Source organism: Neopsephotus bourkii, unplaced genomic scaffold, assembly GCF_033783945.1.
Source record: "Neopsephotus bourkii isolate Nb327-2 ecotype Australia unplaced genomic scaffold, CSIRO-AGI_Nbou_v1 NB_740, whole genome shotgun sequence".
In the NCBI taxonomy this organism is placed as follows: domain Eukaryota; kingdom Metazoa; phylum Chordata; class Aves; order Psittaciformes; family Psittacidae; genus Neopsephotus; species Neopsephotus bourkii.
The window spans coordinates 64,584-208,762 of record NW_026901238.1 but is presented as its reverse complement, the minus strand read 5'-3'; the positions used below and the strand labels follow the sequence as shown (position 1 = coordinate 208,762).

Below are 144,179 nucleotides of genomic sequence, written 5' to 3'. Positions count from 1 at the left end.
TTGCAGAGCTTACCAGGTCAACACACCTGGTAAAGACAGCAAAGAGTAGCTGCCAGCAGCTATGCCAACAAGACCATTGAGGTAATGGAGGAAAAAGTAGAGGAAAAAGGGGGAAAATAGGTGGAGAAGCACAAATAAAAACAATTAGTATCACAGACAAGAAAAAAGCAGAAGCAAATCATGACAATTTTAGGGAAAAAAATATTTACTGTCTGTCTGTCCTTTAACCTTTTGTCAGACTGTACTGGGGATTGTGTGGAGAAAGGTAGCAGCAGCTGAAGGTGGATACCTCAGGTTCTTCACATAAAAAAAAAAGCCTTTAAAAGCCTTTGAAATTCTGTCTTAAAATAAGGAATCCAGATGAAAATTGCATTTTCTAATTTTTTCTCATCAGGCCTCTTATTTTTATTTAAATCCCTCCTTTAAATACTGAGAGTTTAGCGCATCACAAGGGGTCTATCCTCAAAAACACAACCAAGTCAAGCCCATACCCAAACTTTCACTCCCAGAGCTGCCACTGGAAATCCTGGGGGGCTCAAGGATTGCATCCTGGAAGCATCAGGGGTAACCAGCCCCGGCTTTGGTGCTGCCAGCTGAGACAGCCAGGATGTGAAAGGCACCCAATGCAGAGCAGAGCCACAAGCGTCAAGATGTCTAGAGCAGCATAGCTGGCAGGTGCAGGGAATAATACACCATGCTCCTGGAGCCACTGCTGATAGCTCTGCAGCAGCTATGCTTAATATTTGATGCTGAATCCGCTTCTCTTGTGTAAATGTTGATATTGCTTAATGCAGACTTTGGCAGAGAAGATATTGTAAGGTCACTTCTTAGGCAGCTGTATTCTGCAAATAACTCCTGTCTTAAGGGTCAGCTGGCTTTATCCCTGAAAATCGTTGGGAAAACTTCTAATCCTCAGAAATAATTTCTCTCTTAAATAGGGATAAGAAAAGAATATAATATTATAATATTAATTGATACTGACTTCTAACAAAACTAATTGAGATTTTTCATCTGAATATTATGTAATATTACATATTAAATATTATGTAGAGTGTGGAGATTGACTTGCACTGAGGAAAGTGCGACCATACCAGGGGAGGTGTCTGTTCACACAACCATTACATTCAACATGCTGCCATGGGTCAGTGACTGTAATTTAACTTCATGAGTGTTTTGCTGGAAACAATCACAAAACAATAACAGAGTTCACAGAGAACAGAGTCATAGAATCATAGACTAGTTAGGGCAGTTCCTTTTACTGGGACTGAAAAAGATAAAACTCTCACATCAAGGAAAGATCTTTTAGATTTGAGATGATTAACAGTAGTAGTGATTATATATTTTTCTGTTTGCCATTAAAATATTAATAATATTTACATCTTACTGTTGTATAAAATATTTAGCTAATAATATTAAATCATTATTAGTTGGAACTAATGTGTTGTAGACTACCAAGTCCACAAAAAAATCAGGGGAAGGGTTTGTAATCTCGAAAGGTATTGCTAGACAACATGGTTCCAGAAGACTGGACATGAGGTGATTAATAAACTAGATTATATTTTCTGACAAATTCAATCTCACATGCAGCATGGTAATAATGACAATAATAATAAAATGCCGTAACAGTAAGTTGCATTTGGTAAGCAATGATGAGAACAGTTGCTGTTGATCTATTCTATCTAGTGGGCAAATGAGGATGCTAACAACCACAGTGAGGGCCCCAGTACTGCTAAGGGTGAGCCCAGCCTTTTCCATGTCCAAGACAGGTGGAAACGGTCCTCTCCGTAAGTTATTCCTGCTAGAGATACCTGCCCAAAGCCCTGCAGAACTCCTAAGCTGCTATAAACAAAGCTCATCTCTTCTCCCTTGCCCTTTCCCAGTAATGTTTTGAACCCTGTGACATCCAGATCCTGGTGGGATGCACCAGTTCAGCATAAGACCCAGTGGTCATGCCAACCTGTGCCAATATTTAACCACCCTCATAGTAAAGAATATTTTCCTCACATCCAGCCCAAATCTCCCCTCTTTCAGCTCAAACCCACCACCCCTTAACCTGTCTCATCCCAGAAAGAAGCTCCCAGCAATTCCCAGGCTTGTAAAGGGCTGAAGGCAGGGCTCAGCTCTCTCCTTCTGTCCCCCCCTCAGTGCAGCCTGCTCCCCCTGCTTACTCCCCATCCATGCCCCTGCCAGCAGCGCCTAGCCTTCAGCCAGTGGCTCCTGGATTCTCTCTCTGGTTCCTCTGTGTCAGGCTGCACGGGCTTGAGCAGATCACTGAGACACTCCTTTGCCTCGCTCATTCATTTTTAAAAACAGCCATAATAGCCAGCTGCAGTTATGGGTGAGTGTTATGCCCATTGGTCCATTAATATTTTCACATCAGTTTAAGCATTCAAGGCATGCAATATCATTATATGTGCAAAGCACCCACTAGCAAATGCGAAAGGAAGAGGCATGCGGTCCCAGTGGCCATCACACTTTGGGATGAAAGGCATGCCTATGAAGGAGAAGCAAGACTACAGAGATCAGGTCACCCACAAGACAAGGGTGTGCAGTCGTGCAGTGCAGCTGCAGCCATCGCTCCAGCCACTCATGCCAGGAAATGTTCTCCAACATCCAAGGGGGAGAAAGACAAACACAGCAATTAACCCTTTTTTTAACAGTGTATTGATTTCCAGCATGGTGTCAGACAGAGCTGAACACATGCAATAGATAAAAAGCAGAACCGCCTGGCATGCAGTTTTTACAGTGATGTCAAAAGGCACAAAACAGAGCAGGTAATATATACAGAAAAGTGGGATTCCAGAAGAACTGAATGCTAATAATTACAAAATTAATTCCATCAATTAAAAATGAATACACTGCTGGAATGTTTAATACAATGAACACCAGATAAAATTATTGTTCAATCCAATTAAATCTCAACAAGTTTTTCTGAGAATGTGTATGGCATTTATTGAATTATCTGAACTTCTTATGCAAATCAGAGTTAGACCTGAATGCAGTATGCTAATTTCAAGTTGTATCTACATTCAGTGGCTGTAATACTTTTAGGAGGAAAAAAAAATGGTTGAACTTCCCTTAAGGTGACTGATTGGAAGATGCCCTATGGAACATGGAAGGGCAGCTGAGACCATTCTCTCTCCTGTCCTGCCACCACCAAGACAACCCCTTTTAGGGAGAAGAAAACTGGTTTAGGACAAAAGCTTTCAGAAATGAGGAGTTTCTTACCTCTCAGCTGTGATGATTCTCTAAATGATCTCATTATGAAGTATTGAACTGCCTCTTCATGGCATGGGCTTCATCAAAGACCACAGCTTGTATCTCACTTTTCAGAGAAGTGTTTATCCTGCTTTTAACCAATGCCTCTAAGAACAGGGAGAAGATCAGTTTCAGAATCAAAGTCAGTGATACTCCACCTAGTAAGTAGTCTTATGGGTGAGAAACCAATGCATCCCCTGTGTCAGAAACCAGAGACTCCCCACCTCTGGGCTTTCTAATGGTATTGGTTACTCTCTGAGTTTTTAGTGCTGCTACATTTCAATGTTTGAAACATAATTGTGAAATATAAGATATTTAATAGATTAATTCTTACTTTTCATTTTACTTTAATGCAAGTTAATGTGAGTGAAAGTGTTTGTTGTCTGTAACAGGGAATTTGGTGCAATACATTGTATAATATATTTCAAAATCAAACAGCGGAGATTTAGGTTAGATACAAGGAAGAAGCTCTTCCCTGTGAGAGTGGTGAGGCTCTGGCACAGGTTGCCCAGAGAAGCTGTGGCTGCCCCATACCTGGCAGTGTTCAAGGCCGGTTTGGATTGGGTTTGGAGCAAACTGGTCTAATGGAAGGTGTCCCTGCCTATAGCAGGGGGGTTGGAACTGGATGATATTTAGGCCGTTCCCAATCTTGATCATTCTATGATTCTATATTACAGTGTTCCTCCAAGCAGAAATGAAACTGTACCTATAAGTAATAAAAATCTCTATTATTATAGAAGGGATATTGGGTTTTTTTCTGATTCTCTCAGTTGGTAGTAAAAAGGCAAGAAAACTTTATAATAAACTGAAGGACCATGCTCCAAGGTGAGACTGTGGGGAAAAAAGTGTGGTCTAGAGAAGCTGGAGACAGTGTCACCAATAGATAGCAAGCTTGCCTTTCAGTAAGTGTGAAAAAACCTACTGGTTATTAGAGCTGGTTATTGTGGACTATATGAAATCCCTTTTTTTATTCAGGGAAGTTACAGAATAGCCACTGAAGTTTAGAGGAGAGGTCTGAGTGCAGCTTCCCAGGTCACTCCTGGTGACATAAAGCCAGCAAGAATAGGATAAAAGGGTTCCCTCCAAAGCTGAAGAGATGCTGACCACAAGGACTGGCCCACTGCAGGTCTGCAAGCCCACCAAAGGCAGACAAGTGCAGTCTGGGAGAAGCCAGGGCAAAGGGCTGGAGGATTCTGTCTTCTCCACTCAGCCCCCAAGGATCCCAGGCTGGTGGGGAATCTTGCCCGAACAAGGAGGCTGCAGTGGGAAGTCCAAGTGAGAAGCTTCAAAAGGAACATCTTTTGGAGGAGATTTTCCTCTTACAGTTAGTTCATCATCATCAAATGTGAGCATGTCTGAGAACCCTCCAGCTTTTGCAGGCATGAAGGAAGCCAGAGGTGGACACATTTGTCTGTCTCTCTTCATGTTTCCTCCACTGCCTCTGACGGGAACCAGGCACAGGGAGACAGTACAGAAAGTAGGCATTTTGGAGTGCCCCAAACCAGCTAGCCCACATGGATACATAGGGAAAAACTGTGCCTAAATGAAGACACTTATCTAAGGTGGCTTTGGTTACTTCAGACTAATTCTCTTTGCTTGACTAAGTGAAATCCTGCAAACAGAAGTCTGGACAGAGCATGATTCCACTGTAACCACAGAAGTAAATTAACCCACCTGACCTAGTATTTAGGATTATAAATCCCTTTCTTTTCAAGTACTGGAAATACAAAAACAAATAGTCTATTAAAAAAGTTAGATATATTACATTAGTAGAATGTAATAGCATCATACATTATAATCTACAAAGCTCGCTGACTATAATCTTCAAATTAATGACAGTTAAACATTTGAAACTCAAATCTTTGCAAGCATCATCAGTTTCCCAGCTGCTGTGGGGATATCATCTAGAAGGATCTCATTACAAATTATGTATTCAGAACATGAAGATGCATTGAAAAAGATAGAAATGTCCCCAGAAGACAGCTCTAGAAAGAAACCATAATTTTAAATAGAAATTGACAAAGCCTGCTTGAGCTATAAATTACAATTGTTTTATAAATAAAAGTATTTTAATATAAATATAAAAAGGCACAAGTGAAGAATTTATGGAGATAAGCATTGAGTGGGTAGCCCAGATACAGTCCATACAAAAAGTAGCTTTTGTAGATTCAGGTAAAACACTGATGGATCAACACTGAATAGAGCCAACATCCAAAGAAAACACACACAAAAAGTTATGATGAATAATATAAAAATTGTGGGGAAAGCTGCTAGCACAACACTTGGGCAAGTAGTAATGGGTACCATTTGCAGAAGTACCTGTCATGAGATGGTTATGGCCAGTACTTGTATCTGGCAGGAAATACAGGGTCAGAGACATATAGAAAAGGAACAAGCACAGCAGCTTTCTGTTATAAGTCCCAAGCAGTTGTAGATAACAGATGGTGGCATCCTCAGAAGCGGTTATCCTGATGGATGTGGTTATAAAGGGCAGGAATGTGCAGATATTCCTTGAATTCTCAATGTACACAAGATGTACAGCTTACCTGTCCAGAAGATAACACCTGAAAAACTCCTTTAGTACTCACCATTTTACATATGACATTCAGGTACTAGTAGATCATGCTGGCAAAGGAAATGAAATATTTGCAAAGACATTTGTAATCTGAAGTTGGAAGATAGCTCTTCAGAAAGATGCCCTTTGAGGGTCTGCATGCCTGCATGCTGCTCTGAGGAGATAATTCAGGAATTGCAGGGGGCTGGTAGGATTTATTACATTACTTCAAGAGCTGTAGCAGGGAAGACTAACCTAAACCTGGCAATGCTATGCAGAATGTTCAGCCACCACTTACACTGTGCAAATCAGTGTATGTTAATGTAAGGTCCAGTGTGTTCTAGACACAGGAGGAGAGTCAATAACAAATTAATGATAATAACAACGACATAATGCCCAGCCATAGAAAATTAATGATAGTAACAATGACATAACGCCAAGCTCATTCTTGGAACAGAAAATCACACAGAGAAGGTGATTAATTGTGAGCTTTGGCCACATCACCTGCATTGGCCTGGCTCTAGGACAGTGAAGGGGGGGGTGGGGGGGGGGTGAGGAACACACAACGCAGAGCAAACAGGAAGGACACCACTGTCCTCAAAACAAACTGGGGCAAAGAAGCTGAATCAAGAAAATACAACCACCAGCATGGTTCAAACACAGTATCTACAGAAACATTATTGCAGGTGACTCATGGTGGCATAGTCCATGGCCACCACAGAGGACCTCTATGCTGCATTTGGCTTGCTCAGTGGTTTGCCTCTAGGTGTCAGATATTTTCATCCCTACATACACATCTGCAAAGTGAAGCTGAAGTGAAGTATCTGGACACCACCTCCTAGGGAAGAAGTGAACCATCAGACCTGCGGTGTGTGCCCTTAAAGCTGCCCAGACCTCCTGGAAACAGAGGATTATCTCTTACACAGCTCTCTAGAAGGACCAGATGCAAATCAGACAGAAAACATGTAGAGATAATATACTGATTGCTACACTTTGCAGATTTTTATAAATAAACTGGTAGAAATAGAGGCAAAGAGCAACGATTTAGTCATTCTTAAAAGCCGGCCCCTTCCACCCACCCAAGAAAAAAAAAAAAAGAGAGATTTAAAAGACTCAGGAAAACAACTTTTTTTTGGTTAAACTAGATGCACAAGGGAATTGTGAAATGGGGCTGTGAAAGAAAGGCAAATCATGAAGGACATGTTTGCTGACTTCCCCCTTTACAACCCCCTGTAACTAACCTGCAGGGATGAACTGGCTTCCATCTGTAGCAGGAATAGGGCAGAGTAGGTTGTTGCATTCTACGTTATTAAACTAGCGAGCATCAGTTGGCTGAAGATTTAATGCTCACTTGCAAAGGAAGAAGTATACATTCTTTAAATCTGACCTTGGTTTATTAAGCATCTACTTTCACAACTTACTCATTGAAATTTGTGAAGCTGTAAGAGAAGCCATGTGTTGTGGACTAGATAGAAAGCACTTTATTTCAATCAGAGTGGGGGTAAGATCAAACACATTTATTGATGGAGGAAAAAAATATGCTTTAAAAAGAGATAATGAACCATTCATTTCTTTAATTTTATTTTACATATAATTATTTAATTTGCTGCAATTTTTTAAATTACTTCATCACATAAAAATTGCTGAAAAGCAATTATGCATATCAAGTCTTGCATCTGTATCTATAAAGAAATAAACTTTTCAAGGCTCTTACTCATCTAACCAATGTTTTTGCCAAAATAATCTATTAATGTTTGACATTTAACAGTGTTTACCTTAAATCTAAATGAACTGTGCACTTCAGTGTATTAAAAATATTAAGTTTAAAATTTTAAATGCAGATAAGGCTAAATAAAATTTGCTTTCTAATGTGTTTTCTAAGGAGCTTTCTGTGGTTTTCAACTTTGTGAGGTTTTCATGGAAACTTAATTTTCTTTAACTTTGTTGTAGGAAGCAAAAGCAGAGCAGCTTGTATTGTAAAATTTCTCTTCAAAGAGGTTTTTTGTTCATCTTGTTTTGCAGAAACATGCTTCAGCAGCCAAATCTTTCTGCTCCAGAGTGTTTCAAGGGGCAGGGTACTGGAGACCAAGTGTCCTGGTAGGTTTGCCCATTGCCTCAAGTCACTCCCCCAGTCCAGGACCTCAGCACCCTCCTTCATCTGCCTTGATGACTTGTATCAACACTGCATTAACCACTTCTGCTATCAAGTTCACATCTAGCAAAAGCCTATTTTTCTGAATACTTGTGTGCGTGTATGAGCGTGAAGTGTTGGACATCTCCTCTGCCTCTGATGTCTCCTGGGAGTAGGGTGTGGGTGACAAAAGAAGGTGATTGAAGTGTCAACAAACTGCTGCCCAGGACTGGACCACAACAAGTGGGACAAGAAGGATCTTCTATGAAGGGTGTTTCTGGTTTCAGACGTCCTCCTCAATGGTATCCCTACTGTTGGTGTGATGGACTGGGGACAGAAAAGGGGCAGGTTTGTAAGGAAAAGTAATATGCTTCATTAGACTGATTGAAATATCCAGAAAAAATGGCTAAGCTTTCCAGCTAAATATCTTCTTGTCAAATCACCTGAACTGATGTTGAATATGTAGTGAAACATGCTAGAATCACATAAGTTTAAGCAGTGAAGGCATTAAATCAAGCCCTAAGGTGTAATGACAACGAAGGAACACAGCTCATCTTGGAGACAGACATGTGCTTGGACAAAAGACATCCCTCTCAGTGCCAGCCTGCTCTCAGGGCATGGACTGGGCACATGGTACAGCCTGCCCAGATCATCCTCAACCCCGCTCCTACCTCCTCCTGCCCAGCAGCAGGACACATGCACTCCCTTGCTCCCACCATGCCCTACAGAGCTGATTCAGCTCAGGAATACAGCAGAAATCCATTCACTTTTTATTGTCTCATCATTCTCCAGCACACAAACACACCCAGGGGCAGCCATCCATCCCAGGCTTCCAGAGACTGGTCTACAGTCAAAGGGTGCTCCTCTGTACAGAATTAATTTATTCTTTTTTTATTAGAATCATAGAATCTAAGAGTGGTTTGGGTTGGAAGGGACCTTAAGGATTATCTGGTTTCCAACCCACTGCCACAGGCAGGGATACTTTTCACTAGATCAGGTTTCTCAAAGCCCTGTCCAACCTGTCCAAGCTGACTTTGAATGTCTCCAGGGATGGCACATCTACTACCCATCTGGGAAACTTGTTCCAGTATTGTATCACCCTCACTGTACCTTCCTCACATCCAGCCTGAATGTCCCCCCTTTTAGTTTAAAGCCATTACCACTAGTCCTATTGCACCAAGCCCTGCTCTCCCCATCTTTCTTATAGGCCCCTTTTAAGTATTGAAAGGCTGCAATAAGGTCTACCCAGAGTCTTCTCTACTCTTTAAGTAAGAGTCTGGAAATCCCGCATAAGGAGGCTCTGCCATAGTTCCTTCCAAGTGACATTTAGGGGAGGGATGGAAGAAAAAAACACACAAGTGAAAATTACTGCCTTTGAAATTTCTGTGTTCGTCATGAGTTTTGGCTTTGGCAGGGTGATGGTGCTCAATTTATTTAATCCATCTAACCAGTTATTAATTAATCATCTTGGAAAAGTTAAACCTCATCCTCACGTTAGCAGCAAAACCACTTGATTCTCAGAGCTGTATAAAATGAAAATATAAAGGAGAATTAGAAGATACATTATCCATAGGAAATAAGAAGACCTCTCAACAGAAGCAATAACAAAATACATACAAATGTATAGAGGAAGATGCAAGATGGCAAAATATTTAAACCAGATATTAATTATTGTAAAATAAAGTTTGAAGATTCATTGAAAGTTATTGGGCAGAACATAAAGCACATCAATCTGCACTGGGAGTAAGAAGTTTCTCGGGAACCTGAAGAAACAGAGGTACCATACGAACCTTTAGGACTCCAAAGAGCAAGAACAGATCTTGCCCAATTCCTCCAAAGAAGAGGCCACAGCAGACAGTTATGCCCTCTTCTGTTCTGCAAGGTCAGGTAAGAGGACACCTTCCACCACCACCTATCTCTGACCTTCACCACAAAACACTTGTTTCAGTAGCAGCTGTCAGTCACAGCATATCTTTCTAAAACACTGAGGATGAAAGCATTTCAAGAAGACCAGAAGTAAGATGGAGTTGACCTGGGAGCTTCAACAGTTTTGAAGCTTTTCAGATCCAGAACTAGATAACTAATGTTAATGCTGAAAAAAGGATGGAACAGAAGAGAGCAATTTTCATTACTGGTATGGATTACAGGGGATTTAATTTGAGGTCCCAGTCAGTGATTGAGATCACATTTTATGATCCTAGCTGCGCCAAGTGCAAGGTCTTTGCCTTCAAAGCATCATGTTCAGGGCACAGGAGATCAAGCACAACCAGGAAGTTCTCAGAAAGGTATCTTCTAGGAGGAAGGAAGAGGGGACTTACTAGAGAAGAGAGGTCCCCCTTTAAAGAAAAGTACCCATCTCCAGTTAGAAACAAGTAACAGTTTTTTTCTCTCTAACACTGTCACAATTAGGAATACCCACAGTTAGGAGGGTGCAAAGACAGGTAACTTAAACTAAAAAAAAGGAAGTATTTTGTCGATCTAACATCATATATCTTCCATCACTTCTTCTAGTAAGAACAGCTGACATAAGCATAGTTAGTGGCTTATAGTTTTGAGGGTGAAAAAAGTAAGCAATTCTGAAGCAGATTTGTGCCTATCTTGCCACTACAGACTTCAAAAATAATAAATATGAAGTATATAAATACACGTTAAGCCCATATTTAATCAAACCACCAGCCCTGTCTGAAGTTGGTGTCAGGCATTCTCATATGCAAGCAGAAATTAATGGAGGCACATTCCAAAAGCTCAGTGTAGTAAATCTGTACTGCTGCACATGCCATGGCACTTATTGGGAGGTTTCTCCTGCAGAAGATGTGGTAATTGCAAACACTATACATTATCTCAATGTATCAAAACACGTGTGAGTGTTCATCTCCCAGCAGGTCAGCATCCTTCTGGCAAGTTTCCTGGATGAGGCTCAGTGCCACAGGACCTATCCCACATGTACCCACAGGACATGGCTGCAGCAAAACACCTCAGAGCGTGTCCTGTGTGATCCCTGCTTATGTTCCTCTTCCTCTTGTGCCCCTGGACCCCTGTTCTCTCCTCTTAGTGAGATCTTCCTCAGAGCCACCAGGACTAAAAGGCTCATCAGAGAAACCATCATTGTATGAGACAGCCATTGGCATCACACTAACAATAAACATGCCACTGGTAGTGTCTGTCTGGGAGAAGGCAATAGCCTTTTTGATCGCAAGGGGCTACAATTTCTTCAGTTTTCATTTTGCATGAGAAGGGGGTAATGTTGAACTAAACCAAGAAAAAAAATCAGACTTCTGAAAAACCCCATACGCAGATAAAAAATCTTTCTCTTGAGCTTTCAAATCAATGTTCTTCAATGCCTTCTTCAAAATCAAGCCATCTGGCTTTTTCAAAACACTTATTATCATGCATAAAGTTATATATTTTTCAAGTTTAACAAGTTTAACTCCATGCAACATCCCCTGCCTCCATCCAGCTTCCCTGCTCAGCCCCTCGTGCCATCTTTCACATGGTTGTCCCCGGTCTTTCAAGAAAATTGGAAAATCTTCAGGAAAATCTTGGTATCTGGCCATGCATCACATGATCCTCTGGCACAGAAACTCTGGCAGCAGTGAGAGCTTCTCACCATGGCTCCATCACCCTCATCTCCTGGTGTCAGCCCTAGAGCCATGGAGCAGAGAGGCAGGAAGGAATCCTGATGCAATGCTGGTTCCCTAGCAGGCAGTGGGGAAGGGGCATATCAGCAGGAACCCAATGAGAGCTGCACCTCCAGTGCGGGATGCTCTTCAGGGTAAACATTTCCATCCATTGCACAAATAGGTTTCAGGAAAAAGATTAACCATGGCCTACAGGGCTTACTTCATGGTCCCTACTACAGTTTGCTCCCTAATAGTGTGGAGTAATTGCAGTAGTGTGGTCTCTTCCAACCCAAATGCTTTGTACCCAGGAGGGGAAGGATTACATTCTTTCTGAACAGAGCTTTCAGCCTGGATAAACATCCAGGATTTCCATCTTCATACATATACTTTCTGGTTTCACACAGACTCAGCACAGGTTATTTATTCAGTTATTTATTTATTCATTTATCTTACTTACATACTTATTTATTCATTTATCACTGCTGCCTTCCTCCTCCTGTCTCAGCTGCATCACTGACCTGCAGCTGTTAGCTGGGAAACAGCACTGCCTCCCCAAAAGCCCAGTGTTCTCAGGAACACAGGTTGCTCTTGTTGGCGGGTTTGAGTGCCCTGGGGCAGGGAAACAGAGGGGACAACTGTAGGCACTGAGGGGGAAAATCGTCTGCTCCAGAATCCTCCAGGACTCTCAGAATGGTCTCCTTCCTTTTAACTAAGAAAATCATTAAGGCTGTTTGCCTTAAGCTCTGGTTAATGGACTGCAGGGATTATTTATTTATTTTTAAATGAACACACTTTATTTCCCCAAAGTGCTGCTGTTGACTTTCTTTTAGTGCTGCCATCTGGCTTACCACACTAAAAGGGAGAGATAGGTAGTGCAATAATAAATAAGTAAACAAACAAACAAATAAATAAAAATTCCTGATCTTTTGCAATCGGAGCATCACCCAAACATTTTTATATGGTTGTGCTGAATTAAATAATTGTCTCACTAATGTTTTTGAAAGAAGTGCAATTGTACTAACTGTTTATAGCACTGACTGAGAATTGCAAAACCAGCCTCCTTGTGTGAGGGTCTCTTCCCCACCGTTCCTTTAGGCACTGCTGGAGACTTCCCTCTCTGCAGGAATTACCAGTCTGGGAACACTGCAGCCTGGCTTCCATTTCCTTTTGCAGAGGACAGCTAGTTCAGGGCTCAGAACTGCAGCCCTGAGTTGCTTTACTCTTTCTTCCCCCCCTTACCCCTTCCTAAAGACTATTCCTTAGCCTTTTACACCAAATGATCCCTCACTTTCCTGAGCAAGATGAGCTGATTTTCAGTGACAGGAGATTGGTACTCAGCAGATTCAGCAGTGGCCACAGCTCGGTGCTGAGGATGACATCTGTCACTCAGCAAACCCCCCTCACCAAACCTCCTCAGCCAGCCTATGAAAACACGTGCAAGGCTTTCCAGGCAGCAGTATCTCTCCCCTTGCCAAGTCATGGCACAAAGGGCTGTGCCAACCCCAGTGGCGATGATGTAAATGGGCCCAGGCAGCTTCTGTCCAACACAAACACACAAATCAGTCACATGCTTCAAGATTTCACTGAGAAATTATTTCATTTTAGAATGATATCTTACCACTTTTGCAACCCCAGGACAGGAGCGATAAAGCATGGAGAAAGGAGGCTACAGACAAGGATAATTGTTCAAAATTACTAGGAAAACCACAGATCCTTCAGGTAATTGCACTGCAAAAGGAAGCTTGCAATCCATCATTCTCTTTCTAGCTGCAGAAGTTTTGCACATTTTTACTTCCAGAGTCAGTAAGACAGGTAATTTTGTGTAAGGTACCTGTGAAACCAATTAGGACCACACAGGGCATCAAAATGTACAGCAAGTGATATCAGAGTTGCTGACAGGCACTTTCTCTAAAAGCAATCTCTATAACTAGCTGAGGCACAAGGACAAGGGGACAAAATCACTATCATTTCCCTCTCTGAGAACTGCAGAAGCCTGTCTGTGATCCAGTCCTCGCTGCTCCGCCAGAGGCAACAGAGCAACATGGCATGCACACCAGCTTAAGGCCTCGTCACTGTTGTGCATGGACTTCGGAGCTGCAGAGACTTGCCTGGGAACAGTGACAGCAGGGACCAGCACGGCAGCCAAGTGCTGCAGCTCTCCCTGTGCCTGGCTGGCTGTAGCTGCACTACACACCATGGCTGGCTCCACTCCTCCATGCACCATCACCACCTTACACCAGCTGTCTCAAATCCCTTGCCATCAATGCAGAGAAGGAAGCAGGGTTGCAGTGAGTATTGAAGCTGGGTCCTCCCCTGCCTGGGGTGCTGTCCCGTGAAGCACAGGATTCTCTAAGGCATTAGTTTAAGCTGTTGTCTGGATCAACAAGGCTGCCTTCTGGAGGTTGCATTCTTCCAGGGTTCCCACTACAGAAGCCTTAAAAGTTAATTTGTTGCCCACTGAGGGCATTGGTTTCTTCAATCTGGGGCAAATCTTTCTTGAGGAAAAGACATTTCATGGATGAGGACATTTCAGAACAAGATCTGAGTAAGAAAAGCACTTAATTGATAATACCAGATGTATAGCTAGAAAAGGACTGTATTGCAGCGATACCAAGCACTTGTGTCTAAACTAGTGACCTAACAGAGCTACTGCCCTAAAGACTTACTGCTGGGTTGGAAGAATCTCTGCAGGAACAGCAGATCCTCTGCCCACTGCTTGGAGCAGCCATGCAGCCTCGGAGGCTGCCGTGGAGCCCTCCAAAGCTTTGTAAGTTGTACTCATAAATACTGGCAGTACAAATAAAATAATGACAGCAAAAGTAAAAATAAGAATTGCCCAATTACTTTGCTTTTCTGTAGGGTAGGTAAACAAAGCTTTAAAGGTTGTCAGAGGCATCATAAAGACTCTTCAAATGTGGCTGACAGCCAGTTTGGGAATACCACTTCTTAAATCATTAGGCTGAGATTGCTCCACCAGCCTTCATTCAGCAACTCCGGAGCTGCTTCTGTGCTCGGTGGCAACACCGAGCTGTATTTTCAACAAAGAACCCAGGGACAGGCATCTTGAAGATTTACAGAAAAAGATCTCAGGGCAGATGCTTCAAAGTGCTCTTTTGGTATGTTGAATGCATTGCTTCTTCCTCTAGTCATTATACAGATGATAGGGCAAAACCATCATTCTTCTGTTTTGTTACATTTGAAAGGGAGATTGGTTGTTAATCTTTTGCATTTCAAATTTAAATTTCCTAATAGCATTTTCTAATGGTTAAATAAAGTCAAGTACAGCGATCTGGATAGGCTTTAACTGCTCTTACACAGCCCTTACAGACTTGCTGGCCTGCAAAAGAAATACATATGAGTTGTCTGGATTCTCCGAATCACTATAAACTATTCTTAAAAGAGCTTTTGAGAATTCCGGTTAGGACTTTCTGGGTTGGATTTTTTTTTTTTTTTTTGTCTTTTTATATTGGTGGCTACAAATCCTCCTCATCCGTATGTTCAGAAATTCTCCCAGGCACAGGGAGCTCCTGTGGTCCCGGATGGTGCCTTGCACCTACTGAAGCTTTTGGACTGATGTCAGCCTTGCTTAGGCAGAGAAGGAAAAATGATGCATTCAAACTTACAGGAGAATTTATGAAGGTGTAACGTAATCAGCCGAGTTATAGTTCATAATGCCAAAAATACCCACACCGATAAAAACGAGCCAAGAACAAATCATAATTACATGTCACAGCTGCAGTTTCGAGCTTGTAGTTGAAGTGTATTTCATGCTCTATGTTGGCAAAAGCCTTTCTGTGAAGGTGCAGTGAAGCAGCCACCCCAGGGATTAATATGACATCTGCTTTAAAGGCCACTTCTATCTGGCGATTTCTGACCCTGTTGCTAGCTAAACGGTTGTGCTCATTTTGGTTGAAAGTCTGGGATATTTGTCTGATGCTCCCTTAGCAGAGTAACTGTCACTAGATACAGATGTCATGTTTCAGCCCCCATATGGGTGTTCTGAGCCATATAGCAGCAGTGGCTTTTTTTTTTCCTCACCTTTTATTGATTATTAGGATTCATATTAAATATAATAGTTGCAATAATTCACCAATGGCCTATTATTCTTATATGCAAAAATCAACAAATAAAATGTAAATGTGCAATTTTGCAAGTATTACTACTTCCAACTGAAAATATTTGTCATATTTTTTCTAATAGATTATTCCACTTTTTCTCCTTAAGCTACATCATGTAATAAGCCATGCAGGTTTGTTTGCTTGTTTATATGTTTTACCATTATCGTTTTAAATCAGTGTTTCTTACAAATGCTATTTCATTCTTTATAACCTTATCTGTATAGCCCTGCCTTTAAAAAAAGTGTTAAGTCAGAGGTAAAACATATAGCGATTATCACCCTTTACAAGGAGATTAAACCCCTTAAGCTATTTTTTAACCTTTTAGTTTTATATAGTGCTCTTTTTCACTGTAAACGCTTGCTTAAGCATCTTAGTAATGGACCATACAATTACCCATCTCTGGAGAAACGGGAAAAGAATTACACTGATCTTCTCTGAGTCCTTGCAAGAGAAGATGGGATTTTAAACCTCTGGGATCGCAAGCATTTTTCCTCCACGTTATAAAGGTAAAGATTCAGTGTTGTGAGACAGCAGCTGACATTCAAAGTTATGCTGGGGACAAAATGCACTTACACACTTAAATGCACTTTATCGGTCAGTTGCCATAGGCAAATAGTCCAAGCATCAAACCATAACACCCTCACTTAAAGTTTTAAAAAGTCCCCAAACTTACAAAAATCCCTATCAAAGGCAAAAGGAGAGAGAAGCCTAGGAATAGAAGTAGGAATCACTAAATAAAAGGCAGTGTGACATGTTTCCCACAAAAGGCTGTGACTCAGGTGTCACCTACAGCATGGGAAAGGTGCAGCAGTGCAGGCACCCAGCTATTGACTGCGGGCTGGGAGATGGGCACGGGTGGGAGCTGCTGCTGCTCCTCTGGCACAGACTGCATTGCTAAGGTGGCCTCTCCCTGAGCTGTGAGGATCTGTGGGGATGCTCAGGTGGGACATGCCAGACCCCCATGACAGGAGTGGAGGGAGCCCTTCTTAACAGTGCCCCAAGCCCTCTAAACAGGCTGCCTGTCCTGGAATACATGGCCAGGGACATGCCAGTGGCACCATCTCTCTTGGTGCAGGGTTGTGTTCCTCACAGGTGCTGGTGAACTTCTCCATTCCTGTGGCAATCATCCTCAGAGGATAAGTTGTTCATGGAAGACCTGAGGGTGTTTCTGGGAATGCTGGTATAATACTTCTTTTGACACAAAACTTTTCTGAGCTGTTTCTCAGTTTCTCAAATTAAATAAGAAACAGAAAATTAGCAGAATTATATTATTTATATTTATATAATTTATATTATTAAATTAACAGAAATATATTATTTCTGCTAATTTAAGAAGCTGAAATGAGAAATGAGTGGTGCAGGTTCTGTTCTCACAGGGAGTCTCCCTGCAGCTTGCTCTACAGAAACCCAAGTGCAGCATCTGATCCAGAGGCAGCATCCCAGAGTGATGAAGGCAATCTCCTGCTGCTGAACACCCTGAGACTTGGCTTTGCTGAGACCACATCCAGCATCAATTGTTTGCTTACAAAGACATCCCTCAGTGTCCTATGAATTTACCCCCCAAGGCAGTCTATTTATGTGGCAGGGTGCTAGCTCAATGGAAACCCTGGGTGCGTGGCAAGCTTGGTGTGCCAGCTACACAGGCTATTAATGATTTTTCCATTCATCAAGAGTCAATTTGGTAACTGCTAACCCTGAATCTGCAGGGTATGAAAGGACTGCACAACCTTTACGCATGGTCATGTCTGTTTGAACAGCTACTGAGCCAGGAGCATGACTTTTAGGTTTTACCCATGTGTTTACCATAGCTATTCCGTGGAATCCACCAGCCACAAGTGCAAAGAGCGGATAGCAGTTTCAGGGCTGTGCCACCAGCAGCAGTGGGAAGGGACAGCCAGGAGGCATCTAGACAGCTGCTCTCTCATTTGCAGGATAGTGTCTTCAAGATGCTTCACCAAGGAGCCAAGAATATCAGCTTATGATGATGATCAATGTTTCTATGCTTGTGGCATGATGAAATGAATTAGTGTACAGACTTACAGACTTACCTGATTCTACTGTGAAGGAGTGGAAGGGAATTGCACTGATAGTTCACCAGTGTTCTTTGTACAGGGCCATTTTGCCAAGCTTTTGGCCCCAGAACAGCAAATTTCTGGGGGAAGCTGGGATCTAGGTCCTGCTGCAGTCAGCTCCCCTTCATCACACAGCCCTGTGCATTCCATCTGTGTCCCATTGGCATGGGCAGCTCTCCAGGCACCAGCTGGACCTGCTGCAGACAGCAAGACCTAATGAACTCTTGGCTAGCCTTTTCCATTCTAGATGTTTGTGTTGCCTCCTACCATGGTGGAACTACTCCCACATAAAAAATCATGGTTCTGAGCACAGCTCAGCGCTTAAGACTGGGTCTCTGACACATTTCCTCACATTTGTGAAAACAGCATTATTTTTGGTGCCAGGATTTTCACTAAAAAAAAAAAAAAAAGGTTTTCCTACTGTTGGTAGGAATTTATTTGACTTTTTGGGCAACAGTGTTCCCAAGTGTGATTCCCTGTAGCTGAGAGCATGCTTTCAAGCAGAGGCACTTTCCAGTCCTGCAGGGAGGCCATGGGCAATGTTAGACCATTGCAACACCCATACCTGCCCTGATGTGTGATAGGGATCAGCAGCCCATGTCCTGGACCAGCACTGAGCTCCAGCAGTGTGATTGCACTGTGCTAGAGTTGTCACTGAAGGCCATTGGGGGTAGCCCAATGCCATGCAGGAATATCAGTGAGGACTTGCACCCAGAACCCAGCACTGGTGATTGTTGTTTCTCTTGTAATTTTGCCCCAGTCTGGAAGGCTAGACGCCCCACGTTGGGTGCCAAAAAGAACTGTCATGGTTTAAGCCCAGCCGTAATTCAGAACCACACAGCTGCTCTCTCACACCCCCAATTTTCTCCCCCCTGCTCCCAGAGGGATGGGGAGGAGAACTGAAAGAATGTAACTCCCATGGGTTAAGAACAGTCCAGTAACTAAGGTATAACATAAACCACTGTTGCTGCCACCAATAATAATAACGATAAAGGAAATAACAAGGGAAGAGAGTACAACTGCTCACCACCTGTCAACCGATACCCAGCCATATGCCACCAGTTTATATAGTGGGCATGACATGCTGTAGTATGGAATACCTCTTTGGTCAGTTTGGGTCAGGTGTCCTGTCTCTGCTTCCTCCCAGCTTCCCCTCTTCCCTGGCAGAGTATGAGACCCAGAAAGTCCTTGGTCAGAGTAAACATTACGGAGCAGCAACTAAAAATATCAGTGTTATCAGTGTTGTTCTCAGGCTGAAAGTCAAAACCACAGCGCTGCACCAGCTACTAAGAAGGAGAAAAATTATTGTTATAGCTGAACCCAGGACACCTCCTTAGGCTACACCAACACAAGGCTCACCTTGTCATCTTTTATAAGTCACAACTGAAGCCCACAGTGAATTAAATAAAACCTCCAGGAAGATTTATTTTACCTTGGCAACTTTAAAAGGCATAGGAACCCAAGAGTTACCCACCACACCTAGTCAGGTAGTCAGGAAGATGTCAGTAGCACTTATCCAAATTTCTCTTCCTTGTGGAGCGTTAGCGAGGGAAAATACAAATGACATCCAAGTTTTCCTGTTTCTGACAATGGGCTTTGGTTTTGGAGGGACTCCGTCTCCCTCTCCAGGATGAAATCAGAGCAATATTCGCCATGTACAATGCTTGAAAATGAGGTAGCCCAGGAAACTGTGTCTCATTAAATACTTTTCATGCTTCAGATCTTTTTTTCTTCTCCCTAGTGTGTCCTTGTCCATAGCTAAAGGATAATCAATTCAATTCAACATAGGTTCATTTCTAGTTGGAGTGTCTTCCATACCAGCTTTCTCCCAAGTGACTTTATAAAATGGAAGACTACAAGCACAGAGTAATGATGAATCATAGGAGGGAGACAGCACCATAAATATTGGTTTAGGAGACAACAGGCATGAAATCAGTTGAGAAATCACAGAAGCTAAGGGATACAGGGAGCACTTGTGCCCAAGAGAAACTGGAGAGGGCAAACCTGTGGTGAATCTCACATCACAGGAAAAGGGAAGTGCTGGTTCACCTCACTGTGAGGTGAACAGGTCTGCTGGAAGATGCATTCAAAACACTGCTACACTAAATGCAGTGCTGAAGGACCACTAATGACTCTGAAGTTTGTAGCTCTGTAGCCGTGCAATACTGTAGAAATGAGACGGTGAGATATATGCTGAAGGGATTAATGACTTGTGATGCAATACTTTGATAAAGGTGATGGGCTGCTGATAGGGGTGATTACACTATCTGGCCTCAGCCAGATAGAAGTGATACTAATGTCTCACTGTTCTGTTCCACTCCTACAGAAGAACCACAGCCCCTGAGCAGCCTGACCAAGGGTAATCAAAACTTTCATTATGCCTTATTTAATGTATAATAAATAGACCAAAGTGAAAAAGAGGGTGCCCCACACACCATCTGTGACAGGAACAACAAGTAATTTGATTACATTCTCACCTCCACTTCTCTCAAAAGTATAAATTTAGTATTTCAATTCCTTCATGGCAGAGGATTAGAATACGGCCTCACTTTGGAGACAGGTCAATGAGCTTGTCCTCTCCTGTCTCCAAATCAAGGACTCCTCTTTGGTAAGATTTGTGCCTCTGACTAAGCTGGCTGATACTCAAGTGGAACTAACCCTAATGATCTGTCAATTGTTTTTTCCATGTAAGCTCAATTAATAATTAGCTAGCTTTGGATCTTATAGCTAATGCAGTAAGTGAATTTATCAATGGTATTTCAAATTTGTATTTCTGTTACTTCAACAAACTACATTATTTATGACTCTGTAATCATGAAAGATCTTATTGGATGTGACTGGACATACAGAGCTGAATTGGTGGTAATCAGAACTTAAGCCCATCTGTACGTGCCCCTTCTCATCTCTGAGGACTGGCTGGAACTCAGGGGGTTTATTTTTTACCAAATTTTTATGCTTTTAATGTACCAAATACAACATCAACATGGCTTGATACAGTCTATGAGCTCTGTACTAAGTTACAAGGCCTCAACACCAAGCCTTGTCCCAGAAAACTTCCAAGAAGTTAATCCTACAGAATGTTTCATTGTAAGGGGAGGGGAGGAAGGAAAGAGAGAGTTTGAAGTTGAATAATAAATAAGTTTAGTAAAAGGTATTATGCATCAGTTATTACAAAGGGGGCAAAAGGAATATGTGTTGGTAGATGTAGACTATGGGAGAACTGGACGACAGCATGCTACCAAGGTGCTTTGCAGAAGAAACCAATGTGAGAGGGGACAGAAAATGCGACAGAAAACAGGACAGGCCTCTCTGTTCACAGATGAATAAACACAGGAACATCCAGCTTCCCAAACACGTGATAAGTTTTCAAACCTTACAGCAAACATACTGAATCAAGTTACACATACAAGAAGGCAACAGAAAAAGCCTAACACTGAAAACTTTTGCAGGTCATAATACTGTGCTAGAAAAGAGGTAGTCAGGAAATAATGGAGTGAAAAAGACCCTTCTGTAGATGCCAATAGATTTTTTTCCTGAAGGCTGTTGCTAATATCAGGTGGAGCCACCATTAGAAAGTGAGGCAACAGAGTGAGCTGCACAGGAGGATGGGGACTTGGGACTAGTAAAGGAGACAACAGCAGGTTAAGGAGGAGAAGGCATTTACCCCCAAACCTGGCAGACCCCATCATACAAACTGGTGGAGGAAGGTGACCCAGGGAAGGTAAAACACAGCTTCTCTGTAATTTTCTGCAGAAATAAGATTTAAGTAAAGGGTGTTTCATGTTCACCAAGAAATGTGCATGCAGGAGCAAAAGCAGGAAGCAATTATTTGCCTCAGACAGGCAAAGATCTTCCTTGCTTTATTTGAATGGAGCTTCCACACACTCAGAGAGAGAAACAGAGGAGATGTACAATTCACAGGCATAAATCACACAAAGTCCATTCATAAAAGCAGTTTACATTCCTTGTAAAAAATTACATGGATGTTGGAAATATATTTATCTGTTCACTGACTGGAAAGCTCCATCTGCATAACCTGCAATTTCACCAGTGATACATTGATGTGCACAATCCTCCTTTGCTGTGCACCTATTTGGTATTTGTTTTAGAAATGATCGTAATAATTTTGCAAGCTTATTATAAATATCCTGATCATTTTAGTAAAAATAAAAATGGTAAGAGGGAATATCTGAATTTAATTTGTCATGAAGTCGCATTACCTTGAACTAGGGTGTGCATAGAGAAATCCTCAGCAAAAGAAAGACAGTGGGGCTTTTTTCCAGTGTTGACTCTTACTATTCTATTTTTAGAGTTTGTAGTAAATAAAAACAATACATTAATGACAAATAAAAATATCACCTGGAATGTGGTATATTTGGGTTTTCAATAAGAAGATCTTAAACATCAATTTATTATCCTGTCTTTTGGGTGCTTTTTCTTTGCCAGTTGCCTTTGAAACAGACAAAAAATACATTTTAAGCAGCAAATCATCATGCTTATCTTTGCAACAAGAAATGTGTGCACTTGGAGACAGTTGAGGATCATTATCACATTTCTCTTCCAAACAGGAGAATTTACATCCTGCAAAATCACAATGCAGATCTTGGTCATTGCAGACAGATATCTAGTGGGTATGTTGTTAGCAACTTCCTGCAGCCAGCTCACAATGCCCAGGTGTTCCAGGTCTGATGGAGGGAGGGAAGCATGAGCAGGGCTGTAGGTAGGGGTATGGGCACAGTGCAGGACACTCCTTGGGCTGCTCCTGGTGAGTCTCCCAGCAACAGCTCTTTGACATCCTGGTGGCCTTTAAAGGATCTCCCTGGTCAAGGGCCAGCCATGCTCTGTGAGAGGGGGCTGCAAGCCAGGGTCTCACAACAGGCATGTCAGGCACAGCTGAGTAATAAATACATTTTTTGATCAGTGTAAGGAAAGAACTGGCTAATTTCAAGAGAATGAACAGACCAGCATTTAGCAGGGTAATAGAAACTTGTCAGTGTTCTCCTGGTTCTTCCATTACTCTGGGTCCTTAGTTTTCTTTTTGGGGGATATGGAGAAGGGAGGAAGAACTCATGCTCTTGTTGCCTTTGTTGGCGTGGCAACCTGGATCAGGAACGGCACAGTGACCAACCCCAGGCCGCTCGGGCCATCAGCTCACGGACACCAATGTGGTGGATGGCAAATGGCGTTTATTGGCGAGGAACACGGTGTTATATAGCCTGGGTTTACAACGTCACGTCCGTCTGCTTACGACCTAGGCTAGGCCCTATTGGCTACTCGGAGGGGGGTCTTATCTTTCCGTACAGCGCGACATCTTCCGATCGCCAGACCCTAACTACCTACATGCTCTTCATTCAAGAAAATAGAAAGATCTAGAAACAGCCTGGTTTTTTGCATTAGCACTGTGTGCTGTACATCTCAGATGCAATTAAAGCAAAAATTATCACAGATCTGTCAGGCTTTCTATTACACACCTTCCAAACAGCCATATTCTAAGTAGTCACTCTCCTGTTTTAAATATTCTCTTTCTCATAGCTAGATAGAAACCATTGCTGGCTTCAGTGATATCTTTCATTCTGGGTAAGACTTAACCTTTCCTATCGCACTCTGAAATTAGCAGTGAGAAGAAAAGCCTGACAAGGGAGGACGTATGTTAAGGCACCAGAACTATAGGACTTCGTCCTTACAAAGGAGTACGTATTTCACCTGGATCCTTCCAAAGCAGCTAAGAACCTTAAGTGATGCTGTCTTTTTCACCTTTTTTTTTTTTCACTTAAGAGGGGCAACCAAGGTATTTGTATTCTTTTACCTTATGAATAGTTCAGTACAAAGGCTATTTACAGATACTTTTATTATTCAAGTCTCTATTGAAAAGTGTTTCTTTAAAGCATGTTGGAGAACTTCATTTGGGTTCCTCTTTTATCTTTTCTGTTCTCCACAATTTCCTTGAAATCCTCTGGGTTTTAATTAGCAGCCATGGGAAACTCCAGGAGCCTCCTGCCTCCCTGCGTTGCATTGAAAAGTGACACAGTGTTGTGCAGCCTGCAATTTCTCTTTTGAATAATTCATAGAGCTCTTTAGGGTAGGCTAAGATTCCAAATGAATATTATGGCCTTATTTTCCAAAATTTCTGATGCTTCAGGCTGAAATCCTACACATAGGGAACTGGCATTTCCATCTATCTAGTCAGATAGGCCTATAGTGACATGTTTGGGAGCAATATTTACCTGTATATGTATTAAACACTGAAATAAGTACTAATTTTTATCTCCATTTAGGTAAGAGTGCTTAGAGACATTCTTGTCAAAACGTTTCACTTCTTATTTTCTGCTAACTCTCAGCAATATTTAGAGAAAGCAAAAACACCTGATGTGTTTTTGCTATTTGTTGTGTGTAATTAAAACCAGAGCAGCCTCTGCTCATCCACTGAAGTTGACAAAAGTGCGACTTTTGAGTGTGAGCATGACTTTGAGTATGAAATCATCTTCAGTGTGTGTCCAGAAGCAGAATCTGATACATATACACAGCTGGACTGCTAAACTTCACATTGCAAACCATTAAAGGTGGCTAAAGAATTTGTATTTTCTGTCTGGCAATCAGCAGGGTTTGTTGCACCGTCTCTCCAGAGCAGCTGTGTGAAGCTGTGTGTGAAACATATGGGAAACACAGGTACCAGAGTGGCTTTGTTTGGTGACACGTTAAAAAGATAGCCACATGCACACTCCATTAAATCATAGACACAATAGGTGGAAAAGACCTTTTCAATCCCCCTGGAACAAGCTCAATTAAGTTCAGTTTTCTATTAGATCAAGGAGACAGCTACTAGCAGAAGTGTGAAAAGCAATTAACTCCTTAAAAGTTCAAATACATTTGATCGACAAAGGTAACATTAAACAAATGTTAAGGATGCACAGTTAAGTACTCCAAAGACCCAACCACCAAATATCCATGCAGCACAACCAGCCTTGTGCCTGCTCCCCGTTCCCGTGGTTCCCATGTAGATTTTAAACATTTCATAGTCCCTCAACAATATAGATCAAGTGAGAGACTGCTTACAATGCTCCTTAATTGTCTGGATATCCTTAATTGTCCTGTGTCTCTCCAGGAAATTTATGTCAGATTTGGCAAAGATAGTGATGTGTCTTACACAAAGATGTAGGAAAAGCTCACCACGGTGAGCAGAAGCCCTGGCTGGGCAGGACTGCCAGTCATTTTGACATGGATCTGTGGAAAATGCCTTCATCTGTCTGGGCAGGATGGCTAAGAATGAGGACAATGTCAGCCCCCAGTTGTGCACGTGAAGCTGAGCAAAGCAGAGGGGGAAGCTGGGGTTGAAAAGTGAAGTTGCAAAGGGGAGTCATTTAGCAAATAAATGTGACGCAAGAATTTCAGTCAAAGAATGTGCAGAAAACACTTTTAATTGCTTATGTCTCAAAGCCATGAGCTCAGGTAACAAGCAAGGAAAATAAACTTACAGGCTTCTAAGCAAAAATCCTACATTTGGAGACTCCAGTTTCTAGAAGACACCTCCCAAAACTTGGATGTTACACATGCACTGGGTATAGTAATCACAGACATGAACGAGGAAACAGGAGACTGCGGAAGACATGGAAACATGTGAAACATGCCCTAATGAATAATCACAGACAAAATACTAGAAGACGTATTAACACATTTCTGGCACAGACCGCTAAAACCTCATTAGGCATCAGAAGCTATAACGAGATAGAAAATGTAGAGCATAGAGGGGCCCTGGTAAGGATGATGTACATGAGGAGCCCCATTCTGCCACTATTAAATTATCAAATTATCATCAGGTTTTATAATCACTTTCTATGACAATTTTCTAAAATCAAGCTATGCTGCACCTAGCATGGAAAAAGATATGTGTATATATATGTAATGTAACATTCACAGGGTTTTTTTAAGAGCTGGCTGAAAATCTCACTGTAAATTCCTGGCATGAAGTGAAAAGAAAGTATATGAGTATTATAAAACAGGATAAGCAAGATGGCCCAGATAATTATAGACGCGTCAGTCCAACATCAATGCTGGAAAAAATAACAGAACAGCTGTTATGGAAGTTAATCAAGAGAGATCTAAAAGAAGAAAATATAGTTGGTGCTGGTTTGTGAAACTAATTATCTCCTTTTTGGACAAGATTCCTGGTTTAAGTCTCACAGGAAGCTTCAGCAGCACCCACCACTGTCTAGCATCCCCAAGCCCCATGGTATCCCTGCAACCAGGCAGTAGCCATGATGCATTCACTGCTTGCAGCAACGCTTTGAAACCTCTTGATCAGCTGCTTTCATCCATTGGGTATGTGACACAGTCACATTTTTCAGTTAACGGTACTGTGTGTCACAGCATTACCTGTCCCTCCGTGTCGTGACACCGTGGCCATACATTCTCAGAAGGTGAGCGGGGTCTGCTGCCCATGTGCCATCAGGCACTGGCTACTGGTGCTGCAGGACCAGGGACCAAACCCAGCGAGACCACTGCTCGGTTTGGAGCTGACACCATGCAGAACGGAGGAGCAGTTAAGTGACAAAAGAGGCTGAGTAACTGAATCAGGGAAATCTGAAATGCATGGTCACATAATCTTTTTAACATGTCCACATGCAGCCTCATGATGAGAACAAGGTACTTGTTGGCAAGACTGGGAGATCTACATGCTAAAATGGGTGGCAGCGTCTTGCTGGTAATCAGCTAAATGGAGCTCCCAGAGCAGTACTGGTGACAAGGACAAATGATCCTTGTGCAGGAGTGGCCTGAGTCAGAGCAGAGAGTTTTAAACACCTTTCTGGCTCCTATGGCACTGCTGCCTCCCATCCTGGAGAGGTGCAGGAGTCTAGGGAGACTTTGAGGGAATAGAAATGCTGAAAAAGCCAAAATCCACCATCGAAGGCAACAGGCCCCTGTCCTGGGGCTGATGAGAGGGAGAAGGGGACATGTGATAGTCTTGGGGGGTAGCCTGAAGGAGCAGAAATGTCGCGAAAGGGGAATTTTCTGCTTAGCATGGATTGAGGGAAGTCAGCACATTGCTGGTTGAAGCTGATGCACTGACATCAAGGGGCTGGGCACACTTCCCCTTTATAAGAGTAATTAAGAATCCAGCAAAATTACCACAGACCTGGAAATTTTTAAATCAGGGCAAGACTAATTCTGTTGTTGTTATTGTTGTTGTTGTTGTTGTTCAGCAGTGCTCTAGCTCGGTCTGGAGTTCATCGAGGGACCTCCTGAGACCTCTGTTCGGAAGAAAGTAACACTGGTCCCTTCTGGCTTTATAACCTATAAATCCATTAATCTGTGGATAAAGCCCAGGCAGTGAATCTGAGCAGTTAACAGGCTAAGTAGAGACTGAATTATTGTGCTTTAATTGAGATGAGGAAAAGCAGAGTTATTCCCAACACCATAAAACTCCATGTTGGGAAGAGTAGTGGAGACCTTTTAAAGATAAGACAACAGGTTTTACCAAACCAGACTGCAGGCAGCTATGCACAGGGATCAGGGACAGACCCACAAAGAAACCCCCTCGCACCTTTCTGAAGGAAATTCAGTTCCCATTGATGGAAAAGAAACAACAACAGAGAGAATATGGTTTAAAGATAACACTTTTTAATGAACTGAGGTGATCACCAAGTAGTCCTTACATGAGGGAAGGAAGCAGAGGGGAAGTACTAGCTGAGCAGCAGCTTGTTTTGGACTCAGATCAGTCTCTGCCTTCACCCTAGAGCTCCTGGGAATACTTGTTACTGAGAAAAGCAGGAAAAAATGCTGCAATTGGTGAAATCTTCAGTAGCATGCTCTGCTTGGATGATGCGGCTGGCAAGGTCAGCGCATCCCTGCCCACCATGGGTGCACCACCAGAGCCACCCCCTGAAAGAGATGCACTGGTGGCTCCTGAACTTCACCTGTAAATGCCAATCCCCAAAATGCAGTTTTAAAAGAGAGGAGGGAGAAACAAGTAACAGGATCAGTTTCACATTATCAGAGATTCTAGGGAGAAAAGTTAATATTTTTGTTGTTGTCTTCCAGGAAAAAAAAAACACAAAAAAAAAAAAAAAAAAAAAAAAAACACGCTGCATTTTCTCTACCTTTTGTATCAGTGGCAGATGTGTTGACCACTGACTGCTTTTCAGGCTCCTCCTGCATTGCAAATGGCTTGTCTGGACAAATTGTGATTGTAATGAGCCAAGGGATGCGGTGCTGCTCTGTTGGCTTGTAATTATGCCTCCTACATGAGACGATATCAGCAAACAATAGCCCAAGAAAATGTCATTCACCTCTTCCATGTACATGTATATTTCCATAGCAGAACTCATGCTGCAAAGCTGCTGGCAAAGACCCTATTTCTTTGTATTCACCAGCAAACTAGAAGTGAGTCAGGCAAGGTCACTGGAAGTAAAGCACTCGTCTGAGGGTGTCCAGCACATCTGCTTCCCGCTGCAGTCAGGTAAGCATGGCGCAGACCTGAGCACCCTCACACAGCCCTGAGCACTCTCCTGCTCTCTGTGGCGTTCAGAGCCATCTGCTCAGCATGAGGCAGCTGCAGCCCTGTGCCCACACCGGCACCTGTAAACACCACTCAGCAGCACCAGCCATGGGTGCACATGGGGCACGTTTCCCTCACAGCTTTCTTGGGGTTGGAAAGGCACCGCATGGATTCTGGTGAGTCTGGGTATGTTTCTCAAAGTGCCCTCTTACAGTTTCACACATCATCAGTTTGGTACTTTGAGATTCTTCCACTGGGAAAAGCAAAATCATTTTCTTACAAAATAAATACTGGGGTTAGATGTTTTATGTAAAATTCTTTGGTGGCTTTCAGAGGGATTTTTTTTTTAAAGTTAAAATATATGGCAACAAAATATTTTCCAAGAAAAAGTACTGTTTTCTCATGTCCCTTTTTTTTTCTCCAACTCCAAATGATGTCTCACTTCCTCCAAAGCTCCATAGAGCAAGCCAGTGGTGAGGGCTCTGCCTGGCACAATGCACAGATTTGAATGGGAGTCTCCTATATCACAGCCAAGTACTCTGCCCATGGGTTACAGACATTCCTAGAGGGTTGGCTGCTGAGTAACTTTTTTCTTCTTCATAAAATTGAAAGGTCTGGATTTTATTCTATAAGAAGGGCAAACAAGCCAAGTCACATCCTTTGCCCTAGAAAAAAAAGAAATACTGGATGCTGGAATTTGCTGTACAGCTGTGCTAAACAGAAGTCCTCTCTGTTAGGAAAAAGGCGAGTGAAGCACAGGAAACCTCTAGAGCAGAAAATCTCCTTTCCTTCCCCCCTCACCATCTCCACAGCAGAAAATCTGTCCTTAAAGCTTACAGAGCGAGACCTCACTCCCCATCCTGGTTCCTCATGGGTGCACATGATGGCACATTCTTTAATTGCACTGGTTTATGTTTTTCTATAGGGCACTGTTCTGCTCCCAATTCCCCCCATTAGGGCAACCCTCCGGAATTACGTTGTGAGATCAGAGGCTTTCTACTTGGATCTCTTTATCTAATTAATAAAAAAACTTTTCTGCACTAAATGACTTTACAGCCTCATGTCCCACAGCACAGAAGGACAAACACTTGGTTCTGCTTAATCTTGTTACCTGCAATTCTCCCAGTGACGTTCCTGAAAGGATTTTATGCCAGTATTAAACACACCAGACCTCTGGGCAATGAACTCACCAGGAAACTGGGGGTCACTTGGGTAACGCTGCACCCATTCCCCTACCTGGCATAAGTAACCCCTCTCCAGACCCACCATGGTCCAGCCAAGAGACAAAACCAGGGATGCAGAGAGAGGTGCTGCTTCAGGTCTCCTTTTCCTCTTTCTCTCCTCTCGACATGAGCCTCTGCAAAGTAGGGTTTATTTCTGGCACGGTAATCAAGACACTTGTTAATCCTGTCTAAGCACTGAAATTAAGACCTGACCTGGTAAGTAAAAATGTCATGGTTTAACCCCACTCAGCAACTAAGAACCAAGCAGCCACTCAATCAGTCCCTGCCACCCCTGGTGGGATGGGGAGGAGAATCAGGTAAAAAGCCATAGGTTGAGATAAGTACAGTTTAATAATTGAAATTAAGTTAAATATTATATAATTATAATAAGATACATATTTTTAAAGGGAAACAATGAGAGAGAAATGAAACCCAAGACAGAAAAGTGATGTCCAGTACTGTTGTTCACCACCTGCTGCCTGATACCCAGCCTGATCTCAGCAGCAATCAGTCCCTTCCAGGTAATCCCACCCGGGTCATATACTGGGCATGATGTGCTGTGGTATGGAATACCCCTTCGGCTAGTTCAGGTCAGGTGTCCTGTTTCTGCTTCCTCCCAGCTTCCTATGCCCCCCCACAGGCAGAGCATGAGACTGAAAAATCCTTGACCTGGGTAAGTGCTACTGAGCAACAACTAAACCATCGGTGTGATATCAGCATTGTTCTCAGACTAAAGCCAAAACAGAAGAAAATTAACACTATGCCAGCCAAAACCAGGGCAAAAAGGGATGACAGTTGCCCAATTTTCATATGTTTATTTTGCTTTTGGTGTTGATGTCTGTTTCTGGTTTTGTTTATTCTAATCTGTATTGGTAAATTATGCCCCAACTCACATTTGCAATACAAAGATGGAGAAGAAAAGAAAATGTAAGAGGGCTGGTAGCACTTCCCCAAACCTATGATCTCAGGCTGAAACCTGGGCTCACCAAAACAGAAGGGTAATAGAAGGTGAGAGACCCAGACATAAGCCTGAGCTCCATTCTTAATGGTTTGGGCATTCTTCAATGCATTTAAAACCTGGCTTTCATGTGCAGAGTGTAGGTACTGCATGCTGCTAGACAAGCTTTCACTGCTCCCACAAAAGACAGGTACCCAATGACACATTCTTGCAAGTAGTATTTTACCAACCATCCCTCTTCAGTTACAACGACCTTATCCAGGATGAGGTACAGCATCCCTTAAAGATAGACAGGACAGCTCACTACAGCATGCTTCTGGCAGAAAGTTAATTAATCCTGTTTCACAGAGCTGTGCCAGCTGAATCCTCAGTACAATGGTTACAGAATTGTCATCACCGGAGTTTCTTTTTGTTATAGCCCCAGAGTAATTAAAACATAATTACTTCACTTGCAGTAAAGCTGGATCCCCTTGTAGCCTACCTGAAAAGCCTTTCATTTCCAGCTGTTCTCCTCAGGCTGTGGGAGCAGCTTATCAGACTGGTTTCTCTGACGGAGTTGTAGGATATTATGGGCAGGCTGAGGGTCTGTCAAGCTGGCTGCCTTTGCAATAGCTCTGTTATTACCACTTACTAAATTTCAAACAATCATTCTTTTGCGTTTATGCTTGAGTAAGACCTCTGAACTTGCAGCAAGGCTTCAAATCAATATTACAGCCAGCAGGTAGCATTACTGCCTGCCTTTTCACCCTTGCTGTCACAGAAGTTGCGCCTTCATTCTTTACCCAGAAGTCATGGGAAGTAATCACCTACATGACCTGCAAAAGACAAATAACATCAGCCACAGCAACTTTACTGCTCCTTGTTCAGAGCAGCATGTGTTTCTGCACCAATGGCGGGACTCACACTGTAATGCTATGGATGCACACAGCACACGTACTCAAGTGAGTACTAAGTAGGAACACACTTCCCTACACTGTACAGAAAGAGCAGGGTTTGAGTGCTAAGGCACCATGGGTTATTTTCACTTCCATGTAAAGATATTTTAGGGTATTCACAGGGTAAAGAAGGCAAAAAAAAAAATTGTATGCAGCATTTGCTTTTCATTATTAGACTAGATGAAGTATAAGTTGCACTGCAGAAACTCCCTTTAACACATCTGTTCATCTGAGCCTTGTACACTGGGGACTTCTAAACCACTTTATACCCAGCCATGCCAGTCTCCCTGCTGCATATCTTGGTATTGTATTGTCTTACCTTTATGCTTGTGAGTTATCTTACCGCAAGAGACGAGTGCTTGCATTGTTCAAGCAGTGCTGGTAGGTAGCTGGAAGTCTTGCGGTATCATGACTGCACAGGGCAGAGGTGATGCTTCCCAGTGGTACCCAGCCAGGCTCCCAACCTCTGTAGCAAGGTCTGTACAGGCATCTGCCTGGGTGCTGAGCCAGGCTCCACAGAAGGTGCCTAATGAGCCTCACCTCCTGCTGCGATGCTGTATCAGGCTGAGGGAGAGCTGTCTGTGTCACCCATCTTCTGCAGGACTGCCAGTGCCCACAGAACTGCCCCACCATGCACTCACACCTGCACTTGTACAACAAATGAATAAAATATTGTAAAAACCTGTTTGCAACCCTAGGGGTTCAGGCAGGTATGAGTGCTGCCCCTGAGAGCATGCTTTAAAGCTTCATGATTCAGCAAAGGCAGAACACCTCAAAGGCCATGGATAATTCATTTATTGCCATTTTCAGATGAAGCTAAATTTTGAAGAGAAATTCAGATGATATATGTGATAATCCAGGTGATCTATGTGACCTGAAGTATTGGAAAGCCTCAGGGTAAAAGGAAAAAAAGAAAAAAAGATCAGTGAGCAGAAATCAAACAGAAAAAGCTAAAGTAAAAAAAAGAGAAAAAGAACATCATATTTTCAACCTCGTAAAGCGCAAAGCATTAGTAAATAGATGCTTAAGGCTATAAAACAATAAAAAGATACAAAAGGCACAGAGATGTTGCTTATTTTATAACAAAATAATTAATACTATTATTATTGTGTTGGCCTCAGTTGAACTTCTAGATATTCAGGCAACCAAATTCCTGAAGTTATAACAACATTACTGAACAGGACTGCATCACTTGATACTGTTGTTGCTTCCTTTGTAAGCAATACATCAACTTTCTTGAATTTTATCCCATGTAATGAGACAAACTGTTATGACAGCAAGACATATGCATCTTGCATCTAAAAATCTCTGAAAACCACCTGTTTGGGTTCCTTCATCATTAAGTGGATTACAAAGAATATAAACCTCAATGTTTCCTCCAGACAGAACAGTTCAGAAGGTGACAACAGTATAAAAAGTTTGAATAAGCAAGATGTTTGCAATTCCAATGCTACACAAAACAAAATGAGCAATTCCAATTCCAATATGACGAGAAGCTGTCAGTGTGGGGAAGGGTAATGACCCTGCTGCAGAGCAGCCATCAGTTGAAGATCTCAAGACAGATCCTTGATCGTGTTTGCAGAAAAGCAGCGAAAAAGGGTGACCCAATCTCCTACTTTCTCTCTTGTCCAAGGAGGTGGCTCCAGCACAGCCTAGCACTGGGCCTGGTGGTAACCAGGGACATCTCTGCCCAGGGTTCCCTCCTACAGTGGTGGTTTGCCAGGAGATGTGTTGCAGATGTATTGGCAAGGCTGTGTTACCACTGCTGGTCAGTGCCTATGGCCACAGGCTGGGGACAACACTGGACTTTCCTTTTCACTAGCCAGGGGTAGATCTTACTCTAATTTTGGCTGGGAGGCTGGGATAGAGTTATTTTTCTTCCCAGTAGCTGGTGCAGTGCTGCATTTTGGCTTGAGAACAGTGCTGATATCACACTGATGGTTTAGCTGTTGCTCAGTAGCACTTAACCCCAATCAAGGACTTTTCAGTCTCATGCTCTGACAGTGGGGAGGGACACAGGAAGCCAGGAGGAAGCAGAGACAGAACACCTGACCCAAACTAGCCAAAGGGATATTCCATACTGCAGCACCTCATGCCCAGTATATAAACTGGGGGGAGTCACCTGGAAGGGACCAATTGCTGCTGAGATTGGGCTGGGTATTGAGCAACAGGTGGTGAATAACAGTAATAGGCATTACTGCTGGGGCTTTTCAGTTGTTTGGTTGGTTGGGTTTTAATATATCTCTTTTTGTTATTTCCCTTTTCATTATTATTAGAATTATATTATACCTTATTTAGTTATTAAATTGTTCTTAACCCCCAGATTTTTACTAATTCTCCTCCCCTTCCCACTGTGGAGGGACTGAGTGAGCAAGTAGGTGCACAGTACTTAGCTGCCAGCTGAGGTTAAACCAAGACAGATGTATTCATGGATCAGCAGAAGGTGCTAGTTATTAACATTGACTTTACCTATCCATGAGCCTTCCCAGTCTGCAAGAAACATGGTGTATTGCCATTTGCTTTCCCAGAGGTCATATGGACCCCAAGGATCTCCACTGAACAGAATCTTCACGGCCTTTGCAATGATGAGGACACACAGGATGGAAAAGTACTGGAGTAGGTGACCTCAGGTGTGAGATTTTTTATGTGGTCAGATAAGGCCTAGGTTTTCTGAAAAAGAAACATAGATAAATAACAAGAAATTACAAGCATTCTGTCTGTGATCAGTGCAGTGTTCATCAGGAGAATGGCAGTGGATCTCATGAGAAGCCTTCAGAAGCCTCTTGGGATGGGTCTGCACAAGGCTTCCCTTGGTATCTCACTCTCAGTCAACACAGATCATGGAACTAGGTGAGCAGGGACCAAGCTAGCTGGGAGCAGGGTATGGGTCCAAGGGTCAGTCATTATGTCAGGTGAGGATGAGCCTCCATCCACAGATCCGGATCTGTATGTTGAACATCCCACAGCTGAGCATGAGGAATGGCCGCAGTTCACCACAGGCTGCAGCCAGTTCAGGGCTCTGCTCCTGCATGGAGCCTAGGGCAAGCCTGATTAGGTTTTAGGGGGCGTCCATTGTACACACAGTTCTATTGGAGACCAATTGTACCACCATGTGCAATGTACATATGCCAAAGGCTTATAGATATGTATATAGATACAAGTTTATTTATATACTGTATGTATTCAATGAAAAGAGCTGAAATCCTGCAGTCTGCAATGTGGTGGGTGGTGGCAGCTGAGAATTTCAGAACACTCGAGAAGTTTCTATTCAGATATTGCTTTATTTCCTATTTGGGATAAAAGGCTACGGGCCCAGACACAAGAATAATATATTATGCATGCTGAGATTTTAGCTTTTATTCAAAATATATAATTTTATAGTGAGTGACATTTTCTAGAGAGATTTATTAAACAGCAAAAGCAGTGCCACTTAACATCATGTAGAAACACATTGAAGCACTGTTTTTCTGAGAAGCAGGTTATTTGATTTTCAGCCAGAGATGCAGAATTTCCCCCCAGGTCCTGAGCAGCCTGGGGTTTGGTTTAACTGTTTCTTCCACTTACCACAGCGACCTTCCCCACAAACTGAGCTCTGAACATCTGGTATGGCCTTATCTCAGAGCTTTGCCTCTGGCTGGTGTGCTGATAACTGCCATAGCCAACCACCAGCACTGCAGAGTTTATAGAATCATAGAATGGTTTGAATTTGAAGGGATCTTAAAGATTCATATTATTTGCTCCATAATTACAGATTAAAATATTCTAAGTGGACATGAAGTAGTAGGAACAAAGACTTGTCTGCTGTACACCATGTGTATTCAAAGAACATTAGATGTATTTCTGCTGATGACATCTTTTCCTTTCCCTGTAACCAAATATTCTGTATATCAGTGTCACCTCCATGGGCTGCGTGTCTTGCTCCTGTGCTCCATCTCTCCTGTATCCCCTGCCTGGACACTGCTCCTGCATGGCCTGGCCAGAGCCAAGGGTGCTGGAAGGGACATTTCCCCTGGCTTACGGACAGGGCTTCTCTTCGGCCCCACACATTTGCTTTCTCACACCAATTGGATTTTCCTGAATTCTGGCCATCTTAGAAGTTTAATGAGTGCGCAGATCCTCTTCTGAAGAGCTGCTACTGAGCCAGGCATTCACCAGCTTTATATTTCAGGTGATTATTCCCTGTCCCATCCCAGTCTATCCTATTTTCTAACAAAAGAAGGAATTTTCCATTTTACCCCTCTGAACTGGACACTTGCCTTTTTCATGCCCTTTTTACAGTTCATTTGGCTGAAGGCAGACCAGAATATTTCCTTGAGAGACTCCTACACCAAATCCAAAGAACCTGGCTAAGGCAGAAGACACTGATTCTCCAAATGACATGCAGCCTCATATTAAAAAAATTCACATGCTAAGAATTCATTCATATCTCTTGGTATAGAACAGATTAAGAGTACTTGTATTTTATCTAGTTCTCTTCTGGCTTTGTGGGTTCTGCCTGTTACATTAAGCTCACAGAAGCTTGTTGGGGGATGCTTTCTGTGCTGTAGCTCGCACTGGTATATCACACCACCCTCACTTGAATAGACTGCAACAGGCTGTGATTTAGCCTTTTTCTGAGATGCAGGTTTTTTAGACCCTGCTGCATTTTGCAGCTCTTTCCGAATCAGTTATTTTTAATGCTCAATTAGTTCATGCAAGATAAAAGTAGTTACTTCTTAGTGATAAGAAATTACTATTTCTTATCTATTTCTTCAATAATCCAGTAGAGAAAATTAAGGGCAGCCCTGCTGTCCTACAGAAATAGATGAGCATCCTGACATTGACCTCACAGCAGCATCTCTGCATACGGTACATGTTGAACAACCACTGCCTGGAAACAGGAGTTTCTTAAGCATCTGGCCTGCGGTGGTGTGGCAGTGCTTAAAAAGTTGCATAAAATTCTCTAGAAAATGAACTTTCTTCAGTAGTCCTGAGCAAACTTGTACCTATCGCGTTGCTCCACCATCCCAAGGTTGAGCAGGCAAGACATGGGATAATGCCACACTTCTTCCTGAAAAAGGAAAGAAAAACAAATTAATGACTTTACTTAATCTCCAAGGACTCCAGCTTTCTGGTCATCAAAACAAAGATGGAGTAAAAAAGTAAAACATTTAAGGGCAAATACTGTTACAAACCCGCTAAGAAAGGCTTTTCCACTGTAACTCTTCTACATAGCTGGCATTTTATCTCAAGATAGGTAGGTAATTTTTCACTGGTCAAGGGTGCAGCTGTGAAAAGAAGAACATTTTTCTTGCAAGGGTTACACGGTGATAGAATTTTCTTTTAATTCAGTGCACAAAGATTAAGATTTCAGTTGGCAGACAGTGAGAAATTAGTCCAATTTGCACAGTAATTAGTGGTTACAGGTGCCACAGGTGTTGCTTCCTGTACTCACTATGCCTCATTTCCTCAGAGCATTTCCTGCTATGCAGCATTAATTTAACCTTGTTCATAATCTCGGGCAGTTTCAAAATATCTCTGCCAGAGATACTCCCTTCAGCTTCCTGAATTCTGCTGTGTCGGAGGCTTTCACACTGGTTTTTGCATGGTGTATCATGTCAGTGATTGGTTTCTTACCCATTCAGTTTATTTTAGCTGTCCCTAAAAGTCACTTTAATCACTCCACTTTTGACAGAAGGCTTTTCTGACATTTGACTGGACCAGTTAAGTGAGCCAACAGAATAATTGTTTCGGTGCTGAATATTAGATATTGCTCCAGGACACTGATGTCTGGATTCTTGTCCTGATGGTTGTCACAAGGACATGGAGACAGCCCAACATAGCTGATGGAGACACTTGACTACAACATGCCCTAAGCTCCACTGCTGAGAGACAAGTGGTGCTGGCAGCAAATGCAGCACATGTCTGTTCCCCTCCAAAGTCAGGGACTCCAGAGCATCCTCTCAGACATGCTTCTGAAATCTCCCCAGAGCTGCACTCCTTCCTGACTCCAACTGCCTTTCATTAACAGTCGTGGGGGTATAAGGTATCCTGCTGTGACATTTTCTTGAAGATTTTTGCTGCTGTATTTTCAAAATGCAGTTCTGGTTGACACGCTTCATGTCAAAGTTAGGTTGATACAGTACCACTGTTCTCTTTATGCTGATATTTGAGGCAAACCTCTGATCAGAACCAATACAAGACTGTTTATAGTGTTCTGTAACAATTTATGTGCAACCAAACCACAATTGAAGCCAAAGGCCCTTTTGTGGAACAGCAACCCTGTGAACTTTGGTGTACCTCTAAAGAGGAAGGATGAAAAATCCACTCTTGATAGGGTGATAAAACTTCCCAGCTGTGATTATCTTTAAGTGTATCCCAGATTGTTGTGCAGAAGACAATAAGACTGATGCAAGGAAAAACCTTCCTCCATGCTACTTTTAATTATGATATAGTTTTGGTGTTCCCAGGCTACCGTGAGATGAAGAGCAGTTTTCACACGTGTCTGGGCAGCTAGATTTGTGACAGGAAGTCTGAAGACTTGATCAGCTGACGGTACTGAAGTTTGTTCAGTTGGGTAGATTCTGCACTCACCATATATATGCCTTGAGTGAGCTCGGCCATACACATCATTGAATCACAGTAAGACTCTTCCAGAAGCACCCGCGTTTGCCATCTTTTGTTTCTAAAGCACGAAAATGGCTGCAGAGTGCTGAGTGTCTGAGAAATCATTTCTTTGTGCCAACAAGAAACAGCTCTCTTCTTTGGTCACAGAGCTGGAAGATGAGAGGAATAGCACTGGTTGTCTCACCCTCTGGCAAATGCTCAACAATCTACTCCAAAGTGCCGAACTCAAAGATGAGCAGAGTTGTGGGGTCATAAGCCAGAATAGCCATGAAACATTCTGCTCCCAGCATCAGGAGGAATTTGGAGACTACATGGTGCAAAGTTTAAAGTGCTTTTCCACTTGGTACTCTTCCTGAGTTGCCAAGTGACCCAGATGTCAAGGACTTTCTAGACCAAGGCAAAGGGAAGATTAGGCACAAGTGTTTAAGAAGCATTCTTAAAGATTGCTCAGTGGAAAGAAAATGGTTGTTTTCAGGCCTGAAGTGAAGGAGTGTCAAACTCAAATGCTTCCCCAAACCAGATGCTTGCAGGGATCATTCCCACCTGACTTGTCTGAGACTGGAAATATCAGCAGCAAGGTCTGCCCTTTACCATTGCTTTCTCATTGCTGGAGCACTTCAGATGTCAAAAGAGGGTATAGGAAGCACAATACTGCTGAAAAGCCTGCACATTAGTTGACAGCATCAGGATACATCTGCACAATGCTGCACCTATTCTCCTGCCTGCGGCCATCAATACTTGCTGGTAGAATTGATTCCATCAGGGTGATGATGACAGATAAAGATCATTCCCAAGTGCAGCAGATGCATGTGATCTAGCAGTTTTCATACCAGACTTCCTTTCCCAAATTTGAACATAGATTGTTTTTAAAAAAGAGCAATGCAGCTTAGAGCTGAATAGCCTATTACGAGCATAATCCCTGCACTCCAGCATTAGTGCTAAACCTTTGGAGCTGCAAACAACCTAAAGGCAGGTAGCAATATGCCCACATCAGGATAGCAGGTAGTGGGTTTGGATTTGCCTCTCCGTTAAAGACATTATAATTATTTACATATTCAGATGGACGTTTTTCCCCATCTGGTTTTCTAGGTTTCATGTAACAGAAATTCTGTATAAAGACCACTTCAGTTAAAGACAAGAGCCATAGTCACTTATTGAGGTTCCACCTTTCAGTTTCAGACCTGGTACATACAGGTCCTCAACTTGCTGCAGGGGAAGCAAATACTGGACCCCACCTTTGCAAACAAACGGATTTTTAGGGAAATGCCAGTCCACCATCCATTTTAGTCCCCTTCTTTGCCATACCTGATGGGAGCAGAGGTAAATATCTGATCAGCACACTTGCAGAGCTGGTGCACATGACATTGGGTTGCCAGGGATTGCCATATGATTCACTCAAACTGCTTTTACTACCATTTGCTTGTTTGCTTGGTTTTGGTTTTTTTTTTTTTTTTTCCAGTCATTAATGGGGTGACCTGAAGACTGAAAGGAAATCTGAAAATTCATTTAAATGACCTTCAAGGAAATGTGAACTGCTTCAGCAAATCTGCCTCAAGTTCCCACCATCAGCTGACAAGCAGGCAGATGAAGTGTAAAATTGTCAGGCACTCATATTTACATATTAAATTATTCATCTTAATTAGTATCTAAAGCTTTGCAATATTTGTTAATTTTATAAGAATATATTCGTTTTTTCTTTCAAGGAAGCAAAGATTATTGAAATATTAAAAAATGAAACAAGAAAAAGGATATGTTATGCTTCTCATTCTAGGCATATTCACTGGAGACAAACAAAGTTTTAATGTTAATGTCTCTGCATCACTACTCCCTGCATGCTAAAGTAGGTTTGGAAATGCTTGAAAGGTTAAAGCTTTTGCAAATTCTGAAAACAGACCATTTTAGAGCTATAAATCCTGATCATCTGGGACAGTTGTTCTTGTGTAAAACCTCATGTTTTCTTGAGAGACTGAGCTGAATATTTATGCTTAGCACATCAAACACAAGGAAGGCACAGAGGTTCACTTGTCTGCAGTGGGTATTTGAGAGTTTACTGTTGATAATTAAATCTGGAGATTATAATTAGTCACTTACCCACACTGGAGTGCCCACTTTTTCCTCATTTACCTTTCTAGCATAGGACTGGTATTAGCTCACCAGTTGCCCTGGAGCAATGTTTTTGTAAATCCAGCTTTTGTTATTTATGGTTTAATTATACCCTTGTGGCTCTTATGTCCCCTTTGCTTTGCCGGTACATGAACTGCTTCACTCAAGTGCACATCCTGGTGCATGTGTTGATGAACTGAAAAGGACACTTTGGAAAGCATCTTCCAACAGTCAACGCCTTGGCCAAATCCCCCAAACCTTGACAAAAGGGTGTAGGATGGCTTTTGGTAACACAGACCCTGTGTTTGGAGCTGGAGTTTGGTTTGGTAACACAGACACCGTGTTTGGAGCTGGGGTTTAAGTTTGTTCATAACTGTCGCACCAGTGGCCTCACTACAACTCTAACCCGTTGCTTTAAAGAGAAAGAAATGCACCCTATCCATGGGAAAGTGAGACTGAGGAACAGGAACACAGAGGACCATGAATGAGGTTGTGAGCCAGCAAACAAGCAAAGGAGGGGAACAAGCATCCTGTCCAGTGACCGAGGAGGCATTTGAGGATGGCCTCAGAGCCATTCATGAAGAGAATACATCTCGATGTATCTGAGGAGTGCACTGATAGCTTTGGGTGGCTGCTAGAGCACAGCCAATTGTAAGCAGCACATGAGGATGGCATTTTTTGCCAGGAAAACACTTGATGAGGCAACCTTTGTGGGATTTCAGACATGCAGAGAAAGAGCACTGGTGCATTTTCAGGCATGGTGCTTTGCACTGCTGCAGCAACATCCCAGAGCTGCAAACCCAGCTGACAAGGCATCAGACCCAGTCCAGGGCTGTGCTGAGCCATCATAGCAGTGCTGCTGGCCCATCAGACCTAACACATGAACACAAAGCCAGGGGGAAATGTCGAGCAGCTGACAAAGGAGAAACCCAAATGTACTGGGGGGATCTGGTTCTCAGTTCAGGCTGCAATACCTGAAAGATGAAAAACGCCTCCTGGCACATGGTGGCTGCTAAGGGCTTGGAGGTGACCTGGTGAGGGGTCTGACTGCTCCAGCTGGCAGGCTGTGCCCCTTCCTTCCCACAAGGCTGTGGCAGACCCCCCATCCCCACTGCTACCTTCACCTCTCCAGCTCCAGCTCCCACCAATCTGCCTCCAGCTCTGCTCTGCAACATCCCAGATGTTCTTACATGTACAACCTCCACCACAGCCACACAGACCAGCCACCAGTCATTCCTGCCCCACGCTTCCCAGGGCAATGGCAATACCACAAATAAGGCGTTGTCCAGACCTCTCCACAGCTACCTGAAATGCAATCTCTCTTAACGTGTGCCTTGAGATTGCTGTTTTCATCTTCCCAGTTATGTCAGCACTTTAACTCTCACAAAAGAGAATTCTGTAGAAACCTGCTTTCACCAAATAGTGTTTTTCATTTCCCCTTAAATAAACACCTTCCTCAGACAGTGAAACAAAAAACAGGGAGAAAAAGAGCAATAAAACAAACATAAAACCCCAAAGCCCAGCCTCTCCACAAACAGCTCCAACAACCAACAACTATTTGTGGCTCTTGTGACTCCGATAAGCCAGAGCAGAACGTACAGCTTTATTGATTTGGCTGTTGCAGGGGGATTTGTAAACATTTTCTTGGCTCAGAGGAGGCTTTCAGTGTCTCGCTTGGTTTTACTGTTGTTTGCCAAAACAGAAACAAAATAATTCAAGGCTTTGTTTAGGAAGTTTAACCTGTCATGTACTACCCTGGCCCTCGTGTCACTCCTGGACTTTCTAACTGACTGAGTGGCAGGTTTGGAAGTCACAACAGCCCATTTCTCCCTGTTTTGCCTTTCACATCCTGCCTCTCATTCAACTTAAAAGAACGTGAGCAGAATGCATACACATAAAAGCATCTGAACACTGCACAAGTCACACCTACACCTCACCCTAAAAGCAAATGCCTCCTTTCAAAATTGCATTCACCCACCTGCAGAATAAATTCTGCTCTTGTCTTCTCCTGAGCCCTCATCTCTCTTTCACCTACAAGGCACAGTTCAGCAACCATGGACAGCACACTACTGTGACAACACACAGCACATCTTACTGGTAGATAACACTGAACAGCAAGGGAGCACACAGAGACCGATGCCAGAAAACATGTGAGAATATTTAATTCACACAGGAATATCTAATACCACTACTAGCAACTAGTATTGTAACTGCTGGGAACAGAAACTGCCTGTAGCATTTTGCCAGGGGTCACTGCTTCGCAGTTGGGTCTCCTAGGTATACGATGACACAGAACCACTGCCCCAGCTTCAAAAATGCAGATACAAAAGTCTTGCATTCAGCCCATCTTTCTGCTTTTGAGCTAGGACACAAGGAATGAGGATTCAGGGATGTTCTCAAGCCATGCATCTAGAAGTCTCTTTACATGGGGGGTGCTCCAGCACTTTACCCCAGACACAACCTATCTAAAGTCTTGCTGTCACAGGCAACTTTTCTTCATTTGCAAGCAGAAATAAATGATAATCTTGAACCACTTCTCACTCCTGCTCTTTAAACCCAGACTGACTATTTTCATGTCAAAAGAAACCCAGTTTTGTCACACCAAGATGGAGAACGAGTCTCACACAACAGCTATGAGCAAATGCAATTCTTCTTCCCTATATAGGATGAGTAGAGAAACATTTTCTCTGGAGGAAGGTGAATGTTTGGCTGTGTGTGGGAAATCCAAACACTTGAACTGCTGCGGGATCCCTGCTCAGGCAGAGCTGTCAGACTACCTCCACCTCCCCTCTGAGATGAGCATCTTAACATCACTAAAAATAGAAGTTAATGGTTAGGTATTATACAAATAACAGCTGGAACAAGATGTGGTTTAGCTACAGAATTTCAGCTCTTCTAGAGGAGAGGAAATTGATTGAAAGGAACCTGTTTCTCCACACCTAGGGTATCCTTGCCAAGCTGGTCCCCTTTGCCCATGTTATTTAATTCTATAGCATCTATACCAGGTGCCTTCTGCTATCACCTAGGTAAAGCATAATTTGTTTTCTTCCCACCACAATATAGACTGATGCATTTTTTGTTTTTGTGTGCATTTGCATGCTTAAGTTCATGGTTTAATTTATTACAATTGTAGCAAAATTTTTCTGAGTCAGTATGCTGTTTTACTTAAACAGTTTGCACATTAAGAAATGGGAGAAGTGGTCTCAGCCATCATACCAGCAGCATCCGCAGATCTTGGTCCCCCCCAAGGAGTGAATTCACTATTCCTGTCACACCACAACTCCACCAAGGAAATCCCCCCCACTCTCACCATGCTACACAAAGACAGCACATTGCAGAACAGTGGAGACTTCTCGCTTTCTATTGTGTCCAGTGCAGGGTCTGCAAACCTCAGAGCCTACCCATCCAGCATTCCTGTATTTCTCTTTCATAATTTAACTAGCAGCAGGGATTGGGCACAATGGAGGCCAGGCAGCAACACAGCGATGATGTGAGGTGTGAAGATGCACAGAGGTGCAGCAGAGCCTACAGCAGCCTTGCAGCCCTTGGCTTGGCACACAGGGGCATCCCCTTTGCTCCAGCCAGGCATCACCTCCTGCTCACTACCCCAAGGTGTCAAGAGCCTCCCTCTTTTACCAGTCAGTGCAATTCATTTGTAAACTGAGGGCAGGGACAGGTCTGAGACACCCTTCTCAGCAGGTGATTCCTTATAGCTTACCTCAGCAGTGACTGCAGTGCTAAGCCCTCACCTCAGCCACTGCTGGCTGCAAGGTGAATGAGGACAGCCCCACTTCATACAGCAATCAAAGAACGGTCTTGCATCCTCCCTGCCCTATGGAGACCTTTGGCTCCACAAACAGCTGTTAAAAGCAACCAAAGAGAAGGAAAAAAGCTAGAGAAAAATCAAAAAATAAACACTGCATGGGAGCAAAGGAGAGCACAGCTGTGACCTAAGGTCAGGGACATTCAATTGTACCTATTAACACAAAGACATAACCTTTGCCTCTTTCCTGCTCCTGTCCAGCTGAGTCTGAACACCAAAACTTTTTCTTCATATAATGATCTCTGACCACCATTTGTATGTCCCATTGTCCATCTTCTGAACTCCTTTTTTTGTTCGAGCTTAAATAAGCATCATCAGTGCTATATCTGTATGTACCCATTTCCCTCTCTGTCTGCCTATGCTGAGTGGCTAACAACACATCTGTCTGCTTTTGCCCTTGCCAGGAGTGCAGGAGAGTGTGTGGTGCTTCATCCTGAATTTTGAGCCTTTCTTCTTCTCTAACCCCAGCCACATAGTTTCACTGTGTTTAATGCATGGGACAGACCCAAGGACTCACTTAGCAATCAGATCTGCCCAAGGCTGAGGACACCAGTGAGTAGAACAGAGGTGTCCTCCCTGGCAGAATTCCTCGCTCACCCCTCAAGGCACCCTGGACAAGCCAGCAGGCCAGGGGTTCCTCTGCAGCATCAGGAAAAGTGGACTCAGCTCTGAATTCACCCACCCTTTCCACCCCTGGTCCCAGGGGCAAGTCTCCTGCAGCAGGAATGACCAAGCTTATCTGTTTCCCTGGGCATCCCTCACATGGTTGCAAAGCCAACCCCAGAGTGTTCTGATGGGGCAGGAAGGTGGCAACTATCAAAGCACCACAGGCCAGGTGATAGACAGCACAGGGCAGCCTGTCTGATGGCACTGCCTTGCTGCATAACCAATGGTGGGCTTACAGTGAGCTTGTGTTGAGGTAATGCTGGGGGGAAAACCATGGCTGCAGGGATCTGTTTTGATGGGGAAGCAGCCAGCAGCAGAGCTGATATGAATCAGTGCCAATTACCAGGGTATCTAAAATTACATGAAACATCTACACATAGTCTGAAGAATTACAAGCTAAGTAGCAGGCAGTTTTCTCCCTGGTGCCAGCAAGCTGCAGGCATGATCTGATTTGGTTTTATCCATTCCAAGCAAAAAAAATACTATGGTTGCTCTGCCTGGGTTGTACCAGCAAATCCCTTGCCAGTCTGCAGCCACTATCACAGAGCTCTTCCTCTGCCATTGCTCCACTTCCGTGGGCTGCTCTTGTGATTCTCCCTACTACCATATAAACATCTTGTATGCATATCCAAGTGCTTTTCAGACCCTTTCCTCACCCCTCTTACCAGGGTGAACACTGTGGGGGAGTTAAGGACCATCAATCTCTGGTGTCCCCTGACCCTTATAAGTGTTGAGCCCTAGAAATGCAGCCACCCCTGCCACAGCACTAACCCCAGGCTCCTGCAAGGGCTTCTGTCCTTCCCAGGAACTCACCTGGTTAAAAGTAGGTGATGCTTCTGAGCTCCCACATCATTTCCCAGATCAGACACAATTCATCCGTCACAGTTCATTGCTGGATGGGCAACTCGTCCTCCTCTTCAGGCAGAAGGAGTGCTGCTGAGCAGGCAGTGATTTGCCTCTCCAGGAGCATTTGAGGAGATGCTGCAGCACTGAGACCAAACTTGCTGATCCCCCATTCCTTTGCTGAGGCTGCACAGGCCAGCACCTTGACCCTGATGCCGATCCCACAAAGTACAGGCCCCAGCAAAGAGCAGGGCACTTTGTCCCTGCAGCACTGGTCCTCGTGCTGCAGTCTGCAACCTGGTGACATTGTCCACCCCCTTCAGGGTATCTTGCTCTCACCCATGACACCATAGCACATAGTACTAGTTTCTAGTAAAACATACATGGACAGAAATGTTCTGTAATATGTTAAAAATAAACCTATATATTTTTTGAATAGGTAAATCAATAGGAAAAATGCAAACTCTAACTGACTTGCAATTAAACATATATAGAGCCAGCCACTACATCTGTATAGGGATAGTTCTATGACTAAAACATAACAATTCAACATCTTTGATGAAGCAAATAAGGAGACTTCATGAATCTAAAAGACCAAATTATTAGATTTCCTGGCACAAATAAGTGTTTTGAATGTTTTGACCCCTTTACTGGAAATATTCAAGGAATGAATTTACAAAAAGTATTTGTAGAAACCACACAGAAGCAGGCAAAAGAGCAGATGGAGCCAACATACAGCAGGGGCTGAAGGCACCCTTAGGGCATCCGTGCTTGCATCCTCAAGCATTCAGAGAGAAAGATTTCTTTTAGTCTTTGCACTACAGATTCAAAAATGTAAAACTCACTGAAAAGATTATCTGTGAGAAAAAAATAACCTGTTTAATAAAATTGCACCTCTCTGTCAAGGAACAGAAACACAATAATTTAACATGAGAGATCAATTATACCATGGAAAAGGCAAAGCTCATGAATGCAACGTTGTTAAAAAGTGTTTTCACATACTCTGTAAAGTATCTGTAAAAGCAGATTGTAAGTTTTTAGAAACATGGTTGTTAGCAGATGAAATCTCAGCCAGTAGCAGGCAACAGCCAAGAAGTAGGAGCATTATCACCACCGTCCCTAATTTAGGAAAACATTCTTGAGGAAACCGCTCCAGCCAAATGTGTGTAACATTTGGCTCTGATGTAAATCTCACCAAAAGCAATATGTTATAGGCAAGGCAGGATGGAATTTGAGATCTTTGCTCTTAAAATTACCGACCTTAAGCTTCTCTCAGTTTGGCAGCCACCCTTTGTAGCCTTTTTACGGGACAGTGTGAAGCGAGGATGTGTGTGCCTTTTGGGGCTCAGCTTTCTCTTCAGACCCCTCAGGGGCAGGGGGAGAGCTTCTGACTCCCTGAATCCCTCCAGCCTTATGTAGTGTTTCGCTCCCAAAAGCTCCTGTGCTGCTGGAATCCTCCAGTCCAACTCTGTGCCTGTTGCATCGCAGGAAGCAGCTGCCTTGGCACAGGCTCTCAGAGCACTCATTCTGGCTTTCAGCTCAAGCTCTGGCTTTGAGAACACCCAGCAGCTTTCATACCTTCACAACAGATTTGGATTTTTTTGTATCATGCTTTGTTATGGAGACTGCCACATTGCAAAGCAATTAAAAATTTAACATAAGCAATATGGCAAAAATGAAACTACAGTCTCTGTCTTGGGGACAGAGAGTATTTCCCCACCATTCCAAGTTATTTTGCAATACGTGGCTCCTCCCTGGGAAGGCAGGCCTTTACTCAGTATCAGAGACAGCAGGTCTGCCAGCTCCTTTCTGTCTGGATAGTCCCATCTGCATGTTCAGGCTGCAGGATACCCCCCTCATCCAACTGAGAACTGTGAATTGGAAGCAATAGGGGCCTGCTGAAAAACATGTGATTCCTCCCATTCACTACAACAGCCACAAGCCAGCTCCCCCTGGAACAACCTGCATCCCCCAGCTCTGCTCCAGGCTTGCACAAAAGCATGCATAGTGTGATGCTTCTTCAGCTGCCATTCACCAGTGGGCAAGAAGACAGGGTCAAGTACCTAGTGCACCTGGAGTACCTCAGCTCTCCTACCTGGTTGTCTCACACCCTCACTTCAAACCCCACAGCCGTGTTCACACAGCTGTGAAGGAGCACAGTGTTCCTTTGTCTTACTTTGAGATGGCAGTATTTCAGCTGGGATATAGACACAAGTATGAATAAATTCATGTGGTTGAGGCAAATATTAGAAAAGGCAGTAAAAGCATTATACAGCACAAAATTCTTACTGACAATTGTGTGTGAGAATCATGCACACATATAGAAAACAGAAAACTTAAAAACTTCATTAAAAATATGTTATTTCTTTCACACTTAGGCCTACCTACCATTTTAGAGAAAATTTGATTTAAAAATACAGCATATCCTCTATGCCTCTAAAGAACTCCAAAATAAGAGCAAGAAACAGGTTCTAAAGTGTTAATGCAGAGGAAGCTCTTTGCAACACAAAATCATTAATTTGTGCTATGACTGCATAATTAATACTTGGTCTCATCTCATTCTCTTTTAAATGTATTCCCACATTGCACAGAAGTTGTTGGGTAATGAATTAAACAGTTTGATGTTGATGAATCACAATTTTGCCTACCAATATTAAAATAATGCCAGAGGTATGTTTTTCAGTTTGGGTCATGAAAGTTTAAATTGCAATACTGTCAGAAATGTAGACATCATGTTTCCCCACGCCTCAGTGCAAAACCAGAAGAGCCCAAGTTCTGTTTTCAGACATGGAGTTTTTTGACTGTTTTTATTTGGTTTCTTCCATTCAAGCAATGACATGAACATACGTTATCTTACAAAACTTCAGACTTATCAATAATAGCAACTGCAATGGAGAAATCCAGTTACTCAGGAAACCTCATGTCGTAACCAGTTTGTTCCTTGAACTATGATTAATGTGGTAAGCGATACCAGATGGTAAATGCTTTGAGAAGCCTCTGCTCTCAAAAGAAGTGTTAATTGCTTTCAAAGCTGCAGCAAAAGGATAACAGAGAAGGAGCAGGTCTCAGCCCAGTGTTGAACAGACACAGGAGCAAAGGGCACCTCAGCACACTCTCTGCCAGGAGGACCATGGCACTGGGTGCTCCCACCTTCTAAGCAGGACCAGGGTCTTCTGGTGCAGCTGATGGCCATCCTGCTTGACTCCCACCTGCTACCCACACACCACAAAAGCAATCCCCTGCCTCCAGAGCAGGAGGGCAACTGTCAGTCCAAGACAGATAAAAGACAGAAAACACTGGCCTGATAAGCCTCATACTTGTCCATATTTTGGCATCACAATGCTTTTTAGGCACTCTGTCAGTCTTGACGTGTTCATAGCTCTGACTTGTGGCAGGCAACACTTCTCCATTAAACACATACTTAACTGCTGGGCCAGGCTGTTGCCATGATGTTCTCCACACAACACCATGGGCTTTGTGCTATAAGCAGTTTTCATCAAGGGGACTGTAAGAGGAGGAGGCCATATGGCTGCTAAAAATTATTTGATAGGCAAAATACTTTCTCATAAGCTGAGCATCTCAGCAGGAAAAGGTAGAATAGGCCATACCCCTTTCAACAGCTGAGGAGACCACTGAGGAATCTTCTTGTTCTGCATGGCAGAAAGCAAACCCTACTGAGACAGCCACTTGCACATCTAGTCATGCTCTGTTTTTGCAGACCTACACTAGGACCCAGCAGTAACACAGACCACAATGCACATGTGCATTTTTCTGCATGCCTGGGAGCTCTGCAGCCCCCTCATCCAGTTTCTGAAGGTACACTTTGTTACTCTGGCTGACCTTCACTTCAAAAAATGCCATAGGGCTGCTCACAGGAGAGTGTGTTAACTTACATTGTGAAGGTAAAGCAAAAACAAAGACAGAAGTGAAATTCCCAAGTCATGAATAATATCAAACAAGGGACACCAGTGTGGAAAGACACAGTACTGTGGCATGTCTGCTCTGCAGCATAAGTCCAGCAGTGGAGGTAGCAATGCCCAGCCACGCAGGCAGCAGAGCCCATCTGAGGGTGCCTGCTTGGCCCCCAGCCCACTAGGGACATGAAACGCAGCCATCAGCAATCACTGCTCTCTGCCCTTCAATGCTAACAGCCCTGGCCACCTCAGCACCAGCCATCTCTCTTCTTTATTGCCCAATAAATGCAGTTCTTGCACACTTGCAAGTCATACACCCTGCTTCCAAGTCCCTGTGAATAACAGTGCCTAAGGAAAACCCAGACAAGGCAGAGTTAAAGCTGAGAGCCCTTGAGTTGGAGGGAGGAACAGGTCTGAGAGCAGAGCTCAGGGGTAACAAAACTGGGATTGAAGCTTGTCGACTCTGATCAAGAGCCAACATGGAAAGAGGAGGAAAAGCCTGGGAATGCCTGGCTGCCTGGGGAACGCTGTCTCCCTAAAGACCTCTGCATGGCTTAGGCTAAATGGGGAGATGAGGGAGTGCAATTCGCTAATGATACCAGTGGCAAGAAAATGGAGGTGTTGGTTTTGCGCAGCCTTAGCTGAGGTGGTTGGAATTCATCAAGTCCCAAAGCCAGACAGGGCCTGTGGACCAATGCCATATTTAGTGGATTAGAGAGGAAAAAAAGCCAAAAAGTTTAAAGACATACTTAAGGACATTCAAATACCATCAACACCACCTTTCTGAAGAAAGCTGACCTAGTGTGTCAGATGGAGACTTCTCAGAGGTACAAAATAAACAGTTGAAAACCAAAGTAAAGCAGATATGAATCCCCAAAGCAATGAGAAATTGCTGCTTCATCATGGATATCCTCCAAGGGAAGAAGCAAATAAATGCAACTAAATCATAACATACCACAAATAAAACACCAGCAATAAATATAAGCTCTCTGTGAGGCTCAGTGGTCCTCAGCACCCGCGAGCTCCGACTGACTGCTGTCGTGACACACAACTGCCACTGTCTTCATGTTGTGAAGAGCAAGCCAAGGACATCTTCAGATCCAGTCAGGAACACGACAGGATCTAATATGATTATAAACACACATCTATCAGGCTGACAATGCACAATCCACAGGGTAGCAGGAGGGCTCTTTGCAACTATTTAATTTAAGACAGTAAGTGAAGCTTTACTTGGATTATTTTACAAGTAGAAAGAATAAGTCTTAAAAGTGTGTCTGATGAGAGGTCTGCCACTTCTGTAATTTCACTGCAGAAAAGTCAGTTCTTCTAAAAACTCCTACAGAGGTGAGGCTCTGAAGCGAGTGCGAAAGCAAAGTGGCTGTTAATGTACACTTAACCTCTACACCACTGAGAAGGTAATATCTGAGAGCAATTGCAGCAACAGCAGTCTTGAAAAATGTGAATTCATCTCCACAAGACATTAGCTAAAACTTGAGCAGTCTCCATCGATACTTTTGGGGACTGCAGTGTTGGTCCAACAGCTCTAAAAGCAAAAGCTGCATCTGGAAAAAGGGTCAGTCCTTAGTTTTACAAACCTTGTTTTCTTTCTTCTGCAACACAGTGAAAGACAGAGACATCTCCTTGCTTGCAAGGCATGATGCAAGTAGAAGCCCTTTGGCAGTGGCAACAACGGTGCTATCTGACCTGCTGTGATGCCCAGCCACCAGCCCAGCAGTCAGCAATTTAGATCACAGTGAGGATTTCAGTGTACTTATCTCTACAGCTCCCCTATACAAAGAAACACTGAAGACTGAGAAAAATCAAAGCCCAAAAGACATTCAGTACTGCATGCTAGTACTTGCATTCAGCTTGCTCCCACTGCTTGGTGGGGTATTTTGGAGCAGTCCTGGGCTCTACTGAGTGGACCTGCCTGCAGAGCTACTCTAAGGGACTGTCAGACTGAAACACGAGGAGAAAACACGCAACAGTATCGGGGCAGTGATGGTTTGTGCAAGCCTCCACCAAGGCTGCTGTTCTGCAGGGATATTCACTGAAGTCCTGCTTGGATTTCTTCCAAAGGAAGTTACATTTCACTGTTGGGATTAACATAATACAGCAGGAAAGTTACACCTCCTGGGTGTTACCTTCCTGGTTTAGTGGAAGGTGGTCCCTTCCCATGGCAGAGGGGTTGGAACTAGATTATCTTAAGGTCATTTCCAACCCAAACCATTCTATGATTCTATTTCACTTATTAAATTGTTCTTATCTCAACCCATAGCTTCTTACCTTTTTTTCTTATTCTCCTCCCCATCCCACCTTGGAGATGCAGTGAGCAAGCATCTGCGTGGTGCTGAGTTGCTGGCTGGGCTTAAACCACAACAAGTGCACCCTTGCCCATAAAGGCAGCACATGCTGCTTCCTTTGTCAAGGCAGGAGCTTTACTAAAGACCTGGCTTTAAGGTTTCTGGCCTCAGCAGAGCTTGGAGCCTAGACAGTGGAAGAAATGGTCCGAGGAATGGATTCTCAGCAGCAACTCTGTGTTAAAATTTATTTATTTTAGTACACATTGCCAGCTACTTGGTCCACAGCTGGTGCTGAGGTTGTGCACTGCAAGAGCTGGCAGCTTGCTGTGACCTGCATCACGTTCCTGATACTACATCCCTGCTGAAGATCAGGGATGCAATGGAATATTAGGATTATTTTTATTAGGAATAATTTTATTAGGAATAGTTAGTAGTGAATTCTCTCTGCAAACCCCGTTCTGCAGCACAGACTTCTCCGTGATCGAATTTAGTGTATCTGCAAGTGCTTAACCAGGCTAACACCAGCAACCCACTTTTAGAAAGATTAAGGATCTTTGAACTTACCCCATCGAGAATTTCAAGCCTTGACATTTTAGTCCTAAGGATATATTAAGCAATATAAAACTCCGTATCAGTCTCAGATTTAGGAGTATTCAATTTTCAGTTACCTTAGGGATTACCTTTCATTGACACCATTACGAACATACATGATAGTGGCTAGGTTCTTCACCTACATTGAGGAAGACATTGTACCAAGTCCTGACTGCTCACCATCTAAGTACCTCAGATAGAAAACAATGTGATGCATCAGCTTCTAGTTAATATATATTTTTTCATGTTAATAATCACCTCAAATTTCTAACCTTGTTCTATAGCACTTTGTGAAATAATTTTATAAATATAAACTTTATACAAACTGTGGTCATGCATAACTAAAAGTAGACGTAGTTTTGTAATGTGCAAAACTATCAGACGTATCAAAGGCAACCATGAGGCACGGAAAGAACAGCCATGAATTGAGCTACTAATGGCAGGGCTGAAAAAGTTTGCAAGGAGGAAAACAGGAGCTTCATTAGGGCAAGAGTGTTGAAATTACTGGGGTGTGATGTCTCCTGAGGAAGAAGGACCAACTGCCTTGTATCACCACTCTTCATGTGAGATGTCCCCCATCTTCTGAAGCATGGGGGATTCAGCTCTGGGATCTCTCACTTGCTATCAAATACACTGCATCTGTATTTAATCCACCAGCCTGATGTATCATAGAAGAAAGATTGCCAGTCTCCAGTTCATCCTACTGTGCATTTCAGCCATCTTTCAAAGAGATGGTCAGTAACAATCATTAAACTGAAGGAAAGAGGGAAACAATAAAAAGTCAAGATAGATATTCCTCTACCGGCATTCAAGTCACGACAGCTCTGAACCACACTAAAATACAGCCGGCTCCGGTTTGTCCACTGTGCCAAACCAGTCATTGCTCACCAGGCTCCTAGGGGAAATATCCCCAGACTGGTAAGGAGCAAAGTCCCCTCAGCCTCAGAACTTTGTCTTCTATGAACCAACGCACCCACCCACCAGCTCTCAGCTATTTACAGACATCCAATTCTGATGTAAAGATTTCAAGTGACAGGGATCCAGCTATAACCCAGGGTGAGCTGTGGTTCTGGTTAATCTCAGTCAGCCATCAAAACCTGTGTTTTATGTCTAGTCTAAGTTTATCAGGTTTTAGATGTCACTGACTGGTTTTTGCTAGGCTTTATTTCTGCTAGATTAAAAGAGCTGTTAAAGATGTTTATATTTCTATCTGCCAACTCTGCAAACCTCTCCAAGGCTCTGATAATTGAGCCAAGTTTATTCCTGGGTATAGGGGAAGCATGAGCTGCAAATAATAGACTTCATACATTAAACTTAATCTTCAATCACACCTGCACTAACAGAATGCCTTCAAAGGCACTGGCAAGATATAATTGACCAGCCATGCAAATGGAAACAATTGAAGACGCAAGAGAAGACTCAGCTCACTGCTCCCACTGTGTGGAGTCTGCAGCAGCATCACAGGTAGAGTACAGACACATTTTGTGTCACTTGGACATCAGGGCAAGACATCTCTCTGAAAACTGTCCATTCAGCACATTAGTGCATCCATCTCCCCCCTCAAGAGGTGACCCACAGCTGACAAGTATGTTGGGTCAGCCCTGCATGGATGCAATAGCCCTGTGGGGATGCTGTAGGGGCAAGGAAGAGGGCACAAGACAGCATGGGCAGCCCTGTGAGGCAACTCACCAGGCTCCACACACACAGTTTGGCCCTGGCAGCTGGAAGACAAACCACACTGATCTCCCCAGTGTGCCTCCATAAGCACCACAAGCAAAAAGCAGGGTGAGGGTCCTGCCCCAGGGCTGCTCACTGTTCACCCACAGCATCACCCAGCAGACCCAGCTTCTCTAGACACTGTGATTTCCAGGTACTTACTCAGAAAAACACAGTCTAACCAATTATTTTTATGTCTGTGCCTTTGTGAAATGCTCTGTTCAATCCACAGAATGACCAGAAAAACAAGTGAGGCACTTCCCATCCTCCCAATGCCTTCAAGTGGCAGCTTGCTCTGTGCACTGAGCTCTCCTGCAGCAGGGAGAGGAGATCCTTTGAACATGCAGTGAAGTGTTACCTGTACCTGGAAGAAATCTTAATTGGATATAAGAAAAGATTTTGTATATTCAGTGTAAAGGAGACTAAGCCACTTAGGAAAGGATCAAAAAAATCCTCTGAAAAAGGCCAGTACCGTTTGATCAGCACTCGGTGTCTTCAAATTGAGAAGAGATTTTTTTTACCTCTGGTTTCTGAAGGAGGTGATCTAGTTAAACCTCAGGTTTGGAGCCTGTTGTGCCTGTTTACATAAGTGGGAGAGTATTATCCCTACTATAGGAATTACTAGCCCTGTAGGCAAAACCTACACACACAGATGATAGGTGCGGTTTACAAACACAGCTGGGGGATGCGTTGCAGCCTGTGAGTGGGGAAAAGCTGGGTTCATCAGGCTCAAAACTCGCGAAATGGGGCAGTGTTAGCTCCTTATCCTCATATCCCTTGCGACTTGGAGCACGGAGCTGCAGTTCAGCTTTCAGGATGATGCACAGGTCTGCAACTGCACAGGCAGTTTGGGCCTCAAGATTCCCCCATGGCATGGTGCTGGTCCCAAGCACCAGAGGACCCCCTTCCAGCCTGGTATGCAATTGTGCAGCTCTTGAGCTGAGCACCAAGAGCACTGCAAAGGCAGGATGACGCTGTTAAGAAGGCAGGATGAAGCTTGTTCCAGCATCCCTAGTTCTGCCTGTGACTTGCTCTGGCAGAAGCCATCCCTCACCCTGCGCCTTTCAGCACTGAGTACTATGGTCCCTGTGCAAAGCTGAGCCCTGTCAGGGCTTGCAAAGGCAGCAGGAGACAGGCAGCACTCCCTGAAGGAGCTGGAGCTTTTTTCAAGACCCCTGCTTTCTGGCGCAGCAGCAAAGCTTTGCTTCAGCAGAGATGGTTTCCTTTGAGAAGGCTTGAGCAATGACCACCACCACCAGTTACCAGGCTCAACAATCCTGACAGAGGTGGAAAACATCAGCACAGCCACCAGAAATCCCTGTGCAGGTTTGTCAAGGTAACCACCTCTGCCCCTGCCAGGGCATGTGCCACATCTCCCTGCCCAACAGACCCCACCAGCTGCTCCAGAGCAACCCAAGGGTGGCTGAGGGAGGTGCTAAGAGGTTCTGGGTGCAGGGCTGCTGTGCTGACACCAGGACCACCAGTGCAGAACAGAACAAGCAGGGGACCAACTAGCCCAGGAGAATAACACTTGCACTCCCTCAAGCAAGGAGAGCCAATGGGTCTTCCAAGATTAAGAATTCAGGTATAAGCAGTAGAAACAGTGGAACACTACAGCAGAGCTGAGGACAGGAACTTGGCACTGCCAAAGGACAAGCCTCTGACAATTCCCTTCTTGTGTCAACGAGTGCAGCTGAATTGCACTTACAGAGTAGAAGAAGCAGCACTTCTCTGCATATGCACAGCTAACTGCATTAACTCACGTAGAGGTAATTTTTAGTAGGCACTCTCTCTTCTGCACACAGACAGTAGATACCACAGAAAATTAAGACCCACTTTCCAGCCCACATATACTTCCCATCTTCACACACAGGAGAAGCCTTACCTTGCAGAGCTCAGATTATTTATTTTCATATGTGCTGAGTTTGCAGCCTGGCAATTCACCAGAGTATTTGTTTCATGAATGTCCTGATCCCTCAGAGGTGCCAGGCCCTCTCCAGCCTCAGGAGACAGCTTTCTATATAACCCAAGAGCAAGCAGATATTCATAAATTCCTATATAAGCATAACATATTATGTTAGAATAAGCAAGTCTCACTATGATCTTCAAACACAAGCATGACCTAAAGAACTGACTGAGAGGAAGAAAAGCAGCTGGACCCAGTTTTATAGAATTAACTTTGTGGTTGATAATTGCTGAGTCAGGAGATAAATGGTTATCTAGTTTAGCTCACCTGTGTAGTCTCTGCATCTCTCCTTAACAGCTGAGAGTTCACTTGCAGGCTGCTGGAAGTTCTGCGTGTGTCTGTCATGGTTTAAACCCTGTCAGCCATAAATCACGCAGTCTCTCTCTCACTCCAACCCTTTTCTTGCCCTCCCCCTACTCCTGGAGGGACGGAGAGGAGAATCAAAAAGAATGCAACTCCCACGGGCTGAGATAAGAACAGTTTAGTAACTAAGGTATAACACAAATCACTACTGCTACTACCAATAATAATAATTATAAAGGAAATAACAAGGGAAGAGAAAACAACACCTCACCACCCGCTGACCGATAACTCACCCCACCCTGCCTGACCAACCGCCGACCGATACCTCGTCCAACCCAGCAGTGATCTAGCCCCATGTGGGTCACTCTTAGTTACATCCTGAGCATGACATGCTGTGGTATGGAATACCTCTTTGGTCAGTTTGGATCAGGTGTCCTGTCTCTGCTTCCTTCCCCTCCTCCCTGGCAGAGCATGAGACTCACAAAGTCCTTGGCCATACCAAACATTTGAGCAGTAACTAAAAACATTGGTGTTATCAGCGCAGCTCCCAGGCTGAAAGTCAAAACCACAGTGCTGCACCAGCTACTAAGAAGAATCAAAAATGACTGCTACTGCTAAACCCAGGACAGTGTCTGAAAGCAGTTCTGGGTGAAGCTCATTCTTCTGCAGGATGTGCTCTCCAAGCCCTTCCACTTGTGAGGCATTAGCTCATGTTGCCCAGTCTAGGGGAGGATGGTGCCCAGAAGCAACCTGCTTGCGATGCCAAGGAGCTTAGAGATCTGCGGCACCACCCTGACTGTGCAAGAACACGTTAAACACATTACCAGTGTTGCAGCAGCATCTGCACTGCACTAAGGCCAGTGTTGAGAACAATGGTGCCCACTGCACATCATGCTCGGGGGTCTGCCAATGATCTTTGGGCCATTTAGCAGGATCATATCAGAGTAATGTTGGAAAAAGTGTTACTTTAACATTCCAGTAAGTGAAGGAAAGGCTTAAAATCTTTGTTTTCAGATTAGCAGGGAGAGAAAGCATACCAGACTGCCCAATTTCAAAGAAAAGAAAGAAAGAAAGAAAGAAAGAAAGAAAGAAAGAAAGAAAGAAAGAAAGAAAGAAAGGAAGAAAGGAAGAAAGGAAGAAAGGAAGAAAGGAAGAAAGGAAGAAAGGAAGAAAGGAAGAAAGGAAGAAAGGAAGAAAGGAAGGAAGGAAGGAAGGAAGGAAGGAAGGAAGGAAGGAAGGAAGGAAGGAAGGGAAGGAAGGGAAGGAAGGGAAGGAAGGGAAGGAAGGGAAGGAAGGGAAGGAAGGGAAGGAAGGGAAGGAAGGGAAGGAAGGGAAGGAAGGGAAGGGGAAGAGAGATCACCTGTGCCTAATGCAGTGCCATTACCTAGCAGCAATCACTGAGCTCAGTTTATCTCTATAGAGGAATTTGGTCTCCAGCTGGTACTTAAATGAGGCACTGTCCTCAGTGAATGCCTTTTTGGAGGCAGTCTGGTGTTGGATGGGTTTTATGTAAGTGTTTTAGCAGAGCAGACCTGAGTGCTGGGATGAAGTTGCTGCTTGCATTTGAAGTGTATGTACTGAAAAGCATTTTCCATTCTCTCTTTCTTGGAAAAGCCTTCAGATGAAACTATTACCATAATGGCACAGCACACCTGCTGTGTTGCACGGGCACACAAAGCAGAGTGTTTCCTAAAAATGAACTAATTCATTGGGATCTTGGCACAGGGTATCGCACAGACAGGGAAGGAGATCTCAGCTGAGCCTCATTCCTTCCATTATGAAGGCTCTTGCCAGGCCGCCCCTGGCAGAATCTGCTTTTGCCACAGGACAACAGTGCCGCAGCAGCTCATGCTCCTCCCTTGGGAAAAGGAGAAAGGGGCTAGGCTGCTCTGCATAGCCACCTCACTGCAGCAATGTCATCATCAACTGAAACAGAGCACTAGGGAATAAGACAAGGGGTTATAGGTTCAAACTTAAACAAGAGAGATTTAGGTTAGGTATAGGGAAGACATTCTTCCTTTTGAGGTGGTGAGGCACTGGCACAGGTTGCCCAGAGAACCTGTGGCTGCTCCATCCCTGGCAGTGTTCAAGGTCAGGTTGCACGGAGCATGGAGCAATCTGGTCTGGTGGAAGGTGGTCCTGCCTGTGGCAGTGGGGCTGGAGCTAGATGATCTTAAGGTCCTTTCTATTCCAAACCAGTCTGTGATTCTGTAAGTCCTAAAAAGCAGCTGCGTGGGGCTTGGGTGCTGGCTGGTTTTTAACCATGACACCCTCACTGACTTAGCAGCCTCAGCCTCCCTCTGTTTTGGATGAGCTGTCATGGGAACCTGACAAAGGCAGGATGTCAGCCCTACCAGGAATACAGGCAGACAGCAGCGCCACAGCTGTCCATGGGAGAGACACTCAGTTTTTGCCCCTGGCATTGGAAGAACCACAATGATACCAACCATTGAGCTGTCACTGCACCCCACAGACAGTTTGCAGCACGTGCTGCACTGCACATGGACTGACACAGATATAAAGGAGAATGGCTGCCAGGATCATTCTTTTTTTGAAACCCTATGTCAGCTAGTATAGCATCATTCTAGATAATAACATGTCTCAGGCATTGCCTATCAGTTCTCAATGCAATTAATGAGTCTCTCTTGTGGCATTAGCAAGTTAATATAAACACATCAACTGTCATCTGAAGTACACCCCCTGCTCAACACACATATGGCGTGTTCAGTGTCCTACACTACCACTACACAGCCAGCTCTTGCCCTGGCTCCAAGGCAGGGCTGGTCCCTTCAGGCTGGTCATTAGAGAAATACCTCAAGCAGTTTGCACCAGCAACTCTCCTGAGCTGAGACCCCTCTCCCATGTCCAGAGACGACATTGCTGCATTGCTGCAGGCCCTGGAAGGGAAGTGCAGCCTTTTGCCCAAGCTGGGATGCAGATTTGGCTGGACAAGTTCTCTGCTCTTTCAGTGAGCTATGGTGGATGAAGGCACCTGAAGTTGAAGTGAAGTCCTTTTCTGTTCAGATTTGAGATTCTCCGAGGCACCAGCTGCTACTTCCAGCAGCACTAGGAATATCCCCACAGTAACACTTAAACACGGTCTTGGCATAGACGCAGAGTACTGCGTTTTCTGTCCCTTTTATTTTACTCCCCATCCTGACTACCAAATAGTCACTGCACACATACAACCCCTCCATCCAGCCGTTAGAGCAGGGCTCAGGGAGCGCAGGTTCCCAGGGCCTGTACTGTGACTTCATTAACTCCCATTTTTCTTAGGACCTGAACTCTTCTGTTTCTCAGATCCCATGGTGTTTGACTCACTGTGCCATCTCTTACACTCCTGACAGACGCAAATGGCTGAGATGCATTTTTCGAACAGTTTGGGGCAGTCTGATCACAGGTTTTACATCAGTGAGTGGAAAGTTTTAAAGGATTTGCAAAACACCAGTTCTGTGGCTGTGTCTTGTGTCTGTGTGTTCTTTACATGTGCTTTACTCTGCATCTGTTTACCTATCCAAAAAAAATTCAACAAAAACAGAGTTAAACAAAACCTTAAATTGCAAATGACTTTCCTAAGATCTTAGTCTTTACATAACTTAACATAAACCAGATAGTGAGAATGACTGATTATTCATACCCTTAATATATGCTGTATTTCTTCACTGAAATGCCAACAAGAACAAGGAAAAAAGAAAGCATTTCAAAGAGGAGATATGCCCCCAGTAGGAGGTACAGCTGTCACACCAACCTCTTCAAATTGCATTTTCTGTCTATGTATTCCACGTGTGTATATAACCACGCAAACAATTACTTTCACATGTTTACAAAACAATCCTAACAAATGGATTGTAACTTATGAATCAGAGCTGCTGTGGGTTGAAGACCCTTGCCCTTCAAGAAGATGCTGGGTGGTCCTGGGCAAGAAGCTCCCTCCTTGCACACAGGCCCTTCAGGGCTCCATCTCACCCTGCTGCTGTTCATCCTCACCACCTTAATCATTATTCTCGCAATTTGGAAATATGGAGATAGTTTTCTACCAAGAGACATTCAGAAGACAAGCCCCACTCCATGCAGATGACACAGTAATGATAATTATTGCCTTATATTAGCAGAAACAAAGGAGGAATGACAAGATATTAAATACAGGACTGTGCAGTAAGAATTTCTGACAGGTTATTGCCATTGAACGGCCACTTTCACTGTCTAAAAGCTTTAGTCATTTCAAATAACAGCAGAGAGGTTTCTCCATAATGAATTCAAGGACAATTAGCTGGAATCAGCTAGTAAAACCTAAGATACTTCAAAGGAAGTGTTATGCCTTGCCATAAAAATATATACACTTCGTTTGTTATACTCAAAACCTTCTTATGGGCAAAAGGGAGTAACACATCTGAGGTACCAGGAATTTATTGCCCGTCCAATTACCATTTTACCAGCCTAATCAAAATATGAGAAGCAGTTATTATTAGTCCAGTTACAAGAGCACTAACACACTCCAGATTACCTAACTATTATTTTAAAAAATATATTAAAAATACAGCTAACACTTTTGTAGGCAAATTTCCTGGTGTTTCTGCAAGGGGGCTCTGCTCTCACTGGTACCCATGGGCATCCCAGTTTACTGGCACCCACCTACACCCTGTCTGCATCAATTGTGGGTTTACAGATGGGTCACTCAAGACAGCAGAGTTCCTCATTAGCACTAGGAAGTCATTAATAAAAAGCAAGTTAAAGTACAGCCCAAATAAACTCAGGCAACAGGCACCCAAGCAGCCAGGCAGTTGCTGTACACAGGCCACCTCCATTCACACCACCCAATGCCTGTGCAGGACTTGGGGCTGCCAGGTCAGTACACATTTATGGCAATAGCAAAGGTAATGAGATATAGGACAGCACAGAAGAACAAGGAAAGCTCTGGCATAGAAGTATAGCAGGCATCAGCCAGCAGCCTGCCCTTTCAGATTTATTTACCATTAATGATGTAAGACAATGAAAATAACCAGTCAGGTGTTGTTAGATGAGCAACAGGAGTTCAGAAAGCTTTTCACATGGGTGCTTAGCAGTACAACATCACATTTTACACCTAAGCTAATTGTTGGACTAATTAGGAATTTGTTTTTGGTTTAGAAATCTTTTAAACACAATGTACTCATGATTTTAGCCCAACTATTTTGGCAGCAGCATTTCAAAGAACGCACTCAGTGCAAACTGGCTTGTCACATAGAATTATAGAATCATATCCAAGGCAAAGCCTTCAGAGCTGCCTCGCCTTGTGCTGGCTCCAGCTCTGATCTACCCAGAAACTCAGGCAGAGGGTATAAATTTAAATTTTGTCTTTTAAGAAATTCATACTGTCTAGTACCATTGGTATCAAAGCAACTGGATGTAAATTTGATATTTGGTATGTATTCTCTTATGGAAAATATCTCCAAAGGGATGACTAAATTACTTTTCATTCCAGCTTGAATTTATGACTTTCTCAAACATCACATTGATGCATTTGCCTGCCTCTGGTATTTTTCACCCTTCCAAAGTCAGGAAACATTGTTAGTCCAAGTTTACTTGTAAACAGCCAGGGACACAGCGTTTTAACATTCTACAATGGAATAACTGTAAACAGCATGCCAGAAGTTTCTGCACAGAACTAAAACATTAAAGTAGTCCATCACAACATGTTTCCGGTCCAGAACTACCTTTGATTCCACTCCATGTGAGGTCTCAGGCCAGTCAATAACCCTGATGACTACCCCAGCACAGCCAAGGGCAGCCAGATGCTGTCTTCCACATTGTGTCATACCCCAAGGGACACACCAGCTGCTCCCTGCACTCACCCACCCTGACTTTGGGGCCATATGGCAACTCATGGCACAAGATTCCATCTTGGATTTGAATGCAGCAGGAAAAAAATGAAGCCTGTGCAGAATAACAGCTCCAGCAGTGCAGTGACCTTGCTTGTTCCCTTTGTTAGAAGCCAATACCTTCCCCAAAAATGATAAAGAGCAACTAGTGGAAAGTCAGTTCATCACCAGACAGGCCAGATCAGGGGGATGTGACAGTACTCAGGAGCATGCGCAAGTCATCACATAATTCCTGTCTTGCTCACGTGGATAAAGTGTTTAACATAACCAGGCAAGCACAGTTCAATTTCCCTTTTAGTCCTAGCTGCTTGCTTTCAACGACTCTCTGCCAGCACACACATCTTCCTCCAGGTCCTTCCTCCTGTCCTATTGTCCTGGGTTTAGCAGTAGCAGTCATTTTTCTCTTTCTTGGTAGCTGGCACAGTGCTGTGTTTTGACTTTTGGCCTGGGAGCAGAGCTGATAACAATGATGTTTTGGTTTGGCCAAGGACTTTGTGAGCCTCATGCTCTGACAGAGAGGAGAGGGAACTGGGAGGAAGCAGAGACAGGACGCCTGTCCCAAACTGACCAAAGAGGTATTCCATACCACAGCACATCATGCCCAGGATGTAACAGAGAGTTACCCAGAAGGGAGAGTGGACTGCAGGGTTGGAGGAGATATCAGTTGGTGCTTGGTTGGGCTGGGGGGTGAGTTAATCCGTCGGCTGGTGGTGAGGTGTTGTGTTCTCTTCCCTTGTTATTTCCTTTATCAATATTATTATTGGTGGTAGCAGTAGTGATTTGTGTTATACCTTAGTTACTAAACTGTTCTTATCTCAGCCCGTGGGAGTTGCATTCTTTTTGATTCTCCTCTCCGTCCCTCCAGGAGTAGGGGGAGGGCAAGAAGGAGGGGGAGTGGGTGAACAAGCTGTCTGGCTGGGGTTAAACCACAACACCTATCCAGCACTGAGGGAGGACGCTCAGCACTATCCTGATCCTCGAGCAGCACTTGCTCCTACCCGGTGCTCACACTGACAAATGCCCTTGCAATGGCACACTGGTTCCCATGTCAGGGGTCTGCAGCAACCACATGTGACATTAAATGTACAGGTGACAAATTTAACACCTGTTTTGCCTGTCCCATCCACCACCATTTTTGCCAAGTCCGTGTGTCCTAACACCAGAAGAGGTGCTGGGGAAACTCCTCACTTTAGCTTAGTTAAGACACTGAAGGCAAAAGTCCACACATGAACAATGGTGATTTATTTTCTTAACACGTTTTGATGGGTAAACCATATTTGCAATGACTTTGATAGCAAGAACAACAGTGAGAAGCATAAGAGACTCGACCAGGTTCCAGACAGCAAAGGAACTGGAAAAAAGCAAATTCTTTTAGAAAACAAACTGAAACACCAAGTGAGCTGGTTATCCCACTTTTGAAAGACCAGAGACCACTGTCAGAGGAAGGCTTCAAGTACCCTTGCTAAAATACACAGACTGATTCTCATGTAAATCTCCCTTTTTTACTGCCTCATTGATTCTGAATAGGGTGTAAAGATGAACATTGCTGAGATAAATTTAAAGCAGAGGAAGATATACCAAAGAGGAAAAACTAAACAACCTTTTAGGGAGGGGGAGGAAAAAAAAAATAAAGGTAAGAAAAGATAAGTTGAGATGAGATGAAAAGGAGAGCTGGTAAAAACAACCATTTCTTTTTCCACATCAAATAGTTACATTCACCATGGAGATAATCTGGAAAAGCAGAAAAAAACCATCAGTTCTCCCTCTTACGCTATTATTTCTTAAATGTTTTTATTGCTTCAGACATGGACTTGCAGCTGGGAGAGAAGGGAAAGAGGCTTGATATGAATAGCCGCAGCATGAACTAAAGCCTATTTAATGGCAGCTATTAATAAGAAAGGACAAGCAAGAAACCTGGTCCTCGGGCCACAGGTTGTTGGCACAGCCTGGGCCAGGCAGCCTCAGCTTCAGAGCAGCAGTAGGTTAATGATCAGAGATGGTGGTGGGTAGGTTGGTGGTCTCCCCATCACCTCTGCCTCCCTGAGCAAAGGGAAGCACAGTGAGTTCAGAAGCATCTGCTTGAGGCTCTACCAAGGATGCTCCAAGACAGTGATGCAGAGCAGCTGGGTCTTGTCCTCTCCCAATAAGACGCCTCGCATTTCTTGGGCTGGACCTCAGCAGGGTGATGGGAGTGGAACCAAGACACCCCTGTCCACCACACAACCCTCCCCTCCCTCTGTTGGACACTGCCAGGCCATCATCTGTCTCTATTTTTTGCCAGGCTCCAAAGCATCTACCTGCTCAGCAGCAGGCAAACGAATCAGTACCCTGCACACTTAGGGGGAGAAAAATAATGAAGATTTAATGTAAAAGCACACTGCTAAAACACTGCAGATTCTGCTCTTCCCCCTCTCTCCCCCTTTTTTGTTTTTGTCTCCTTTAAAGCATCAGTATGTGCTTAGAAACTGGAATGTGTGTGCCTGCATCAGAGTGTTACTATTTCACCATGCAAGGATGGAATCTAACAGAAAAAATCCCTTACTCTTCCCTAGTTCCTCCACATCAAAAAGATTACTAGCATACAACCCTCTACAAACCTCTGATCAGAGCTGTTCAACTCACAAGAGGATTTTTTTGTCTTGTTTTCCAGTGAGAACGATCAACCATTGGAATAATCTCCCCAGGGAAGTGGTAGATTCCCCAGGGCTGGAACACTTAAGGTTCAGCTGGACAAGGTTGTGGACATCTAGTCATGTTTTTCTTATAAAGGTTGAATTAGATGATCCTTCTGGATCATCTGGATCATCAACCTGGAGTTCTGTGTTTCCATGAATTCTTGTTTTAAATTACATTTATTTTTTTATTTTGTTTAAGGAACCATGGGGGTTTGGGTTTTCAAAATGACCCCTCCATCCTGGCCCCCTGAGCTGCATGCATCAGGTAACCAGAAGGCACCAAGGGCTCGGACCCTGGGGCTAGCAGTGCCAAGACACTGCCAGAGTCAGACTGTGCTTCTTGCAGACTGGAGACACAGTGAGCCTTCTGGGCTCCTTGTTAACGATCAGGCTGAGGGGAGGGAGGAAGAGAGCTTGTTAAAACAGAAATCCTGGACAACTTCATTGTGAAATCCATTGAGCAAAAGAAAACCATCATGATTGAGCACCCACTCAGTATTATCCAGTCTTCATGCACTGCTTCACAATGGCCAGCACTACTGTGCATGGTAATCAGTACTTTATTATAAGTGACAGTCAGTGGCTGTTGTTTCATGCCACAAACATATTTTATGTAAAGCAGAAGGAAAATGCCTGAAGAATTGCAAATGCCTTTTGATAAGATCCCCATAAGAGCCTAGTAAGGACACTTAAATTTGCTCCACAGTTATTATTGACATGAGAAGAAAGTGGGAAGAATGACTGAAGTGGCAGTGAGCTCCTCCCTGGTGCAGCATACATATCTGACCTCAACAGTATTGCAAGGACAGACAGCACAGCAAGTGGAGGCAGCTCCTAGGGAGGTACCTGAACACATAGGTGTGTGCTGTACGTTGAAATGTGAAGCTGCCACACGTGCACAGTCCAGGGCAGCTTTGTCTCCATCTAGACAGAAAAAAACCCCACAGTCTTCAACCTGGAGAAGTCACACGAGCTGGAACTCAACCACATGGTGACCATGACTATTCTGAGAGTTCACAGCAGAGCACCACAGGCACTTGCCGTACTGTCAGTACAGTTTAATTATGCTTTAAAAGGGGCCTCAAGATTTATGCCCAATTTTCATAATGTTTCCTGCATGGTTTCCTTGTAGTCACTGTCAGCATCTTCCAAACAAGCCCAAGGTGACATACTACAGATGGAACAGTAAAAGGTGACAAAGGAAAGCCTCTTTAGCCAAAGAGCAGTGCTCGCCCAGTACACAAGCGCTTCAGTAGTGGGGTCTTGTTTCACAGCTCCATAAGTGCCTACATGTGCACCTTTGTCTTCTGAAGAGAAAACCACCATTCACTTAGCAGCTGAACTTACAATTTCCATATCTCCCTTCAAAAGGAATTAACAGTTTGATTTAAGACTTTTCCCCTAGATCTGCTTCAAGATTTTGTAGCTGGCTCAGTGGGACAAGAGGCTTCATCTACTGACTTGATCTTCACGTTGCATGCTGGGCAAATAGCTATTTAAAAGCACCAAAGGAGCAATAGTCCCTCAGTTCATTTGGTTTCCCTCCAAAGTTAGAAGACTTCTGCTTAAAAGGAAGTACTTTTTCTTATCACAGATGACAGAATCACAGGAAAACACCTTAGAGTCCCCTGCTTTAGCAGGGCCTGTGTTGTTTGTGGCAGAGAGGTCTGCCATGGAAGAAGCTCCTGGTGACCTGACAGTCCCCCCAGGCAAGCTGCCCCAGTCCCCAGTCCCACTGCCTCAGGACATTTGAGGTCTCTCCCTTGGGCCACCCACTCTGCAAATCCACAGTGCTTCCCTGCCCACCACAGACACCAAGCTGATTATTCCTCTTTTCTTTCAATCACCCCCCCCCCACTTTTTCCTTAAAGCACATTTGAAGACTATTACCATAATTGATAGCCTTCAGTCCCAAAATGTCATTTGGTTTACATTTAATCCAAATATTAAACTGCCTGCTTTTCCCTGAACACTGTCTTTCACAGATTGCTGATCATGCTGTCCCTGGACCTCCCACCTCTAACAACAGAGCCACAGAGGGACCTGAAGCCCAAGGAGAACTCCCAGCCCCTGCAGTGCTCTGGGGAGCAAACGCAAGCTTGTTCATCCTGCAAGACTGAAGCGTCCATGGTCTGTGCCCTCTTGCTGCTCTGTGGGGATCTCGCAGCAGTCCTGCCTTCAGCCCCTGCTCCCCACCACTGTGCAATGCAGCACTCCTAACCCTGCTCCTCACACTGCTTTCTTTAGGTCTGCAGCCTTGCTTGGATCACACACATGCTGTTTCGAATCAGCCAAAGCCCTCTCTTGCTCTCAGCTCACAAAGCAGGCTGCATTCAACTCCCAGAAATCCATCTATTCTTCCTTCTCTGACAGAGCAATGCTGACACCCAGTCTGGCTTATGGCCAAGGGCCTGGTACTCCTCTTGCTCTGGGCTGGGACAGGGGTCATTGTTTTGGGGACAGGATGCAGAAGTGTCCATCCCCAGCCAGCCTTGCCTAGGACTGCCTACTCAACACCAAGTATGAAACTGGGATGTAGACTCTGAGGGCAGTCAGCAGAGCATCCAGCAGGCACTGAAAGCCAGGTTCTGCCAGAAGACAAACCCCAGATGAAGCCCTTGCCCCCCAGGCAGGGGCTGTGTTTTGCCTGCCATACCTGTCAGCACTCCAGAAATGCAACGGCAACAAAACCCACACATTCCTCCAGCACAAAAATACCTCTGTGTGGGCTGAGTCGAGCGAGTGCTCCTTCAGCACCAAATCCGTGCCGCCACGATGGGCAGGCAAGAAATAAAAATAGGGCTCTCCATCTCCTGCTGCCTCTCTGCAGGCTGAGAGCTCAGTTTGCAGTGGGGTTACACGTGCTGAGGGGTGATCCAGTACTGGAGAGGAGGAAACACCAGCAGTCCTGCCGGTGTAACTCCCCAGGCAATCAAGCTCTCCTTGACATTGGTTAACACAGGTTATCTTGGCGGTGGAGACAGAGCCAAGTATTCCAAGTACTTGATGCCACAGTAGGAAACCTGTTAATCTCCGAATTGCACGAGGTAATGGCCAAAAAGAAAAACAAACCCCAGACAGGCAAAACAGAGTAGAAGGGGAAACTGCAGAGGCAGAGGTAGGAGCTGCAGAGCTGCTGCCAGCAGTGCCACTGGCCCAGGCACCACAGGTACCAGGGCAGGAGGAGTCTGTGCCAGTCACCACTGGCACAGGCCATACAAGATAACCCATCTGCTCGCTCTCACACAGCCGTCAGAACAAAACCACCTCTCCCCTGGAGCTGAGGATACCAGGCAAGTGGCCAGAGCCCTTCCTGCCATCTCCCCAGGGTCTGTTCCTCAAGCCTCCCTGTGTCTCTCAGTATGGCATTTACCATCACATATATCAGATCATGATACCAGTCCCACTGAGCAGGACGTGACCCTGACCATGTGCTCTGCAGCACTGGCTAGTAAGCAGCTAAGAGCCTGCCCCAGCCCCAACCTCACACCTCCCCTAAAGAGTGAGAACTGCAGTGTTTGCTCTGCACCATGCAGTTGTTAAGCAGAGCCAGTATTTCATAAATTCCACCTGCCACCACACAACAGCAGCTTCTGCTGTTGTTTATTTACATGAGTGAAGGTAGAATATATTCAGCATCTGGATGGGTTTTCATGGAGCAAACACAGAAAGAGCAGAGCAGAACAAAGCATGCAACTTACCCAGCACAAGTGAGACACACACAACGTGCTAGGGTAGTAGCTGTCCAAGGGGACCTGACTGTGTCTCAACAGAAGGTCAGGGGTTTGCTACTGTGTGAGCAGAGGAAGGGAACTCTCACGTGGTGTGTGCATGAAGCTCCAAGTCAGCTGCTGCACCCCTGGACAGGAGATGTCTGTATGCACACGTGCTGTTGCCATTTCCTTCAGCCTCATCCCTGGCAGCCTGGTCAAACAGCATGCCTTGCTGTGTGCTGAGCACACAGGTACAGGACCCTGCACACATGTGCATCCATTGCCCACACCTGTTTCAACCACAGTGAGCACAGCAGCTCCTGCAGCTCCTCGCAGCCTGGCACCCATACCTGCATTTGTGGGGTGATGTTGAATATAAGCAAGTAGTAGAAGCAGCTTAACACCACGAGCTAGCTCCTGACACATGCAGAGCCAGCTGTGCTTCTCCTGATGCCCCAGCTGCACAACATAGCCATGCATCTGCCAGACTTGCCAGGACCTGGCCCGTTGCAGCAGCACTGAGGGAACTGCACTCTTCCATGAGGCTATTTGTGAGTATTCCCATTCACCAAGCTCTCCCTTCAGTATCACTAAAATTCTTGTGTTCTGAGGCATTTAGGGATGAAGCTGCACAGCTGAACCGCACCAAAACCATCATGCCCTTGCTGCAGAAACCTCCTCCCTTCACCTGCATTACATTTTATATCTTATTTTGGCATTTACATTTCAGATCCTGGCCAGTGAGGGCTGGAAAGAAACTGCTAATCTGCCTTTAACTACAGCAACAGGAACACAACCTTTGCCAGCAGCTGCAACAGCTGATGAACCAGGAGGTCCTCTCCGAGGCACTACTGTCCAACCTGCCTCACCTCCACACTCTCTCAGCCAGACTTGGCATCAGGGGTAGCACACACAGAACTGGCGCTAATCATCACAGTCCAGCCACGGGCACATCCCCTGCCACAGCCCAAAACCAGCGTAACGAGGTTGTGCGCACACAGAAAGATCCAAGCACCATATCCAATGCCAGCACACAGAGCAGACTCCTCCACATGGTCTCACCTGAAACCTTCTCGTGCACTGTAAACCGAAGTCCCAGTTTTGATTAAAGAAGTTGTTCTTCCCTATGAGGGTGGTGAGGCACTGGCACAGGTTTCCCAGAGAAGCTGTGGCTGCCCCATCCGTGGGGCAAGTTGGACAGCACTTTGAGCAATTCGGTCTAGTAGAAGGTGTCCCTGCCTGTGGTCAGGGAGTGGGAACTGGATGATCTTCAAGGATCTTCCAACCCAAACCATTCTGTGATGCTATGATTACAGCAGGCAACATGAACAGAGGGGCTGGGGCAGCACTACTTGCATCCCTTCAATCTATCTGTTTCATTTAACCTGCCATTTATTAGTCAAATTCCTGTTTCATACCTCTAAAGCATGCAATAGAATAATGTGTTCTACAGTGTGATTAGGCAGCAGTTTTGGTTAATTGCTGTCATGCTAAGGACAGGGGAATGGGACCACACACCCAATGGCACTGGAAATGCCAAAAGCAGGGCATGCATTCATACCTCTGCAGAGACAGCACACAACGGCCAGTGTTCCCATGTCCCTCAGGCCAGGCCACTGGGCAGTTAGTTCATAATGCTACCTTTATATACAAACAAGAAACAGAAACACAGCTTCAGCTATTCTATATTGCAAGGATTTTTTAAGTTCAGTTTATTGCAGCCTGTCACAAGCATTATTTGCAATTTGTACCCTGCTGTATCACTTTGAAGTATAACCTCCATCTTCATGTACAAACTACAGTAGTTATTTGTTCATTTAATGGTAGGAAGTAACAGGGACAGAAGAGATACTTGTGCACAGCATTTATGTACTACATCAGCAAAATATACACAAATATTTTTCAACCCTGTTTAAAACAGTACAATGCCACTGTTTGAAGAGCAGCATTGTTACTCGGTGTACCTACAGAGAAAAGTTTATCCAGCACAAGTAACAGGAACTACTACACAGCATATTCTAAAATAGCAGTCTTCACAGTTGTGCTTTATAGCACAATTATTCACCAGAGGTGACTCTAATTGTGGTGTCAGATATATTCACTATTTAATGACTTCAAAAGCTTCACAGCATGTTGCTGGCAAGACACTGCAGAGCATCTGAGCACCAGGCTGAGAGCAGGCAGGGACTGTCCATGCACTAAGTGCAGGAGGTTTCCTCCAGCAGCCCACCCTCCACTGCCCTCCTGCATGTATTTGATGAAGTGCTGTGTAAGGGCCAACAGGCCAATCCAAACCCCTGATGAGATTTCATAAAGTAAGAAGCCTTTGACAAAGCTACAACTATATTTTTTTTCTTTTTAATGGCTTTAAACTGACAGAGGGCAGATTTAGATTGGATATTGTGAAGAAGTTCACCATGAGGGTGCTGAGACACTGGCCCAGGTTGCCCAGAAAAGCTGTGGCTGCTCCATCCCTGGCAGTGTTCAAGGCCAGGTTGGACGGGGCTTGGAGCAACCTGGTCTAGTGGAAGGTGTCCCTGCCCATGGCAGGGGGCTGGAACGAGGTGAGCTTTAAAGTACCTTCTAACCCAAGCTATGATTTAATGTTTTTCAATGTAATTACAAAATAAATGTTTTATTAAGTGTTGGCTTTCCACCTACCTATTATAACTGGTTTCAATCTGACACAGATGCTAGACACACATACTTAAGTTTTCTCTGGTTTCAGTGAACTGCACAACAAAGTGCACTTGTTAAGAAATAAATCTTTCCTGTGAAGGGTTTGAAGGCTGCAGGCTCTAGTGGGAAGCACATCAGCTGTAAGCACAGAGCACTGCACACCCTGACAAGCAGCACCCTGGGGATAAAACACTTCCAAGAAGCCAGCCAAGGACCATGCTGGTTTTGCAGCTACAGCTGGATGCAGCTATCACTCAGGGTACAAGAGGAGGGATCTGATGCAGGAGCTAATCTTTCCAGGCCAGTGTCCTGAGGTGTGCTTGTCCGGCTGGGCCTCTTCCCACACCATCCCAGTGAGCCCAGCGCTCGCAGACCCCCAGTGCTGATGCCCTCCCCACCTCCTGAATGCAAAAGAGAACAAAGACAGTTAAAAACCAGAACAACACTCAGCAGAACAATCCCTTGCCTTGCTTTTACACCTAAGGAGACAAAAACGCAGCAGGTTGGCCTGGGAAAGCAAAAGATACCAGGAGCTGTGGATTTCTAGAACTGAGTAACAGCAGCAAAAGCCCAGCACCCTTAGACCATTCCACCACATGAGGCAACTGATTACACCTAGTCGGAGAGCAAAGCCCAGACAGAGTAAGCTGTTACTCTTGCACAATGCAAGCAACAATTTCTGCAAAGTACCTGAAATTGCAGCTTTAACAGAGCCGGGAGCCCTGATGTCCCTACAAGAAACCACGCTGCCACGGATCTTCAGCTTCCCGCAATCTGGCAAGACCTAAAAATCCATCAGGTTTGGGAATGTCTGTATAGAAAAACCTAAGCTACTGACAGCAGACTGGATTTTGAGCACAGCTTTTGCAGAGTTCTCAGCCCTCAGGGCTGCACAAGCCACTTCCTGAAAGAGCTCAGGTTGCTGAGCTGTGTGGTATGAGTTGTCCCCAATGTGCTAGTGGCCCCCTAAGGCAGGGCAGAGCCCTCCTGGCACCCGCAGGGTCAGGGCCCTTGTGAACACCAAAACACAGGGAAGGAAGAAGCTGTTGGAGGAGGAGCACGACTAACTCCCCCAGGTAGCACGTTTTACAGGCTTTCCTCCCTGCTTCACTGCCTGGGAGGGAGGTTTCTACCCACATCCAGCCCAAGCCACTCCGTCAGCAGCTGGCAAGGCATTCTGGGGCCTCACAAGTTCTACTTTTCCCCTATTTTTTCCAGAGGCCAGGCACAAAATGCTAGCACCCAACAACCTGTTCATCTCACTAACATTCAGGAAGGGTTTGGTCCCAGCAGTGAATTACCCACTGCCACCACATTTGTCCTCCGAGACAGGTGACAGGACACAGATTAGATTTCACTGAATTGAAATTCAGCAGGGTTTTAGGACATTAAAGGTCAGACAATTTTTTAGGGATGAATACTCCAAAATAATGAAGATGAATATTAAAACACTTAGGAAAGAATGGATGTTTAAGAGCTATATAATTATTGCTGTTCAGAAGCATGAGCACAGATGCAGCAGTGAGTATTGCAACCTGAAATAATTCCAAAGGACTACATTATTTCCAGTATAATTGGGAAAAGTGTTGCCATGTCATTAATCAACAGCGAAAAATCTGCATCATGGCAGATGAAAGCACCATGCTGACGTCCTCCTTATCTCTCACATATTTTATTGTCTGGTACCCAGAGAGGACCTCTTTTAAGAGCCTGTTTGAAAAGCATTATCCAATGGCTTGTGTCAATGCTGAACCTGTCTATCTCAGATCTTGTGTGTAAAGGATAATTTATGGAAGAAAATTACTGGAAGGAGCGGTAACTTGAAGGCAGCCTGCAATTCAGATGTTAAAGGGTTTTCCCATTGGCCTTGGTTATCTCAGCCAGGTGGAAACTGGAGGGTGGGAAAATGGAGGGTGTCCTCACCTGCCTCTGTGCAATCACCGACAGCAAAGAGCTCTTACCCTGGACCTCTAAGTCTGTGGTAATGCAGGTGAATCTGCAGCTGCATGTTGGGACTCCTCCAAGGAAGGCACCTTCTTGGGTGTTTGCAGCATCCTTGTGCTGTTTGGAAGGTCTTTGCTGCCTCTCCTAAAACGTGCTGTCGCAGCCTGAGCAGGATTAGCCCAGCTGGGAAGCTTTTTGATCCTGTGAGCCATCACCTCGGTGCCCCTGAAGGGAGCTTGCCCATTGCTGGAGTTTCTGGTGTCATCTCTCCTGGGCAGTATGGATTTATCATGGGTACAGAGGCACGGGGACATGTTCTGCTCCAGCAGACTAATGGGGAGTTGCAGCTTCCCATGTGCTCCTTCTGGAGGGTCTAACTCAGCTTCCTAACTTCAGGAACCATCTGGAAAAGCACACACCAGAGTGGAGCTGTCAGCAGGATGGGAAGAGATGGTGCACCCTGGGCAGCACCAGTGGGGCATGGGGATGTGTGGCTGGACCTTCTGCTCCTCACAGCTCTGCACCGATAGCCAGTGCTTCATCATGAATGCCTCCAGTGCCAAACCAGTGCACAGAGAGGTGTCGTTATTCACAGGCAGCAGCTGCAGTTAATATGCTGACATGTGCCTTGAGATAGTCTCACACTGAAGCACATGCACAGGGATGTGGTCACACACCATGACACATGGCGACTGCACATCCTGTAAAATGAACTCTCCAAATGGATAAGGGCGGGAGCATACTTACCAGTATTGCAGTGACGAGGTCTTGGCAAGTTCTTTGGCTATTTGCTTTCCACACGCAGGCTAAACAAACAACAGCCACTGGCACTGGACATGTGAACCAAAACACAGTGTTTCAGCTTTCCATGAAAGTGGCTCTGGAAATCCCACAGCTGCGGCAGCATCAGGAAGGTGGCTTTATGTGCATACAGCTCTGGCAGAGTCCATCTCCCTGCCCAGACGGAAACATCCCAAAGGAGCTGACTCCTTGCTGCCCCAGGACCTCGCTGTCCCAGGGTAGATGGACAACCCAGAAGTGCAGCCTGGAAGTGCTTCAGTAGTCTTATAGTTTCCAGGAGATTAAAAGCAAAAAAAAAAACCCTAAACCAACCAACTAAACAAAAAAAAAATACCAAGACAAAACAAGCAAAAAAGACCAAGTTGTTAGCTGTGTCTATTAAACTTAGTGTTGTTCAAACCTCAGGATGCACCTCAGCACCAGTCCCTGAGCATTAGACATGGAAAATCAAGATTGAAATTCCTACTGCAGATCTAGTCAAGTCTGGGTTGCCTGCTTCCCAGGAACTGATGTTCCACAGGCTGCTCTAGGGTTCAATTTGTCTCTGAACAGAATTTTTTTCTTCAATTAATGTTTCCTCTACTGTATACAAAAAAAAACCAAACCAAGAAATAACAAAACTAGAACAAGACCATGATAAATCTGTGTATTTCTGTGAAAACAAGGTTTAATCAGAAAACTCCCAATTAGCTCTCCTTATTGCATTGCAGGACTGCAAGATCCAAGTGCACACTGGAGTAAGGGGTGCCAGCAGGGTGTAATGTTTGTGTCTTTCTAGCTGAAGATGCCCTGGAGTAGCACTAAGATGTGACCCATCACACCACCACTGCTTGGGAGCCAGAGCACCCAGGAGGCTGCAAGGTCAGAGGGTGCTTCATACCTATTTCCTGGACCACTGATGAGCCACCAGCTCCTCAGTGTCTACGGACATGTTTTCCTGACCCTTTCTAACCTATGAAGAAAAGCATTTTCCAGTATTAACCCATTCAGAGTGGAGTCAGACCTGTGGAGTCACTTGTAGAAAGAGCATTCAAAACAACACAGGGTCCTCCTACACAGCAGCCCGCCCGCATCCCCAGCAAGGCAGAGGGTGCTTAATGCTTGGAGGTGTCAGCTGTTGCAGCACTCACCAGAACTTAAGAAAACACTGTTTGTGGGCCAGAACATCCTTCAGCTTTATGAACCAAGGTGATCTGCATGATTCTTCACTAAGTATTCAAGCTTGGGTCCCTATAACATGTCATCTTTGCTTCTGGACCAAAGATAACAGGTCATCTTTGCTTGTTGAAATTCTGAATATGTGGGTGAAATGCTCCTAAAGCCATTCTAGGCAAAGCAGCTCCTGTTGCTTGTCTGCCAACAGGATTATTCATGACAATGTACAGCTGGCATGCTCTACTCCAGACTTTCCGGGGTTTTTTTCCAAAATTTGATCCACGACTTGGGCACATTTTGCCCCAGTGAAAGCTGGATTTCTAACAAACATTGAGCTGACAGGTGGAACTTACCTTGACAATTAATTAAAAGAATGTAGAAAAGAATCAGCAAGGGAAAAGCAGCTCTGCTATGTGCATGAAAGCTTGAAATTGGAGCCACTGAATGAGGGTAATAACATGATATTAATGTGAAATGAAATCCTGAGAGCTGATATGGTCTATGCAGTGAGTTTGGAACTTGTGGGTTTAATAAGGGTTTCAGCAGCTGCACAGCCTAATGTGGGGATGTCACAGGGAAGCAGCAGCCCCTCAATTCTTGTAACTCACACTTCTGGGTCACGGACTCACTCTGCCTGTCTGTTTTGCCAGTGTTATGTGGCATCTGCTTGCAGTAAGAAAGGTCAATTGTCCTGTAACTTCACCAGGGAAGTCACTTCAGTTTGCAGTAAAAGAGGTCATGAGCTTGTGGACTCAATTCCCGTTAAAAGCTTTATTGAAAATTAGTTTATTTTGGGCTCATCCTCTTCCAGAATCCAAACCCCAACTACACTATACAGTAGGAAAGTCAAGAGCAAGATGTGCTGTTACTATAATCCACATCAAATGTGCAGCACCAGAAAGACCCTTTCCCATACTTTGTGAGAATAAGAGCCACGAGTCCAGCTCCTTATCAAAATAGGTATTTTTACCCCTTGAAGTCTCCATTGGCCATGGCATTCTTGTGCACTGGATAGAACAGGGACTGCTCATTCCCATAGTCTGTGGAACCAGACCTCCACCAAGTTTTCTGCACATGCAAGAGTCCTTGGGTGCCTGGCCCACTGGTGAGCTCAGGGTCCTTGCTGCCAATGCCTTGAGTGAACCCTGCTGCCAGCTCTGAAGCCATCAAAGGAGAAAGTGTAAGAGAAAACCCAAGCGTGAGGCTCCTGGCTTAGCTCAGTCTCCTCCCATGGGCTGCCTTGAACTGGGGAGATGCTGGCGTCCCTGCTGGTATGGGAAATCATGCTCAGCCAGCTGCTGAGGCTGAGGTCCATTGCCTGCACACTGTGGCAGAAGCCATCAGTGGCACCAGGCCCCCCATGGGGAGCAGCTGGGCCAGGGGAGCCACGTCAGGCAGCTCCATCTCCTGCCCTTCGCACAGCCAGCGTGAAGCCAGTCCCACCAACAATAAATGTTTATACTAGCTGTAATCTGTTCCTGAGCAGTTGTGTTAAAGCTGGTTGATTCACTGGGTTTCATGGAAGCTATAATTAGATCTGTAAGCCATATGGGATTCTTGACAGAGAAAAAACCCACAAAAAAAATCCCTGGTCTTGTTTGAGAAGCAAGGCATGACAGGGAGACCTGCAGTCATGCTGCATTGGCAGCATAGCCAAAGGGGCTGGTGCAGCCACATTGGGGGTGCAGCCCCTGCTGTCCCCTGCCCAGCTTTCCCATGTTAGGGTTGCTGTTGCACAAGAGCTTGTGGCATGCCGTGCTCCATGTTTGGCCTGTTTCACACCACTCCTGGCACCCAGTGCTCCAGGAGGCCATGGTGCCATACCCCGCATTCCCCACCTGGCCTGGAGAGGGGCAGCCTGGCTCCAAGGAACGGAGTTTTGTGGGGCCAGCAGCCCCCCAGCTATCCCAACCACAGGCAGTGGCAGATGGGGTGCTCCCTTTCTATGCCAAGCGTCACCCAGCACCATAGGACAAAGCAGAGTGGCACTCCTGCAGCACCAGTGCCTGACATAGTAGGTCACCCTGGGCAGGCAGCACTGGCGGCTGCAGGCTGTGGCCAGCACAGCTCAGTGCTGCTTGCTGAGCGGAGCAGAGCCCTCACACTGTACAGATGCAGGTACTCCACTGCTGCAGTGCCCAGCCTGACCCCACTCAGCACTGCTGGGCATGCAGAACACAGGCAGCACAGGGTCCTCTTGTGCAGAGAAGCAGCGCTGTGTATGGACGCGCATGCCTGCTGCCAGTTAGAACCCTCCAGATCAACCAACATGCCCATGACATCGTAGTAAAACATTTATTTGTTTCAGGTGATATAAGCTACCATGTTTACAGTTTGTGAACTCACCATTGGCGACATTTAACATGACTCAGGACTGCAGCTGTTGCCACCAGATTTTTCATCGTAATTTTTAAGTTTTATAAAAACCTTGGACACCAGAAAAAAAGGGTATTTAGACTCAATGTGGCAGATGGGAGATGGGCAATCTGTGAAAGGGGGAAGACAGTTTATCGGATGCAGCCAACCTCAACGGCCTCTTGGCTTTGGCTGCAGCTTCAAGTAAAGGTTTCGGTGGGGTGACGGTGGTGCAGCACATTAATCTTCAGTGAGTTGGAATCGTATTGTTTTCTGCCGAGTAAGAACATCGGTTGTAATGTTTTCAGGGAGCAGAGGAGGGCAGGCATCCTGCGGATCAGCCCCGGCTTCTGTGCAAAGAGACAAAACAGAGACAGTGAGGGGACAAGGAGCAGGATCCGGCCTTTCGCTGCAGCCGAAACCGACCTGCCGTAGGGATGCACCCAGCGGGGCCAGCCTGATCAAAGCACTGCATCAACAGCCGCAGGCAGGGAACAGGCAGCAGAGCCTGCCCTCGGCCCTTCACCCACTCCTTGGGTGCCAGCAGCACTGTGGGACTGGGGCACAGCAGGCAGAGCATGGCAGCTAACAAGAGAAGTGGTTAATGGCAGCTGGCATCCCCAGCCCAGCTCAGCCAGCCATCACCAGCTTCCACACCAGCTGGATGTGCTGGTGCTGCTGCTAAGGGGAAAACCAAACTAACACAAAATCTTCCCAAACCCTGAAACGGAATCAGTAAAGCTCATTGTCCCAGAACCAAAAGAAATTAATGGTTTCTATATTTGCTTCCACCTTCATTGAGGCCAAGCTTTTCTCCATGGCAGGGGTTTCAACCCTGCATGGTTTCAGAGATTTGCACAGAAGTGAAAAAAAACCAGCACGGAGCAGTGGCTGGGCACGAATCCAGCACTTGCCTTCATGAGGTGTACATGCGAGAGAAAAGGTCACTGTGTTGAGAATGTGCAGATTTTTCATGGTTCTGCTCTGAGGTCCCACATCATTTGCATCAACCCATGGCACTGCAGACAGCAGGACTGCCGCAGGAGAAGCATGGTCCCACCATGCCTGGCCTTGCTTCCTGCCACCCCAGCACCACTTCACTTACCTTAGCGAATGCAAAACTGCAGCTGCAGTACATAAATGCAAACTAAACACCACGTTCTAAATTCATCCTTGCTTCCTGGGGGTTGCAGCTCCCAGCTGCCTACAGACCATCCATGTGAAGCCAAAGCCAGCTCTGGTGGGGTTCTCTGTGTGACTACATCATGATCCTGCCCTCTGCCACCCCCCAAGACCCGGGACCACAGCCCTTAATGGTTTTCCTCATCTGCCCCTCCCAGTGCAAGTGTCCCCTGCAAAGGAGACTGCATGGCCGGCACACAAAACACGGCAGGCACCTCTAGAGAGGCAATCTAGCACTCACGTAAAACTGGCAGCCCAGGAGGAAATGCAGCTCGGCCCCAGGCTAGGCACACCAACTTGGTATCTACTTCCAGATTTATGACAGGAATGCTTTCTGAAGTGCGAAGCTTGGAACAACCTGAGGTGACACAGCTTGTTCCAGAACAACAAAACCAGAAGCTTGTTCTGTTCATATTCATACAGTTGCCATCATGGGACCTCTCAGCAGCCAGTGATGTACCGTGTTTGCTTTTTTCCCTTTTTAGTTTCCTTCCTTCCCAACTAAGCTTCATTCTTTGTACAGCAGCGGCCTTGACACCCAACTTTGTGAATGAATCAATTATATTAAAAGTCTACAGTCAGCAAGACCCATACAATTTGCCTTTTCTTGGTATTGTATTACTGATGACAGAGCACTAGTGCCTCAACCTTCAGCCCCACTAACCTGCACGCTTTTATTCATGGACATCTATACTGGTGTGAAAGCATGACTACAGCCCTGTTCAAACAGTAAAAGCCACTGTAGGCCATGTATATTCCCATTTAGAGAGCTGATTTAATCTGATACTCAATGCCTAATTGAGTACCTGACCGTAGCCTGTGCAGAAGGGAAGCCAGCGCTGCTGCCCATGAGGGGTGGGCCAGGGCCAGCCAAAACCTTGGTGGGTGCTTGATGCCCAAAAGGAACAATTCAGCTCTGAGGCGGAGAGCAGCAGCAGGGGTGTAGCACTACAGAAGCACCCACAGAAGGAATGGGCACCTTGTTCCTGGAAGCGCCAGCTGGCCAGAGGTGCTGCTGTGCATTAACTTACCCAGCACAGGCCAGATCTGGCAGCACAGGCTCTGGCGCAAAGTCCAGACACCCAACACACAGAAAGGCATGCAGAAACACATTTGCAAAGGGAAAATATGGAATACATGTTTTCTGTAAGCAGCACCCTTTTGACCTTGCCATGGTTTGCTTCTTTTAAACCAGAACTTTGATCAACATTAAAATTACCATGTTATCAGGGGAAAGGCACTGTGTGATTTCGCGGCTGTTGTTACTGCTGCTTTAGGAGGGCGCTAGCAAACCCCGGCTGTAAGCATCCTGGAACAGTAAATGTTCTTAAGCCCAAAGCTGACATGATGCCACTCTGCAAGCCGTACCTCCAAGACTCCAGTTTCTCTCCATTAATAGGAAGAGAAGTGATAGTAAGTGATAGCAGCTGTGACCATTACTACTTCTGGTTCCCTCAATTACTGGGGAAGCAGCATACTCCCTCTCCATCAAGGTGCCTGCTGTAGCTCTGGGTACAGTTCCACAGTGGCAAAAGAAGGGCTGTGCTGCACCTTCTTGAGGGCACGTGCACAGCAAGCGCTGGCTGTGTCAGGACTGTCGGCTGTCAGGGCTCATTCCACCGGCATGGGATGCCCAGTGCCAGCATCCACCTGGCTCAGCAACCATGCTAAGAAGTTATCACGAGACGCTTTGTGCAGTCCCAAAGCAGTGACCAGCAGCAGGGCTTTCATAGTCTCCAGGAGGCAAGAGCATCCCGAAGCTGCTGGCAGTAAGGTGCCAGCCTCCAGCAGCTTTGCAGGGGTAAGACAGCCTTGGCAGGCCCCCTTGGGCAGGCAGCGTGCCCAGCAGCAGCCACCCCATGCGGGTTGCCAGGCCCTTCACAGCCTGGGCTGCCTATCCCAAGGAGCTGTGTCCTCTCTCCCAGGCACCGGACACATGGCTGTTGCTTTCCAGTTCACTCTTCCTTACAACGGGGTGCATCGGGAGGGCCGTCAAACACACAGGAACACGCTGGCAGAAATAAAGCCACATTGGCACCCAGAGCAGAGCAGTACCATATATTCACTGTAAAGAACATGCCCAGAACACAAGCTGAAAGGCAGCACAGAAAGCAACTAACACAGCAAACGTTTAACCCACCAAAGCCCTGCTTCTCCAACCAGACATTGTACCAGCCCTCTTTAACACAACATGTATGCTCTCAGAAAAGATTTAGGAAAAGGTGCAAGAAGAAGCATGTGCCAGCAAATTTAACAATAAACAAATTCCTGAAGTCGTTTCTCCTCCTTCGGTGCTTGTCCAAAAAGACAGGCTAAAACCTGGGTTTCTCTATTCTTGATAAGCCTCTCAAGGAGCAGACCCGCAGGTGGGTGATGCTCCAGGGGCAGGTTTGCATCTGCTGGAACAAGTCTTTGCTGCCTGGGGTGAAGCTGGGGTTGCAGCACTGGGCTAGCATCCCCTGGCAGCCCGGAACTGCCCTACATGTCAGCACCCCCATGAGCCACAACAGGGAACACCCTGCTGGGGTTTACTGATATCCTCCGTTCTGAAGCATTAGGAAGTGTTGCAGTACTGCACTCTGACAAAAGACGTACCAATGTTATTCTGATCAAGAAGTTTCTCAGCACTTTTTCTGCCTCAAACTGTTGGCAACCTCTGGTTTTGCAGAACAGAAAGGACAGAGAATTTCCTCCTTCATAAGGTTTTTCCACGCTGAATAAAACGAAACATCCTGCTGCACAGTTACTTCAGTGGAAACGGCAGATTTTACACCCAGTGCATTCCCAAAGGACACTCCTCTCTGCCGAAGAAGCGAAAGCTGCACGAGATGAACCCCCAGCTACCCAGCTCTAACCATTCCTACACTGTTAGCAGAGAATTAGATCAAACGCAGGGACATATGCACTGCTTATACATATGCACTGTGGACAAAACACTCAGCTAGATTTCAGTTTAGAAAATTATTAGAGTAAAAAAATCAAAAATATAAAAATAAACCTCCCTAAACCACAAGAAGCTATTAATATTTTAGCACTTTCACAGAACATTAGACACGTTTACGTCCAATTACGACATATAAAGCATTTTCATTGGGTGTTTTTAAAATGCATGATTAAAACAAATATCTCAGCAGAAAACCTTTGAAGCTATCTCCATACCCAGGTGCTGGTGCTGTCTGCAGAGAGCAGCTCCTCGCTGAGCCATGAGAGTACTTGCTTTTACCATGTTTGACAGTGCCTTTGGCATCATACTGGAGGTTGGACAAATACTCACTGCCTCTGACAGTGTACTATTTTAATAGCTAGCTTCTGTGCACACAGCCCCTTGAGAAGAACGTGGTCTTCCAGAGAAATCTAGGGAGGGATTTTTTTCGGGTGGCTGAGGTTTTTTTTTTTGTTACTTTTGTAATAGGAAGTGGGCATTCTAATTTTGGCCTTCATTTCCTTTTTGGTCTCTGCATTTCCCAAGGGAAGTTTAAAGGGCTTTCTAAAAAAGAAACAGCCTCTTCTGTTTATGTCCTTTGCACCACTCCCACCCAGACTTCGTTTTTCCACACCAGGCAGTAAAATCACAGAGAGCAACCCACGATGGCTGAGAGAAAGAAGGGTCACCTTGCCTGCGCATCAGCCCTGAGCTTCAGCGCCTCAGAGACCAGGGGCCTGCCGGATGTCCCCAGACACAAGACATCCTCATCCACAACTGCTCTCGAGCTGGCCCTCTGCCCTGGTTAGGGCATCTTCAGGCATCTGCTTGGGTTACATTGCCCTCAAGAGCAAGCACACAGGGTGTAAAATGTAACTATTCTACCATTTTAATGGCCACAATGCCCCAGTCAAACCTGTTATTTGGCGTTTAAGAATGCACTAATGTTGCAGAGTTAAGCTGTCTCTAATTTAAACATGATGACCACATGAGTTTAATTAATATGAATGGTAAACTTTTCTTTAGAACAAGCAGAGCAGCAGAACCCCTCACACATGGGGGTTTTCAATTGCTATCACCTGTTGCCAGATGTTTATGTCTATCCCACAGGCACTGCAATCAAACAGCAGGTTGAAGATGAGACCATCTTCCGGTCCCATTAGGCATGGGGATTAAAGAGAACTGGAACAAACCATACAGTTTACAAGAAATACGCCCCAAAAGTCCAGGAAAGACAGAAATGACCATTATCATCCTCATCAATCACCACTGTGAGGCACTGAACGGCTATGAACCCATCTGCTGCAGCCCTGCCCTGCAGCTCTGGGGTGACCCACCAGCCCTACTTGCTGCCCCTGCTTGACTCCCTGTCCCACACTCTGAGATGCCAGCACTCTGCCTGGTGCCCCCCATCACATCTCCTGTCCCAGAAGAGTCCTGCGGGACTGCACAGTGCCCATGCCACAGGGCTGCTCCCACACTTCCCGCAGGCTCCCCTTGCCAGTGTTTCACACCTCATGCCCCTGTGCTGATGGGAAGGAACAACCTTCACTTCACTAACTGCCAGAGCAGGGACCAGGTCTGAAAACGGAGCAGCAAACCAAGTCCTGCATGAGTTGGGCATAGCATCCCTGGTGCTGAACACAATGCTTTTTTCCACCATTGGCACTAGGCAAAGCCATTGTGGCAGCAGGACCAGGCTCTCAGACGAGGCTGAGAAGGGTGTGCAGTGAGCGCATGGTCACCACTGCCAGACCCAGCACCGCAGGTTGAGGGTGCTCAGGGTCTACAGGTCAGGCACCCTCTTGGTGAGGTCCAATGGCAGAGTCCTGCTGCTCCACCAGCACCCAACCCCAGCAAGCCAGACCCCAGCAGGAGGAGAGGGACCCCGGCACCCTCCTCCTGCTCCTCCTGGCCCCACAGTGGGACCCACTGAGGGTCACCCGCAGGCCCCAGCACGGCTCCGGGGTGGCAGTTACCGTGAGGCTGGCTGGTGTACGGAGTGAATAGTTTATTTTACACAACATAACAACACAGCGTTGCTGTTCTTGTACAGCATCTGCCTAAAAACAAAGGCAACACCATTGTCACGGAAAAGAAATATACAGTCTGACCGTTTTAAAAAATATCATTTTACTGATTGATCCAGAAGTGGTTATTTGTTAGCTTGGAGGAAATTTCATTTCCTTTATAAAAGGCTTTTTCTGTGAAAACTCTCTCTTTTGTTTTCTGCTACTGCAGAACCAGGAAGCCAGTCCTAGAGTAGGGAAGGCACTGGTGCTGTTTCATGCTTTTTTTTCACCCCTTAATCTTTTTTTTTCCTTTTTTTTATTTTTATACTTTTTACCTCTGAATGTTGCCTTCGGTTTTGATATTAAATAAAACCAAATGAAAACTAAATAAAACCCTGTGTGCACTGGGTGGCTTATACAGAACCCCGCATGAACAAGACATTAATCAGCAAGACAGCAGTGGACTTCCAAATCCAATTCCCTGGAAGAGGGAGATTCACACGTTTGGCGTTTTTTCATTGAAATAAAACCTAAATTAAAAAAAGAAAAATAATAATAAAAAAAAAGGCAGGTCACACAGTGCTTTCCAATATCCACTCAGAACTGGAGAAAGTTGCTTTTCCACTATTCACATCAGAGCTGTCCGACTGGACTAGCATCCCATTCATGGACATGCTCCTTTTGGACCGCAGTCCGCCTGTGCCCCAGGTGCTGCCAGGGCAGCGGGACTCCATCAGCTCGCCACCCAGGGAGAGCCTGCGCTTGGCTCGGGATGCGTCAGCTGGCAAAGTGAGGAACTTACTTGGCTTTGATTGTGCTCTTTTGTACGTGGGGGCCCCTTTGACAGAGTCGGGGGGACGGCTAGCTAACTGCAGGGCAGTGGAGTTATTTCTGTTAGTGTTTTGGGACTCGATACTGCTGACAGCTTCACTCTGAGGCTCGCTGCTTGGCTTTGGCCCCAACTTTCGCTTCTGCTTCTGGGAGACAGAAGTGCTGGAAGTCCAGGTGGGAGGCAAAGCAGAGGTAGTAGTGGCCGAGTCCTGGCTGAAGCCAGTCTCTGGCGACTGCGTCACGCCATCGCTAGCAGCCTTGCAGCACTGGATGCCCTCTTCATGCCCAACAGCCTGCTTGGACATCGACTGCGACAGCACCCCACTGCAGCCCTGGATCTGAGCCCCGTTCGTCTGTGAGTACACGTTGCTGACCTTGGTGGCCTTCTGCTGCCCGTTGTTGTTACACACCTTGTAGCGGATCATGAGGATGATGATGAACACAAGCACAGAGGCCACAATGATCCCACCAATGATGATAATCATGGTCCCACCCAGGAACTGGGACTGCATGAAGTGGCAGCGCACATAATCCTGCTCAGTGGTGAACTGCGTGCAGCCCACCACCCTGGTGGCGGTGAGTGAGGTGATCCCGTCGTCGTAGATCGCCAGGACGCACAGGTCATACACAGTCCCAGCGGCCAGGTTGTTGACCAGGAAGCTTTTGCTTGTGGGAGGTATCATTCTGAGGGAGAAGGAAACTAGTGTGAATGAACCCAGAAAACCCACAGGCACCTCCCTGCTGTGTGCTGCACTCCTGGCAGCAGTGAGCACCACCAAGCAGCCTGCCAAGAGAGTGACCACATCAAAAACAAAAGAAATTGCCAAGCAAAGAGAGTTTTGACCAGTGTGACTGTGACACCAGGTAGCACAGAGCCCCTCTGAACTCAGCTAACACACCAGCATGGACACTTCCTGAAAATGCTACAAGGAATGCATTTCCAGACATCTTTCTCCCTGTGTTTTCATAAAGCTGAGAGTGTTATGATCCCTTTAACTCATCTAAACTTCACAACCTTTCTGCCAATCACATTAGTTCAGACGATTAGAGATCCATTTGCATTATCTAAAAATAATGCAAGGTAACTTCCCTATTTGGGATGAGTCTTTCCCGCAGCTCCTAGCATCTGCTCCACAGGCAGGGCTCTGTGTGGAAACCTGCTGCTCCAGTGGAGACGCTGCCTGGAGCCAGGGGCAGCACATCAGGTAGGGCACAGAACAGCAGGGCTGGGGCTGCCTTACCTGTAAACAAGGGAGTCATCGTAAGTACCATTGTACTGGATTTGGAACATACGTATCCCAGGTATATTCCTCTGAAAATTGAATTTCAGCAGAGCAGTAGAAGATGTTGCTTCTGCAACAACCACCTTCTTATCTTGGCTGACTTTAGTATCCCCATTGCTACTGCTCGCATTGGAGCCGGACTTGGTGGAAGTAGAGATATCCGAGGAGCCAGGGTCAGGCTCGTGGATGTGGTTCGTGCTATTCAGCAAGTGAGGCAGTTTGATTATGTGCAGGTCCACTGTCTGCGTGGCCTCCCCAGCTGGATTGGAAGCAATGCAGGTGAAGGAGCCTGTATCCTTCACCGTCGTTATCAGGATGTCAAGTGTCCCGTTGTCATACACCACAGACCTCGTTGCATTTGAAATCAGTTTGCCCTCAGGTGAAATCCAATGAATTGCTGGTTCAGGGTCCCCCCGGGCCTTACACCGCAATGCTGCCCGCTGGCCCTCCAGCACCCGCAGCTCATGGGTGTGCCGGGTGATGAGAGGAGGCTCACACAGGAACTCCTCCTCAGGGATCGACCAGAAGTACCGGCCAGACAAGAGCGTGGGAGAAGCACAAGTCTCCAGGTCATCCTCCCTCGAAAGACGCCTCAGCCACAAAAGCTCACAGTTGCAATGCAAAGGGTTCCCACCAAAGCTCAACGCAAAAGTCGAGGGGCTGATAATTCCTGAGGTTGCTAGTACTTGAGCTCGCTGGAAGAGAGGATCAGGCGGTAGCTTCTGCAGTTTGTTGGACGTGACATCCAACCTGGTCATCTTGTGCAGGTGGGAGAAGGTCCCCTTGGGAATATGGTCAATCATGTTATGGTCCAGACTGAGAGTGTGCAAACTAACCATCTTCTCCACAGCATCCCAGGGGATGGTTTCCAGGTTGTTGTAAGACAAATCCAATTCCTCAAGAGCTAAAACATCATCAAAAGCTGTAGAAGAAATTAAAGTCAGCTGGTTGTTGTTAAGTATCAAGTGGTGAAGATTGGAGAGTCCACTGAACATGTCATTTGTAATCTTAGTCAATCGGTTGCTGTTCAAATGCAAAGCCCGCAAATTGCGCAAGTCAGCAAATGCGTGAGGTGTAATAAAACTGATTGTATTCCTGGACAGCGTCAGGTCCACCAGGCTGGTCATATTGGCAAAGTCTTTCCTTTTAATGTTTGTAACAAAGTTGTCTGCCAGCCGTAACTCCACGGTCCTCCTGTCAATATTGGGAGGAACAAATAAGAGCCCTTTCTTGGCACAAAGGGTGGCAAGGTTTGGAGACAAAATCTGACAGACACAGCGCTTTGGGCAGATCTGAGCTCTCACCGCTATGCCAATGAACAGCAGAAACAAAAGCAGTTTTTCCATTGTAGATCAGGTTCAAGAGCCTGTAAGGGAGAGCAAACATTTGTTAGTCTCTGCAAGATGAGCAAATAACATTATAAAAAAGCAAAGACAAACTGTCTGTGGTTAAATCACGAAGCTGAAGTTCATGTAATGGTGTGTCATCCTTATGTTGTTAACTGATGTCTTTATCATTCTCCATACCCTGACACAAGAGCTACGACACTACGTTCCAGAAGAACACTGAGAGACAGGTATCTTTGCACACACACATATATAACCACAGACATCCAGACACCTATATACAAATGGTGTCAGCAGTGCCCTTTGGAGCCCTGCCGCTAGAGCTCAGCCCTGCTGTGCAAGGTACCTCCATGCCAGGCACTCCACTTTCTGACAGAAGCTTCTGACCTTGCTGCCTGGAGTTACTTTGCCATAATGTCCTTTATGTATTGAAAATGAGAGGTTTTTCATGTGCACTTCACTTGCTAGGCTAAAACTCTCAGCGGCCTCTAAATCATGGCAATTCAATGAGTTTACAGACATCTCCACCAAACAGCTAAGCTCTTAACGCTATTTTCAGAATAAACTTGGAAGGAGCTAATTTTATGTTATTTCAGACCCCAAAATGCAAATAAAACAATTAAAAAACAACAACAACAAAAAAAAACAACCACCCCCCCCCCCAAAAAAAAAAAAAAGAAAAAAAACAACAAAAAAACCCAACCAAAACCAAGAAAAGCCCCCCCCACAACAAGGGTCAAAACAAAAATGGAACATGAGCTAATTTTAGATCATCACTGTTTTCCCGGCTCCCACAGCCAGCAGCGCTGAACTCTTCTCCCAGAAAACCTGACAGTTCAATTAGCCTTATCTCGTACCCTGCCAGATCCAGGATCTTCAGAGTATGGAAACAAGGAAGAAAACAACAGTGCCCACACCAGTTAAATGAAATCATCCATCATGACTGTGCCAAAAACTCGGTGAGCACAGCGGTGCTGGTTTCTGCACCACGATGCGTCAGCATCCCCCACGGCACAAGCAAGCAGGGAGAAGGCATCCACTCCTCCATGGAACAGGAGGGCTGGAGGGAGCATGGTCCTGTGGAGGAAGGGAGACCTATGTGTCTGAGAAGAAACTTGTGCAGTTGTAAGCAACGGAGCACAGAGGGACTCACACTGGAGATGAAGCTCCCTTCTGGACTCATAAAATTATACATGTGCAGATAGGATTACTCAGATGTATTATTAACCCAGAAATGTACTAATGAAGCTCATCTAAAATAAAATTAACTTTCACAACTAGCCATCAGCAGGAGTCTTGAATCGTCACAGATATTTAAAGACATTTAATGTCAGAACAGCAATTAGTCCAGTCCATCCATAGTCCATCACCAGTGCCATGCAAACTAAGAGGAGCTAACAAGTTGCAAAAAAGATGAGTGAAAACACCAGCCTCTAAACCCTGTCTTTAGCACTATCTAATTTTTTTTTCCTGATATTTCTGGGACTGCTGGTTTTCATGACAACTGGCTTCAATCCTTGAGTGGCCACTGGAAAAAACCCTCAAGTATTCTACAGCACTCATCAACTGAGTATGCTCCTGCAGCATGGCCTACCACTACTGTAGTTCTGGGAACCATTACCATAGTCATTACCATTACTTCTACCATTAATTCTGGCAGAAAACTGTTTTGTGGGTTCAGTTTTGTCCAGCCTGTGCCAGCACTGCAGGTCAGGGTGGTTCTACAGGTGAAATGGACTTGGAGAAGAATGGTGATGCTCAGATTCATGTAGACTCAGCAGCTCAGAGCATCCGCAGCATGACTGCCAGGGTCCCCAGACAGCCTTGGCTGGGGACACTATGCTCATTTAGATTTGCTAACTCAATAATGCTAATTTAGATTTGTAGCTGTGATTAAAGTAATGTGCTTGGATTCAAGTTCATCTCAAGAACTATACAAGATTAAAACCAAATCAGCAAGGTGAATTTACACTTTGGAAATACTGTTACAAGATGAAACAGAGATGTAAGGAGATGCAGACTTAAACAACAGCTGGAATGACAAGGTTATGACAAGGTTACCCACCAGTGGATGTGGGTTTTTTGGATTTCAGGAGAGCTTTTGATACTGTCTCTGACACTATCCTCTGGACAAAATGCCCAGCACATGGCAAGAGCTGGACACAGTGCAAGTGTCAAACACTGGGCTGAAGGGTTGGGCTTTAAGGGCTGTAACAAATGGGGTGAGATCCTGCTGGTGGCCAGTCACTAGCTATGCCCCCAGGACTCATGTTTAGGTTTAGGGCCAGTCCTGTCCAGGATTTCTAGAAGTGACCTGGACAGGGAAGTAAGCACACACCACGTAACCCTGCCAACGACACTAAATTAGGAGGAGCTCCTCAAGGGTACTTATGGAGAGGTCTTGGTGGATCAGAGCACTAGCAACCACCAGTCCCATTGAGTGTAATGGGGAGATTCGTCACCTGGGACCTGATCTGTCTGTCAGTATACCTCAGCCCTCCTGCACATCTGCCAGTGGCTGCTGGCACCATGATGGGCCCCTCGGCAGCCTGACCCAGGGAGGGAGGACTGACCCCATGCCATGGGAACAGGACTGTGCCAGCACCCACAGGACTTTTAAAATCCCTCCAGGTCCATCAGCTCTCTCATACTGCAGCTTGGGAAACTGCTGCGGGGGGAAATGAGGAGGGCAGAGAAAAGCAGGCATGACATTTCTCTTGTACCATGTACAAGCCCTGCATGGGAGCTGGTCTCCACATTGAGCTGTCTTAATCAAAGCCAGAGTGCCTGTGGGCTCCCACTGCTGCCCAGTGTCCAGCTGTTCCTGGTAAATAGTTTGTTAACCAACCTTATCAGGGTTTTTTTTAAGTGTCACATAAGTTGTCGTAGAATCACAGAGTACTAGATTGGAAAGGAATTAAAGAATCACCTGGTCCAACCTAGACCATATGTCCTAGCACCCTGGCCAGCTGACTCTTGAAAGTGTCTAATACTGGGGAATTCACCACTTCCCTGTAGAGATTATTCCAATGGCTGATTGTTCTCATTGGGAAAAATTTTCCTCTTGTGTCCAGTCGGAACATTCCCAGGAGTAACTTGTGCCCATCACCCCTTGTCTGTTCTATGTGACACCTTGTAAAAAGGGAGTCTCTGTCTTCGTTGTAGCCACTCTTCAAATACTGGAATATGGTGATAAGAAATGTGAGTAAAGCTTAAAAATGTTGTGTGTTTGCACAAATGCTCGCAAGTGTCCGAGATCTGTATGTCATGAAAAGATGTACTGACCCTTGCAGCTGAAGCTGTACCGGATACTTCAATTGATACAAACAGCAAAATCACACATGGATCTCAATGACTGGGCCTAGCCTGCGTGCCCCCACTGCGTAAGGACAGGGACAACCCATCCTCCCCAAGCTGGACATCAACCCTCAGAAACATTTCACCACCTTGCTGAAAGAAGGCAGAATATCTGCCTATGGGTGTGTTCAGTGTAGTGAAGTCTCATGGCTATGGCCCACAACTGAGATACTCTAGAAGACAGCAGGAACTGCAGGATCTAGTGGCTTAGAAGAGCTGCCAGAAGAAGACATGACTTTTGAAAGTCAGCCAGGCCATGCATCCTCTCCTGCCCCAGCACACATCTTCCTGCACACAGATAACTTGCAGTGACAACAGCACTGACACAATTTACAGCTCATTGTAGCAAACATCTTGACATAGCAAAGTGTTATCTGATTATCATTACTTAAAAAATAAAAAAGAAAGAAAAAGAAAGCATATTATTACCATTAAACAAATAGAGATATGATAGTATCCTAGGAAGGTGCACACTGCTTTCATTTGCTACTTGGTGTCTGCAAAAAGATAGGCATAGTCAAGCTCCTACAGTGGCATTTGTGATTCACACACAAAAAAAGCTCTCATATACCAATTATAAATCAATTTTGTTGCTACATTAAATAATTTGAGTTATTCAATCTATCTATAAAAAAATAACTACAAATCACAGTGGCTGCATGGCTCATTGCCATACAGATGGGAAAATTGTGTCTCTGAAGAGCAAAGGACCCTATCAGCCTCTGGCGCATGGTGCCTTCAGGACTGGGGCCTGCTACTTCTCCTATCGATTTGAAATGGCTAAACTAGGGCACTGTCCCCACACTTCAGTCCCTGCTCCAGAGCAGAGGAAGTCCTTCCCCTCATTCATTTTTCACAGCTACACAGTGGGTCTGACATTGGTTCAGCAAAGCAGGCCTCTTCTTTCCTATCAGCCCCATTCCCACCTTAGCCATGCCCCCAGTGTGGACTTCAGTCTCCAGATGCCCCAAGTCCCTTTGGCTATAAACCAGACATCCCAGCAGAGAGGAGGTACTCTGGGCTCATCTGGGCCAAAGCCTGTGCTATGCCCAGGGCACTGTGCCTGTGGGGGAGGCTTTGCCTGTGCACACCTCAAAGGTATCCCATCAGCCGCAGGGTAGGAAAATAAATGACCACCTACTGGTTCTATCATCAAATTGAGGTCATGTAAAGGGCTAATGAATTCGAAATTTCTGCCTGGAATTGATCTGAGAGACATGAGAATGAAATGTCATGATGTACGCCAAGCTGAGATTGCTTCTCTTTCCTGATGTGCTGCTTGCTTTTTGGCTTTTTGCCCCACCTTCTTTGGGAGAAATAGGTTTTCTGATACTTAGTACAGCATCTGTTGCCATGTCCAGTGCTACAAAGGGTAATTTACATATTGTGAAGTACATAACATACGGAAGCAGCGGGATCCAGGAGACAGTAATTAATTAGCAAATGATTTCCACTGCTTCCGATCCAGTTCAGATGGTAGGTGCTACATAGAGTCAATGTGCCAGGTAAACCCAATACAGCACTCTGGTAGTTGTTCAGAGCCAGCAGCTAATACAGTGCTTGGCTCAGACATAATCTGTCATCACTGAGGTCATGACAGAAGCTATTGACTGTCTTTCCTAACCCTCCAGGCCTCAGCAGAAGTGGTGATTTTAAGGTCTTTGCAAATGCAATTTCGTGGTCGGGAAAAAAGAAGAGGTCTAGCAGCTGATGATGTTCACCTGTTGGGAATGAAGGATGGGGAAATAGCTGGCACCAGTCACCAAAAGCATCCTGCCGCCATGTTAAAATGGGCACATAGAAAGAAGATGCTGTGATATACGGTATACCAGCTGCTAAAACTACTTAAGTAGAGAACAAGGAGCTTCAATTTCACAAAGGTCAACGGTTTGTAAGCACGCCTGAGTGTTTTGCTGAATTGGAAACACAGTGCCTAAGAAAACAGAAACACTCAGAACAAAGAACATCCCACAGAGGTTTCCCCAGGGGCTCTGTTGGCTTCTGCTGCTGCATGGACCATGACCAGGGGCCAGAACCACAGATCAGGACCATGGTCTCTCACCCCAGTGGTATGCAATATGTGCTCCATCAGAGGCAAAGCCCTCACACACTGCTGAGGGGTAACATCTGAAACAGGCAGTAAGGAGCCCTCAGCTGCAAGGCAGCTTCTGACGTCCAGCCTGCCTATTAGCACTGCAGGGAGGACATGCTGCTTTGGTGCTCTGACACTTGCAACACTTGCTGCAGGACTGAGCAGGGCAATCACCATGTGGAGACATGCTATGAAGGAAATAGTGTAGCCCAGTCTTTGTTAAAGGGCTTCAAACACTGCAAAAAATACAGTTGCACCACACCTAACGCCTGGGAATTTTACAGACTAGAGGACATCAAATCCTGCTTGCTCCAGGACCTCCTTCAGCATGCCTGATACTACAGCAGAGGTGGTCAGGTGTACTCCAAGGTGATGGCCCCCTGTAAATACTGAGGAACAGTGCTGGAGGCTGGCCAGCTAATGAGCTGTTTCACATAGCTGTTCTCATTCCCTCCAGCCTTAAAGCTGCACGACACGTATGCAAAGCAGCACATCCTGGGAGGCAATTTTTCTCCCCGTAATGAGGCGAGATTAAAGTGAACAATAACAATTATATTAATTAAAGAGATTTCTAGAGAAAGCAGAACCGGTATCAGTAAGCCCTAGACCATGCCGCGCGTCTGCCCGGCTACCTCGAAGCAAAGCTTCCACTGTTTTCCCAGTTGCAACAGGGCAATGGTGTTGAAAATAAAGGGTGAGGCAGACACTGCCCAAGAGCTCGTGGGACTCTGCACCCCTTCCCTGTGGGGTTCAGAATGGCAGGGCACAAGCCACACAGCTGCGATAATGGAAAAGTCATTATAGCAGGACAAAATGCCCACCCTAACAGTATATTAACTTCTTAATTCCTTTATTAATTAATTAACCATTTACTAAATTAACACAGTTAAGTTTCTGATGAAGAGTGCAAATATTAAACTGCCAGAAAAAAATATTGGCTGTTGCACAATAACAACAATAGGATGTGCTACCAGGACTCTTCAAGCATTGCATGGGGAGCCCTGGTATTGTGGAGACTTCCACCTCCCCTGCCCCTGGGCTCCGTCCCCATAGCTATCCAGAGGGAAGGTCTGCACTAGGAAGTGCTAGCGTGAGAACAGTAAGTAGTAATTATATTATCCAGGGTACCAAGTATAGTAGCAGAAACTATACAGAGAGTAGCATGAAACTACTACATAGTAGCATCCACTGAAACAAATGCGTGAAACCCCAACAATCTCCAAGTGATTAATGCTTTGATTCACAACACATTGGGTTTGTATTCTCCTGTGCAGAGTAAGCCTTTTCCTGAAGGAAGGAGTGATTATGCAAACTCTCGGGGAGTCCTTCACTCAAGCAGTACCAATGTCACTAAAGACATGTTGCAAGAAAAACCTGTATCTTGAGAACATTTGCCTGTGTCTGGTTATAGACAGGCAGCGACGAACAGCAGATGATGCAGCACATGGGCACTGAGATGGTTTGTCTGGCACAGGGCGAACCACAACCAGACTGACCTGTAACCCAGGAAAACAGTGTTCCCAGGGGAAGGGACTAAGCCAGAGGTGATATAGAGCAAACAGGGGGAAATGCAAGCAAACTGGAATGAGGAGCTCACGGAGGGATGTGAGAGCCAGCTGCCAGTCACTGGGCATGACAGACGCATCCCTTAAAGCCAGAGGTGTGCCCTGTGACAGGTGACCAGGGAACCGACCCACAGCTTATGTGGGACTAATGGAAACAACAGGCACAACTGCAACTGTAACACTGCCACTGCTCCTACCAATGGATGCCAGCCCCATGGAGCCAGCACAGCCCTGGGCACAGCACTGCTCCCCTGTGCCATCCTTGCAGGGCTCCACACCTCACCTTCAGCCTAGTCTCATTTTGTAATGCATCTGAATTTTCCAGTGCTGCATGTTGATGGGCAATAGCATCCCACCAGTGTTTTGGCATGTAGGTAAGGTGGGATGGCTGGGGGCATCCTGATGCCCGAGTCTGGCATATGGGCCAGATAAGACACCGTACCACATTTTAAACCTTAGGCTGAAGGCCTAAACCTTTCACAGAGAAGTTTGACACCCCTCTGCTGAAGGACCACCAGGAGGATGTGAGCCATGAGGACCCATGCAGCCAAGGGGTCCAGCATGGGCACAAGAGGAAGCACTGGCTGTTTTGGGGATACAGCTTCTCATCACGCAAACTCCTGACAGCCCAAAGCAGCCTCAAGGGTTTGCTGCAGTAGGAGAGAGGCTGTGTCTTGAACTGCAGTAAAAGGATACTATACTCATTATTACTGTCAATTTTATACATTCCTCAGTTGTCCATCTGCCTGGGGACAGCCAAGCAGGACGGAACTGTCAAGTGCCAGAAGAAAACTGAGGTGCTGCAACAGTTTGGCTTTTTATACCCCACAGCTCATCTGTTCCACCAGTGACTCTATTGCCTTCAATTGCTTGTAATCTTCAGCACTGCTACCTGCACTTATTTTTTTGTGCTGGTTTTATTATAAACATAAAAACAAAGTGCTTTGATCTACTACTTTATTTCAAAGTCTCATCAGTGTAAAAAAGACCGATGATGCATGAGGGGCACCAACATCATCGCAAATTCAGGGTGTCCTGGCCTGTAATCCACTGTGCCTGATCCCTGTGTAGTCCCAGTGCTGATCCCTGGGAATCTGGCTGCTCCATGTCTTTCTGTGACTGTCCCAGAGCCTGGGCATTCACTGCCCCAGCCTCTCTCACTGCCTCCAACCTGGCTTTGGGGCTGCCAGAGGACAGGACACAGGTGGTTTGCAGTTCTGGAGTTCACTGGCTGCAAAGTCACCTGGTGAGCACCGGCATGGCTAATGGGGAATGCAGGATTTGCTACACAATCACTGGTACCTCTCAACCTGAACCCTGGCGCTGGAAGCAGCTGATCCTCACCCATCTTCTCAGCGAGGGTGACGGAACACTGGAACAGGCTGCCCAGGGAGGTTGTGGAATCTCCTTCTTTGGAGACATTCAAAACCTGCCTGGACACGTTCCTGTGTAACCTTATCTAGGTGTTCCTGCTCCGGCAGGGGGATTGGACTAGATGATCTTTTGAGGTCCCTTCCAATCTCTAACATACTGTGATACTGTGATACAACAAAATGTTTCAGCTCTTGCTTTTGCAGAGTACATCTTAAAAACATGCCATAAAACTCAGAAATTGAGCAGAAAAATAGGGTAATTATGCTTTATTTACTTTTAAAGCACTTAATCTTGGAATTGTTTGGTGTTCTGTGGAACAAACAACTCTCAAAAAATGCCAAGTCCTCAAAAAGGTAAAAACGGTCCTGGGTTCCCTGCACGAGTGCAAATGGAGCATGGCTCCCAAGTCACAGCTGAAGGGTTTCCAGCAGGAGTTAGGGAGCACAGACACTCTCCAGGCACCCAGTTCCCCCCCTTCTGCTGACCCAGCTTTCTGTCCTGGATTTCCACAGGAGAGCCAAAGCCTTCCTGGGATGTGTGGGGAGGTTCAAGATCCCAAGCCTGAGGTCCACCATGCCCAGGGGCACTGCCAATGCTCACACCCCATCCAGCGAGCCCCCTTGCCTTCATCAGCAGGCTTACCTGGAGCACATGCCACACCAGCAGCATACACCCCATGACACTGGGTGAGTGCTGTTAATGCAGCAGGGATGCAGGGATTTCTAGGAATTTGATTTCCTTTCTGGTTCTGCTCCTGCTGCTTCCCACACTGACCGTCCCTCTCACATACACATGTTCCAGCAGGCTGTTCTGAACACACAGGGACCAGCACCCTCACCACATGGTGAGTCCCCTGCACTGGACTGATACGGGGGCAGCTTCCAATATGCTTCCAGCATGCCTGCTGCTGGTGTGGCCCTGAGCTCACAGCCACTCAGAAGAGCTACACATGGCACTGCTCGACTAAAACGAATGCACATGAAATACACTGAAGTAAATGCTGAACAAGTCATGAGGAAGGCTGGTCTGACACGCAGGGCTGTGGCGGAGGCAGCTCATTAGGCATTTGTATCACAGACAAGGAGCTGAGAGTGATACACGGGATGACTCAACACAGCAGTGCAGGAACACGACTGCAGCTCTGGAAGTTATTAATAGCTGTGCTGTGAGAAAAATGAGCCTGGCGATCCCCAGGGGCCCTGATCCGCAGGGCTCAGAGAGGCACCTCTCCCTGGCTCTGCCATGGCGTGGGGAGATGGGTACTCTAACACTGGCTTCTGAGAAAAGCCCTGGTTAAAAACATTGTGGTAAAAACACCGGCTGTGGAGAATGGTAAGAAATGTACTGTGGCCACGGGCAGGATGTAGGAGCCTCTATAAAATATGTGCATTATGAGTTTCTTTTATTTATCTCAGTTCCACAGTAATTATTATAGAATCAGAATCATAGAATGGCTTGGGTTGGAAGGGACCTTAAGATCACCCAGTTCCAACCCCCCTGTCATGGGCAGGGACACCTTCCACTAGACCAGGTTGCTCCAAGCCCTGTCTAACCTGACCTTGAACACTGCCAGGGATGGGGCAGCCACAGCTTCTCTGGGCACCCTGTGCCAGTGCCTCACCACCCTCACAGGGAAGAATTTCTTCCTAACATCTAATCTAAATCTCATTTCTGTCAGTTTAAAGCCATTCCCCTTTGTCCCATCCTGACAGGTCCTTGTCAAAAGCCCCATGCCAGATTTCTTGTCTACTCCTTTAGGCACTGGAAGCTGCTCCGAGACGAGACACCAGAGCCTTCCCTTCTCCTGGCTGAACAACCACAGCTCTCTCATCCTGTCCCCATAGGACAGGTGCTCCAGCCCTTGTAGCATCTTCATGGCCTCCTCTGGACTCTCTCCAACAGATCCACATCCTTCTTATGTTGGGGGCTGCATAGTTGAGCAATGCAGCTGCATGCACACAGGAAAGGCAGCACAACCACTCTCATGACCTCCCACTGCCTCCCTCCTTTAGGTCCCAGAGCTCTTGGCCCCGCAGTGCAGACGGGACTGTGCTGTGGGTGAGCACACACCTCTCCTGCATCCAGTCCTGGGATGGTCTGTACCCAGCACCCATCACCCTGCACACCCCGAGCACCCCATACACAGCAAATGAACCCCTGCTATGGTCAGAGCCCCACAGCAAGGGATCTCACCAAAAATCATCTCAAGTATGGCAGCAAACAAGCACTGAGTTTTAAAGTTAGGAACACCAAGCTACTGCATTTTTCAACTCCCGAGGCATTGCCATATAAAATACTGTACAAATATGCTAAATGCTGACTCTAATAGCAGCATCAATTGTACAGCTTAAAAATGCAAGCAAGCCTAAGTGAATAAACTGAATAATTGTTTAAACAAAACAGCTTTTAACTTATCAAAACATTTTTGTTGAATTGGAAGATCGTGGCGTTTTCAAAACTAAGTGCTTTTTGCAGCATCAAAACAGAACACAAATGTGAAAGGATTTGCTTTGACACTTCTCTGTCACCAAGTTTGCCAAAGCAGCACGTTCCCCAGCTGCTGTGCTTGTCCCTGCAGAATCCACTCTGCGTTATGCAGCCAGCGCACTCCCCGTGGGCACTCACAGCAGGCAGGGCTGTGCATGGAGGGCAAGTGGCAAGGCCTGATGCTGCGGGGACAAACTCCTTGGGGCCACCAGCACCCTGATACCCCCCGGTGCAGTTATATACTTGCACGAGCATCCTGCGGACCCATTCTCAGGAAGGATGCACAAAGAGCATTTCTGACAGGCAGGAAGCCAAAGAGAAGGGAGACTAACACAGCCTAGGATGTCTGGCCAAGCAGCAGCCGCTCTCACAGTAAAACATGCAACTCACACAGACACATCTCCTGTGCAGGCTGTTTGGCTGGCACTGTCGTGACTGGGTGAGGGCAGGGGTGCCCTGTCCCAGCAGCCTCCCCATCTGACAGGGCTGCTCCTGGTGCTGCACGTGGCTGAGCAGCCTCATCCACCCACCATCAAGTGTCAACATCTACATCTCCTTGTCACCTCAGGGTGGGAACAAATGCAGCAGCAGAAACCGCTCTGCAGGACAGACCCTCACAGCTAGAGAGCTGAAAAGTTCAGAATGTGTCTTGAAATTATACATTATATTAAAATAAACAAAGGGTAAGAAAATGCCTGACATCTCCCAGTGCCAGCCAATTCAGCATGCCCCTTTGCAACGCTCAGCACCCCAGCATACTAGTGGATTGTGCCTCAGGCTCAGGTTTATCTTCCTCCTCACTCATGTTTTGGAGGCTGCAGCCCAGTCCGTGTCTGACTCAGAGGCTCTTGCTCCTGTTCCTGCTGCACGTCCAGCGTCACAGTCAACGTGTGAAGTGGGGGAACCCAGACAGCACTTGAATACTCACAGGGATCTGATCATTAATGCTCCAAGGAGTCAGGAGAGCTATTTTATTCAGGTATCCACATGGACCTGGGGTAGCAAAAAAGATCATAAAAATTATGTATCACCAAAACAGGGACACCAGAATGTCCTTTCTTCCCTCCACATATGGATGAGGAGGAGCCTCAGCATGAAAATTATCTAGAAGGATTATTCCATCTGTGATTGGATCCTGACAAAAAGTGGGCACTACTGCAACCTGAAACCTGGAACACACTGTGCCAAACCCTGGCACACATTGCCACAAACAGGTACATGGAAGAGATGGTGCAAACAGCAAAGCCAGAACAACATCTATCGGTACCAGAGGCTCTTGGCAATAGGATCCCAGAGAAGGACGCATCCCGTAAACCTTGATGCAGGCATGGGCACCAACTGGCCACCAGCCTGGACACTGCTGATTGAAACAAAGCCATGGCAAGAGAGTGAATGCACACCACGGCGCTGCAGCAGGCTCTGCAGCCCCACCTAAGCACTCCAGCTGTGGAGATCCTTGCCTAAAAACAGGAAAGCAAACACCTCCACCAGGCTTTAAATTCACTTCGGAGACACTGGTTCACTCCTGGAAACTGCAAAGAACGTAAGAGACGGAGAAAGTGTTACCTTACTGAGGGTTGTGTCACACAAAGACTTTTGAGCCAGGAAAGCTCAGATTTACCCAAAGCCAAGACATTCAAGTGCAAAGGCCCAGGGTCCCCCAGGGTCCCCTGGTGTTTTAAACAGGGTATCAACAGGAACTGCTCCAGCTGCTCCAGCACACAGATCGACTTGATGCTGTAAAACTCCCTGTCTGCTTTCCTGGTCAGCTCCACAAAGACTCTGTGCCCTTCCCTGAAATTCAGGGGATTGCTCTTTAATAAAAAGGCTACATTTTCAGAAGTGTCTTCATACTCCTAAGTTTAAATGCAGCACTTCATCCACAATTACGAGCATTATCTTTGCCTCAGGACTCAATCCTTCATCCTTTGTCTGGGGACCATCTCAATGCCCATGCTTGGGAAGGGACCTACTTCTGCCACTCGCTGCTACCTTGAAGGACAGAAGAATGCTAGCAGAGCCCCGTCCCAGCACTGGCCGAATGCCCAACCTGTAAGTGCCCTACGGTGACAACACAAGTTCACATGAAGGCATCGAGTCACAAATTCAAACCCCAGGTCTGGCACAACTTTTGCTCTGTCCTTAGGAGCAGCTTTGCAAGTGGGATGGTTTATTGCAGCAGAGAGGAAGACACCCAAGGAGATTTTCAAAACAGCTAATTGCCTCTGAACCCATCTGTGTGGCTAAACCAGCTCCCTGGAGAGGCTAAGTGACAATTACCATGCTGCAGAGGGGAGCAACAGGGTATACACAAGAAAGGCACCCACTCACTCCAGAAATGGTGAGCAAATGGGTCCCAGGACAGACAAACAGATGTATAACGTCCAGTTACTCCAGAAGTGGTGAGCAAATGGGTCCCACCCAGAATAGACAAACAGATGTATAATGTCCAGTTACTCCAGAAGCGGTGAGCAAATGGGTCCCAGGACAGACAGATGGTGCATAACCTCCAGCTACTCCAGAAATGGTGAGCAAATGGGTCCCAGGACAGGCAGATGGATGTATAATCTGCCTTGCAGAGCTTGCTACACAGCCTCCTTGAAGTCCCTGGAATTATCCATTCCTGACTGCCATCATATGTCAGTACAGGATGCCCAATGCTGGGAATTTCTAACTTACTGCTGTGATAAAAATGTAGCAAAAGTATTCCTAAGGTTTCCTTTACCAAGCAAACACCATGGGTTTTAATGCACTGACACCTGCAGGCACCTGCCTGGAGCCCGAAAGGGGAAAAGCACAAAGGGGGACCCAGGTACAGGGCGCTACAGCCAAACCCAAGGTGCCCACCAAATACACGTGTAGTTTAATCAGGATAAATCAAAAGCAGAGGAAACAGCACTGTCCAAGAGGGAGACCATCAGTACAACATATCAGAACAATATTGGAAGGCTTAATCATAAGTAGATTTCCAAGCCTAAACAGTTTGTAGGTTTTATCAAGCACTGCCCCACTTCTGTAGAGTCTACAAAATCAAACAGAAAGTAAACTAACAATTATTTACTCCAGATGGACATTTATTATCCTAGTAATAATATCTTACAAACATTGCAGGATTAACTGATGCCAATTCTTTTCTCAGCCACTGTACTCTTACATAAATATATAGCAAATTAAACAATTTAAAACCAGACAGACATCTATTAGGGCTGCCTCTACACTTGCCTGAACATCACTTACCAACACGAGCCATAAAACGTAACCTGGATTTAAGTTCTAAAGTTCAATTTAACATCAAGTAATACAAATCGTAGATCTCTCTCATGAAAAGGATATCTATTTAGCATTTAGGTCTGGCCAGTTACCTGGTATATCAAAACAGATGTGGTCAAATTAGCTACATTTCAGCTATAAAACATGGCATTTCTACAGCAGCCTCAACATGTCACAGGCAAAACCAGGGGATCTCAAGGAGATAAAACATTTTCATCACAATAAAGAACGATGCACTCCAGCAGAATACATGTAATAAAAGAAGGACAACAAGAACCAAAATGGAAATTTGTTTTGCAGAAGCCAAGAATAGTGAATGATTTATATGCACTTATTTTAATTTATTTCAGGCTGAATGCCATTTATCTAAAGTCATCAAAAATTAATAGGCCATACAGAAAGGAGTTTTAATAAATTCAAACTTAGGGACATACAGCAAGTACATCTCTTCTCAATTGCTATTAGCACTTAACTATCTAATTAATCCACCATGTTATCTTGCCTGGAACCCTGGCAATTCCCCTTTGCAGGAAGGGGACTGACTGCCATGGCCCTGACTCCTGGCAGAGCCCACTCCTCACTGCCCTGGAGGCAACATCAACTCAAAAGCAGACCAAAGTTGAGGGTGCCCTGGGGCATGGGTCGATGCAGAGAGAAAGTGCTTCAGAACACTATGGTGATCAGGGCTGCCTGAGACTCCCCAGCTGCCTGGGGGATCTGCAGCCCAGCCTGAGATGACCACACAGCCCCCAAGCTCTGAGACGACCACACTGGCTTTCCCCAGCCTGCCCAAGCCATGGTTCAGAAAGAGCATGACGAAGTGGGGCAGCAATGCTAGTGTTGGTGGGCTGCCCCCGGGAAGGCAGCACATGAGGCCAAACAGCCCCACTGCAACCATACCCAGCCTCCCTCAAGGAACCCAGTCCATCCTCAGACACTGTGAGCTTGTTATCCAGGTCCCAGCCAAGGGACTCCTCTTGGAGGAGCAATGGGCCAGACCATCTGGATGGACAGTACCAAGAGTCAGGAGGAACTGTGTGATCATATGAATAAAGCCCAAGAAACAGGATGGTGGTGACAGGAGCTACGGCATTTGGGGTGATGCTCGTGATCCCACTGAGCCACTCTGTGTGAGGGCAGGCTTCGGTGAGAAGGAGAGCCCCAGCAAGGACCTGCTTCCCTGGGAACTGCTGCCCCAAAGCTGCCACTTCTTCAGCCAGCGGCTGCCCCCATCATGATGCTGCAGTCTGAGCACTGCATGCCCCAGAGAAGGACGCTCCCCAAGGGGAAGGTTTGGGACACTGCCCCATCAGGCGAGTGCCTGGCAGAGCCCTGGAGTAAATTCTGAGCATTTCCAGGAGATGGTAAACTCCTGGGATGTGGCAGCACCCCACAATTCAGCAAATACCCAGCATCTGAAAACCCTCGGCAGTGCCGGGGCAGCCTTGTCCCCAGGACAGGTTCCCATGCACTGGTGACGCAACCAGATCAAGAGAGTCAGTGCATAGCCCATCCCAGCACCCCTGCTTGATGGGGACCCTGAGGACATAGAGCGAGGCTGGGAGTGGTGGCTGCCTCCTCTTGGCTGAAGTCAGGGGAGAAATGGAGGTGATCATCACAGAATCATAAAATCACAAAATGCTTTGTGTTGGAAGGGACCTTAGAGATCATTTACTTCCAACACCCTGCCATGGCCAGGGATACCTTCCACTAGACAAGGTTGCTCCAAGCCCCATCCAGTCTGGCCCTGAACACTGCCAGGAATGTTGTCCCCAGCAAAAAGCACCAAGCAGAAAACCCTGCCTTGCCCCATGCTGATTCAGAGTGCATGCATTGAAGGCTCAGGACGACAACATAGAGGATGATGCCCAGATCTATGCACATGCTCACGCAGCCGGCAATGGGACAGAGACCACAGCAATCCCTCTGGCTACGCCAGAAACTCAAAAGTGAAGCTCAGCCATAGAAACAAGCCTGAAATAGCTCCTCTCAAAACATGAACACAAGAGCTTACCGACCTCACATACACAGCTGCAGCAGGTAACCGATGGATGCTGGTCTGTATCTAAATCCAAAGGAAATCAATGGCATATTAAAAGGAGCATTTCCCTTCACCTGCCAAGGATGGCAGTTTCAATGAAATACTGGGAGCCATATTTTTTAAAACTTCAGATACATCTGTCAGGGTTGGGCAATTTCGCCTAAAAGAGAAACTTTCAGTGTGCCATAAGGGAGAAACTATTTTTGCAATCTTCCCTTTGGCTCAAAATCTGCTGCTGCAGAAACTGACGGCTCTAAAATGCATATTTATGGTGTCCTGATATAGAGGAAAAACAACAGAGGAAAGTAATAAGTTGCACGAAATGTTAGCAGAGCTCTGGAAGGCAGATAGACAATAAATTGGGGATTGGTAGCAGAGTGAGAGAGTTGACCCTCCCAGAAAGAATGAAAAGTGAATTTGCAAAGGACACAGCAGAAGATCACATACTGCAAAAAGTCATTAAGCCTATCTCTGTAGCGCAATCAGGAAATTATATGAGAAGCCTGTACTATCAGTGCATATCAGTTCTTTCCGTAATTGCTAGCTTTACTATTTAGAGGCAGCAGAATGATGATGCCAAAGCTCTTAAAAATCTGTTATACTTCAGAGACTACATCAGGTCCCTGGATGTAAAGAAATGCATAAGGAAAGCTACATTGGGCAGGGTGGAGACAGGAGAACCTGCAGAAGCCTATGAAATGTAAAGCCTTGCCCTTAAACAGAAGTCTGTGAGTAGAGATCAGGCACATAATAACCACTGAACAGGCTTAGGGGCAAGGGCCCATTGCTAGGCCAGGTTGGACCCTGCAACTGTAGCATCAAATGGTACTGTCAAACAGGTGCCTCATCATCAATTCTCATGCTTGGGATATCAGACTGTTGAGAGACAAACTTTGGAACAAGATGGGCGAGGAGACAATTCAACTTCTATTTCTGATGTGGAAAGGGAAGCCATGGGACTGAAGTGTCTGGGGGTAACCCCAGAGAGGAAACAGGAGCTGGGCTGGATAGCGAGAGACCCTAAGCACCTATAAACTAGGAATGCTCCTGAAACAGCACTGCAACATACAGAGCATACTGAGAGCATCCCTAGCTGCCAGGACACCGCACCCACCATATAGCACCACTCCTGCCCATGGGCACCCTGCATCCCAGCCAGCATCTGTCACCACTGGCGCAGCGACCCACAGAGAATGGCTCACTAGCGTGGGGGTGTCTCATACCAACCGCCTGCCGAGGGGGGGCTGCACGACTGCCGGCATCCCGCTCCCCCCACTCCACTGGCACAGCCAAGATGGCAATCAGGGCCAACACAGAACTGCTGCCCCATGGTGGCTTCATGGGCTACGGCTGCTACAAGGGTGCTTTGGAGAAAGCAAGGACCAGAGAAGCCCATAAATCCCACAGCCACCAGTCACCAGCAGAGGAGGGTCAGGGCTGAGGAAACAGAGGAAGGCAAAGCATCCCGGCAACACCAGTGTCCAGGTAGGATCAAGTGTGTAGGCAGGACCAGCTGTCAGTACAGGGTATGGGACAGAGGGATGAGCATGGCCAGCCACTATCCCGGCAGTGTATCCCAACAGCCAGCTTTCCAGGAGAGGGAAGGGTAGGAGATCCCACTGCTCCACATCATCAGGTCTGTCGGAAGAGCCAGTGGTGGAAATCATGAGGGTATCTAAGTGAGAGGAGAGCAAAGCCAGTGGGAGGCTGGAAGGGAAAGGACAGGCATCTGTCTCAGGTGGAGCTGACAGCACAATTCCCCCTGGACCCAATCATCTTTAATTCTTCTTATCATTTCACTGGCCTTCTTCTATTCCTGTGGTTCATCCAGCGTTAAAAATAAACCATTACTATCTTAGAGAGCTCCTTGGCCAATCATTTTAATACTCCTGGGTATTAGTTATCTAGTTCTGACACTTTAAAAATGCTTTACTTAAACAGTCACTTTTTAACCTTTTCTTAGTTCCTGTAGAAGTAGAAAACACCTCACTGTCTTCACGAGTTTGCATTTTTCCGCTTCTCTGAAAATGGCTAACAGAAATAATCACTGAAAACCACTTTTTCTTCTGCATCACCCTTGACAGTATTTCGCTCTTTTCTTACAGTTAGGTCCAGTCCCATGATAGGTTTCTATTTGTATCTAAAATGTAATTTTCCTTCTGCACTGGGTACTTGACCCAAGGATATTTAACATTTTAATTAGAAAACTTCCACTGATCTTAGAAGACAGATATTCAGGCACAGAAAAAGACCCTCACCATGCAGAAATTTTACTGGGGAGCTGACCAAGAATGAAAACCATGGTCTGGCAGAAACGTGGCTCATAAAAGCATGGCAAGAAGGGCAGCTCCAGTAGCAATTGCTGCCCTTCATTCAAGGGACAGCCTGTGCCCACCAGCCCTGCACATCCCTAAGTGATGGGCAGTAAGGTCCCTCAACCACCCCAGCTCTTCTGCATCCCAAAACCACCCAAGCTCCTCTGCACCCCACAACCACCCAGCTCCTCCTCACCCCACAACCACCCAGCTCCTCCAACACCCCAAATCCACCTCAGCTCCTCTGCACCCTGAAACCACCCCAGCTCCCAGGCAGCTGCTCTGGGCCCACAGTTTCAAACAAGTCATCGCCTAAGCAAACGCATCATAATTTCACATGTTAATTGGCCAGTCTTCCACCCACCATTGCTCTGCATTAATACACCACGTTGTGTGGGCTACTTGAGGCAGTGACGACACACAAGTGTTTACTAGTAATTAAACACCAAGCTTTGTCTAACAAACACAGTCTACAATTTAACAGGATCTCTTCTTTTTAATAAACTGTAACTCAGAACTTGAAAATACACTGGATTTCTGATGAACAGCACCACTAAAACATGAAGAAGCCATACAGTGATTATTTTTATGACTTTACCTCATTTCTGAGTTAGTTTTGAACAGTTTCTGAATCTAATTATCAGAGATCATTTTAATTAATCAAGGAAGGGCTGAAAGAACAGTCCTGTATATTTTTGTCTTTTTCCAAAGGACAATCATAGAATCACAGAATAGCTAGGGTTGGAAAGGACCTCAAGACCACCTAGTTCCAACCCCTCTGCCATGGGCAAGGACGCCTCACACAACCATGTCATCCAAGGCTCTGTCTGACCTGGACTTGAACACTGCCAGGGATGAAGTGCTCACAACTTCGTTGGGCAACACATTCCAGTGCCCCACCACCCTAACAGGAAAGAACTTCCCCCTTATATCCAATCTAAACTTCCCCTGTTTAAGTTTTAACCCATTACCCCTATCACTAAAGTCCCTAATGAAGAGTCCATCCCCAGCATCCTTACAGGCCTCCTTCAGATGCTGGAAGGCTGCTATGAGGTCTCCACGCAGCCTTCTCTTCCCCAGTCTGAACAGCCCTAACTTTCTCAGCTTGTCTCATAAAGGAGGTGCTCAAGCCCCCTGATCATCCTCGTGGCCCTCCTCTGGACTTATTCCAACAGATCCATGTCCTTTTTATGTTGAGGACACCAGAACTGCACACAGTACTCCAAGTGGGGTTTCACGAGAGCAGAATAAAGCGGCAGGATCACATCCTTTGACCTGCTGGTCTCGATCCTTTTGATGCAGCCCAGGATATGGTTGGCTTTCTTGGCTGCAAGCGCACACTGAAGCCGGCTCATGTTCATTTTCTCATCAATCAACACACCAAGTCCTTCTTCACAGTGCTGCTCTTAATCTCTTCTTTGCCCAAACTGTAGCTGTGTCTGGGACTGCACCAACCAAGGTGTAGGACCTTGCACTTGGCATGCTTAAATTTCATGAGGTTGGCATCAGCCCACCTCACAAGCATGTCAAGGTCCCTCTGGATGGCATTCCTTCCCTCCAACATATCAACCGAACCACACAGTTTGGTGTCATCGGCAAACTTGCTGAGGGCACACTCAATCCCACTGTCCATGTCAGTGACAAAGATGTTGAACAAGACCGGTCCCAACACAGACCCCCGAGGGACACCAGTCGTTACTGGTCTCCAGCTGGACATTGAGCCGTTGACCACAACTCTTTGTGTGCAGCCATCCAGCCAGTTCTTTGTCCACTGAGTGGTCCATTCATCAAATCGATGTCTCTCCAATTTAGAGACAAGGATGTTGGGTGAGACAGTGTCAAACACTTTACAGAAGCCCAGGTAGATGACGTCAACTGCTCTACCCCTGTCCATCAGTTCTGTAGCCCCATCATAAAAGGCCACCAAATTGGTCAGGCAGGATTTCCCCTTAGTGAAGCCATGCTGGCTGTCACCAAGCACCTTGTTGATTTTCATGTGCTTTAGCATGACTTCCAGGAGAATCTGCTCCAAGATTTTGCAGGCACAGAGATGAAACTGACTGGTCTGTAATTCCCTGGGTGCTCCATTTTCCCCTTCTTGAAAATTGGTGTTATATTTCTCTTTTTCCAGTCGTTGAGAACTTAACCTGACTGCCACGGTTTTTCAAATAAGATGGACAAACACCTTGTAGGACAGAAAAAAGTAAAATAAGCAAAATAAGCAAATAAAGTGGGCTTTATTTAAAAGTGGGTATTATTTTATGCAGATTTTGGGGAAAATAAATCCTTAGAAGTTTTCAAAACTTCTAGCCCAGAGGAATAACTCTGAAAGGTCTTTTCCCTCCTTTTCTACATCTTAGTGTATAAAGAAGATGCCATCAAATCTGCATTGTGAGATCCAGTCAGTTTGCAGGTTTTATAGCTATCTCTTCAGTGCCAGCTAATTTAATGGGTCTCTTGGTCCTAATGTTCTTAACTCAGCAATGTGTCTGAGTATTTTAGATAAGAGATGTACTTAAAGCTTTGGCAAAGAAGTTTACATCTTAATTGCCACTCCAAAAATTGATCAACCCTGCTGCTGCTGCAAGATTTCTGTTGAACTCATGAAATGAAATGCCGATGGACAACTACCCCCCCAAATCCATCCACACAGCAAGTTGAGATTAATCCTGGCTCGAGTCACCAGCAATATCCTGCAAAGGCTGCGTAATAATTCAGATTACACAGCCCTCATGTAATAAACTTAATAATTATAAATTTAATATTATAATTCATAATTCAGCTGTACCCAGCTGTGGGTCACCTGTGCAGGAGCCTGAACAGCAGCTGACATGGACCATGCCAGGCTCTGCCCATCGCACTGCATGCCCTGCAGCCACGCAGTGGGCTCCTCCAGCTTGCATCACATCACCACTTTCAATAGTGGCTTAGAGAAGACAGAGATCTTGAGTGATCTTTTTCCCACATGTTCTCTCCCAAACCATTTCCATTGCTTACTCCAGACTGATGGGAAAAGGAAACTCTCACACTATATCAGGTGTGAACAAAACTAGCTGGAACTGCACTGCAATATGCAGCTTGCCAGCTCAGAAGAACAAAGTCCTTTGCTGATTTGCAGAAACGAATGCAACACATGGAACATGCAGAAAGGAATGCAACACATGGAGTGTCCTTGGGCACTGCCTCTTCCACCACATGGGCTCCCTAAAGCCCCCACCATCGCGATGAAGCAGCAGCCCTGGCTCTGGCACCACATCAGCTCATCACATAAACCCTGCTGGTCTTGATGTCTGGACTCAGTCTGTGACCAGGCCAGTGATTACAATCTGGAGTTCGGACACGTTTTAAACTTATTTATGTTCAATTGAATACATTTAGCTATAATTCTCTCTTATCTTAATTAATATCAGGAAAATCACACAGTTCCATTTTCACGAAAGGAGAAAGAGTAGCATTATGCAGGAAAGTGCTTGTAGAAACAAGATACCTCAGGTAAATTAGCATGACTTCACTGAAGTTAATTGAGTTATCCTTAAATTATGCACAGAAATCAAAGGAGGTACTTTGCTCTCTCCAGAATATCCTCTTTAAAAATGCATTACTTTCCCTCATTCTGGGCTTCTAGGCACAGAAATGCATTTCTCTGCGATGCAGTTCATAGCATAACCCACTCACTGACCCCAGCAGGTATGGCAGAAAGTTGCTTACGAGAGGGAGGAAGAGGAGGATGCCCAGGAGAGCCCATAGCCCGAGCAGGCTGGACATCCCTGAGTGTCACCAGAGCCAGGAGCAGTGTCTGGATGCAACTCCCACTAGCTCCAGGTCTCCCACACCTCGCTCCTTATGGTTACACAGGGAAGTGAGAGAAAATGAGAGACAACCCCAAACAGGCTGCTCCTCCTGCACAACACGCACAGTGCCCAATGCCTCAGTGCGGCTGTGGTGGGGACCACCCTGCCCAGAGGGACCCTCTGCAGGGTGTGCAAAAAGAAAGGAGCCTCTTAGTGCCTTTGCTGTTGCAGGTGACTGAGAAGGGTGAGGGACAGTCCATGCTTATGGAGATGTGGCAGATTTTTTTTTCTAGTTTTTCATGTTTGTCTGCTATAACAAAAGAAAGAATGAGCCCCCACTTGCACAGGTGAGCCAGAGATGACAACAGGGGATTTTGCAAGGAGTTCTTTAACTTTTGTTCCATTCTGAACTGAACAATAATCAATCCTTTTTTCTCCAAAATTATTACTGGGGAGCCCAAACACCTCAACATCTGCAGAGGGCAACCAGGCCCCCCAGTCTTCGCATGGGCTCGGAATCTCTGGAACAGCACCACATACTCCAGGTCCCCACAAAACTTGTAATCCTGGGGCAGGTCAACCCAAAACCTGTCCCACATGTAAGGCAAAGTCATCAAATTTGAAACATCCTGAGCAGAGCATTTTTTGTAATAAAAAAAGGGCATTTTTTAGCAGATAACTTTAATCAGAAAACTTCTGAGGTATTTCATGACACAGAAGCTGCCCGTTGTCTACAACTGCAGCAAACACCCAGATACTCAAATGCAACTAAAACATTGATCCTGTGGCCCCAGTGATGGGGACAGCAGTGCAGGTCCCAGTGCAGTGGAGGGATAGCAGGGAAGGTCCCGGTGCAATGGGTTCCAGCTGTGCCCACCAAAGGATGGACAGGGCAGGTTGCTCAGCAGAAGCTGGGGCTGGCTCCCACCCAGCCACGCCAGCAATCTGGGGGCATGAGCAGTGACTTGCTGCTGCAGCAGAGCGCCATGTCTGACACCAACCATGTGCCACCTGCAGCTGCCACAGCCCCAGCACCACCTAAGGCCAGGATCGCTCAGGGAAGAGACCCTGGAAAGCCAAGGATTTCAAATTAGCTTGAATAAACAAGGTTTGTGCACCCCGTCTGCAACAAGGGTGAGAGCTGCCAGCTCCTCTGTGGCAGGGACTCAAACCTCTGCTCTGGAAATGCTGAGAATGCAGCTCTTTCCACAGCTACCAAAGGTGTACCACAATCACTTACCAACATTTCAACTTCTGGTGCTGACTGTTGCTTTTGAATGCTTTATATACAAAAGAAAGCAACAGAAAAGCAAAACCAACTTACTCTTTCTGTTGCGCTGAAGGCTTTGAGATATTCAAAGACTTTTTCATGTGCTAAATTTCTGCTGCAAAGGAATGATACTAATTGAATTTCTTTTAATAAGAAAGCCTTTTACTGAAAATAAAATTGTATTTTAAGGAATCCAAACATTTTTTTTTCAGCTTTGATATCAAATTAGTTCTTCCATCTCTTTTGCTTTCTGGTCCCCTTGTTTAACTTTGTAATTAAAAAGCAGGGTGGAGAAAAATAAAGTACTTCCGTTTTACAGCATGGGGACAGATACAGTAAGAGCAATGCTGTGGGCTGCACTTTCAGTGCTCACAGGACTGAAGATCATTTTCCCCTTAGTTTGCCACTCAGCAGTTCAAGTACCACTGATTTTGTGAGCACAGTAATATTACCTCTCTCCCAGACACAGGATTTGTAAGTCCATTGAAAGATACATGCCTTCTACATACTGCAGTCATGCGTCATTGTCAAGACTGCACATTTTACTCATCAAGGGGCCTTTCTGTAATAGCAGTGACACTCTATTTGTCTCACACATGCAGTAGGGGGGGAAGGTCACCTTCTTCCCTGGCTGGCATAAGCCTTTCCAGCCAGTTCTTCATCCCTGGCTTCCACAGACACCTCCAAAATGCCTTGCAAGTCACTGAACTGCTTCAGAGCTCAGCTCCTACTCCAAAAACCTCTCCTGACAGTTTTACCTCTCTGGCTGCAAGCCCTTCACAGCACACTTGTGTGGGCAGTATATGTGGGACTGAGCATTCGTCCACCCCCAGATCCTGGTACAGGCAGGGCAAAGGCAGGTCCCAGCCCCTGGCACAGCCTCACCTAAGCTCTGTGTCACACACCTGAAAAACCATCACCTGAGGAGGCTGGTCTGTCTGTAGGGACTGCTGCACCTATCCCAGGCTGCTGCTCCTACTCTGCCTCCCTCTTCATTGCACTCGAGTGGGAGCGGCTTCTCTTGCCCAGACATTTCTCTGCATTACCTCCTCTCCTCAAGCAACAGCTCTGCTCCAGTACACTTCACCATCCAAGTGCTGGCTTGAGGGCAAAGGGAAAGCCACCCCTCTTCATCCCCTCCAGAAGCAGCACCACACCTCCTCTGCCTCTAGCCCCAGAGATCAATGAACTGGATGTTATTATTGGAACTGGATGGTGACAGTGACTGACACTTGCATGGCACTACAGATGAGACTGACTATCACATCGGGATCCATCAGAAACCACCATTTCAGAGGGGAGATGCCAGAGGCCAGAGGTTCTGGGAACAACCCATGGCATCAGGTGGTCCTGATGGGAGGGGAGAGCCATGCTGACCATGTGCCCAGGCACATGTGCTCAGGGCAGCACAGAGGAGATGGAACAACACACATGCTTGCTAAATCTTTGCCAGAAAATAGCTCTTGCTGTGCCGCCCCCATTCCTGTGCAGACCCCCACAGCAAATGAACGAGGCATGGACCTAGGGAAGCTTGCTGGCAGCAGCAGCCCCCTGCTCTGACACATATATACACATTACTTGCTGTAACCTCCAGCCTGCACCTGCTTTGGGCAGAGGTGCATCCTTTAAGCCCATCACCTGCAAGCAGGATGAAGCCCACCAACCAGGAGCACTGTGTGCCACACTCACCTGGATGCCAGAACCAAACCTTGTTTGCCTGAGCACCCAGTGAGTGCCCAGCACTTGCAGATCACTGCCAGCAGCAGCTCTCTGCCTGGTTTGGACACCTCTGTGCCATGATGTCTCTCATGCAGTCCCCTTACCATGCCCCCAGCTCACCAGCAGCAACTCCCTGAAATGCCTCTCATTCCACAGCCCAGCTGTCTATCCCATCTCCTCTCAGTGTCCAAGCCTGTCCCCAACTTGTGATTATGAATCAGCATCTCACCTCCTCCAGTGCCAGGGTTCCACCAGCACCTTTTCCCCAACATCCAGCAGCACCTGCTAATTAGAAGCTTTCCAAAATAAACTTCCTTGAAGTGTCTGAGAAAAAAGTACCCAAAAGGGAAAAAAAGGTAATAATACCAGTAACAATAACTGTTATTGCAAAAGGCTGCATCCCACCCAAAGTGGGTGCAGGCTGCAGATGATCAGCAGACAGAAAATTTGGGTTGTTCAACCTGCAGAAAAAAAAGGCTGCATGGAGACCTCACAGCAGCTTTCCAGTATCTGAAGGGGGCCTACAAGGATGCCAGAGAGGGACTCCTCATCAGAGACCACAGTGATAGGACAAGGGGTAATGGGTTCAAACTTAAACAGGGGAAATTTAGGTTAGATACAGGGAAGAAATTATTTACTGTGAGAGATGTGAGGCACTGGAACAGGTTGCCCAAGGAAGCTGTGCATGCTCCATCCCTGGCAGTATTCAACGCCGGGTTAGACAGGGCTTTAAGCAACCTGTTCTAGTGGGAGGCATCCCTGCCCATGGCAGGAGGGTTGAAACTGGGTAATCTTAAGGTGCTTTCCAACCCAAACCTATCTATGATTCTATGGAAGATATCATGACAGATCATGGAAACACGTTAACACCCAATAGCAACAGACCAGTATCCCCTGACCATCAGTGGAGGCAATCACAGTGCTCCCAGGACCTTGTCAGAAGTAGCAGCACGTTGGACAGCTCTTGGGTGACACCTGGACACCGCGGCGGCAGGAATGTCCTTGCTCTGGCACCAGCACCTTGGACAGTGACGGGACAAGGACCGACCCGCGCAGCAGCAGCAGTCCATCATCACCCTAGCAGGCTCAGAACTGTGACCTGGAGGCATCAGTGACAGGTCCATCGCTGCTCAGCCGCCACCGGTACCACCCCGGAGCTGCTAGGAGAAAAGCAGCCACAAACTGGCTGTGTCAGAAACAGCAGGGAGGAGAGCAGCCAGGAACATTGCCCAGGAAAATACGAATTCTTTTGTCCTCCGGAGTGATGCCCTCAAGGCATGAAATTGCTTTCTTTGAACTGAAGGAGTGGAAGGAAGTGGATGTTTCCAGTCTGGATACTCTGCTCCAGCAATGTGCCTCGGTGCCAGAGCCACCCCTGAGGAACTACCTTCTGCCTTGCTCAGGGAGGCCCTCCCAGATCTGGGTGAAGCTACCCTTGCCAGACTGCATTAGGTGTCAACCTAGCCCCACAAGGCACAGTTGCTGCACCTCAGCACAGCAGAACCAGGGAAACAGGCTGCAGAAGATAGGAACTGGTAACAAGCCGCACAAGCACAGCACTATCCACCAGGGTCTGGCATTTAGAGATGACACAGGGGAAATGGGTTTCTCACCCAGCAGTACAGCAGGGCCACAGCGTAAGACAGCTCACACTAGGAGAAAGGAATATTGCAATGCTTCACTCTGCTCTACTCATTTAAATTATGGGAATGTGCTACTTTGGTATTTGCAATCAGTTAAGTTCTCATTTACATATGCACACAGAAAAACAAACAAACAAATCCCCAAAGCACTGAGCAGTATCTCCCAGTGATACCATGCCAGCCTTTCTTTCACACAACCCCTGAATGAGATCTGACTGTCCTTACTGTATGTTCTCCGCATAAAGAGCTGTCTTTATGTGCAATTTCCTTCCAACACATTGACACTTAGCACAGGCACCCACCACGAGCATAGCTGAAAATACATTGGAAAAGACTTCTTGTAAAGCAGTGGTTCCATTTTGAAGCCTGGTGCCTCTCAGTAACCAGGTCTAATGAAAAGCTCTGTAGCCCACTCACAGTTCAAGGGTTCAGCCATCAGCTCTGTCCTCTGTGATAACACATGTGAATACACTGATAACAATGTGAAAAATGGACACTAAGTGGGACACAAGCATCATCACCTCAGCAGCAGCACTGAGACATCACAGCATGAGAGGTTTCCTGCCCAAGGATGCACCTTGCCACCTAGCCACCCACACTGGCAGGACAGACACATGGGAGTGCATCACCCTGACTGGCACTGTCACACACTGAGGCACGTGTTGATGCAAATGTTCATCATCCCTCCATAGGGCAGCTCTGGTGAGACACAGGCAGTCAGACAACTGCAAAGAGTGAAACATCACAGAGCAGGGTTTGGGGCGTCCTGGGCTCAGCCCCTAGTTTATTGCTGCACACGTGTCACTGTTGCTCAAGAAGCTGAATCCCAGGCTGCCAGGATAGGTGCTACACAGGAGGCAGCCCAAGCCTTGGCCAACCCACCTAGGATTTTGCTTGCCTTCTCCTGACCAAGTTAAGCAATTAGGAGGGGTGCACTGGATGCTGTCAGTTAAACCCCGCATTCTGCAGCACGCAAGGGGCCTGGTGGGACTGCCCTAGGAATCAGCTGACCAACCCAAGATTTGTGGCCACACAGAAGCCCCCCCCATCCCTGAAGGTCAGGCTCAGTGTGATGGGCATGGGCAGTGAGGGGCCAGGGACTGGGGCACAGGGACCAAGTACATCCAGACAAGCAGCTGCTGCCGACACACAGGTGGGACTGCTGCTCTGACAGCACAGAGACATTTGCAAGGCTGGTAACATCAACTTTAAACCAAGCCAGAAATGCAGACAGGTTGTCCTTTCCATTCCTGTCTTCATCTGCAGGAGAACTGACTTCCCTCCATTGTCTTTTTTCCCCTTCATTAACTGGTAACGGGTATCCTTCCTTCTCTTAGCACCTCCAACTACCATTAACTCATTCATACACTATTATCTTGGCTGCACAAGTGTCAGCTGGTAATTGGGAGCACTGCAGACTGGCAAGGTGGTATATTTGCTATTAATTTCATGATGGAACTGCATTCATGCATCAACACGAACTGACAATCAGAAGTACTCAGACACTGTCCTACTGCAACACAACTGTACCATATTAGTGTACAAACTTCTTTATAGGAAGGAATGCCATGTCAAAGTTACAGCCTTAACCAATGGCATGTTTGGGTTTGTTTAGTCCGGAGAAGAGGAGGCTCAGGGGAAACTGTCTCACTCTACAACTACCTGAAAGGAGGTTGTAGTGAGGTGGGGGCAGGTTTCTTCTCCCAGGTAACAAGCAATAAGACAAGAGGAAATGGCCTCAATCTGCAGCAGGGGAGGTTTAGATTGGGCATTAGGAAAAATTTCTTCACTGAATGGGTGGTCAGGCATTGGAACAGGCTGCCCAAGGAAGTGGTGGAATCACCGCCCCTGTAAGTGTTCAAAAACCGTGTAGATGAGGCCCTTAGTGACATGGTTTAGTGGTGGACTTGGCAGTCCTGGGGTAAAGGTTGGACTTGATGATCTTGAAGGTCTTTCCCAACTTAGTTGATTGTATGAATCTATGTTTTAGAAGAAATAGCAGGGCACAGGTAAATAGAAAATAAGATACTGCATCACACAAGGATGGGAAAATGAAAAATACCAGGAGAGCTGACCACTGCCAGCACACATAAACTCACACCAAGCATCTCAGGAGAGCTTCTAGGCTGTGACTAATCTCAGGGATCCCAAGCTGTCACTTCTGCCTTCCAAGGAAACAGCCTCCACTCGTTAATTTTGGGAAGGGCTTGAAGAAGCCACTTGAGCTTTATGGAAAGAAGCAGCAGCTGGGAGGTTTAAAGCATTACAAGTGTTGTAGCTGAGGGCACCAGTCCCAGGAAAGCCAGATGTGCTGATGGTGCCTGGCACCCTGGGAGCGGCAAAGACCCTGTGTTCCCCCAGACATCCATCCTCCTGGGAACAGGCATCCAAAGGGCTGTCCTCTGCAGTTACCAAAGCTGGGAAACCTGTGTACTAACCCTTGGCCTTTGAGACCCGGTTGCCATGGTTACCACAAAACAGCCTCACAGAAAACCAGCATTAATTTCCCCCTGTGCCCAAAAAAGTGTAAGCTCCTCTCCTGCAATGGGTGCTCCCCAGGGAGAGGCAGGAGGTTACCATCTTGTGTCTCATGAACTATTACCATGGAAACAATGTCTTTATTCTCCTGGGGAGGCCCTGGGGGGCAATGGGGAGTGTGGGCAGCAGGAGGCAATGGGGGGCAATGGAGGGCCAAGGCAGCAGGGGAATGGGGCGCAGTGGGATGCCAGGGCAGCAGCTCCTCTGCAGCATCCCCAGCCTCTCTGCTCCACTCCCTCCAGACCAGCAGCCCAGGGCCGCCCTCTTCTGCCTTTTGCCTTTTTTTTGGCAGGGGGAACAGTTTACTGCCAAGGCCTTATTTGTTTTACCTTCAGTGCCTGGTTTACTGTACAGACAGCTGCCAGACTACTGGCAGTTTGGGATTTTCCTTCTGAGGAACAGTAACTGGCAGACAAGCAAACTCTCTGCAAAGTGCAACTGAGAAAGTAAGTGCTACAAAATAAGAGCAATTTATTCCAGGGTTTACAAGTCAGTCCTTGGTCCTCAGAGATGATCTCTTCTGCTGTCAGGCACTTCTATTACTATATCAGGCTATTACTATATTACTACCAGGCTCCATGAGCTGCTTTTGCGTCTGTATTGCACACGTGTGTAGATACTCCATTTTCCCCTTTTTCACACTTCATCTGAATTCAGCATGTAAAGAGGGAGGCACTGCCTGACCTGTGCTGCAAACTGAGTGTACTTTTGCTGGAATTGCATGGAACACCTGAGCATGCTTCTGAACAGAATTCATTATTTCGGAAAGTGAAACCTACTGATCTTTCTGGAAAGTTCTGGTAGTCTGGAAAACGCTTTTTCACCCACCTGGTCCCAGATACCTGCTGGAGCCGCACAGGCCAGGTTTCATAGTATGTCTTGCCTGAGAGCACATCACTTCTTACCAAGGTTTAAACTCTAATCTCCAGACCCAGTGAATTAGCTATATTCTACTCTTGAGTTACTCCTGTGCAGCCTTACTGATGTGAAGGGTTTTTTACTTTTCTAATCCTTCCCCACTCTTTGTTGGAAGAGGGGTGCCCAGCATTGCTCTGATACCATGTCACCACAAGTCACAAACACACACCCTTGAGTTCCTTTCTCATAGCATGGCCATGCAACCACCACAGAAAACACCCTCAGTCCTTTGTCTTCCCCAGACTTTTGGGCTGAAACCACACAGCCCAAAGTGGAAGGATTCCCCTGTGTACATGACTCAGATGTTTTAGCCCCCATTCCCACCTCCATTCACATTGAGGCACTTGAGCAGGGGTTCTCAAGCCCCTGCTTTGGTGCCACAGGCTGCTGGAAACACAGTGCAGCACCAGCTGCAGAGCATGAGTTTGGGATGGGAGGGGAGCATGGTCACCCACAGTCACCCAGGAGAAGGTACAGAGGGCACACACCATGCCCACAGACAGAACAAGTTTTGAACACTGGTGAAACAGTGCTTTCTTACCCATGATGGACATTAAATACCCAGCCTAGCTTGAAAACCACTTCATAAAGGAGCATAGAAGAAAAGCCTAAACAAAACCCATGTTTCTGCAAATGCTCAGCAGTATGCTGGGCAGCTATTCCAGCAAAGCTGGGTGCTCTGGAAGCCCAGGCAAGCCAGGTCCTGCTCTCCCTGCTCCCATTCCATGCAGCCATGGCCCATGCGTGGAACAGCTGCTGGGCAGTACCTGGGTTTTGCCTCCCCAGCAGGCAGCACCAGAGGCTGTAGCAGGCTGATGTGGTGGGATGAGATGTGGTCACTGTAGCAGGCTGATGTGGTGGGATGAGAAGTGGTGGGATGAGATGTGGGTATCACTGCTGCCTCCATGCTCTGCACCAGGGCCTCCCCTGGGGCAGCAGTGAGCAAGCAGGAGTGCATGGGAAGGGGAAACAACCAAAGCTTCATCCAGGCTCAGCTCATGCTAGGAGATGGCACAGTCAATGGCAAACGTTAGGAAGAGGGTGTAGCAGAGCTGGCATCTAACCGAGTCCCCCTTGTACTGACTTCCCCCTCACTCTGTGCTGGGCAGGGGAAGATACCAGAGGGGCACCTGATTCTGGCTGTTCTGGCTCAGAGGGCACACGCAAGCAAGCTGCTGTGCTGGAAAGCAGAGCTCAAGACTCTGACCTGGCTGGCATCCACACCTTGACATCAGCAGGTCAGCCTGTCACTAATTGAATTATACCTGCATTACTTAATAAACAAAGAATACTCTCCACATTAGAACAGTGTAATCCTTTAATTGGTTTATGAGTGCAGAGTCCCATGGGGAGTGTCACAAATCCATCAGGATGCCCTGAGCAGTGTACTCCTGAGTTGCAGAGATAACGAGTGTCATATGCTGGAGTTCAGCTCTGGGCTGAGCTGGGAAGCAACCGGAGCCAGCACTCTGCTCTGCTCCACACCACACCACCCAGCACCAGCACTGCTCCTGCGGGCTGTGGAGCAGTCACTGCAGCAGGAGCAGGCGAGTCTGACACCATGCCCCCAGCACAGCACCCTGCTCACAGAGGCACCCTCCATCACAGGCTTCCTGCCCACCCCAGTGTGCCAGAGGGTGACCCCCAGTGGCGCACACCACAGAGCCATCCCTTGTTGAGGTTCAAGTGTAGGGTGCTGCACTACCCCAAGTACCATTACAGGTTGGGGGCTGACCTATTAGAGAGTAGTTCATCTCTGAAGGACCTTGGAGTATAGGTGGATTGCAAGTTGAGTACAAGCCAGCAGTGTGCCCTGGTGGCCAGGAGGGCCAATACTATCCTGGGGTGCATGGGGAGAAGTGCTGCAGCAGGTCGAGGGAGGTGATCCTTCACCTCTACTTGACCCTGGTGAGGCCACATCCAGAGTGATGTGTCCAGTGCTGGGCTCCTCAGTACAATAAAGACAAGGAGCTATTGGAAAGGGTCAAATGGAGGCCACAAGGATGTTCAGGGGTTTGGAGCATCTTTCTGATGAGGAGAGATTGTGGAAGCTGGGCCTGTTTAGTCTAGAGAAGAGAAAACTGAGAGGGGATCTCATTAATGCAAGTAAGTATTTCAAAGGTAGGTGCTAGGAGGATGGTAACAGACTCTTTTCAGTGGTGGCCAGTGACAGGATGAGGAGCAATGGCCACAAACTAAACCACAGGAAGTTTCACCTCAACATGAGGAAGAACTTCTTTCCACTGAGGGCGGCAGAGCAGCGGAACAGGCTGCCCAGGAGGGTTGTGGAATCTCCCTGTCTGGAGACATTCAAAACCTGCCTGGACATGCTGCTGTGTAACCTGCTGTAGGTGGCCCTGCCTTGGTAGGGGGGTTGGACCAGATGATCTCCAGAGCTCCCTTCCAACCCTAACCATTCTGTGATTCTGTGATCCCAGAGCAGGAACACCAGGCCCCTTCCAGGCAAAATGCAAGGGGCAGGTTAGTGCCGCAGTTTCCTGGACACACACCAGCCCCTCATATGCACTCCGTCCATCAGACCTTACCAACACAACTCCCACCTAATGCCTGTTGTGGTTTAAGCCCAGCCAGTAACTCAGAACCACGCAGCCACTCACTCACTACACACACACACACACACACACAAGGTGGGGACATCAGATCCTCATCACCCATAATCTCACCCTAGAAATCCTCTTCTATTGCACAACACAACTTGCTAGCGTAGATGTAAACCAGGACTACGTCCATGAAACTTACCATGCTTTGCAAAGGCAGCAGTGCCTTGGCAGAGGGAAACCACACTCAGCAGAACTCAGATGTCCTGCTCCACAATGTTCCATGCATGCAAATATCAGTTCAGCATCAAGCTTTTTGTGTAAAAAACCCACTTTTGCATATTCATACTAAGCAGTACTTCCAAAGCCGAACCAGAGCTGAGGGGAGGATGGGACAACATGGCTGTGGCTGGAACCCTGTACACATCAACTGCCCTCCCTGATGCACCATGCCATGCTGCGCAAGGTGCTGCCCACTCACAGGAGGACATGTGAGCTACTCCAGAGATGTTTGGTTTAGACTGTCTGCATTACAGGAGAAACACATAGTGCCCTTGGAGTGTGAGTGATTCTCATAATTCATGTGGCTGCTGCAATGATCTTGCCCTTCACTCTCCTCTTTTATCCTTCACCTCTCTTCACATTCTCAATATAAATCAAGGAAGCATTACTGACAACTGGGGAACCATTTGGGTATCCGATTTCACGTACGGCCTCAATTTCAGCTGGTGATGAGTAAGTCTAGCTTTTTCGTGGCATTCTGAGTCTCACATCCTGCTGGCCACAATTTCACTTATTATTTATTTTTATTATTTTAACTACATTATTTTAACTACAAACTGCAATTTAAATACAGCCACGTGGTCTGTACATAGGAATCTTTAGTGCTTCTTAGAAGAAATTAAGCTTATTCAGTTCAGCTCTTTGTACTCTTCAGAGAAAGAGCGGAAGACAATAACACAGCCTGTATGCGAGCAGCAAGGGGCTGCGATGTTCAGAGCTGCTGGGGGTCACGTGGCTGAGCCACGCAAGCAAGCAAAAGGCATTTACCTAAGCAGTTTACCTTTTACTCATTTATATATACTGCACAATGCCATGGTAGTAAAGCTCATTTTAAAACTGTTTTCCTAATTTGTTCCCTTAGTACTTAATACAATCTTCATTTGGAACTGGAGGCAGCTGTAAATATCTATCCTGACCTGTTGCATCTTTTCTCACAGTATTTACCATGCTTTCTTTCTATGAACAGGGAAGGACATGGGCGTTGTTTCAATCCACACAAGGTGTTTGTTAGCAGAATGCTTCCTAAATAAAGTAACTCAGAAGCAGAGTCTCTGACCTGGACCAGTAATGGGCAATAATGAATACAACAGACATGTGAGCCCTGGGGGAAGTAACCTCCCGTTTCCACCACCACATCAAAATGTCTATAGGTTATGCTGCTCCAAAAGGAGCAAGAAGCTGGAGCACACTCTGCTTGCTATTTACAGCCAAGCAAACAGAGCTGCTGCATTGCATGGCAGGAGAGACAAACCCCATGCCATGATATTCTCTGCTGTCCCCACACTGTGACACCCACTGTGACACCCACTGCCATCCCTATGATTGTGCAGCTGACAGAGCCTCAGCAAGGGCATTCCCTGGCCCCAGGGCTTCCCTGATGCCTAATGCTTTGCTGTAAGTCAGAGGGGACACCCCAAGACCCTGCATCTGCAGCAAGGGCTAGGGGGGGAACTCTGGAGGTGACCTGATGTCCCAAAGCCAGGCCTGGAGGTGCTCCAGGATCAGGGCAAGCCAGTGAGCAGCAGCCAGCTCTGCTCTTGGAGCTCTGGCTATTTCCCCTCTGACATCCACACCCCAGAGTCTGCCAGGTCAGTGGTACCTCCAGGCCCCTCTCTGCACCCCCAGGACCATGGTGGTGGGTGAACACAGCCCCAGCATGAGGCAGACTCTGACAGACACCAACCACAAGCAGCCACCAGCAGAGCAGGCCACACCGCTCAGGGTATGCACCAGGGCATCACACCACACTGCCAGGCTGGACACCACATCGTAGAATCACAGAATGGTTTGGGTTGGAAAAGACCTTAAGATCATCCAGTTCCAACCCACTGCCATGGGCAGGGACACCTTTCACTAGACCAGGCTGCCCCAAGCTCCAGCCAGCCTGGGCTTGAACACTGCCAGGGATGGGGCAGCCACAGCTTCTCTGGGCAGCCTGTGCCAGTGCCTCACCACCCTCACAGGGAAGGATTTCTTCCTAACATCTAATCTAAATCTCCCTTCTGTCAGTTTGAAGTCATTCCCCCTTGTCCTGTCACTACATGCCCCTGTCAAAAGTCCCTCTCCAGCCTTCCTGTTGGCCCCTTCAGGTACTGGAAGGCTGTTCTTCTCTCCAGGTTGAACAAGCCCAGCTCTCTCATCCTGTCTCCTTAGGAGAGGTGCTCCAGCCCTGGAAGCATCATCATGGCCTTCTTGGACCCACTCGAGCAGGTCTATGTTTTCTTATTGTCATTCTTGTATTTTACCAAAGCATGCACTGAAATATCTTCTGGAACAGGACAAAACCTCCTCATTGTAAACAACCAAAGAGATGCTGTAGGGCACTAATCATGTCCCCATGGGTATTTCCAGCATGCACTAGACGCCAATGGGAGTGGTCCTCACTGCCTGCCAACATGGAGATGTACAGAGGGGAAGCACAAGTGGGGCATCTGTGATACCCAACTACAGTAAAAGGAGAACTCCACACAAGCGAAAAAGTAGTACTGGAAAGAAGACTTCACCCTCAAAAATTGTCACTAAGTGAAATCCTTGCCCCATGCCTGGGGACGAAAACACATGTGTTCAGAGTGGCCCAATCCTTTGCTGCTAAGGCCAGGTCATCAAGGGATGAGCATCCCAATCAGGAGACCCTGTGTGGACACACTGCTTGATAATATTGGGCAGAGCCTCTGCAGCATCACTGCAGCCGGAGGTCCAGTCCTCTTCATGAACACCCCATAGCCCTGGTGCCCAGCTCTTCCCAGCCTGAGGACCACCTGCCTTCCCGCAGTTTTCCCCAGAAGCAGAGCACACACAGAGCTCAAACTCCGAGAAGTCATGGTGGCGCAGCATGGAGCTGGGATGTGCAATAAAACATCTCTGGGATCCAAGCTGTAACCTATGGGGCCCAAGTGCTGCCAGACCCACAAGTGATACTATGAGCAAAGGTTGCCATCCAGATCTACCTGCAGCACAACCCTGCTGTTGTGCACTGGCAAGCACCACTGGAGCCTGCACTGGGGCTTGTACTTTTCTCATCTCGTCTCCTTACACTGTAGTGGTAGAAAGTCATCAGTTTTCTGTATCAGCTCACGCAAGTTCAGTCACGGCATTCAGGACCCCACCGCTCTCCTGTCCAGGGTGCCATTGGTCTGCAGAACCCTTCCAGTACACCTGCAGAACAACAAGCTGTCCCCAAAAATGGCCACAGCCAGGGCTGAGGCTTGACTGGCAGGAGGCAAGCAGCAGTCACTGCTCTGGAGCTGCAGCTTGGAGCCTGGTCCCGACCCACAAGAGCAGCATCGCTGCATCCAGGCTCCAGTGGAGCTGAGATGCAACACTGATGTGTCAGGAGGAGCCCTGTGCATAGCAAATCTGCCCACAGCACAGCAAAAACAGCTCCACACAGAGCTGAATCACAGTCCTGAATAGAAGGCTCTCTGGTGAAACACCACGTACCCGGCAGAACCACTGAGTCACAGCTGACAAGGCGACAAATCCTGCTCGCCTTACTCAGACCTGCTCCCACGGAGCCCTATCAGGGAGTCTTTACACAAACTGTTTTAAAAGTGCATTGGTGAAAACAAAAACAATGCAGCTACAGCACACCAACAGTGCTGCCACCTGCATGTGTCTTCTGCTGCTGGGGCAGAGACTGCACGTAACATCTAAACTCTTGACTCAGGCTAAAGCCCAGAGAAGGTTAATCTACACCTCACCCACATGCAGCAGAACATCTCTGCGTTACTTCTCAGTGATAAAGAAATCCCACCCCAATTCCTGGGACCAGCAGTGCTGTCACCAATATACTGAAAACAGAATTTGGAGCTTCCTCTTGGCGTGACTTCTTCTACCATGCTTTTTCTTCCTTGCCCGTGTTTTACTCACATCTTCTGTATTACAGCTGGTGGTCAGTCTTTTGCTCCAGGAAGCATATGGTTGACAGAGCTCCCTGCCACAGGCTCCTGTGTCAAGCTCAGACTTCCTGCTTCTCTGTCCCCCTTGGCCAAGTACAAATGATAGGTAGTACGAAGAATTAGAAACGAATACCCAGGGACATCAGATATCTGGAAACATAACAATGCTGAGGCAATGAAAACTTACACATCTTATCTGTCTCCAATCCAAAAGAAGCCCAGTGTGATCTTGACAGAGAAGCCTAAACAAAAACTTCAAGGGAAAAAAAAGGTATTCTACTTTAAAGTAAAGCTAGCTAATCATGTGTTCTCATAGAAATGTTTTCCTACGAGACAGTTCCTGGTGAGAAACTTCATCTACAAGAGCAACCTCAAAAGCAAAGCGTTGGACATGGGTTTTGCAGCATCAGGAAATAACTTCAAACACTCAGAGTTAAACTGGCCAGATGATATGCAATTAGGGAGGAATTTACCAAGGTTCCCATTATCACTTGAATTAGCCATTTGACAAATCACCTTTTATATTATTCAGCCTGCTCGGGGCAAATATTATTTGTAGAGTTATTTATTCCATAGGAATAGGAGAGCTGCTGCCCAGTTGAGGCTACAGGCATAGCATGCCCCAAATGCACCCCAGCCAGCCTCTCCAGAGCAGGGGACAGTGGGCAAGCCAGACAGAAGCACACAGGCAAGGAGCCTTCAGATACTATGCACTGTCTAAACAATGGGACAATCTGGCAGCTGCCAATGTAGATCTATGCTCACTGGTCCTTGGCTGGGCATGGCTCCTGGCACCACACCATTTCATGGAGCCCAAACCAAGGGGCCAGCATTAGCCCAGAGGCACAATGCCCATCTTCAAGTTACCCTGGGCATGCAGCAACCTGACTTAAGGAGCTCTGGGCCAAGGTCTCCTCCAAGAGCCCTGCCTTCACCTTCTCCTCACCCCATCTCCTCCCCCATGAATACCAATCCCTCTCCCTTCCTCTGCAACCTCTCTTAGCTCTCCAAGAATCATCAGTGGGAGCTGTCACCGAAAATAAAATTATAGTCATTATTATTTCATGACAGGCTGCAGGCCAGTCAGACAGCCATTGCCATCATCACCACGATGCAATGACCAATCCTGTTTGTTACTTGGGAACACATCCCTCCTCAGGAGCCCCACAAGACCTTCACTAGCTCCACAGAAAGCATACATGGACACAGACTCACCCATCTGCAGCAGGGATATGTGGGAATACTTGGGATAGCCTGGAACTAGGGCACCATCTTTCATCCCTGGGTCTTTAACACCATTTCCAGAACACAACCTGGACAGCCATCGCCATCCCTCTCCACCCCAGCACACAGTGAGACCGTATGTTCGGTCCATCTCTGCCAGCAGTTCCATGCCATGCCACTGTGGTGGGGTGCCACACACTGCAGGCTGCCTGGAACCATGGATTCTGGGTTGCAGCCACCACAGCTCTGTGGGAACAGACCATTGAGCTCCTATGGGATGGGACCATGCAGCAGGGGCACCCATGGGTCCCCTACCTGCCACATGCCCTAGCAAATGAGAAGTTACTCCTTCTTCAAGATCTGTCATTTTGTTTTCAAAACGATGCCTCAGACTTCAGGGTACTAGAAGGTGTATCTGACTAATTAGAAGCAAATGTTTCTGTTTTGTTGCAAAGTGCATGATTATTTGATATGTATTTCTAGACAGAATGGTTCACTCTTAAGTGACAGTACCATACACTGGTTTGGATTTGGCTTTCCAGGCTTGAGCATGTCTCCAGTATTGCCTCTGTTCAACGCCATTTCCTTCTGCTATCCCTCTACATCGATAACATGCTTTTATATTTTAGGCAATTACCTCAAGAATAGTTTTTATTTGACACACACACACCTCTTAGCATAAAACTCATCAAACAGTGTCAGCAAGCACATTTTAATAGCATGATATCGAACTGTAATTTTACTACCAGCTAGAAAAGTCTGAAGACTGCAGAGGATATATTTAGATGTGCATAAATAGACAACACTCAGTGATGTCTGGTCAGAGGAGTACAAATCTTCCCTAATGCATGGAATATGCCTGGCCCAAAATGCTTCAATAGCACTTAGACAAGCCTAAGCCCTTTCTGTTTGGCTCAAGTTCTGCAGGCCCGTTAATAACAAAGCTATTAGAACGATTTTCTGGCCTCGTTGCTTGCTCAGAGAATATTCAAAAGATTGCTCTTTAAAACTGAACCTGTTACCACATCTGAAAGCATAGGCAATATTGATCAGCAATGGAAAGCCATTAGCTCTCCAGCATCTGAAACATCTCCACATGCCCCAGCAGATGACAAGCCTTCCAGGCACCTTGGGGTGCTCTATCCTTCCAAGACGCTTCCCCTTTCCTGACCCTCCCAGAAAACCTGCCTTTGCCCCTCTCCTCAGATCAGGGGATAAACCCCACACCCCACCGCTGCAGTGGTAGCAGCCCACAGGAGGTCTGTCTGGGGAATATCTGGTTCCCTTTTGCCATGCTGCTCTCCCAACACTGCTTCTCCACCAGCCACCCCTCATCTTTCTTGTCCTATCTTGTAACCGCAGCCCATCACCGTTCATACCTTTAGCAGCAAACAGGAGCCTCTCCAGACAACAAGAGCTACACAAAAATATCCAGCTAAGCCGCAGGGAAACCATCCCAAGCAGTGTTGCACCCCAGAGCCCAGACCTCCTCCTGGTCACCAGCAAGACAAGGGAACCTGGCCCACCAGCCCCCGCTGAAGCAGGACAATCTGGGGTCCACTCCTGCAGCTGCATGTGCTTTTTGGTGAACTGGTGCTCTGAACTTGTACTAGGCACCTGAAATACCCAGGGTTTACCTCCACTGACTTGCATTGCCATGATAAACTCAGTAATTGCTCTTTCTGAAAACAGAAAGGCAAGCTAATAATGCCAGGAGAAGCTTCTTAGTGAGGCTTGTGACTCGAGGCCTAACTGGCAAGCTTTGGTATGCTTTTTGATAGAGTCTTACGCATTTTAACACATTTATTATGCATTTAAACAAATGCATAATCCCTTGAGTACAGTATATATTTGGAAACATAGATTGGGAAGGTGTTTGGGCACTGAGAACACTCAGGCTCTGATACGACTCTTTGTGCAGAATCAAACCTGACTCCTGGATCAGCAGTGGCAGACCTCCATCTGCCAGGACAGACCACAGCAGCATCACAGAGCCTAAAGCTAACACCAAGGCAGAGCCTGTACACAGCCCACATTATGTGGGGAGTTCAGCCAGCATCCCTGAGGCAGCACAAGGATCACACAGCCCCGAGCACCCAGGGCCAGAACAGCCCAAGTGTGCAAGACATGGCTCCACCATACTGCAGTGGGACCGGTCCCAGCACACACAGTCCATTTGGGCATCTCCACACCTGGACACATCCATGGCCAGGACTGGTGCTGCCAAAGCTGGCCAGGGCCCTTCCATGCGGGTGGCCACCCATAGACATGCAGCAGTAACCAAGAAGACCCTAAAGACCTGGGATGGATCCATCTCATCACACCAGTTTCTTGTCTGGCTGCACTGACCTGAGCTGGCCTACACATGCCAGCACTCAACCAAGGATGCTCAGAAGAACTGACACCACGTTGCTTTGGAAACAAGAAAATGCAAGCATGGGTGGGAAGGGTGGGAGAGACTGCTATCAAAACAGCACGATGACTAGGCACAGGGACCCCTGGCCCACCCCGTTCCATGAGGGTCAGTTGGAAGCTGTAAAGGGTTAGGCTTAGCTGGGGACAACCAGCTTCCCCTCCCAGCTGGGAGACTGGTGAAGTTCATATCCACAACTGAAACTGGAACATCCTTCTGCTCTAGGCACACAACACCATGAGAAACAGTCCCTGCCCCAGAGACATGATGGACCAGGTGAGAGGGAGAAGGCAAAGGTGCAGGAGGGGAAACACTGCTGCTCAGTGCCACAGACAGAAAGGAAAGGCCAGTGCTCAGGTAAACAGATGGCAGATCCCAGGGCTGCAGTCCCTGTCCCTCCCTGCCTGTGCTGGCAGGCAGCAGCATTAGAAGGGGCTTTCGTAACTGCTTCCAGTCTAGCCATGCCATGTCTTCCAATGTGTGATGGCCCCAAACCAGACCTGTGCCCACACACACTCCCTTCCACCAGCCTCTGCTCGGCCCCATCTGCTCCAAGAACCAGGACCTTTGTATGCTCCTGACATCAACATGGCTGCGAGGTTTCTGCTGGCACCTCTACAACTGCTCTGCCATCTCCTCTAACGGGAACCTTCCTGCAGGAATGAAAAGGTTTATCTTGTCCTACATTTGCTTTCCTGCATATGAGAACTGTCAGCTACACGGAGGACGGAGGGGAGGGGAAGAGAAACAGCACGCACCTATCCCGCGATGCTGGGGACCAGCGGCAGCCCCCAGGACAGAGCAGCAACGACAGAGGTGTGTGTGCGGGGCGAGGACTGCAGGACCGACGGCCCTCGGGAGGACAGCGACCGCTGCAAGGACGGCGGAGATCCGCGGACCTCCCGCTCCCCCCCGGAGGGATCTGCACTCCCCGCGGCCGGAGCCGCCGAGCCGGCAGCGACCTCGGCGCTGGCGGCAGCGCCCACGGGTGGCCCCGCGCACGGCGGCGGCCCCGCGGCTCCTCCGCCCGGGCACGGGCAGCGACCGCCGCGCCTCGCCCGGCCGCAGCCCTCCCCCGGCACCGCGCGGGCGGAGGCTGCGCGCCAGCGGCTGCACCGGCTCTCCCCGGGCAGCGGCAGCAGCGCGCGGCGGCGCGGAGCGGGCGGCGGCCGCGAGGCACAGGCGGCCTCACAGCACCCTCGGCCGCCGGCGCCGTCCCGCGGGCAGCGGCGGCAGCGCGGCCCGTCCGCGGGGCTCCCTCTCCGCCACACAGCCTCCGCGCCGCTCTGCGTCCCTCGGCCACCGCCCTCCCGGGAGGAGCGTCCCGCCGCCACCATCATCCTCCCCGGCTCCGTCCCGGTGCCGCCCGCCGTGCCGCGGGGCTCGCCTTGCCCGGCGCGGGACCCTGCCGCTGCGCCCCCCCCCCCTCGCCTCCCCGCTCCCCGTCCCCCGTGAATAAGCACCGCGGGCTGCAATGCAGATGCAGCCGGCACGGCCGCCCGCCGCGATTACCTGGCGCCTCCCGGGGAAGGACGGCGTCCGGAGTGCTTCCCCTGCAGGTGCGGCCCGGCTCCGGCGGGCTCCGGGGTCTGGCGGCAGGCAGGCCGGCCGCCTCTCCGCCCTGTGCCGGCGCTCACCACCCGCATCCTAGAGCGGCTTCGCGGCGGCCCGCGGCCGGGGCGGGCAGGGCAGCCCGCGCGGACGGCCCCATGCGGCGCGGCGGCGCGGCTCCGGCGGCGGGCGGCGGCGGGCAGTGCACATGCACACACGCACGGGCGGCGGGCGGGAGGCGGGGGGACGGCGCGGGGCACGCAGCGGCGCAGCCCGCCGAGCCCGCTCGCATAGCCCCGCCGCGGGCAGTCCCGCTCCGCGCCCGCCGGCCGGTGACCTTGCCGTGTACCTGCGCCAGGTTGATCCTCGCCAAGCGCTCCCGCTCCGCGCCCAGCTGCGTAACCCTGGGCGCTGCCGCTGGACGGACGGAGGGACGGGCGGCCGCACAGACGGACGGGGCCGGGCCGGCGCCTTCCCGAAGGGGTTGCTACAGCGGACCGGCCGCGCAGCCCGCAGGGGCGGCCGGCGGCAGGGCCATGCGGGCTCCGCGCCGCTCCGCTCCGGGCGCGCTCAGGCGGAGCAGCCGCGGAGCCGGGCGCTGCGACGGGGCAGGGCGGGGTGCTCGGCGCCCGCGGCTCGCCCCTCCGCCGCGGCTGCTGCGCCCATCCTCCGTGCCTCTGCCCGGCGCCCGGTCCCGGGCAGCCGCGCCGCTCGCTGCAGCATGGAGGCAGCCACCGCCTCCCCCGCGCCGCGCCGGGGCGGGCTGGAGGAACCGGGCGCCTCCCCGCCCCGCCGTACGCACGGATGAGCCGCAGCCGCCCGGCCGCCGCGCAGTCGTGCCGCCGGCCGCCCCCCGCCTCGCAGCGACCGGGCAGCGGGTACCGGCACGGACACGGTCACGGCTGCTCCGCCACACACCAGCTGCGGTGGCGGGGACCGAACGCGGCTGGGACAGCCCCTCTGCGGGTGTCCCCGGGGCAGGGAGGCGGTTGCGGCCCCGGGCGGGGTGCGCCCGGTTTTGACCTGGTTATTTCTCCGGGAAACGCACTGGCAGCACTAGCCCGCGGCGCTGAAGCGGAGACGCGAGGGTGAGAGACGGCGGCTCTGACCTGCATGGTGGATCGGCTCCTGCGCACCCTCCGGGAGGCCAGCGACAGCCTGCCCCTGCCTGCGCCCGGCCGGACCGCGGAGCGCCGGTGTGAGGCCGCGGGCTGCGATACCTGACTTGTAGGAGGGGATGACCCTGGCAGGAAAAGGAAAGGCTGGGTTAGGTTTGGGGTCAATAAATGTGAGAGCTTTTAGGGATTTAGAGATCGTTATCTGTCTCCGAGGCTCTAACGGGGAGAAGAGTGCATTTCATGATGCGAAATACTGACACCTTTCTCTGATGCTCTTTTGTGAGAAAATGTCGGTGATGTTGCAGGACCCGAAGCAGAGCAATGAGAGCTTCCAGTGGAGCCTTAAGAGGAGCTAACGAACCTCATCGGCTGTGATGACCCTGAAATTGGAGGGAGGCATGGGCAGGGAACCCTGTGCCCACTGGGCAACAGGCCCGACTCCTCTGACACCCTCCTGCTGGGACCCTGCCTGCTCTTTCGTGGCTGCCTGGCTCTTTTTGGCTCATCCAGCCTAGGCACTCAAGATGCTGTCTGCACATGGCCAGCACACAGGGCAGTCACTGCTGCACGGAGCAGGGGAGAACTCATTGACTGCTTGATGTGCTCAGAAGCAACGGAAGCATTGCTGCTGGGACACATGGCATTTTGCTGGGGTTGAACATAGGGGAAGCCCCGTCCCAGAAGAGGAAGAGTTCAGTAGCAGTAACCCACATCTCTCTACTGACGCAGCACAAAAGACTTTCGTGCCTTCGATGCAGCATGTGGTGTGGGTGAGGAAGGGGAACGCAGCAGTACTCCCAGGCTCAGGTCTGCCCATGCGGCCTGAGAAAACTCTCCTTGCAAATTCTGAAGTGGAAAGGGAGTTTGTTTCTGTGGTCTCCATAGCAGTGTTTGATCCTGGTCTAGGGAGGAATGCCACTCCCAGAGCAGCAGTCAACCTCTGCCCTTCTGGCAGCCTCTGAAGCTGACCAGGGCTGGAATCTGGGCTGGCTCTCAGAGGCTGGTATTTACCTCCAAGTCCCAGATGCTGGTTCAGGTTGTATAGAGGCAGAGAGGCTCAGGTGCTGGTGGGAGAGAATGAGTCCAGATCTTCTACTCCCTTGAGGGAAAACTGCTGTCAGAAAGTGGATTTTGCCAAGGTTGGCTCTGCAGGTACACTCCCTGACACTCAGTTCTAGCACAGTTGTCCTGTGGAGCTGGAGACAGTCTTGTGCTCAGCCCTGATTCAGCTTTCACAGTGTGATCTGCTCTGGAGAGAGCAGAGAGGGAAGATGCTCTGTGGTGAAACATCTGTTATCTTGGCTGATGGCTACCAGATCAGGCGGTCTTCTTGGGCTTCATGCTGGAACCATTGCTTCTGTTCAGTTCCCCTCTGCCCCAGGAGCAGAATAGCTGGCATGATGGTGGTACCAACTGTGCAGCTGGCACTGGGAAAGGAAGCGAGTATCTGGGTATGGCTTCCCTGGCAAAAAGATGAAAAAGCCCAGTGGAAACTTGGTATAAGCTTGTGCTTGTGCTGAGCACCACAGACCATGAGGACTCGTTCAGGACCAGTCTGACATGGTACCATTACAGCACAGTTCCAGACTCCACATCTTTGCTGACAGCTTTAGTGACATGCTTGCACTCTCTGGCCTCAGTGGTCTGAGCAACGGCTGCTGCAGCTTCCTTGCCAGCCTGAAATCTGCATTGAACATGAGACTGAAGTGGCACCGCTGCCTTGTTAACATATCCAGTGGACAAACTGTTCCTTCCTGGAGTCTCTGGGAGCATGGGGAACTGGGAATGTGCTGGGGAGGTTCACGTCCAGTTGGGTTAGATGGATAGCCAGTCTGCCAGGTCACTGGATGTGTCTGTGGTGATGGTTTTGACTTGATGCACTCACCACGCAACTCTTCCAGCCATTGCCCACTCCCTTGGCCTCTTTGTCAGGCTGCCTTGTGGGTGCTGTTCCATGCCAGCAGCAGTGCAGATGCTGGGGTCTGCGTTTAAAAGGGAAGCCCGAAAGATGCTCTTGGCTGTGATCTGCTTCAGAAAGCAAGACACTGCAGCTGCAGGATATTGTGTATCCCTTCCTGGGAGCACAGTGACGGTGATGAGAATGGACCCATGGTTATAGAATCATAGAATCATAGAATAGTTAGGGTTGGAAAGGACCTTAAGATCATCTAGTTCCAACCCCCCTGCCGTGGGCAGGGACACCTCACACTAAACCATATCACCCAAGGCCTTGTCCAACCTGGCCTTGAACACTGCCAGGGATGAAGCATTCACAACCTCCCTGGGCAACCCATTCCAGTGCCTCACCACCCTAACAGTAACGAATTTCTTCCTTATATCCAACCTAAACTTCCCCTGTTTAAGTTTGAACCCATTACCCCTTGTCCTATCACTATGGAACAGGCTGCCCAGGGAGGTTGTGGAATCTCCTTCTTTGGAGACATTCAAAACCCGCCTGGACACGTTCCTGTGTAACCTTATCTAGGTGTTCCTGCTCCGGCAGGGGGATTGGACTAGATGATCTTTTGAGGTCCCTTCCAATCTCTAACATACTGTGATACTGTGATACAGTCCCTAATGAAGAGTCCCTCCCCAGCATCCCTATAGGCCCCCTTCAGATACTGGAAGGCTGCTATGAGGTCTCCACGCAGCCTTCTCTTCTCCAGGCTGAACAGCCCCAACTTTCTCAGCCTATCTTTGTACAGGAGTTGCTCCAGTCCCCTGATCATTCTCGTGGCCCTCCTCTTTGGTGGGACTCCTCTATGTGGTGACTTGCTTTCAGGTGCTCAATGGGCGATGCTCCTGTCATGGAAGCTCCTTGTTCTGCTGTAACTGGGCACTTGCCCATGGCCGAGGATAGCCCCATGTCTGGTTAGGAGTGAAACCCCAGTAACTTTCAAACGGGAGCAGTCAACACTGTGTTTGAATTTATGTCTGAGTATGGAAATCAAAGTGAATCCTGGACCCAGAGCTAAGTGACAATGTGTGATACTTGTGCTGTTGCAGACCTTACCCTGAGACCTCCCTCTTATGCCCCTCTGCTGGGTTCTTTCCCTGTGGTGCTTGCAGCCATCTGGGGTGATTCCACAGGGGTGCCTGTGCATGAACACTACTTCAATGCAAGGGATGGGCTGTTTTAGGAAGGACCTCAGTGTCCTAGGAAGGACCTCAGTGTCCTAAGAAGGGGCAGGTTTGTGTCTTGGGGGAGTCCCTGCATGCCTGGCAGCGTGCCCCAGCATATGCGATTGGCCTCCATGGTCCCCAGGGCTGAGGATGCTCAGTATTACACAGCTGAGCTCCAGCGTAGCTCTGCTCAGGACTTGGCTTGCCTTGGGGACCCCTTGCTCCCACTGGGACTAGGGCTGAGCCACCCTACCCATTCCCCATCCTAACAAGCGCTTCCTGTGAGTTTTGTCTTCCTCTAGCCTCCAAGCATAGCATTAATGGCTTTTTCCTGGTAGAGCCAGTAATGCCTTAACCTAAAATCTCTCTTCCCTCATAGGTGTTATTTTAAAATGATTTCATCATTCCTTTTCTTTTGGCTGAAATAAGGAGAGCTTCTTGATGAAAGTGCTTTGTACAAATAATACATAAAGCTGCTTTTATGAGCTCTTTCCAATCCTTAATCATGGCAGAAAGGAGGGACCTCAGGCTGGGCATAGTGCCACCTTGTTGCAGCTGGCTTGTGGGGTGCTGTGCTTGCTGAATTGGCTCCCCACACCTTCAAAACCCACTGCCTGCCCTCTGAGGTGGTCACAGCAGGGTGCTTGTCCCCCATCATTTCACATCTCCTCCAGGGCCCCACCTCATAAACCAGAGCCATCCTTTGAGCTGCAGCTGATGCAGGCAGCACCTTCAGGACTCATCACCAAACTACCGGGCAAGCCAAACCAAACACTGTCACTGGGGTGAGAAAGGAGAACTCTCTCTCCCCTGAGGTGGTGATGGCTATGCAGAAGGCTGAAGGTGTGACTTTGGGCGTGCATCACTCCACACCAAGCGAAGTGCTTTACACAGCCGTCTCTCTCTAAGCAGTGTCAAACATTGGTTCAGCGTGCTGCGTGTACACCCTAAAGGAGGCTGACAGCAGTGCAACGTAGTGCTCAGCACAGTACGAGTGGCTGAAGGTTGTAGCAGCCATGCTAGAACTCTGAGGCGAGAGGTGATAAATGTTCCTCTTCAAGACAGACTGTTGTACCTCATCAAAAAGTATTTGGAAACTACAATGTTTACTCATCCTTACAAGACGGAAATTCAATGCCTTAATCACTGAAATGTCAAGTGCCGCGCTGTGTGGAGAGGATCCCCCTCTCCAGAGCACCTGGGAAACAGGAAACGCTGCCGGCACTAGCGCAGCACCAGCCCCTGCCTCCCGCAGAAGCGGTGGAGCGTGTGAAGCTGCCTTGGTGCTCGCTTTCTGGGGATGTTTTCCCAATTTAAGTTCTTTCGTCTGTAAGATGGGGGAGCTGTTGCATTGTACAAAAAATGGCAGAGACCGTTCTTGCTAGTTTCTAGGCGTTACGTCTCCTTGTAGCCAGTCTGCAGGTGAAGCTGCCGCAAGCGCCGATGCTTTCCGGAGCCGTGGTGCACCCGGTTACAGCCCTCACAAACCAGGGTGCACCACAGCTCCGGACAGCAATGCAGGCAAAGGCAAAGGCACGCGGTGTGTAAACCTGGCCCAGGGAAACAGGTTTTAGTGCAGCCCCTTCCTCCTCCCTAGTTCTGTTTTTATTCCAGGTGAACTGCCGTTGTTTTCTATCCAGGGTACGCTGGCGAGTGGAAAAGCATCAGCGCAATTCAATTCACCTCCCGGCAGCCCTGCTCTGCCCCTCCTGCTGGCTCGCTGCTGGTGAATCGGACCTTGTACCAAAACCACCACGGGAGAGGGTGCTTGTGCTCAGACAGACTCAGTTCACTCACTGAAACCAAGCCAAGAAATACTTCATAGATGAAGTGCATCTTTTTTTTTTCATTTTTAAATCTGTTTAAAGAAATCCCAGTTCAACTTAAATTTAAATTCTTTATTACAGTAATTGCACTGTTTCCTTGATTTTTTAACAGTTTTGCCTTTTGAGGAGTAAAATTATGCACTCCTATACTTTGTATTTTTTTTTTTTTTTAATCTCCTGATTGATTGCATGAGGATTTCTACCAACTGGTTCGCGGCTTTCAAAAAAGTGGTTGATTTCTTTAAGTATTTTTTAATCATAAATATGAGCTAGGGAGTAGCACAGATTAATGCTGGATGTCCAGTAGTGATGTGGCACATGCAACATTTTGCATTGTATGAACAAGTTTTTGTCTGGGAAAGACCTTAAGGCACAACTAAGAGAAGTTTGCTGTGCTGCCTAAGAGCCTTTCCCCACTGCCCCAAACCTTATGGGCAGGGTTCTGCCACCCTCTGCACCAGCACACAAGCTCAGGACGTGGGGGCAGCATCTGCCTGACATGTCACATAGGCCTTCAGAGAGCTTTACACTCCATGTGATAGCTTTGCTCACCCCCGTGGCTCTCTGGCCATGTCAAGCCCTGTGACTGAGAGGCTGCTTCAAGGCTGGTACCCAAGGTCATCCGAGGCACAGCTTGTTTAATTCAGTGTGGAAGGAAATACAGCAGGTGAAGACCCTGCATGGGAAATGGGAAAAAAAGAGATTTATTGCACAGCGGTGAATAAAAAACACAGAACTCACCCTGCCATAATTTAAAAATTATACCTTAGCCCCCGAAAAAACCTGTTACCTGCAAAAGATTGTTCTCTTCTGCCAGGTCTTATTGTCACCTCCAGGCAGTGGGACAGACAAGTATTCCCAGGGCAGGCAGGGACTAAAGCAGTAGGGAAGTGCCACAGGTCCACTGCAGCCCAAGGGTAGTGCCAACATGGGTGTTGGAGCCAGTGTGGAGGTTAAATGAAAAGGAAGGGGTTGCTGACACCACGGGTAACCCAATTTTTCCAGCTGTAAACAGACATACAGGTACTTGTATTCTTGATCAAACCACTACAACCTTCACTCCACAAAGTCCTTTCCTTGACATAGGAGTGCCTTCTTTCCCATCTCAGCTCACTGCATGAGCAAACCGGTGCCCCTAGGAAAAGACTGTGCTGCAGTGCAGTGCTGTTTTGGGGAAAAGCCAGTTCTAAATTTCTTCCTCGGAGTTTAACCCCACTGGATCCAGCAATTGCCCATTGCTGAATGAGGAATTCCCATCACCCATTGTTGAATGGAGTTTCCCATCGGTGCATAGCAAGGAGCCCACCAGGCTCCCTTGTGATGTTGGACCTCACACCACTATCTACCAGTGGCAGGATTGCCTCGCCTTGCCTGGCATAGTGGAGCCTGCCAATTTTCTCAAGCCAAGACAGGCGCAGAAGAATAGGTAGGATGATGGAGAAATGGCAGAACACCACTTGACATGTTTTTGATCCAAGTTAGCATCATTCAAGCCCACATACCATCAGTTGAGCAGACTTCTGTTGCTTTTAGGGACGTGGTGCAGCAGTGCACTTGGCAGTGCTGGGTAAACAGTTGGACTGGATGATATGAAAGGCCTTTTCCAACCTGAACTATTATTCTATGAATTAAGCAGACTGAAGTGTTGGGTGCCATGCGAATGGAATGGGCTTCACCTGGCAGATAGTGCAGGTGCCTTGTCCTGCTTCACCAGGGCTTGGCATTCTCTGCCTTGCCAGTTTAACAGAACAGAGCAACTGAGCAAAAGACATTTCCTGTCTCCTCCTCTCTTCTTCTGGTAGTATTTAGATGTGCCCTTGATAATTTAATAATGTGCTCCCTTAACACTTGCACTCTCTTCATGTTGGGTTTTTGAGTTTTGGTCTTTAAAAAAATTCTTTCTTACCCACATTTCTTCCTTATGCTCTGTATTACTTTTTTGCTGAGGTGACTTCTCAGTGGAAAATAGCAAAATGAACATCACCAGTCTGCTCAAATTCCCTTTGCATGCTGTAAGAGCCACATGAAGGGCTCGTTTCCATAATAGACTGGAAAACTGCTCTTCTACCTGTTGATGAATTAAATGTTTTCCTTAAGCCAAATCTTGCATGAAAAAGAGTATCCAATAGTTCAAGCCATTTTCAATTCCTTCTTCTGCATGTCCAATCTCTCTTATATTGAAGCTCACTTATATCAAGGACTCATGTTCACCTGACTGATATGCAAGAAAGAAGAACTGGTACCAGAGACCTGATTTATACACACAACACAAAAAAAAAAAAAAAAGAAAAAGAAAAGAAAAGAAAAATGTTTCATTTACAGTCTTTGCAGTCTTTAATTTACAGTCTTTACAGTCACAGTTTAAAGCCTCCACTGGCAGCTCAGCGCTGCAAAAACACACTGAAACAAAAAAGCTACACCAAAAATGAATCGACTGTCATTGCAGACTGATGTTTTCCTCCCCAGACAAGGAATGCAATATTCCATTGGAACAGGAAGAGAAAGCAAATTTAATGATTACTAGGCATAAGCATCCCAAACAAGCAGAACTGGAAAAATAATAAGATAACTGATATCTTTGGGAAGTGGCTAATTGGAAAAATTACAGAGACACACAGGCAAAAGAAGTCTAGTAATGACTCTTCAAAAGAGAGTAAGCTGCAGTCTGGCATGGATCCCCACAGCTTCTGAGCTTGTTCAATTAAAATCAGCAATGAATGTGTTTTCTTTCACTTCCATTACTCAAGCTGCATTCTTCAAAGGGATAGCAAATGAGTGATATGCATATGAAAGAACCATGGAGTATGAAATTACAAAATGATACAGGGTTTGGATATTTGCACTTTGAGATATTAAATCTTCTGAAGGAAAATATTTGAGCAAATTCTGAATAAAAAGGAGGAAGGAAGAGCTGTGAGATAAATCTACTAAGGAAGAGACTAAGCAATTTCCAAGCACTATTGAATTACTGGGTTTAACTGTCACACAGTGTTTCCAGTCTAGGACTTACTCCTCTGGGTGGCCAGAGCAGCAAGTACAGTGCAACAGCCTTTCAGACCCATCTCCCTATAAACAGCTGCTGTGGGGCAGTCTGTGGGGAGCACTCATATCCTTCGCACGTGGTTTATCCTGCCACCACCGTGCTGCCAAGGTTCGCTTGTGACATTCACCAGCTGGGTCTCCTTTATGTTTGTAACACAAACTGGGTTCAAGGTCCTGATTCAGATGTGGATTTAACTCTTTCCAGACGTTGAGGTGTGAAAAGTCAGTTTCTTGCTCCTTGGTGCCCACCCTCCTTTCCTTCTTGCAGCCACTGCCTCTCTGCAGCACCTCTCCAGGCACACCAGACCCATACTCTCTGTCCTGCACGGCTCTGTGTCATGAGACAGAAGACAAGCAGCTGCAGGCCTTACCCCACTGCATCTACCACTGCACTGTAGAGCACCTCTCTGCTTTGGCCTTTCTAGCTTCTGCCCAGCACAGGCAAAGGCATGCTTTGTTACAGCTGCTAGCTGGCAAGGAGATCTGACAGAGGTGTGTGACGGTTCATTTGGATCTCTCAAACTTACATGAGAATGTACTCTGTAAATTAAGCTTTATTTTATAAGCTCATTAAGAAATACAACAAACAAACACCGCAAACAAGGGCTCAACTCCCTTTACCCAGGCTAGTCTTTCACATGAATTCACTTATTCACCACGCAAGTCATGAGGTTTCTTAACTTATAAGCTGTATGCCTTAGCTCATTTAACCTATGAGCAAAACAGTTCCCCTGCTAAGGGTTACTGCTCATCCTTCCTCCTCTGTCATGGTGCAGGTGTCCCCTGCACCACACCAGCTGCTGCTGGATCTGCTTCAAAAGATTTTGGGGTAAGCTGATGCTCTATACCTTTCAGCTTGGAGGTTTGGGATATCCTATTTCCAAGATTTAGCATATTCTGACAAACCTACACAACACTTGCTATGCACAGATGTTGGCTGCAGGGGACACCCAGGGGGAGGGAACAGTCGTGGCATACAACCCTTCAGCTCTTTCTGGCCACCCTTCCTGCCTAGCTGATGCTCTTACTCTGACCCAGTGGTGTGCTCACAGGTCATATGGGGCTGTGGCACTAGCTGTGCTAGCCAAAATCTGAGCAGGAGTAATGAGAATGGTCACAAGCTCCCAGGTATTCCCATTGTTTCTGTTCTTTGAGAAGGTGCAATGGGAGGCTAGGGTTACCTGTTGTGCCTGTTCTCGGTCTCAGTCTGCCAGCCTGCTTTATTTTTAATAAGATCTAGAGATCAAAAGGCGTTGGAAGGCACCTCATTGGCACTGCATCATATTTTCAGGAGTATGCTGCATGGCAAACACTTAGTTGTCTCAGAAAATTCCTAGCCCTGACAATCTCTCTAATCACACAAGACTTCTACACTGTGTTTAAAATCCTCAGAATGCCATGACTTGATGGCAATTAGTGTTGAGTTTCACACACAGGCACTGTATTTGACTAATAACTCTCTTTACAGGAGTCAGGGAGACCACGGATGCCTGGGTCAAGAACTGTCACTGTTAATTACCCTTTTACTCCTCCTGTTGCTAACACAAGCTTCTCTGCAGCTTCTGCTGGTGTTGACCTTTTAAGGACAGGATGCTTGGTCCTTCAAGCACCCCAGCACTACGCTCAGGTAACAGAAGCAGGTTCAAGTGCTGCATCCCAGATCCCCTTCAAAGGTAGCAAACACAGATTTTCATTCCTTAAGGAAAAGAAGAAGGTATATCATCTCTGGCCTGCCGTGCTGCAGGCCAACAGCCACACACTCTTGCCTTTTGCTGCTGTTTGAAGTTTTTCTGCAGGTGAACCCAGGATGGGTTACAGAAAAACAACTTCAATAGACGAAACTCGAGTGGCCCCTTGGGTAAGTTGTTCCAATGACTTACACCCTTATTGTTAAAAATGTGCATCTTCTACTTTTAAGTTTCCCACTGTAGCTTCCAGGCATTGATTTTTCTTATTTTTTTTCCTTTTTTAATGTCTAACCCCTAACAAGAAATATTTTTCAGGCACTGGGTAACATTTGCTGATGTGCTGTGAATGGCCAGGAGATAGGGCTGGGAGATACTAAGAGCTGTACTGCCATCTCCAGCCAAACACCCCTCTCATCCTACTCAGAATCCATCCTGCCTTGCAAGGTCACATACCTGCTGGCTCTTGAAATTCACATAAATGAAACAGGCAGTACTGGTACCACACAGGCTTGAGACAGCACAGGGTGCAAAACAGGGGTTGGTCATCTGAAAAGCTTGAGACACTCTGAAAGTCAGAGGAAATGAGTTATTTAGGGGGCCTGCAGGGATGCCCGAGAGGGACTGTTCATCAGGGACTGTAGCAGTAAGACAAGTGGTGATGGATTCAAGCTCATACAGGGGAAGTTCAGGTTACACATAAGGAAGCTCTTTACTGTGAGGGTGGTGAGGCACTGGAATGGGTTGCTCAAGGAAGTTGTGAAAGCTGGCAAATGTTGTGAAGGTGAGTGTTCAAGTCCAGGTTGGACGGGGCTTGGAGCAACCTGATCTAATGGAAGGTGTTCCTGCCCATGGCAGGGGGGTAGAACTAAATGATCTTAAGATCCTCCCCAACCCAAACCATTCTATGATTCTATCAGATGGGTTTCTCCTTGTGTCAGGATTGTCAGACTGTGCTGGACTTGCACCATCACCCCCTCTGGGAAGTGGGTTTACCTTTGTACGGCAAGACCCCACTCTGGGGCACTTCTTCCGGTCCAAAAGGCACTGTGTCTGCTGCTCAGAGGGTCACCCAGCCCTCCAAGGGGGGAATTGGTCACTTCAGCCTCTTGGAAGAGGCTTCTTGGGAGCCTCTGCCCAAGCACAGGGAGAAGCCAGGGGTTTCCAGGGTTTGCCTTGCTGTGATGATGTGACAGGAGGTGCCCGTCCCCACAGCCAGCCCTTCCCAGAAGGTCAGGGGCTCCTGGGGTACTGGGTGTGCTGGCATAGAACCCAAGAGCCAGGCACCCCATGGGTACCCCTGGGTGGGGAGCAGCCCCTTCCCCCCTGTTCAGGGTCTTGTTCCTGAAGCCAGGTGCCTGTTCTGGCCTGAGCCCTCTTCCCAGTGAGGTTCAGAGCTCCCACCATGCTCCCCACTCCTAAGCCTCCCCTTCCTCCACACACAGTCCCAACAAAGAATCTCTCTGGCCTCGCTCCCTCTGCAGAAGGAGGTGTGTGAATATCAAACAGTTAATCAGATGCTCTGACTTCTATAAAAAGGAAAACAAAATGCAAACCCACACCTCCACCACTGTTATTTTATAGGCTCAGAATGCAAAGATGCTGTGCCCTTACAAAATCAATGAGCAATATAAATATGCAATATGAATATGCATTCAGTGTGCACAAGAATATGAACTTACACCGGAAATGGGAACTGTATCTCCAGAAAGTGTCCTTTACACGGCAATGACCAAGCACTTCGGATAGCTCTGTGTAACAGCAGTTGTCCCTACGCACTGGGTAAAAAAGCAGCTCTGGAAGCACTTCCCTCTGCGTTAGAGATAATACCCTTCAGAAATTCCTTTCCCATCACCAAGAGACTGCCCTGACGTAGCGGTGTCTCCCCATCTCAGCCTCTCCACTCACAGAGATCTGTACGTGTTACTGCAGCTCAGTGTGAACTCTGCAGTGCCAATGGCAGACATCTTAATGAAAAGCATCTTCCCGTCGGCAGCAGCTCCTGCCTGCTCTCCGCAGTCCTGATGAGCCCGCGCAGGAGCTGTCACTTGGCACTGACCTGAAAATCTGCTCACCTGATATGTGTTTAGGAAGGAGCTCAGGGCAGCTGAAATGTGAACACTCAACACAAAAGTCTCTGCTTGGCTTAATGCCTTGCTGGCCTTACACAGCCCCAGGCAGAGCAGCATCAAGGTGCTGGGAGCAGGCAGAGGCTTGCCCACGTTTCAGGTAGCTGGCATCATGGAGTGCCAGGCACGCCTGGGGTGGGCATCCTGGTTTCTTCTGCTTTGACAAGATGAATTCTTGGGTCCCCTGAGATTTCTCTTCTAAATAGAGCCCCAAAGGTGCTTGCTGTGCTCAAGTACCGCAGATAGATGGCACAGGAGCATCTGAGGCAGGCACTCCTTTGCCTCTTGCAGCACTTTTCACCCACCGAAAGACTGCTCTAGTGCTCACCGAGCTGATCATTTAGCAGTAAAATCTGCAGGTGCTTTTTCTCATGTCAGTGCTACCAGCTTCTGTTTGCACTGCAGCGGACTGCACCCGTGTCCCCATGGTGCTGTGCAGACACATCGGAGAGGCGAGTCACCATGCTGAACTTCCAGTCTGTGAGACAAGGCTGCCAGGGAATGCAAAAGTACGAAGGCTGGGAGCTGCATTTACAGTAAGGTTCACATCTGCTCATGCTGTAGTTCCCTACTGCGGAATGGGAAACAGACCCCTTTTTTCTGTGTTAAGACCTTTGTCTCTACTGAGAGTTACTCCCTGCTCCTGTCCTCTCTAATCACTGCTGGTGTACTTTGTTTCTTTGTGACAGCTTCTCTTGCAGACTAAACATGATGGCCCCATGTCCCTACACTACACCTAACCCAGGCCAGCTGCCCCCCTGCCTGGTATGTGTCAGGTGTGTCTCCATCCTGCCAAACTTAAATCAACATTTTCCCTCCTGAAGCCCATGCGTGTTAGGTCTATACATTATAAGGTTCATGATAATCCCACCCAGGAGTCAGTCATTAAGAAAAATGTTACTGGCTGGGGAACTCTGCGGCAATTTGCCTTTCTGCAGCCCAGCTTGTTTGAATTCCCAAATTACCCACATCCACTTGTCTTCAGCTCCTGTTTCCTCTTAATTTCCTTGCAACTTTCCACACCAATAAGGACTCACTTCAGCCTTTTTTAAAATACAGGAGCAAGTGCAGCTTTTTTCTGTACCTGCTGATATCATTCCCAGTTTCACAGTTATTAAAATCATCCCTTCTGGTCTGTCACAACAGTGCCCTGGGTTGAAGGGATGAAGACCTCCTCTTTGTGCATAGGAAACTCAGTAGTCTGAGCTGCTCTTCATCCTCCTCCGTTTCCACAGCGTCTGTCTCCATAAACTCATTTCTTTTCCTCACCACCTGTCTGCATAGATGTTTAATTCAACATCACAGCCTTACCAACACCATAAAGTCAATTAGTCATTCTGTTTGTGTGCCTTGCAGATTTCCTTTAGTCTTTGCCCCAGCCATAACGTAGGGTAGCCTTCTTACTACCCTCTATGCTGCTCATGTGGCACTCTACATGCTTTGCAAAGACCTATTTCCTTCTGGAAATCCTTTATCCAGCATTTCCACTGTCTCCAAAATGTAGTTCGCTTTCGTGGATAATCTTTCCCACACACACACTCTTTGCAAGTTTTCTCACTCCTTATGTTCTCTTTAAAACTGCTCACCCATTTGGGGCAACTTCACTCAAATTCTTCCTTTTGTGGAGGAACCTAAATAAAGCACTGCACAGTTATGTTTCAGAGAGGCATTTTTCAATATTCAAGTGAAATTTTTATCTTAATTCATTCCAATGGAAAGATCACACATGCAGTAAAAAAAAACAGGTACTATTGTCTCCATTTAGCTTTCTCTCTTACCACTCTTCCAGTTTCAAACTACATAGCAGAAGGAGCTGCTGCCAGAAAAGCTTTTTACCTTCTGAAAAACTACAGATACTCATGGGTAAGATGTTCTCTATCAGTAGGACCAAAACTATACTCCATGTACGACCATCAAAAATCTCTTCAGTTCCAAGACAAGCTTGTTGAACTCCTGGCTGAGTGCAGGACAGGATTATGTTGCTAGTCACATCCGAG

At 46.9% G+C, this 144,179-nt stretch overlaps 1 protein-coding gene across 3 annotated transcripts; it reads right to left on the bottom strand.

Annotated features, from left to right (window-relative positions):
- Positions 1-77,301: 77,301 nt before the first annotated feature.
- On the bottom strand, positions 77,302-129,723 carry LRFN5 (leucine rich repeat and fibronectin type III domain containing 5). Of its 3 annotated transcripts, XM_061354573.1 has the most exons (4): positions 129,221-129,427; positions 85,565-86,972; positions 84,295-85,007; positions 77,302-77,725 (listed from the first exon to the last, which is right to left on the bottom strand). In XM_061354573.1, exons 2-4 carry the CDS (start codon positions 86,950-86,952, stop codon positions 77,616-77,618), a joined length of 2,211 nt encoding a protein of 736 aa, XP_061210557.1. In that variant the 5' UTR covers positions 86,953-86,972; positions 129,221-129,427; the 3' UTR covers positions 77,302-77,615. The 3 variants fall into 3 exon arrangements, with proteins under 3 accessions (XP_061210557.1, XP_061210556.1, XP_061210555.1); XM_061354572.1 differs by lacking the exons at positions 77,302-77,725; positions 129,221-129,427 and adding an exon at positions 129,609-129,723 and having other exon boundaries at positions 83,472-85,007; XM_061354571.1 differs by lacking the exon at positions 77,302-77,725 and having other exon boundaries at positions 83,472-85,007; positions 129,221-129,429.
- Positions 129,724-144,179: the final 14,456 nt, after the last annotated feature.

Bases quoted from the DNA above. Each gene is read 5' to 3' on its own strand.
- LRFN5 (XM_061354572.1), bottom strand. From the start codon at position 86,952: ATGGAAAAACTGCTTTTGTTTCTGCTGTTCATTGGCATAGCGGTGAGA. The intron at 85,008-85,564 runs GTAAGGCAGCCC...CTTCTCCCTCAG, and splicing joins GATGACTCCCTTGTTTACAG to AATGATACCTCCCACAAGCA.